At 47.0% G+C, this 144,179-nt stretch overlaps 2 protein-coding genes and 1 long non-coding RNA gene across 4 annotated transcripts; 2 read left to right on the forward strand and 1 right to left on the reverse strand.

Moving 5' to 3' along the window:
* Window positions 1-5,135: 5,135 nt before the first annotated feature.
* Window positions 5,136-91,393, reverse strand: LOC126522414 (sulfotransferase 1C2-like). 2 transcript variants are annotated; one of them, XM_055066398.2, is made up of 4 exons: window positions 91,302-91,393; window positions 25,247-25,676; window positions 16,012-16,260; window positions 5,136-10,789 (listed from the first exon to the last, which is right to left on the reverse strand). In XM_055066398.2, the coding sequence occupies exons 2-4, from the start codon at window positions 25,574-25,576 to the stop codon at window positions 10,271-10,273; spliced, it is 1,098 nt and encodes a 365-aa protein (XP_054922373.1). In that variant the 5' UTR covers window positions 25,577-25,676; window positions 91,302-91,393; the 3' UTR covers window positions 5,136-10,270. The 2 variants fall into 2 exon arrangements, with proteins under 2 accessions (XP_054922373.1, XP_050027122.1); XM_050171165.3 differs by lacking the exon at window positions 91,302-91,393 and adding an exon at window positions 67,508-67,875.
* Window positions 91,394-103,933: 12,540 nt separating this feature from the next.
* LOC129382523 (uncharacterized) lies at window positions 103,934-114,116 on the forward strand. Its single transcript, XR_011894932.1, has 3 exons — window positions 103,934-104,035; window positions 112,475-112,573; window positions 114,036-114,116. It is a non-coding gene; the product is annotated as an uncharacterized lncRNA (long non-coding RNA).
* Window positions 114,117-127,308: 13,192 nt separating this feature from the next.
* On the forward strand, window positions 127,309-137,968 carry LOC126522400 (uncharacterized). The gene is made up of 4 exons (XM_050171147.3): window positions 127,309-127,397; window positions 129,555-129,842; window positions 132,311-132,426; window positions 137,075-137,968. Exons 2-4 carry the CDS (start codon window positions 129,564-129,566, stop codon window positions 137,727-137,729), a joined length of 1,050 nt encoding a protein of 349 aa, XP_050027104.2. The 5' UTR covers window positions 127,309-127,397; window positions 129,555-129,563; the 3' UTR covers window positions 137,730-137,968.
* The last annotated feature ends 6,211 nt before the right edge of the window (window positions 137,969-144,179 follow it).

Here is a 144,179-nt window from a genome sequence, read left to right on the forward strand (position 1 = left end):
AGGTGAGTTCGTTCACTCGCCAGTTACGAACTCGATGGACGCGCTAGGCCTACGCGTAACGTAAACAACATCGGCGATAGGCGAGTGTTGATTATCCAGACTTCGGAGCTCGTAAACGTGTTTCCATTCGTGTTGAGCACGACAATATGCACATACAACAAGCACAGACGTTGCGGCAATCGTGATTCGGTTGGCTGTTTTAGCAGACGATCGTACCGAGCCCGGCGGAACCCAGTGGGCAGGTTGGATTAGTCGGCGTCGTTCGAAGTCGCTTCGGATCCACGTCGCACTGCCACAACCCACGGTCGTCGGTCGGTTGATCGTGTCGTTGTCGGCCTACTATTACAACACTGTCTTTCAGGAACACTGTCGCGCGCGTCGTGCGTCCAAAACACTCGGACGATCGTTGGTGCCGGCGTCTCCGCACAGTCGGCCATTACAGGCCTAGCAGCCAGAGGCTCTGCAGCCTCCGATTGGTTGACGCCTGCGAGGCGTCGCAGCCTCCCATTGGTGCACGCCGGCGCAGCTTCGCCGCGCGCCGGCAAACTTCTAGCATCGGCAGTAGACATAATTGCTGCGCGACGTTCCGCTTCAGCGAGTTCCCGACCGACGCTTTGACGCATTTGACCCTTCGGCGCGCGCCGAAGCTTTCCAGCGCGTGCCAGTGGTTGGGGCATAACACCATAGCCACTGAGTAACCACGGCGGGTCCTGCAGGAGTTGTACGCCTCATTTAACCTACAGTGGTGCCTTATTTGATCAGTCAAGGTGGACCAGTCTGAGCTCGGTTATACCGCACGGATGGCACTCGGCTAGAGAACCTGGTATTTATGACCTGCACATGTGTGGCCATACATAATTGAGGATATATATCATTTTTTTAGGAGGGTTCCCGTACAGTGATAAAATAAAATAAAAGACATTAAAAAAAAGAAAAAAGAGGAAAATAAGAGGAACATAACAGCTGATTTGAACTCGTGACCCTCGTAGATATAAGCAAATAGCATTTCGTTCCCTCTTAAACAAATGTACACCCTTCGGGGTGTATAACTGCCGCATAACAATAATCTTAATCTTTTTTGCTTGCGTTTCTTTCTCGAAAACGCTGCGCTCGCTACTTTCCTGTCGAGAATGCTCCGTTATGGTAATAACACGCATGCCATTCATGACTTGGATGTACCAAGCTCGCATCTTTAAAGAAAATAAATGCGGACAAGACAGATGACGATTATTGTTGTGTGGAAAGATACAACTCAAAGAGTGTAATCTTGTTTGAGAGTGTTGTAGGCGGAACACCACACACGAATAGATTATTCTTAACCCTTTCAGCGTATAAACGAACTACAAGTTCCGCGAAACTATGTCCCTTAATCTAATGAAGCACCATGAGTATTAATATTTATAAAGAATGTAATCATTTATTTTTGTTTCTAACGGTGTTCTGAAATACGTCGAGTGGTAGAAATTAAATATCCCAGTAAAAAAAAATGCTCAAACCAGTTGAGAATTTCCAATTGGAATGAATTTGATATTTTCAATTGTGTGTCGGGACACCCATTGGAAAAATCCAGCAGGTCCAATTGAACGAAATAGTTGTTTTGAACACAATTTGACCCAATTGGTCTCTGAATTAGACTTGGGACCAACATGAGAACCGAAGGAAAGGAAAAAAAAAAAAGCCTAGATGGGCCCTAACCTTGATGTGACACATATATACCTGAAACTCCTTTCGAGAAGCACTCTCATACATGAACACGGCAGTTCTCTTCATCGACGTACTCAACACTCACCACTTCACTATGAGAGATGCATGTCAGGTGCCATATATGTGAGCAAAATTTGGTTGACCAAGTGGTGCCAGTGGTTCATGAGAAATTGGTAAAATTTCAAGGGAAGTATTTAACTTGACAAAAAGCTAAATGCTTCTCTCCATTGATCACACCAAAATACAAAAGTATTTTACTTTAAAACTAACATTACAATTGTGCTATTATTATTATCAACTAATCTGTTGTTTCGCGAGATTACTCATCGACTTTCAGTTGGGTCCATTTGGGGCTAATTGGCTTACCAAACTCCAGTGATGTCTAACTGGAACCAACTGGACTTCTCATGACGCCCAGTTGGAACTTGGGCCTCCGATTGGAACCAGTTGGGTCCCATTGAAGAATACAACTGGACTCAATGGTTTTTTACTGGGATGAGTCTAATTTTTGGCGCACAACAAAGTTGTGAAAAAATGTGCTACTTGCGCCAGGAAGCTGGACAGGTTCCAAGAGTCGTACCCACTTTCCGGCACTTCCTCCGAAGGACCGGCTGTCACCGCGATCCACGTCATTGTCATCGTCAGACCAACCATCGCTGTTTAGCGTCACAACAGCAAGGCTTACATTTAAGGAATCGTCGGCGATTCCTGCGTTTTTTTTCCTGTGTGTGTAACTTTCTTGAACTAGGTTTTCTTACTTTATTGTGTCCTTTCCTGGTGTATACATGTACACTATAACACCTTATGCAATGAACATTTCAATTAATATCGGTGCCCTGTCCCGTGTCATTGATCCTCTGCCCGTTTTTTGGGGCGTTCGCACTTTACATGACGAATGTTTCAGTATGATTCGTCCTACGCACCCACGTCTTATAAGGCGCCGGCGAACCGTGAAAGCGTGCTGACTTCTACGACGTGCCTGTATAAAAATAGCCAAAAGGGCTCGGCACAGCTCTATGGCTGGGAGGTCCAGCAATCGTGTATGCTGGAGCTCCGTGCTACACGAACCAGAGTATGCCTTATTGGTCCAGGACTTGGAAGCCCATTAATTGTTTTCGTGTTGCGGAACCAGAAATGAACTAGGAAGTGATGTTGTCGTCTCATCCCAGCTCTCCTTTTCTGAAAATGGAAATCGTTTTGTACAGCACCTCGTTCCATGCGCTCGAACCTGAAATATAGGCTTTGTCCCTGCGTTTTTTTCTGTAGCTTTTCTTCTTCTTTTTTTCCAGCGAATACAGGGTTGCATCGCGGAGGCTGTGGCAGGCAAAAAAAAATGTTTCGGTGTATACAGTTGTTTATAGCAGGTTTGTCTTAAACTTGGTAAGTTGGCAGGCAATTCTAACGGGCTACCAAGTTTTGCGCAATGCGCATGCGAAGCAAAGCACCAGTGAATTTCTTTATTTCGTTTTGAGGCGTAGGAATCGGACTCATCGCTGACGACGTGCTGACGAGAATGACTGTGGTGACGAGATGGTATTGATTATCGCTTTGTTGAAACTCGAATGCTTACGTCGCTGAAGCATTACAAAAGACAAAAGGGCTCCTGAATACAGCATCCGACCTTTGCGGTCTCCCGTAGAGCACCCAGTATATAAGTTTCCGGCAGCCCGGGTCGGGCTTTCTCGGTAAGCTCAACGCCGTTCACGTGACCTCACATTGAGTGCTCTCCGTTCTAAACGGATAATTATTGGTGTCCTTGTTGCTCACGGTCCAGCCGCCGTCGCTGCATTGGGAGCAAGGAGCTTCGCGTTACCGGCACGTGACCTGGTCGTCGACCGCGCTGCTGAAATGGACACCGAACAATAATGAACTTATAGCGCCAAAAAAAAAAGAACGATCACAGAGATAGGTGGACATAAAGATAGGAGAAAGCGCTCGTCCTGTCTGTACGTCCAGCCATCTCTGTGATCGTGCTTTTGGCGCTACAATTTGATTATTACTTGGCACGCACCAACTATCCCAGTAACAGCAAGTACTACTAGTGAAAAAAAAAATCTATATATTTTCGAGAATACGGTGACTTCTCCATCTGCAGAAAGTAGCGCGATGTCGGAGACCTAAGCTTGCATAAAATTAGCGGCTCCACTTTCTTTCGCACTCTTGTCTCTGACTTCCGTTTTGTGGATAAACCGTTACATTTTGCTAATCTTCATGGGAATAACGCACCTTCTAATATGGCGCCCCTTATTGTATTATTCACAATGTTGCGGATAGCGAGCATTATGAATGAAAGATTCACTGAAGGAAAATCAAGAACACGTCTCGATTAATACATCTAAAAGGGCCCTGCAACGTCTCGTTTCCACCCGGTCTCTCCACTTCGGAGTGCCAAGGCCGTTCTCCTGCGGTCCGCCCTTACTACGTCGTAACAAAAAGTCCTATAAAAGAGCTCACATGCCACATGAATCACGTCTCCAATAAACTACAACGAAACATTATATTTTTTTACGCTTTGTATGTGGTTTATTATGGGTTCCCGCGAGATTATTGGAAGAGCGGGCTTTATGTGGCATACGAGATTTTTTTTTTTTTACATGGATGTTTGATGCGGATGTTATACTCTTGATTTCCATTGCTTAATTTCAGCTATTATTGCCTGGGTTTTGGTTTTAGAAAGATAAAACGAAAAGAAGGAAAGGAAGAAAGTTTAATCTCGCGGGAAGGGGGGTATTCAGGAGGGGGAGGGGGTATTCTGTAAGAATTCACCGATTGGCTGGAGCAGCACAAGCGAGGGGGAGACCGACTGGAGGTTGACTGGGAGAGCCTGTCTCCTCTTCACTCATACAGCTCCAGCCAATCAGCGGCGGCCGAAGTGGACAGTCCACTAGGTGGACTCTTACAGAATAGCCCCCCCCCCCTTCCCCCGTAGGTAAAGGCAACAGGAGAGATAGTTCGTGTACAGCTGTAGAAGTAGGGTGTCTATACAAGCATGTTCTAAGGTCCGCTGATATTATTCCTATTCGTACCTCATGGAAATGGCTGACTCCCCCACACGCTACCGCTGCTACTGTGAAGAGACCATCGAGCACTGCCACCGCTTCGACGGCCAATGTAGTATTTCCGGAGCACACTCAGCCAAATGGACGGTCGACTATTTTTTATAAAGGCAAGAATCCTGCGTGCACGGCCTCGGCCATCATCAACCCACAAAGATACGCGCGCTCTAACGACTTTCCTAAAAAAAAGATGTTGGTACTGAAGTTTATGCAAATATTGTACACCCGATTATGACGTCCGCAGAAGTTCGCCAACTTTGAGGCGTGCATGCTAGTGCTGCTGCCATTGCTGCACCAAGCTGGAGGACAAGGGCATGATTCGGATAATTTGCGTTGAAACAACAACAGCAACAACAACAACAAAAAGAAAACAAGTCCCAGTTGTGTGTCTCTTTATTTAAACAGTAACAAAACGTGATGAATTCAACTATGATGAAGGGCGATCTCAGTGGATGAACTGAATTAGATGAGTGTTTGCTAAAGCGCATCAACAGCAACTATTCTATCAAACAGCTCGTTTACCGATACGGTCAATGTCCGCATTGACAAAACCAAAGAAACGATAAAATAAAACAAATAGTGTTCATCGTTTTGCAAGTAAACGAACAACAAAGACATATGTCATAAAAGCTGTAAACGATAGAGATTATTTATCTCAAACGGCTAAAAAAAAAAAAAAAAAAAAAAAAAAAACACACGTTGGCAACGCTTGAGGAACTTTCACGTCGTTGAGTCCCACGTCGTCGGCACGTGTTGGAGTGACGTTACTGCACCACGTTCGGCGCTTTGTTCCCTGCCTTGTGAACGTATCTGTGCCGCCATGGTAATGAAACTCCAGCGTTCGTGGCGCCTTAAGTGCTTACAGTGCATTCGCTTCTGTTCATTTGCTTGCTTATAAAGCTAGAAGCAATACAGCGTCAGCATGCCAAGTGGCTTTGTCGAAGTCACCGACCTTGTTTACGAAAGTTGTCAGAAAGCAACAACAACGTCCCGCACGCATTTTACGGCGGCGTTAAGCTCGCGGATGTGACACATGCGCTGCCTGCATTTTGTCACCTAACAAGTCCAGCAGAAAATGATCAATCACAGTGCCTTCGCCTTATCGTCTTATAGCGCTGCGGCTATATATACTAAAAAAAAGTATTGAAAGGCATCATTGAAGATGTGTTTTGCGAATCTTTATACCTAAGGGTCTAAAAGTTATAAATCAGGCTCCTTTATATAGATATAGCAGATGGCTTATAGTTACTGCCTTACACCAGTGCTAACCGGTCTTGTCCAGGACTAATATTATACCAGTGCTATAATAGCCCGAAGGTCTGTAACTTATAGGGCAACAAAGGAACTCGAGGAGAAGGTAAGGGTCGCGCGACAAGTGATATGGAACGAAAAATGATAAGCGTAGCGTTGAGACAGACAGCGGTGTGGATTAGAGAGAAGACGGGGGTAGCTGATATTCTAATTGAGGTTAAGAGGAAGAAATGTAGTTGAAGAGGTCGTGCAACGTGTAGACAGACAACAATCGGTGATCCACAAGAGGGATACAGTGGCGGCCAATGAAAGGAAAGCGTATAGTCGAGGACGGCAGAGAACTAGGTGGCGCGTCGAAATTAGGAACTTTGCTGGGTGAGGGAGGAGCTAGCTAGCTAGTAGCGAGGCGGGAATAATTGGAGATTGCTAAGGAGCCTTCGTCCTGCAGTGCATGTGAAATATGCTGCTGGTGCTGCTTATGGTGACGATGACTTCCTTATTGCACGACTTTTATTATGACGCTGCTGGATCGCTCCGAAGCGACCAACTGGGAGTGTCGTAAAGAAACGATGATGGACGACCGAAAGTAATACGAAGACATTTTCTTTTTTTTTTTTTGCTTTTGACCTCATGTATGGTTGCGACTACAAGGCCATAATCAAGTCTTATGTAGCTTTGCTTGCGTTGAACACGCGATTTGAGGCAATTCCGAAGTGTCGCGCCTTTTCGGTGTCTGCACAGGTCCATACTCAAAGGAAGCAAAGTAATGGGCGCCACCTTAGCGGAGAGAGACGATGACGTGCATGGACAGCCAGTGGGTTTATTATCCACTGCCCTTAAGAAATGTTCTGCCATTAGTTAATCTAAATGAAGAGTTGCGTGCTCCCTTGCACAGTACGTGTAAGCTTGATTTGGTATTTTCATATAGTTATGTCCTACTGTTTATGTATTTACACCAATTTATATATGCATATAAGACTTTGCACTTTGCTGTCCTTTCCTACCTTCGATATATACTTCATACCACCCGTAATAAATAAATTGAATCGAGTTGAAATTGAATTGGATCTTTAGAGGGTGCTCTGTATCATTTCTGTGGTCAAGGTTAGAGATTGCATCAGCTCGTTTCGGCATGCAAGTCAACAACCCTGGTCTTAGTGGGCCAGAGATGGCAACGTCCTTTAGTGTTTGACTAGATGGCAAGCCCACATACAGGAGCTTCTTTTCTTCTGCGACATACGTTTGTTCAGAAATAAACCTTTACAGCAACAGTGCAATACATATCTGCCACCAAGCAAGACGAGTGCATTTAAAACGGAAAAGAACGGCATCTGTATCATGTTGGAAACAACTTGGTGCCATAGCGGGTTCAGCATTTGGAATGTTAGTGTAGCTTCGGACGAAGTCGTCGAATCTACATTATATTGGTGCCATCGTGTGCATGTGTGTCACAAAGTGTTTGAAAAACGTATTGCAGAATGTAGTCAGAGTAAGACATCGCTCTAAATGAGAGAGAAAATGGTAAAAGAAAGAAAAAAACTGAACTTCGCTCCTCGTTTTATCCACTTTAGCTTATCCACTTGTAGCAAACCTTCCAGTTCTCGTACAAGGAAGGCGGTGTTGAAACCACAGTCACTGAACATGCATTTTTTTTAGGCTTTCCGCAGTGATGTTAAGGAGGTAGTCATGAGCCAACTGCAAGAAAAGTGCACATGCTATTGATCTACGTGTGGCAATTGAGGGCGACTTTGCTTCGTAAAGCGGTTCTTATGAAGGAATGTGTGTTTGCACGGAGCCACTGCTTTGGAGAGCGTACCGCACTCAGCGAGAAAGATGGTCTGTACGGACTAGCCGACTGCAAAGGAGCTGCAAGCTATAAAGTTAGCACCTACTGAGTCAAACAAGGAGCCCGAATGGCGTATACCTGTTAAAATATGCGCGAAACTTTGTTAGGAGCTCGACTGACTTCCCAGGCGATTCCATACGTATAGCGGCACATTTGTTTTCGTAAAAGTGCGTGAGTGATACTTAGAGGGCGCAGCTATTGCAATCCATTACAATTAAAAAAAAAAAAAACCAGAAAGAAAGAAAGACGAATATACACGTATACGTCCGCGTCATCTGACAAAAAACAAAAGCGGGTTGTTGAAGTGAACCGCAAATAACTTCACAATGATGATACGCTCCAAGCGACAGCTGGAAAAGATGTCGGAAATGAACGCGAGAGAAAGCGTGGCCTACGGAACCGGTCGCTGTGCGATTAATATCGGTGCCGTACTATGTGTATCGTTTCCCGCTCCAAGTGACGCTATGCGCAAGGGTGAACCAATCACACCTTTCAGTTCCCGCTACGCTCCTTGAAGAAATACGTTGGTCCCCTGGACGAGGAAGATGGTCTGTATGGAGATTAGCGCTATTCAACCTTTTGTAGCAATGAAGAGAAAGCTACATGGGCGGGGCCTCTGCACGTGTTTTACGTACTGCGCCGTTTGATATGCGCTTTCAGTTTCTTGAACAGACGCCGAATCAGCGTAGCTTCCACGTGCAACTGGTTTGTATTTACCCGAACGTGGAAGACAAAAGCTATAAAAAAGAAGTCACATTTAACAATAACTGATAAATTTTGTCCTAATTTCATGTTGTAAATAACGTGTTCATATTTTGTTTTCCGCAGCTTACGCTTCCCTATACTTCCAATATTAATATTGAACACTTATTTCTTATCATGTGCCCAAAACACGGTGCGCGAGCGTCCTTGCAATCCGCCCCATCGGAATGTGACCGACGAATCTGGGCGTCGAACCCGCGACCTCCTGCTCCGAGGCCACGATGCCGAATAGCTGTTTCTGGGTTCATACCACACAGGCCCGAATGGACACATTGTACGGAAACTCTCTCATCCGTGTGGTTCGCAGCGCTCCAAAATTTCGGGACAACAACTTGACCTCAGGTTAGTGATTGCGTATACCGTGGCCCAATAGAGTTTAGACTTGCCGTGATATTTACGACTTGCTACGTACTTGCGTCTTTCTGCCAGCGTTTTCTTTTTTGTTTTTTTGCGAAAGCGAGCACGCGTATGCTCGCACAGAGCGCGAAGCTACACTCTATAACATACTATACACGCTTCGGCTTCAGAGTCTTAGCGGATGTTAAAGCTCTGTCGCTCATACACGAACGACGATACAACTCGACAGCGATGTCCTATTCGACTATTACGAAGTGAGACGCGCAGAATTTCAACACTATACACCGCTGTCCAGTTTTCTTTTATACATGCCTATAAGAAAAACTTGTTCGCGATTATTAGGATGACTATACAAATGTCTCTGCCTGCATACGAACCTGTAGGACGCGTACACACTGCACAGAATAATCGGAACGAGTTCGACGTTTCGAGAACCCGCCGAACGCAAAATTCACTGCACGGCAGAAACGTAATGAAGTATAGAGACGTCCCGCATGCGTCGTATGTACCCCGGTCGCCTAACTTTCTGTTTGCAGGTGTCGTATAGGCGAATCATTTCTGCGACCATTCAGAATACGCTGCCGACCGCTGTGTGCATGCATGCATGTCCAGAGGTTCGAGTGATATTGACGTCCACGGTGTCACGTGAAAGCGGTTACCCTTATACGAGGGCTTCCGCGTCGTTATCAACACCGACTGGCAATCGCTCGCGGTTTTACCGCTTGGAAGCGAACTTCTGCCACAAGAAAGAGTCACAAAACCGGTCCTGCTCGTGTGAACGATCAAGCAGGCTCTTCCTCGAGCCAAATGCAGGGCCAAGCGGGTGAAGCTGTATTGTGCTATACGTGTGTCCGATTTTGCGTGCGCACGATGTGGCAAGACCCCCAAAATCCTACGTGTGTGACATCTCTATCAGAAGATAAAAAAAAAAGGGTAAAGACGCGCGCTCTGTTCAAGCGTCAGGGCCCGTATTCAGAAAAGAAACTTCTTAGGCCAAAACTGTTTGCAAGGGCAACTGTCTGCCTGTCAACATGTCGGACACGTTATCAGAGAAGAAAGCCGGCCAATATAGCAAACAGCTCTTACGAATGAAAAGCTACGCGTGCATTCGGCACCTGGAAACGAGGCCGACGCCTTCGACAGCTCCGGAAGCTACGCAGACTTGCTGCATAGGTCGGAGGTAAGCTTTCGTTTTAGTCTATGCAGGACGTGCCAAGAACAGAAGTCGCGGCGCGCCTTTCTTCCGGCGGTCTCGCAAAGGCAATCGGTGACAGTCGCAGCCACCTCCGACGACTCAGAAGTCGCTGTCGTCCTCTTCGTCCAGGTCCAGCCAGAGCTTCCAGAGGCCCGAGTCCTTGGAGCGCTCCCTGAGGAGCCGCTCCAGCTGGCGCTCCTGGGCCGCGTTGAGCGTCGAGCGCCAGTCGCCCACGGTCCCGCGACGTGCGAATGTCCGCGTGCGCAGCGCGGGCGCCTGCACCACCACGTCGTCGACGTCGTCCTCCTCCTCTTCCTCGTTCTTCTTGTCGTCCTCGCCCTTGGCCTTCTCGAAGCGGTGCACGGTGCGCGTGGCGTGCTCCTTCATGAAGTCGTACGAGCTGTGGTGCACGATCATGTCGAGCGCGCTCTCGTCCAGCGCCACGGACTCGAGCCACTCGTCGCCCAGGAACTGGGCCAGCCTCTCGGTCACCTCGTGCGGCGACCGCTTGATGTCCTCGTAGAGCAGGAACATCACGTTGGGCTCGTCCCGCCGCGCGTACCAGCCGCACACGTGGTCGAAGTAGTCGCCCCAAATCATGTCGCCGCTCACGAACTCCTGCGTCGCGCGGAAGAGAGGACAGCGGGGTAGTCATGCGGTGAATGTGATCTATAACTACCATTATGGTTAAAAAGTAATAATAAAGATATATATCTTCATGATTTTCAGCATCTAACAGCTGTCATGCGGCAGCTGCTGTGATAGCACACATGCAAATAACCTTAATGTATATACACGAGGTTAATTTATTTACGTTTATGTTGCCCTGCAGCCCAGGTGAAATACTAGCCAAATAGCGATGGACTTCTGACGATATTCGCTGCGAGAGAGCAACCAGAGGTTCTCCCCATTCTCCCTCCCGGCCACGGCTACGCGGAAGGGTGGCGTCATCTGGCGGCGTGTTTTAATGTTCGCAAATGCCATCCTGTGTTTAACTCTTTTCCTACCATGGGGAAAATGGATATTTTTGTTAGGATACGCCAGATATTCTTTTCTGAAGGAACTACTGCACTCAATACTTCATATAATACATAACAAAAAGCAGAATTAATGCACTTTTCACGCATAACACTTTTACTTACGAGGTGCATGTCATAAAAGGGATATGAACTGCCAGAATGAAGATTGTGGAATAAAATTGAGCGAAGTTTGTAAAGCCGCGCTTGTATCCACTAAGAAAAGAAATGTAAAAAAATTATGAGATATACAACATGCATTGCCATCTAATAGGTACTGTCTCCGAAGAAATAAAAGAAAAAAGCTTCACTGAGTAGGTATTCCACTACAAAAATTTAACTTCAAGCACTACAGTTGGGCGTGCCGGGCTGCGGCCGCCGATGTTCCGGGCTGGTTTGCGTCGTCGTCGCTCTCGGTATCAAAACCCGACAAAAAAGGCAGCATCTCTGACTCTCTGCTGCTCGATCCATCGACAAAGTCAGCCGCAGATGGAGCGGAATCGCCAGATCCGCGATCTTTCAAGCGCGCGCGCCGCTCCTGGAGGCGGCAATTTTCGCTTTCTGCTTTGACGATCGCGAAACTTCGGAGCGCGTTCAAAATTTTCTGCCTGGCTGTAAAAAAACGAACTGCTTAGAGGACAAAAATATAATTACATTCCTTCACGTACGATAGCGCAGTGAGTCCGTAATCGGCGCAGAAGGTCTAAAAAACGGCACTTCAAACCAAACCATCGTTAGCGGGCTAACGATGCCCAATAAGCGCGGTAGGGAAAGAATTAATAGACATCTTGTCGGGAGGTGCGTTACAAGCTAACCGAAGATCGGTAGGCCGGTTGGCTTTAGGCGCCCACAGGAAAACTACAAATGAGGCAGTGCAGGGTGACATCGGTTGGTGCTCTTTGAAGTAAGAGAAGCGCAGAGCAAAATTAGGTTTGAAGAAGTGTTCACGACCATGGGTGAAAATAAATGGCCGGCTACACAAATATCTGTAACTCGAAAGTGTGGACACATAATGGAGTCAAGAAAGTTGGCAACCAAGTGCAGGGTAATTGAAAGTGTAAATAGACGACCGGGGTGGGGGGGGGCTATTCTGCAGGAGTCCACCTAGTGGACTGTCCATTTCGGCCGCTGCTGATTGGATGCAGCTGTACGAGCGAGGAGGAGACGAGCGTCCCTAGCCAATCAGCAGCGGCCGAAATGGACAGTCCACTAGGTGGACTCCTGCAGAATACCCCCCCTGGAGTCATCAGAAAGAAAGTGAGAGAAACAAAGACAGCGAATTGGATGCAAAGAATGGAAATAAACAACAACAACAACAACAAAAAAAAAAAAAAGACCATGGGGATTTATAAGGATGGCAAGAAAGAAGTTGGAAGGGATAATCTGTACGCTAGCACAATGGACAGTGCTTTGCTATTTGAGGCCCGAGCTGGTTGCCTAAAAAGTATAACACACCGTTGCAAATATTTGCAACAGGATGAGGCATATGCGTCTGCTGCAGCAAGAATCGAGAGATAACAAATCCCAATGGAACGCGAAGGTATTCACCCGACGGCGCCCGTATAGGTAACGTCCGCCTTCCAGAAGCGCTGGGATTCAAAGCCGATGGCAATATTAACGGGTCAGCAGTAGTGATTATCAAGAGAGGTCTGGATATTGGTGATAAAAAAAAAAGACAACGGGAAGAGATTGATAGGACCGGATTCCTAGAGGCATATATAACTGTACAAGGTAGATATATAGAGGTTTTAAGGGAGAGAGAAAACATTAAGGATAGAAAGGCAGAATGCGAAACTGACAAGCATGTATAGATTACCGAATTAGCTCGAGCAGGCTGGGTGACTATATGTCACCGCCCAGTTTCGAAAGGGATGATAATAAATCATCATGATCAGCAACTTCATCATTATCGTGACAATGTATCGGAGAGTGGAAGAACAGAGACCCAGCCGCAGCTTTATCTTTTGGACGACTCCTCGTGCTGTTCTTTTTTTTCCGTACAACTACTGGTGCACCATTTAAAGCTTAAAGATGAGAACCTAAATACCAAGTAGATAGTGAGAAAACGTTCACACGCATTTTTCATTGGTCTAACAATGTTTTCTTTTTTCTTATGTGCTGGCTGTGCATTGCAAAAGTGAAAAATATGCGCTTAAAGGCGCTATTCTAAAGCTATACGTCCCCCCACCCCCCACCGCCCCTCACCTCTTCTTTGTCCTTGTGTCGTGTCGAAACTGATTTCTGCAATGCTTCTTCACTAGCATTTGTATACGATATGCCAACGCTCATTAAAAAGGGCAATGCCGACCTGCTGATGTCAACTACGCTATTGAGTTATGTGTTCTGTTATTCTTTTACATTTATCTAGGTCAATAAGAGAGGATCCTGATTATGAGAAGGAAATTTACCTGAGAATAAAAATGGGTTGGAGTGCATACGGCCGCTATTACCAAGTCCTGACCGGGAGCTTACCACTGTCTTTGAAAAGAAAAGTGTACTATCATCGCATTCTACTGGTGCTAACATGTGGGACAGAGACTGGTAGGTTAACAGAGAGGCCGGAGACCAAGTTAAGAACCGTGCAAAGAACGATGGAAAGAAAAATGTTAAGCGTAACGTTAAGAGACAGGAAGAGAGCGGAGTGGATCCGTGAGCAAACGGGGATAGCCGATATTCTAGTTGACATAAACAGAAAAAATGGAGCTGTGCAGGTCATGTAATACGTAGGGCAGATGACCGGTGGACCATTAGTGTTAGAGAATGGGTGCCAAACGAAGGGAAGCGCCGTCAAGGACGGCAGCAAATTAATTGGAGTGATGAAATTAGGAAATTTGCAGGCGCAAATTGGAATCAGCTAGCGCAAGACAATGGTAATTGGAGATCACTGGGAGAGGCCTTCGTCCTGCAGTGGACATAAAAATGTGTCGATGATGATAGCGATGATGATGTCCTTTACCTTCACGGAGCTTTTGTGTGACATGTTTCTACTGGACGGTTCAGTTCATACTATTCGTTCTGCATCTTTCGTTCTCGTTTTGCATCTTTATTACCTCTTGCGCGATAAATCATGACAGATCTACGACATCCGCGGACTCCGTTTACCATTAAATGAAAACTAAACACTTTAGAGAGAAGAATTTTATAGTGAGCTTTCGATCAGTTCATATAATTGCCGTGTTCGGTGGGTCTAAGACATGAAATTCCATTCTTATGCATGATTCATATACAGGGGTCAGTGCTATCGGTTCAAGAAAACAAAACAAAGAGAGCAAGAGCACAATTTTTTTTTTAACTTACTGCTAACAGAAAAGAAAAACGGTACTTAAGGACAAGTTGTCACGAACACAAATGTTTCGGCAGCGCATTGTACCCAGATATTTCGTAATCAAAGTGCACATCATGATACCAGTCATATGGTGTATAAAAGAACAGATTTAAAGGGGTACTAGAAAAACACGGGAACAGCTTAGACAGTAGAGCATTCCTTCAGAACTATTTTCCTTAATTTTTGCTGTAATAGGTAAAGTATAAGAAGGGGAAATGAAGGACTGAATTTCAGTTTAGCTTTCGCGCCGGAAATTCAGCGCCGATACCCTGGTCAGTGAGGCGTTGTGGATTTTAAAGTACATTTTACTACTCGCACAAGTCGTGGCTAAGTAAAAGTTTGGTAACTTCAGTCTTTGGCTCTTTTGGAATACGCTGACTCTAGTCATGGCGAGTAGGTGCGGGAACTTCAAGGTGGCCTCGCCACCCGTCTTTTGTTCACGCGTCTTTTCTGACTTACCAAGCCTCTTGTTAGGGTAAGAGTGGCTTTTACGGTAATTTACTTGAGTAATTCACTAATACAGCTGATATAATTTTTCTTCTCTTTAGTGTCCCTTTAACCAAAATGAAAAAGATGTATCAGTCCATTAAAAAGATGTTCACGATGCACATGCGTGGAAGTTCGCCACACGAAAAAAAAAAAAAAAAAGAAGAGTCGCAGTTTCGCCCTAAAGTAAAAAAGCACTGATTGCGATAGCAAATTAGTGGACGGCTGTACGAAATAAGGATAGTAGGTTTACCGCCCGTATAAGCTTGCAAACATAGGCGTTTTAACTAAATTAACAAGCATGGTACCACGCGCGCACAAGGAAACATGAACACATCTCACTCGAAGGCCGCGGAAACTCGATGTCAAAACGTTGGAGCGAGGAATCGTGGCAGCAACGGAGAGCGAATTGACCTTCGTGCTGCCTCTCGCTTCAGCGCGAACCAAGCCGAGAAAACACAGCACACGACGGACTCTGTTCCCGTTGACGATAGCTTTCAAGATTCGGCCGCCCGGGGTATAACGCGCACCCCTTCAGCGCGCTTCCTCCCCGTTTTCCTCCTTGCGGACGCGAGATTGAGCTGCTATCAACGGCTCGCCCTCGCATCGCACGCTTTTGCTCGCACATACAGCGTTCGGCGCGCGGCGACGATTTTGTCGCCCTTGGATTTTATACAGAACCTCACGGCGACGGCGACGGCAGACATGCGGCTGGAGTGTCCATATAGTTACTATCGCAATAAAAATCGAATCGCGCTTTCAAATAGACAGACAGACATGGCGCTGACGCTATCCGTGCCTCTTTTCCTGATATTAATACTATCCAAAAGTTCGCATGGAGTAGTTATTTGCCTTTTCTTCAATAAAATCTCTCTCTCTTTTCGCTTCTGTCCTCTATAGGGGACTGCAGTAAATCGTTTGCGAGTGTAGCACGCGTGGTACCCGTTCTTCTTTTCCTCGTGTTTGCTGAACCAACTTGCCCGCGAACAAGTTCTTTCGAATCGCTCAATCACCTGGAACGCGGCGTCCATGGACTTCTGCTTGAGGAAGAGCTGCCGGTTGAGGAAGATGGAGACGAAGCAGTCCTTGGGATTCCGCGCCACGTAGATGTACTTGGCCCGCTCCGACCAGGGCATCAGCTCGACGGGCAGGTGCGACTTGACGGCGTTGGGACGTGGCATGCGGCGCACCGCCTCGGCGCCCACCAGTTCCAGGTGCGGCGTCGCCTTGGACCACTGGACGTAGTCGCCGGAAGGGTGGCCCTGCGATACGCAACGAAACCTTGGGTTGAGGCGGATCGCTACGGAATTCGAAGAACCACGCCAACGAACAAGGCCGTTTGAGCACTACTTAACCGACACTAACGTGAATAGAGTAACAAGAGCGCTGTGTGACTAAGATTTTCCTCTCCAAACGAGCGACGCGTGTTCTTGTTCCAGAGTGCTTTGAGTGTCTACCAGGGGCGTTCGAATAGGGGCGTTCGTTTGCCTTGCTGCGAATCCTCCCGAATAATAATAACAACAGTAAAAAAGAATACGAATATTCGACAAAGACGACCTTCGAATATTCAATCGTACAGCGAGTATTTTCCGATTTCTAAACATATTAAAACATAACGGTTACGTGGAACTTTGTTTAGGCGAAAAAAAAAAAAAAAGACGAAGGCTCATTTACGTTGTTTAATACATATGTAATGCCATTCACAGCTGGACTTAAATGCATCAACTGATGAACTCGTAAATAAGAAGCGCACAGTAAAGGTGATCGCATGTGGCGTAACATAATAATTAATGACAGTAATAAAACACAGGAACAGCACGTCACAAGATGTTGAAAGGATCAAAATGTAGTACTACAGCACAGCGCGTCGTTTCACACGGCAGCGAACGTGGTGAGGTTAATTGTTCAAATACGTAATAAATTGTGTTGCCTAAATCGAGAAGACATACCTGCAAGCTAAATAAAGGCGAGGAATCCATATAGAATGACTGAAAATTATTTAGCATAAGTTAGCTATATATACTTTATGCGTTTGCTCAGAAACTGGTGCTTCTCCGCAGCGACCACTGCTCCCATATAGCTGCAGCGGAATCACTCAGTGCAGTCACCATTTGCATCTGGCTTTTTCTCTTTAGACTCCAATCACTTAATTCGAATTAAAATGAATATTCGAAAACTTCTGATAGAAAATTCTCGAATCAAATACGAATCGAATAGCAAAGGCTATTCCATTCGTATTCGGAATTTTGAGTGTTGACACTCCCCAACACATCCGGCCTGTACGGACGCACGCATAACCTATATTGTAGGACCTCGCCTGTCAGGTATTCGGGTGCAGTGTGTTCAGCGCTGCTAAGTACGATGCAGAAGACAACGGGGGGTGTCTTCATCTTGACCACGCGTACACCAACCGCATAGCAAGGCCAAGTTTTTCAAAGAGAGTAAACCTCCGAAAATCTGCATGACGCGAAAATCTGACATATTTTAGGCGTTGAAATGAGGCTGGTTTAGCTCTTTCCATTTGTTCTTATGTTGGTGAAGAATACATGTTTGCAAACGTTGGCGTGACAAACACTTTCAGACCTGAGGATATAGTCAAGCTACTTTGACAGAAGATGAGATGGAAGCAAGTGGTGCATATGTTCGTTTACGTTGAAGATGAAGCGACCTGACTTCATGGCAGGGTTCGTGAGCAGCCCCTTACGACTAGGCAATGGTGACGCATGGAATGAAATAACGTTTAATAACTTAAACTGCGCAACGTGCAAGCAGAAAGATATATTCGTGACTCATCAAAAAGACTTGCATCCTCACGAAACGCGCTCAAAGGCAAGCCCTAGCACTGGCGAAGCGCACACCGCACGCACACACACACAGTGAGAGAGAGAGAGAGAGATAGAGAGAGAGAGAGAGAGAGAGAGAGAGAGTCTCCCCCTTGAACTACTCCGCCGCTGGCTCAGAAAACCTCGACGACTGTGCTTTCGTTACTACGCCTGTAATGTTAAGTGAGCGCTCCTTCGATGTTATAATTGCGTGATATATTATCGTTTATAGCCATAGTAGTTTATTGCCTAAGCGGGGAGTTATTATGTGTTTATTACAAGTGATTGATTTGTTGTCATGTTAATCGCGAGTCGATTGCATGTTATGTATGAATCCCACCACTCCTACCTTGATACTGAGTTGGACTGGTAGTACCAAATAAATAAATAAATAAATAAATAAATAAATAAATAAATAAATAATGCAGCGCCGGATGGCGAATGTTCGCAGTCATGTCGGTATGCAGTGATGTCGGCTACCCTGACAAAGAGGATAAATGAAATTCGAAAATACGTTTCTAATTTACGGTGACGAGGTTGTTTGTTTATGCACACTGAAAAAGTTTGCGCGGGGACACGAGGACAGGCCGAGAAAAGACAAGGCTATGTCATTTAAGTTGAGCTACGCCAGGCCAGGCGCCATCACTGTGGTATAACATAAAACGGGAGCGGTACAAGAAAACAAAAAGGAACAGCTCTTTTTGAACTATTCGAACTAAATGTAGTACCGTTTGAAATGCAGAGTAGTGCACAAACGAACACCAACAAGAGCCACGTTCTGACAGTTGTTCTTGATAAAAAATAGTGCGAGAAATAACGGGAGCACGAAGAGCAAACATAGACAAAGAATGATAGCCAGAGCTTGTACCCCCTAAGTGTGCTGTTAGCAATTCTCTAAATTCTTAGCATCACGCTCAAAGTCAACTGGTTCTGACAGACTGCTCCAGGCTTCGATGACGACAGGGAGGAATGATTTGTTAAACGCGCTGCTCTTAATATAAAACGCTGAGGGCTCGTTGGGTTGAATATGCTACAAGATGCTGCTGTGGGTGGAATTAGTGTTGAGCCTTGAAATTCATTGTTATTCGAGACGAATCAGGCTACGCTGTGTTGCACCAGTTGAAATGTGTGACACACATTAGTCCGGAGTCACACTAAGGACGAGTACTCTATTTCAAAACAGTTACGGCTCCACAAAGAACGACTTACCGACTGCGCATTTTAAAATCCTTTTCGACCAAAGCTTTTTCGCGTGAAAAACTGAACTATGCGCATCTGAACGAGAAATGAAATGGGGGGAAAATCCCGGCGGTAGACTTCTTGCTTTATATTGTGGCCCTTTGTCAAGGATTTAGCAGATGGTGGGAAGCCTACGATACTTTAACAATTTGCGGTCATATCTGTGCGAATAATAATCACGAGTTATTCGACGACATTTCAAGTGATTCAGGTGGCAAAGATTCAAACGTGTCGCCCAGGGGCCTAGAAACAGCGCGCCTATGGAGATTTTCGAAATCGAGAAGAGGCGATGAGCCGCTGAACCAAGCCTACCCATAAGCTGTGCAATTAAAGTTGCCGGATCTCTGATTTGTCGCATTACATGCGACATTTTCTTTTTCTTTTTCCTCGCTGTCGACTATTCCTTTCGATGCATTGTATTTCCTACAGGAATCGTCGGACTGGAAATACGTAAACTACCTAGCCGTTTTTTTCTAAAGTTGATGCCTCCGTGTCGATTAATGAGCCGTGATCCGCAGATCCAGAAGCTTCCCCAGAACATGTGTACACCAGATGTGAACTGCTGGTTTGCCACGCGGTTCAAGCGGCCACTGAGCGTTATACTACAAAGGGCGTCGCTTGAAACTTCCGTTGCGCTATGTTGATAATCATTCACGGGATAAAAATTTGACGCACTTCAATAGCTAAGTCACGCATGGTCGAGGGCTCACACGGGAACGTTGGCCGAATTTCTCCATAATCGTTGCGTCTGACGCGGAAGGACGTTGAGCGCACGCTCAGCCGTAACAGTACTGTGCACCAAAGACAGTATTTGCACCTTGATCCTTTCTCTGTTCTTCCGTTCGGGATACGTTGTAAATTGCTTGCACACTTTCTCTCGCGCCAGTGCGTTGGAACTTGTTACATGGTGCAGGACGTCGCTTCCTGAAATGCGAATTTCTCTATTTCTCTGGCGTGATTTGAACTGCGCCTGATAATTATCGACAACAAAAACACCAAAAGAAAACGTGGTTACTGGAAAGGATAAGAAATGTAGAGTGTCTGACTCTTCATTATAAAACATTACGCCTTGCGATAGAGAGACATAGAAAGTGTGACGACGCAAAAGGATAGGCAGGCAGAATAACCAAAGCCGTGCCTGACAGGTAAGAGGAAAATGAGAAGTATAACTAAGACGGAACAAAGATAACAAAGAGGCCGCCAATGTGAACACACTCGCGCTGGAATGTTCGCTAGAAGTCACAAGCGTTCGTTGCAGTCTAGTCGCCTTCAATATTAAGAAGCCACTCGATAGTCAGTCGAGTAAAAAAGAGTCAACGACAACAGCAGCGAGCGACCTCGACGCGCACAGTTAGAAACACGTTTTGCCAACAAAGCTGACCTACTTTTTTAGAGCAAACAGATATAATAGTCATGCGAAATGACATTCGCCGCATTTCACCGTGCACGCTTCGGATTGAGGCTGCTGTGTAAAACAGGTGCACAGCTTTCTCGGCACGACAAAAAAAAAGCAGCTGCAGGCATTGGTCATGGAAACTGTTTGGACGTGGATGTAAACGTGCTTAGCCCACGGCGAACGGCTGAAGGGAGCTGCGTCGCTAAACTCCCGAGGTGCGTTGTTGCCGTGCGTCGACTGTATCGCGCGCAACTCCCGTAATCGAAGTAAAATACGAGCTCACCACGCTGACCAAAGCGCTGATTTCCTCTGCCCTAAAGAGCCCATTAGGAGCATTTGACGGAGGCAAATACTCAACATGCCTCATTCGATTAACCAATGGCCCTCAGTCCACAGCAGCTGCGGAGCATCTGACCAAGGCGGCGGACAGGCCTGTGACGCAGCAGAGGGTGCTAAGAATATCTGGACCCGGACAGGCCGCCAATGGAAACTGACCCTTGCAACGTTGAGCAACCGAACTCTTTCGAGTAAAGCTAGTCTAGCAGGGCTTTTTGAGGGGCTAGCCATCAGCCATTGTTTGGGATATCATTGGCTTATGCAGTGCTGACAAATGGCCACGTCCTCTGCTATAGAGGACTTCCAGATAAGAAGCAGTACGGAGTAGGATTCCTAATCCATAAGAACATAGCGGGCAACATTGACAAACTCTACAGCCATAATGAGAAGGTAGCAGTAGTCGTATTAAAGCTGAATAGTAGGTACAGAATAAAGGTAGTATAAACTTACGCTCCAACTTACAGTCACGACGATGAAGAAATAGAACAGCTTTATGAAGATGTTGAATTAGCGATGCGAAAAGTGCAAACTCAGTATATTGTAGTCATGAGCACCTTCAATGGAAAAGTGGGCAAAAAGCACGCTGGTGACCAAGTAATTGGCAACTACGGCGTCAATTTTAGGAACACTAGAGGAGAGACGTTGGTAGAACTCGCGGAAAGGAATAAGCTGCAAGTAATGAATACATTTTTCAGGAAGCGTCAGAACAAAAAGAGGGCCTGGAAAAGCCCTAATGGTGAAACAAGAAATGAAATTGATTTCATACTTTCTGCCGATCCCAGCATAGCGCAGGATGTAGAAGTGTTAGGTTGGGTAAAGTGCAGTGATCAGAGGTTACTGAGGGCTAGGATTCACCTCAATTTAAAGAGAGAAAGATTAAAATTGGTCAAGGAAATACAGGTCAACATAGAGGCAGCAAGGGTAAAAGCAGACAAATTTAGGCTTGTACTTGCAAACAAATATGCACTCTTAGAACAGAGAGATGATGATGATGACATAGAGGTAATGAATGAAACCGTAACGAAGCTGGCTTCAGAGGCAGCAACTGAAGTGGGAGGCAAGGCACCAATGCAACCGGTAGGCAAGCTCTCCCAAGTAACAAATGACCTAATAAAGGAACGGCAAAGAATGGAAGTGCCCAACTCAAGAGATAAGATAGAATTCGCGGAACTGTCAATACTGATCAACAAAACGAAAATAAGTGATATTCGAAAGAATTTCACTTATTAAAGAAGCAGTAAAAAATGGACGCAGCATGGAATCAGTGAGGAGGAAACTTGGCATAGGACAAAGCAAGATGTGTGCACTGAAAGATAAGCAAGGTAATATCATCAGCAATCTCGAAGATATAGTAAAAGCAGCGGAAGAATTCTATACTGACCTGTACAGTACCCAAAGCAGCCAGGATACCTCCTTTCGAAGGAGTAATGAACAGGTTACAGAGGCTCCTTCTATAACTAGCGATGAAGTTAGAAGGGCCTTGCACGACATGCAACGCGGAAAAGCGGCAGTAGAAGATGGAATACCAGTCGATTTAATCAAAGTTGGAGGAGACATAATGCTTGAAAAACTGGCGGCCCTTTATATGAAATGTCTATCGACGTCAAAGGTCCCAGAGAACTGGAAGAATGCCAACATTATACTAATCCACAAAAAGAGAAACGTTAAGGAATTGAAAAATAATAGGCCCATTAGCTTACTTCCAGTATTATATAAAATATTCACGAAGATAATCTCCAATGGAATAGGGGCAACACTGGACTTTAGTCAACCAAGGGAACAGGCTGGCTTCAGTAAGGGATACTCTACAATAGATCACATCCATGTCATTGATCAGGTAATAGAGAAATTCGCAGAGTACAATCAGCCTCTTTATATGGCTTTCATAGATTACGAAAACGCATTTTGTTCAGTAGATATACCAGCAGTCATAGAGGCATTACGTAATGAAGGAGTACATAACGCTTACGTAAATATCTCGGAAAGTATCTATGGAGATTCAACAGCTACCTTAATTCTCCACAAGAAAACTGGGAAAAATTAAGATACCTATAAAGAAAGGGGTCAAACAAGGACACACAATCTTTCCGTGCGTGCTTGGAAGAAGTATTCAAGCTGTTAAACTGGGAAGGCTTTGGAGTAAGTGTAAACGACAAATATCTCAGCAACCTTCAATTTTCAGATGACATTGTCCTGTTCAGCAACACTGGGAACGAGTTACAACAAATTATTGAAGACCTTAACAAAGAGAGTGTAAGAGTGGGGCTGAAAATTATTATGCAGAAGGCCAGACGATATGCAGATAGGCAGATAATGATCAATAACCGGAAAAGGGAACAAGGGTTCAGGATCGTCGGTCAGCCTCTAGAATCTGTGAAAGAGTACGTTTCCCTAGGTCAATTACACACAGGGGATCCTGATCACGAGAAGGAAATTTACAGAAAAATCAAAATGGGTTGGAATGCATTCTGCAGACATTGTTAGGTCCTGACTGGAAGCTTACCATTATAAATGCATTTTACCGGTGCTAACAAGTTAAGGACCGCGCAGAATGCGATGGAACGAAGAATGTTAGGCGTAACGTCAAGCGACAGGAAGAGAGCTGTGTGGACCAGATGTGGACCAGAGTGCTAACAGGGATAGCCGATATTCTAATTGACATTAAGAGAAAGGAATGGAGCTGGGCAGGTCACGTAATGCGCAGGTTAGACAACCGGTGAACCATAAGAGTTACAGAATGGGTGTCAAGAGAAGGGAAGCGCAGTCGAGGACGGCAGCAGACTAGGTGGGTTGATGAAATTAGGAAATTCGCAGGCGTTAGTTGGAACCTGTTGGCGCATGACAGGGGTAATTGGAGACCGCAGGGAGAGGCCTTCGTCCTGCAGTGGACATCAAATAGGCTGATGATGATGATGATGATGATGATGAGGAGGAGGAGGAGGAGGAGGAGGAGGAGGAGGAGGAGGAGGAGGAGGAGGAGGATGAATACTCAACCGCGCCATATCACAATACAGGACGCGTCATTTTTCGGCACCGTGATTGTACTAACGGAACTAGTTTGCAACAAATTGGAAACTAAGATAAAAGAAAAAAGAATCGTATAAGCTCCTTTTTGTCATTCATGGCCTTTTTGCTGAGCAGTTCCTTCTTGCCGAAGCAGTTCGACATGTGAAACGTGCTCGGCCAGAGCGGGAAGAGAAATATAACGGCATTGATGTAGCCAGAGTTACATATAGCAGTTATAGTAACCGCTGAACATTTGTTTTGCGTTTCTGAGCCACGTGCACGTTAAGAAATAGCACAAAGATCGTGTTGCAAAGGTAACGACAGATCATCGCAGGTGCTCATTAGCCCTATAGGCTTGGAAATATAAGCTCTGTGGGCGCCTTGCTGAAAGGTCCTTGCACTTAGGCGGCTCGAGGCGGCGTGCCTAGCTTCAGGTATCACGCCAATATCAAACGTAGGGTACCCGCCTTCCCAATATGTACAGCGCGAGGAAGACAAGACGGATAGAGGCGCTCAGCGCTGACATTGAGACACTTCAGCTTGGAAAAACGGCGCCCAGCGTATACACTCTCATAACCACACCGTATATGGGTCCGCTGTAAACCGTGCAAATGCTCTCCCGTGCTTAACAAGTATGCACTGTTTCGAGCAAGCACAGGGTTCGCTCACCGCGTTGAAAATATTGAAGCTGAAAAGATTGCGGGCGATACCCGCGTGCGCACTCCACACATAGCCTTATCGGCGAAAGGGTTACGTTTCCTTCATAAATATTATCGGAAATATTGACATTGACAAAGTGAAGTTCTTACTGTTCTTTGATATTTTAGCCACACGCTGTCGGCAGCTACACGAGCTCTCCAACTTACCTTTGAGTGTTACAACGCCACGATTGTGACGTGCTGGTGTGATTATGAGTGTATACGTATGTGCTGCGCGCCGTTTCTTTTTTTCAAGTTTTAACTGAGGCGCTAGCTGCCGTGCTTCAGCTCCTGTCCGCCTTCTTCCTCGCGCTGTGTACCTAATGCAGGAACCACCAACAAGCCCAACTTTCCACCAGCGCTAGCAGCTTGTGTGTGTGTAACTAAAATATGCTGACACCTTCCGGTAAGAAGGCCACGAAGATTGCACGGCATATTTAACAGACGCGTGCCTGTTTACTTATAGGCCGATCGCCCTGCCAAGTATCGTCCATTGCCATACGGATTGCGAAGAGCGCATGCGCTGCTACGTTCTCGCGCGACAGTGGCCTGACAGGTAAGGAAGCTGGACAGGTCAGAAGCTAATCGTGCGCTTCGAAACGAGCGATGCATTCGCTGAAGCAAAATCGCAGCACGCGTTACCGTAAACTGTGTGCCCTGCTCGCTATATATAGCCGTGTGTATATATACGGCAGGCTGCTGTTGGCACGGCGAAGTTTCAGCGCTGGTTCGCCCACTAGTGTACCTATACCTTGTTGAAGATGAGGTGCACGATGTGCTGGACGAAGGCGGCCCCGCACTTGGAGTACGAGACGACGAAGACGTCGTCGTCACGCGGCTCGTATTCCATCGCGGACTCGACCAGGGCGCGCGAAAACTCTCGCGGCAGCTTGAGCCCCCGCACCCAGAAGGTCTCGTCGTCGCCCATCGCCGAGTCGCCGCCGGCGCTCGGGGCGGCGCCGGTCCTGTGGCGGAGGTCTCCTCCTCCTTCGCCGACGGCCGAAGCCCCGGCCTTGCGGGCCGCGGCGCACGCCGTCATCTGGGGCGTCAGGGACTGCGACCGCCGCTCCGAGTGCGGCATTGTCACGCGGGCCACGGGGGCGCGCTAGGCGCCCGCTGCTGCTGCTGCTACGGCTCCCGAGGACTCGGACAGGTGGGCAGCGTTCGGGATCTACGCACACCTGCATGCAAGTAAGCGGCTGTGATTCGGCCGCTCGTCTGAGATCGCAGTGGGAGGAGAGAGAGCTTCATTTGAGGAAGCGAAGCTTCACTGTCTGGTACCAATGCGTGATATACGCGGGTCTTAATGTGGTTTGTGTAACGTTTGCAACGCGAGAAAATCCTCGAGACAGTGGAACGTCAACCACCCGCACGCCTCATAGCGTTTAACCGTGTAGAGCTATAACCAATGAGTGCCCCCAGCAGCAAACCTCATCGTGTCTATCGGGAAACCACCGCGCGAGTTTGACGATGCGTCCTCGAATGGGGTTTGGGCCCAACTTCATTTTTATTTATTTACCTACAGTCCGTTTTGTGCCCACTGATGGAATTTCGTACTGAGATTATACTGTATGAAGATTTGGCTCCGCAACTGTTCACACACCAAGAAAAGCAGGGGCACTGCAGGATTTTTTTTCTCTAATTTAAAGGGAAAGCCTGGCTGCTGGGTCGATCGCCGTCTGGGTGGATATATTTGTGGATATACATATAAAGGTTATATGAAAGTGCTCGCGAAGTGGCTTGCATGCTGACCAAAGTATACTCACCTCTGTTTTGCGCAATAACAACAACAGAAACAGCCGCCTACATAAGACTTGAACATATAACGTCAGCTCGCAGGCATCTCTAATGCACACCAATCTGTTAAGGGAATGTCGAATTATATATGTCTAGCGGATTCTTTGGTTACTTGAATTATGTTTGATTTATCCACGCAGTATGTCCCACTGGGCGAGTACCCGTTCTTGGCCAGTCGTAGAGAATGGGCAGGTCCCATTACGATTCCTATATAAAACCTGCGCACACGATGTCTAAGCACACGGATCTGTAGATAAAATGGCGCAATATATTTCACAAGTGAAACTCTTGCTTGGGTTAGTTGGTTCATGCTTGAATGTAAAGAGCAAGGCGCTATAGACCAGGACAGAAGAAGAACACAAACGACAGGACCGGCACCTGTCGTCCGTGTTCTTCTTCTGTCCTGGTCTATTGCACCTCGCTCTTTACATATATCTCACATACTCTCTGATTTAGTCTACTCTCTTAGATTTAGAGATTCCGGATGTGCCACTAGGGGTGGATGCGTTCTTGGCCAATCCTCCAAAATTGGTATGTCCCACTGCGACACAAGATGCACACAATTCCTAAACTTTGTCATTACCAACACCTGTCAATAGCATTCTTTCCTCGACAAGGATCACACGCCGTCTTCGTCCATGCGTCATTGCTTTGTGTACGTTTCACATTGTGCACCCGCCTGATTTGATGTTTTCATTTCGGCATAGCTTGTGAGCGATGTAGTGCATAAACATTAAAAAAAAATTGCATGACAGTAAATTTCCGGATACACGTGAACATTGAATGAGATTACACTTTGCACAGGATGAAACTAAACAAAATTGTGCGCATCGCCGTTAGTTGTAAATCATTTATTTTAAAACCGCTCCATTTAAGATACGTTCCAGATAGATTTCAACATGTGTGTTGAATCTGCATTTTTTCCCGCGTTTGGCATAAATTCATTAGAGAAGGCACACTGAATATTTTTCCATTGTTCTTCGACGTGTATTTGTGTTGTTTGCTAGCCTCACGGTTACTCTTTAGAGCAGTGAAGCACTTTATTTCCGCGATTAATACAGTTTTATTGCAAAATTTCAAGCGCCCAAATGAATGGCGACCCTTGTGAGAGTGTGTAACTAAATCTATTTATATTCCTAGCTATTATTTTTGTTTTCAATACCCCGAACACTTTCAAATGGCAGAAAAGGCTTAAAACGAGAATAATTGTTGCCGTACAACGAATTTATGTACAACGAACAATTAGCTTCAGGGGCGGCAGCATCACAATCCACAAGACTGTCTGAAGCTAGGAAGAGGTTTTTCAGGCAAATCCTTGATTCCAGTCGGCTGTCTTCCTAAACCAGTCAATTATAATAATTAATTAGAACACCGAGCAGAATACATATTCCCCTAATTTCAGTTTCTTTCTCCTAAATCTTCTTTCTCATTACTTTTCTCCAAATTGCCAAATTCTTGGCCGATCCTCCACAGTGGTTACGTGCCATCTGTACAGAGAACCATCACCATCATCACACTGTGCCTTCGACCCTGTTATCCCCATGCCATTCAACAGCCATATTCCAGGAATACCATGCCATATTCAACAGCAATACTGACGATGCAGGTAGACACTGGCGCCAGATTAGTATGAAAGTATATGCCGTCAGCGCCAGCATGGCATTAGAAGGAAGCTTTAGCTGAAGGGATCTCTTCTAAATAGATTGGAAAGGAGAAATCTTTTTCTCGGCAACCACTCCATCAAATTTGATGAGGTTTGTTGCATTAAAGGAAGTTATAATCTAGTCACTGTTGGTGGCGAATTTTTTATTTAGGCCAGCAATTTTTTGTTGTATTGTATACATAGACCACTCAAATAGACCACTGATATGTGGGTGGGAGTTTCGCAATACTCTTGCAAACAATGCAACAAATTCACGTGTGATATGAATCATATAAAAATTCACAAATCAAATTTGCCCGTATTGAATGCTCTAACGGATGCAGCTTGCAGAACTGCAATATCTGTTCTTGCTTCAGAGCTACAAATTTGTAAACATTGTGCTCATATTTTTTTTTCGAACCTATCAATTTTTTGAGAGTTCAACTTTCTCTCTCAGGTGCAACTGATTTCATTAAAATCGGCCCAGTGGTTATCTCAGAAAAGCGTTTTTACGTCTTACATTTATTTGAACAGGCTGCATTGGAGTCGGGCCCGAGCTAAAGCTTCCTTTTAAACGGTGCAAGGTAGGGGCGTACGGAAGCATTCGGCGAGGAGAACAAACGAAAACTGGCTGTTAACGCTGCGATTAACGATAACCCAGATGCACAAGTACGTAACCAAAGCGAGCAATAGTTAAAGAAAGAAAGAAAGAAAGAAAGAAAGAAAGAAAGCACAGATCCTAATAGATCTGGTTGGCTATTGTACGCTGATGGCGGGAAACAGAAGAATAGGAGAGAGATAGAGAGAGGGGGAGAGAGGGCGCTGAGAATGCGCGCGTGTATACAGGTGCGCGGACAGCTCATGCATTCTGAAGCGTTCGCATCGGCCGGTCGGCCTCGAGAAGTACAGAACTGCTTTCAATTGCCTCGTGAGCCTACAAGTGGCGGGGACAGTCTTTAGGTAGTGTCTGTTTACGGACGACGCGCTATATTCAAGCGGTGTCGATGCACTGAAAACTGGTCGTCTTCGCCAGCCCAATAGAGACGTCTCATTTTGATTTGGGTAGAGTAATGCCCCTGTCACACGGCACGTGTAGTGTCATTCGCAGCAAATGAGATTACGTCTTAATGCCATTTTTGTTGCTTCTACACGGGCACAGTGAATGACATACACAGCTAATGACATTCGCTTATTGAACGAGTTTGCCGAACTCTCGCAAGTGCGACTTGTGTAATCTCGACGACAGGGTCTTGGCAAACATTGCGAAATTGATAAGTTAGAACAAAATGTAATCTGAGTAAAGGTTGTCATAATTGCTGTAATGAACTTTTAAATAATTTTATGGAGTACAGCATGGGTAGTTGAAGTAGTTTGTACAGCTATATTCTTGTTCCCAGTCTACGAGTGGATGCTAGCACCCCTTTTCGGCCATGTTTACAAACGACCGTCTGCTTTTTTTTTTCGTTTCTGCGTATTGTATTCAAAGTGGTGCTACGCTTAAGCCTACCTACCAACCACGGAAGCCAACTCTGCAGCTTCGTCAGCGGTGAATGAGAAACGAAAAGTGCACTGGACCGACGACGAGGCGGGCGCGCTGCTTAAAGCGCGAGAAGACCACCTCACCGATTTGCGCAGGACGAAGCGCAACCTGGAATTATACGTGCCGTTTGCAAACTGCCTGCGTGCCGACAAACGTCGCCATCAATTGCGAATGTCATTTTGTATACCCGTGTGGACAGGGAACGCAAGACCGCAATGACATTCGGTATGAATGTCATTTACTGTGAATGACATTACACGTGCCGTGTGACTGAGGTATAAGATTTCGTGGACGCGATTGCCGACCACAGCTGCTTCACGTCGGTGTGGTTCGGGAGAAGGTCGGGATTGCAGCGAACACGGTGCGTCTTCTATTCTGGGCGTTCCACGTGCTTAATGAGGACGCGCGCGCGAAAAGACGAAGCTGCCTCGACGTTTCCGTCTTCGAAAGCGAAACAACAATGTCGTGGCCTTCCTATTGTGAGGTTCAAACAGCCTTAACTGCATAATCTATCGCCATCAATGTTGCAGTGACCAGGTAACCACCCGAAAGCAATTTGACGGCCTTTTCTCGTTCTCTAGATTCTAATGCACCAGAAAGAGGGCCACGTTTCGTGTTCTCTCTGATCGCACAAATATCACGATTTTCCTCGTGAAAAGGGTCACGAGATTCATGCCGAAGGAGTGAGTGCACACATTGTAAAAAATGAGCAAATGCGAAGAGAAAATGTCCATGACCTAGAAACATTGGCTGTCCATTGTATGCTTGTTCAAAACGCTTTGCAACCACACGGCCGTCTCACGCGGAGATATTTGTTTACACACCTAAACGTCACATTCACACAGGGACGCTACTAGGTGTTTGTTGAATCAAGAGTCTGTGAGCGAACAGTCCCTGAAAGTTACTTCGTTAAAGCAGCTCGCCCGAGAACGTTGTTCAAGCTCAAAACACAATCACCACAAAACGAATGCGATAAAACATGGAAGTTTTTGAAACATAAGGAAGGAATTTTTTTTTGTTTTTCTCTCTGGCCTTTGGCTAAGGGAACTCTCCACTCTGGCCTTTGGCCCAACGGCAGGGAATCTGTGTTGAGCTCTCGTTAGCCGAGCGAAAGAAGAATAGCGCTAAATGACGAGCGAAAAAATATCAACTACTCTCTCCCTTCAGGAACAGGCATGCTGCTAATGCTCGATAACCGCATGACTGACTCAGCGACTACACCATCTGCAGGCTGGAGAGGCGTTATATCAATCTGCTACCCAAGATGTCAGTTCAGTTTAAGTTATGACTGGCGTTACGGCATGTGCTTGACGCACTGGACCGCGAGGAGCAACGCTCGTCAACCTTATTAACTTTCTCAAAGGCCTAAGCGCACCTGGTGAAGGTTTGTTTAAAAGCCTGCCTCATGCGTGTGACAAGGCACAACTTAAAACAATTAATTCTTGGTGAAGATGGAGCAAAACAAGAGCAGACTGGAGGAGTATATTATTGCCGGCACACTGAGTCTTGCACGTGAAGGAGGACTACGTGCCACCGTGAAAAATTGTGAAGATGCTGCCCCGTTAATTACGACCGACTTGCATGGTAAGTAGAGTAAAAGTAAATAAAGCTGCCGCTCTCCGAAAGGAAGGACTGTCTGTCGTTTTGTTAGGAGGAGGAACGAACATTTTCAAGAGAGAGAGAATGAAGAGGAAAGGCAGGGAGGTTAACCAGGTATGAGTCTCCGGTTTGCTACCCTACACTGGGGATGGGGGATAGGGGTTGGAAAGATGATAGAGAGGAAAACGAAAAAAAAATTAAAAAAAAGGAAATAAAAAAAAATAGAAAAAAGGGAACGCGCACACATGGAGACACACACACAAAAGGCGTTCCAGTTAAAGTCGTTCACACAGGCCGGTAGATCGCAAGAAGCGCAAAAGCGCTTGCACGGCCTTCTTCTGTGAAGGTAGGTCCTGTCGATGTTGTAGAATTCTTTTTTCGGATAGCGGTTGGTCGTCCAGTTGGTCAAGTTCGTGGCTAAGGCATGCCCTCTGTGGACTGTACTGCGGGCAGGCGCACAATATATGGCCAATTGATTCTTCATGGCCGCAGTGGTCACAGGTTGGTGTGTCGGTCATGCCAATGCGGAAGGCATAGGCTTTAGTAAAGGCAACGCCCAACCAAAGTCGATATAACAGCGTGGCGTCTCTACGGCGAAGCTGTGATGGCGCTCGAAGACTTAATGTTGGATCAAGTGAGTACAGTCGCGTATTTCTTAAATGTGGCTCATTCCATTGCGACGCGGTGCACTGCCGAGCAAGTAGGCGGAGCTTCCGTGCCGCGTCAGTTCTAGAAACAGGAATTGGGACGTGACGCTCCTCAGTATGGGCTGAGCGGGCAGCGTGATCCGCCCGTTCATTGCCGATAATCCCGCAGTGACTTGGAAACCACTGGAAGGTTATTTCATGGCCTGCATCACTTATATGGTGTAACGTCTCGGTAATATGGAATATTAGCTGTTCGTGCGGTCCGCGTCGTAAAGGTGACAGTAGAGACTGCAGTGCCGCCTTCGAATCGCAGAATATTGTCCATTTGTGTGGCGGTTCATCACCAATGTGAAGAAGGGCAGTAAAGAGCGCTGCGAGCTCTGCTGCCGTCGATGTTGTCGCGTGGGTCGTCTTAAATTTAATTGTTGCAGCTTTCGCTGGTATGACGACTGCCGCCGCGGAGCTGCTTGGAAGGACTGATCCATCAGTGTAAATATGCGTAGAGTCACGGTAGTTCTCGTACAAATATAGTAGCGTGAGCTGTCTAAGGGCTGGTGATGACAGATCAGCTTTTTTCGAGATACCAGGTATTGCGAGGTTGATTTTTGGCTGAGCGAGGCACCATGGAGGGATCGAAGGTCTCGCAGCCGGAGTGAAACAAGCTGGCAATGATTCATCATATGCAGTTATCGTTTGGCTGAAAGATGTCTGTGGCCTGTCCGCTGGTAGAGAGGCTAAATGGAGACGAGGAGTCCTGGTTAGATGCCTTATATGGGTCCTGAGTACTTCAATTTCAATGTGGGTCTTGACAAGGTGGTCTCTAGCGATTGCTATCGTAGCCACTGTTGAAGCACTCTGAGGCAGGCCTAGACAGATCCGGAGCACTTGACCCTGGAGACTTTGTAATGTGCGTAGATTCGTTTTGCCTGTGTTGTTTATTGCTGGCAAGCTGTATCGCAGAAATCCTAGAAAAAGCACCCTGTACAGTTGTAACATGGCACTAGGCGACATTCCCCAGGTCTTGCCAGCGAAAAACTTGAACAGGTGGCAGATGCCTGTCAACCGTTTTTTCACATATGATATGTGTGGGCTCCATGACAAGTCCCTGTCGATTATGACACCTAGAAACTTGTACGATCGGACCCGTCGTATTATTTGGCCATTTATCGTTACACTGTAGTTTGCCATGGGTTTGCGCGTAAATGGCACTAGTGCGCATTTCTCGGAGGAAACTTCCAGGCCTCGATTACGGAGGTAGATAGCAGTTTGTGTGGCGGCTCTCTGAATTCTCGCTCGCAACTGTAGGCGTGTTACTGCAGATGTCCATATGCAGATGTCATCCGCGTACATTGATAGCCTGACTGTGGTTGGCACGTGCTCAAGGAGAGCAATTAGTGTTAGATTAAATAACACGGGGCTAAGTACACCGCCCTGGGGGACGCCGCGGTAGCTATAATGTAGAGAAGTATGGCCTTCCTCGGTGCTTACAAAGAAGGATCGCATGGATAGATAGCTCCGTATCCATTGAAACATCCGACCACCCACTCCTACCTCTGCGAGAGCAGAGAGGATGGCTTCATGCGTAACGTTGTCATACGCCCCTTTAACGTCGAGGAATAAGGATGCGCAGAGACGCTTACGGCATTTCTCATGTTGAATGTAGGTCACCAGGTCGACGACGTTATCGATCGATGATCGACCGCGTCGGAAGCCCGCCATGGCATCTGGGTAGGTGTTGTGGTACTCCAAGTACCACTCCAGGCGTCCTAGGACCATCCTCTCCATCACTTTGCCCACACAGCTCGCCAAAGCGATCGGGCGATATGATGAGAGCTCCAACGGCGACTTGCCAGGCTTCAGCAGTGGAACAAGGCGACTTGTCTTCCAGGTTGTTGGTAGCGTGCCATTTCTCCAAGATTCATTATACACCTCAAGAAGAACTCCTCTCGCTCGCTCCCCCAGGTGACACAGAGCTCGGTAGGAAATTCCGTCAGGTCCTGTGGCTGATGTGCGGCTACACAAAGCTAATGCTGCCTTAAGTTCGTGGATCGAGAATGGTAGATCCAACCGGTGATCACGTGGTGGCGGACAGCTCCTCGAAGGCAATGGAATGTTTGTAGCTGTGAGTTGGCCGGATAATCTGGCGCAGAAATCCTCTGCCACGTCAATCTCCGATCTCTTTTGAGAGAGGGCAAGCGCCTTGAATGGGAATCGCTGTACGGGAAGTGTCCGCAGTCCGCGCACCGTTCTCCATAGTTGAGATAAAGGCTTGCGTGGATCTAGCGACTCACAGAAGGCAGCCCAACGTTGCGATTCGAGCTTGTCTAACCGGCGCTGTATCTTCTTTTGCGTGCGCCTGGCGGTCCGTAGATCGTCCATTGTTTTCGTACGTCGCTATCTTCGTTCAGCACGTCGTCGGATTGCTCGAAGTCGTTCTAGTTCCACATCGAAATCATTAAGTTTCGAGGAGCATGTTAGAGTACGCATAGTGTCTTGCACCACGCTCTTGATTGCCTCTTTCAAGTCGAAAGATGGATTGGCGTCGCAGTGTTCTTCCATAATAGACTGAAATTTAGGCCAGTCCACTCTTTGGATCGTATCCCGTATTTTGGAAGCGGTCAATCCTCTGATCTTGATGTACGTAGGGATGTGGTCGCTTCCGTGCGTCTCTATGTCCGCAAACCACCCTGCACGTCTGACTAGGCTTCGTGAGACGAAAGCCAAGTCAAGACAGCTGCTGTACGTGGAGCCACGTAAGAACGTAGGACTTCCATCATTCAGCAGCCAAAGTTCATTACTGGAGGCGAAAGAAACCAGTGCTCTGCCTCTTGCGTTGATGATCGGACTTCCCCAGAGTGTATGATGGGCGTTGAAATCGCCAATGATGACCCAGGGATTGGAAGTTGGGGAAAGGATGTCTAGTAGTCTTTTGTAATCAAATCGACTTGACGGAGATAGGTAGGCGCCTACAAAAGTAAAGGCCAGATGCTTTTTCCTTACGTTTAGGCATATATATTGATTACTGTCATTAGGTGGTACAGGCTGATGAATGTAGGTGAGGTCACGGCGAATAAACACCAAAACCTTACTGTTTTCATAAACAGCTGACGACATAAATGATTCATATCCAGAAAGCCTGATTTTGTTCGATAAGTTCGGCTCGCAAATGACGATAATGGGAAACATATTGGCGTACACGAAGCGACGGAAGTCCGAAAGGCGCGCTCTGAGTCCGCGGGCATTCCACTGAAAGATAGCTGCTTGTCGGACCTCTTCCCTAAAAGACCGTGGCTGCAGAGCCATGATCTACTCAAGGGTTGCAAGCACCGGACTCAGAGCGTCCAGTACTTGAAGCGCACTTCTGGCAGACGGTGTGTGCATGTTGCTTAGCAGCACGCGAATGACATTCATTAAAGGCCTGATAAGTGCTATCACTTGCTCATCTGTTTTCCGCGACTCCTCGGATACAGCACCTTGCTGTACTGGGGGCGGCTTCTTCTGCGCCTCTTCTGGCGGTCGTGTACGCGGAAGTGGCGGCCATTCCTTTGTGGAGAGAGATCTGGCAGTTTTCTCCCTTCCAACATCGGTGTTCGGAGTGCTGGAAACATCTGCTGATGATGATGCTTGAGGAGGTGACTTTTCCTGAAATCTTGATGTTTTCCGCCGGGAAGACCTTCGTCGGTGACGTCGTCTTCGCCGTACTTTCACAGCAGCCTCTTTGTGGGTAGAGTTGTCTCTCACCATTTGTTTAAGAATGGTGATCTCTTTCTTCATCTGGGGACAGTCTTTGGAAGAGGCGCAGTGATCACCTTGACAGTTAGGACACATGTAACGCAGCTGGGAAACATCAAGGTCCGATCCATCGTGCCAACAAATGGTGCCACAATAACAGGAGTCATCTATGACATTGACAATGAAATATCTCATGCAGACCTCCCATTTCTCATAAAACCAGCAAGCGAACACAACGTGATTGTGCATGTTGGTCGCCTCGGCAACACACGTTGTGTGAGGATAACCTTCAAAGGCGACTGCCTTCCACCCTACGTGAAGGTCGGCCACTTTCGCCACCAGGTTCGACCATTTATTCCAAGACCAATGCAATGCTTCAATTGTCAGAAGATTGGACATGTGAAGGGTGTTTGCCGAAATTCGGCCGTGTGCCCTCGATGTGCCGAACCCCACTCAGAAGACAACTGCAACATTTTCAAAATTGTGCTTGACGTTATGAAACTTCCATGGCCGCAGCGAATACGTATATAACGACACTGGTTTGTTTTATTTTTGTTCAGAGTTTAAACGATGATGTTAATATGTAGTTAAGAAAAAAGGTCGTAGTTAGCTTCTACCATATATATTCGGCTTGAAGTGGAAGTAACAGGCTTGGTTCCCATTCTTTCCGAACTTTGCAGTCATCTAGCTGGGGTTGTGAGAGACAAAGAAGATAGTCGTTGTGTGGACCAAGAATATTTATCGGACTGTCTAAATAAAGAAATGAACGAACCATGCATGTAGAAAATAAAAAACAAATTGGTTTCGAATATAGAATTGAATACAAGATATTTAGTTATTTCTTCATTTGTGAAAAGTTCATCAGCAATGAACTAAGACTGCTGGACTGATAAATTGTCAAACTAATTTTAAAAATAATAATAAGAAAGAAAAACTGGCTTCGAATCTATAAAACTGAGTACATGGTGGATAATTTTTTTTTTTATCATCATCAATTATTTTTCCTTAAGGACCCCTGTCGGGGTATTACATAAGGGGGGGTTACAGAAGATAAGGATAGAAACAAAGATATGGTTACAATTTCTTACAAGACTCAGCTTGTGGATTCGCATAAAAAAAAAATAAAACAACAACAACAACAAGAGGCACACTGAATACTGGTATCTTCGAGAATTTCGATAAGGTGGTATAAAGGGGATTTGTGATCATCATCATCATCATCATCATCATCATCATCATCATCATCATCATCATCAGCCTAGTTACGCCCACTGCAGGGCAAAGGCCTCTCCCATACTTCTCCAACTACCCCGGTGATGTACTAATTGTGGCTATGTTGTCCCTGCAAACGTCTTAATGTCATCCGCCCACCTAACTTTCTGCCGCCCCCTACTACGCTCCCCTTCCCTTGGAATCCAGTCCGTAACCCTTAATGACCATCGGTTATCTTCCCTCCTCATTACATGTCCGACCCATGCCCATTTCTTTTTCTTGATTTCAACTAAGGTGTCATTTACCCGCGTTCGTTCCCTCACCCAATCTGCTCTTTTCTTATCCCTTAACGTTACACCTATCATTCTTCTTTCCATAGCTCGTTGCGTCGTCCTCAATTTCAGCAGAACCCTTTTCGTAAGCCTCCAGGTTTCTGCCCCGTAGGTGAGTACTGGTAAGACACAGCTGTTATACACTTTCCTCTTGAGGGATAGTGGCAACCTGCTGTTCATGATTTGAGAATGCCTGCCAAACGCACCCCAGCCCATTCTTATTCTTCTGGTTATTTCAGTCTCATGATCCGGATCCGTGGTCACTACCTGCCCTAAGTAGATGTATTCCCTTACCACTTCCAGTGCCTCGCTACCTATCGTAAACTGCTGTTCTCTTCCGAGAGTGTTAGACATTACTTTAGTTTTCTGTAGATTAATTTTCAGACCCACCCTTCTGCTTTGCCGCTCCAGGTCAGTGAGCATGCATTGCAATTGGTCTCCTGAGTTACTAATCAAGGCAATATCATCAGCGAATCGCAAGTTGCTAAGGTATTCTCCAGCAACATTTATCCCCAATTCTTCCCACTCCAGGTCTCTGAATACCTCCTGTAAACATGCTGTGAATAGCATTGGAGATATCGTATCTCCCTGTCTGACGCCTTTCTTTATTGGGATTTTGTTGCTTTCTTTGTGGAGGATTACGGTGGCTGTGGAACCGCTATAGATAGCTTCCAGTATCATTACATATGGCTCATCTACACCCTGATTCCGTAGTGCCTTCATGACTGCTGAGGTTTCGACTGAATCAAATGCTTTTTCGTAATCAATGAAGGCTATATATAAGGGTTGGTTATATTCCGCAAATTTCTCTATCACCTGATTGATAGTGTGAATATGGTCTATTGTTGAGTAGCCTTTACGGAATCCTGCCTGGTCCTTTGGTTGACAGAAGTCTAAGGTATTCCTGATTCTATTTGCGATTACCTTAGTAAATACTTTGTAGGCAACGGACAGTAAGCTGATCGGTCTATAATTTTTCAAGTCTTTGGCGTCCCCTTTCTTATGGATTAGGATTATGTTAGCGTTCTTCCAAGATTCCGGTACGTTCGAGGTCATGAGGCATTGTGTATATAGGGCGGCCAATCTTTCTAGGACAGTGTTCCCACCATCCTTCAACAAATCTGCTGTTACCTGATCCTCCCCAGCTGCCTTCCCCCTTTGCATAGCTCCCAAGGCGTTCTTTACCTCTTCCGGTGTTACTTGTGGGATTTCAAGTTCCTCTAGACTATTCTCTCTCACCTTATCGTCGTGGGTGTTACTGGTACTGTACAAATCTCTATAAAACTGTTCAGCCACTTGAACTATCTCATCCATATTAGTAACGATATTGCCGGCTTTGTCTCTTAACGCACACATCTGATTCTTGCCTATTCCTAGTTTCTTCTTTACTGCTTTTATTAAACTTCCATTAAAAAATTGTGGAACATTTCCGGCTCAGTTGGATAAGCGCCGACATTTTCTTTGTCTGTGTATCACTCTCTGTACTGTATTGTGTCCTCCGTTCCTGAGAGCCTGTTCAATTCTATCCATACTATAGTTCCTTATGTCCGCTGTCTTACGCTTGTTGATTAACTTAGAAAGTTCTGCCAGTTCTATTCTAGCTGTAGGGTTAGAGGCTTTCATACATAGGCGTTTCTTGATAAGATCTTTCGTCTCCTGCGATAGTTTACTGGTTTCCTGTTTAACGGCGTTACCACCGACTTCTATTGCGCACTCCTTAATGATGCCCATAAGATTGTCGTTCATTGCTTCAACACTGTGGTCCTCTTCCTGGGTTAAAGCCGAATACCTGTTCTGTAGCTTGATCCGGAATTCCTCTAGTTTCCCTCTTACCGCTAACTCATTGATTGGTTTCTTATGTACCAGTTTCTTCCGTTCCCTCCTCAAGTCAAGGCTAATTCGAGTTCTTACCATCCTATGGTCACTGCAGCGCACCTTGCCGAGCACGTCTACATCTTGTATGATGCCAGGGTTCGCGCAGAGTATGAAGTCGATTTCATTTCTAGTCTCACCATTCGGGCTCCTCCACGTCCACTTTCGGCTAACCCGCTTGCGGAAAAAGGTATTCATTATCCGCATATTATTCTGTTCTGCAAACTCTACTAATAACTCTCCTCTGCTATTCCTAGAGCCTATGCCATATTCCCCCACTGACTGGTCTCCGGCCTGCTTCTTGCCTACCCTGGCATTGAAATCGCCCATCAGTATACTGTATTTTGTTTTGACTTTACCCATCGCCGATTCCACGTCTTCATAGAAGCTTTTGACTTCCTGGTCATCATGACTAGATGTAGGGGCGTAGACCTGTACAACCTTCATTTTGTACCTCTTATTAAGTTTCACAACAAGACATGCCACCCTCTCGTTAATGCTATAGAATTCCTGCATGTTACCAGCTATGTTCTTATTAATCAGGAATCCGACTCCTAGTTCTCGTCTCTCTGCTAAGCCCCGGTAGCACAGGACGTGCCCGCTTTTTAGCACTATATATGCTTCTTTTGGCCTCCTAACTTCACTGAGCCCTATTATATGCCATTTACTGCCCTCTAATTCCTCCAATAGCACTGCTAGACTCGCCTCACTAGATAACGTTCTAGCGTTAAACGTTGCCAGGTTCATATTCCAATGGCGGCCTGTCAATGGATCAATGGATGTTAATGTACTTCAATAAAATGTAACGCCGCTTAATGCTGAAATTGCGGTTGGTCGTATCGATGACAAAGATGGAGAAGGTGGTTAAACCTGGCAGAAACAAGACAATGAGATAAATGAAACAAAAATGACTAGTCACAATCACGGCGCGAAGTTCGCTCCGTAATCACTTAATTACAGACCCAACTTAAGTATCCAGTTGGTATTGTTTTGAAAATGTCATACATAAGTACCACACAATACCACATACGACTTCCAAATAGCGGACCCGCCGTGGTTGCTCAGTGGCTATGGTGTTAGGCTGCTGAGCACGAGGTCGCGGGATCGAATCCTGGCCTCAGCTGCCGCATTTCGATGGGGGCGAAATGCGAAAACACCCGTGTACTTAGATTTAGGTGCACGTTAAAGAACTCCAAGTGGTCGAAATTTCCGGAGTCCCCCGCTACGGCGTGCCTCATAATCAGAAAGTGGTTTTGGCACGTAAAACCCCATAATTTAATTTAATTAATTTCCAAATAGCGAGTACGAAAAAAAAAAGAAAGAACCTTTCTTGAAATAGGCCGACACAACTAACCTGCGGGCGCTCCTCATTTACATAGGCGTTCATTCTTTATTCAATTACTTTAATACATCGTCTAATATAATTTAATGGTCACTTAGTAGCCCTGAATCTGAGTTGCAGACATGCCTCCAGCAACAGAATCATTCAGATTGTGCATTAAAAAATTGTGAAACATTTCCGGCTCAGTTGGACAAGCGGCGACATTTTCTTTGTCTGTGTATCATTATGTGTACTGTATTGTGTTCAGTATTTGAGTTATAGGGATGTAAATGGTAATTCGGCGATTGTGCGATTGAGGATTACATATCAAATGTTTTATATTAAGGTAAGAACGAGAATTGTGATATGACATGCTGTAACTCGGCCTTGATTTAAACGGATGACTGTACCCTAGGAGTGTTTTGAAATATAGAATATTGTATGAGGATATGAATGTCTGAATGAAATATGGTCGTCATTGTTCTGTAGTGAAAGCCTCTTTCTGCTGTTCAGTACAAGGTGCAATTTTTCAGACTTGTGATACACAACTTCACGGGCTGCCTTGGGCCACATACAAGCGTCCTTGCTTCTGCGGGCTGGTCATGTATATGCAGTGAAAATAAATATAATTAATTAATTAATTAATTTAACCAAGCCTGCAAATAGCCACCACACGCATACATAATTTATCTACGTGGATTTCAATAGTCGTGGTTGCCCTGTGCGTTTAATAGCGGTCTAATATTTGAAGAAAGAAGAAAACAATGTAAAACTAAAATCCGCGAACCGAATAGTTGTCGTAGCCAAATCTACTCAATTCGCATTCGAGCTTCCAAATGTGCCGCGAACCTTCGAATCGACCTAAACATCTTAAAACATCACTTACGCAACAATTGAATCACGAGGACACTTTCGATACTAAATTTTATCCTGGAACTCCTTTGAAATGCAGTATGGAGAAGAATTTGTCCGTTCCTTGAGAAATCTGTGTTTATATGGCGATTTGCTCTTTTTCCTTCTTTTTCTGATCTTGACGCCTGTGGCAGACAGCAATTCTACTGCCTGAAGTAGATTGGGCGAGGACATGAACATGGATTGCAGGAGAAATCACTACCATAGTTTAGCTAATTAGCCAAATTTTACTATTCAATTTTAACCAATCACTTAGGGCACTTGTAGCGATTGAAGAATTGAAGCTGGTAAACTAGTTCTCAAGGCGGGTACGCACTTGAAACAAATTTTGAAACTAGTACCAGTTTTGTGATAAGTGCCGTCAAACTTACGGCAGAATGCGCTCTGTTTCCGCTTATCTTTTTTGTCAGAATTCTTTGTTAAGCAGTGCTTTACCAATTTAACTGGAACACTAACCTTGTCCCGCAGTTTTGGAACACACTTCTCCGGACTGGTAACAGCCTAAGAGCACGTTCTTAGCGGATATACCTCACAAACTTACTTGCTCCAATCCACAAATTTCAATACGTGCCGTAAATTCTGTGAATTACTTAATTACGCACTTCGATTTCTTGTGAAAGTAATGTTCACATGTTCTAGTAGTTCGTTAATGAGTATATATAATTGAACTATCTACCAGAAATTTCAACATTATGTAATCGCGCGCGCACGCTAACACACACGCGAAAACACAGACACACACACGTGCAGACACGTACACGAGAAGAAGAAAAAAGGACAAGGAATTGCCGTTCGTTTCGTTGCACTTTGCGTATTCGTGCTCACTTACTATGTAATGTATGCACAAACTAAGCCCTCAGCAAGCCTTTTTAAGATCTGGTATACACTTGGCCGGACCACGCGCAACTAAATGCTATTAGTACGTGAAAGAGATATATATCATTATGGTGTTTCGACAGGGCTGCTCCCCTAGAACAGGTATTAGATAACCCACGAATTTCAATTCTAGCAATTTTGCCTGCCTATGACATCTGCCCAATTATTAACAAAGCACTGGGGGAAGTAGGCTGGCATTATTCGCACCATTGTTTTAATGAACACGCAGTGACGATAAACCCCCAAGGATTCTTCTTCACCGTTTATCAATGCGAATGATGTGCAGCCGTTTAAGCTAATGCTTGTCAAGGTGGCGGCAACAATGACGACAACGACGACGACGATGATAATGTCACAATAATGACGTGACGTGCTCTGACGTGCTCTGACGTTCTGACATTGCTCTGACAATGTTTTGTATACCTGCGAGTGTCAAACATCGTTTCCATGTGTTGGGTAATTATGAAATCACGCATGCGCTGTGTGCATGTGTGTGTTTTTCTGAAAAAATAAATAAAATAAAGACTAGTTGGAACTTAGCATTTGTCTTCGTCCCACCTTTCTTGCCGTCCTTTGTCTCATTTTATGCTGCTTAAACAAGACGGAACACCAACTATCCCGGTCTCATATCCTCCTGCACTTCCTTCACCGCCTGTTCAGCCAGTGCGTTTGCACGTTAATGCATGCACGGCGCTTGCAGGATACGGATTCCTCGCTCATCTAGGCGACGGTGAAGGCACGTTACACAAGCATAGCCGCAGCAGCCGGAAGATGAGTCGGTGAAGTGGACACGAGGGACGGCGCTGTGCCGAAAGACATTCAGCGCCAAATGGCGAAAACATTTTTCCTCGGTTTGACTTCACATGGCTTACAAAAGGACGCCTGAAACCAACAGCAGCCCTTCCAGCAAGGAAAAAAGAAAAGGAAAAAAAGCGAGGGACACGAGCAATTTTTCGTCATCATCTCTCTATTGTAAGCTTACTGCAGTGATGTGGTGGCGACATTCCAGTGTTCCAAGGGCCATGAAGTGAAAAGCAAAGGTCGTAAGAAGAGCGAAGAACGCAAGAGAAAATAGCAGAAAACCTGTTGCTCCATGCGTACGCAGCGCTGTCTGAAGCAAAAAAAGAAAAAAGAATCGAATGGATTGGAAGTGAATGCACCATTCCATAACAAACGGATCAACGTTTTCTAAATTCCTTACATTCGCAAGACCATAGAATACAACACGACATGGTCACCTCATATGTGCAGCACCAAACACGCACAGACACGCACACACGCACGCAGACACTTTTTGCATTCTCTCAAACAAAAACACTTATTTAGGCAGCAGTGCAGAAAAACGAGTCATGGGTTACGTCATTGTGACGTTTCATAGAGGCTCTAAATACAGTACAGCCTTGTGATAACGAAGCTGAAGGGAAACCGAAATTACTTCGTTATACCCATTACTTATCCGTTAGTGCTTCTTACTGCTGTATATACCGAATGGGCATATGTTGCAAATGACACTGTCCTGTTCAGCCACGGTGGGCATCGGTGGGCAGAAACGGGTTGCAATCAGTTATTAAGGTACTTAACCGAGAAAGGTAATGTTGACTAACCTGGCAAGAGAACAAGCATTCATGATTGGCAGTCTGCATCTAGGACCTGTGCAAGAGTACGTTTATCTAGGTCAGCTACTAATAAAGGACCCTGATCGCAAGCAGGAAATTCCCAGAAGAATAAAAATGGGGTTGAGCGCTTAAGGCAGCAATTACCAGCGGTAAACAGCGCTAAACAACAAGACAAGGAGAGGGACACAGACAACAGCGCTGACTCGGCGCTGTTGTCTGTGTCCCTCCCCTTTTCCTGTCGTTTAGCGCTGTTTACTGCGGGTAATCATGAACCAACCAGCCCAAATGTGTACTGTTCTGCAGGAATCACCAAATCATGACAGGCAGCTTACCGCTGCTCTTGAAAAGAAAAGTGTATACACTCATACATTGCATTCTACCGGTATTATGTGATTGAACACTTAGCAGATGCCATCTAACATATGGGGCAGAAACTTCGAGTTTAACAAAGTTCGGGAACAATTTAAATATCGCGCAAACAGCGATGGAACGCAAAAGGTTAAACGTAACGTTAAAAGACAGTAAGAGAGCTATGTGAATCATAGAGCAAGCGGAGATAGCCGATGTTCTAGTTGACATCAAGAGAAATAAATGGAGCAGGGCAGGACATGTAATGCATAGGGTAGATGATCGGTGGACAGCTATAGTTATAGAATAGGTACCATGGGAAAGAAAGCGCACTCGAGGACGGCAGATAATTAGGTGGTGAGAATAGATTTAAATATATGCCGGCGTAACTGCCGAAATATGCCGAATATGCCGAATATAGCGCAAAACAGGGATATATTTGGCGATCACTGCTAGAGACCTACGTCCTGCTGTCGACGAGGATAGGATGATGCTGCCCAGTCGGGTGAACATGCATAAAAGGCGACAACTTGGCGGCACGCGGAACCGCTACACGGCCAAGTATGCGGTGAAATTTTAATAACACCGTAAAAAGAATCTTCGGCGTGCGGAACACACCACCATCGCCATCGCACTACTGTTTCTCAATGTGACGCGCCGCACAGGCTGGAGATCCGAAATCGCACCGATGCAGTCTTGGAGACCATGCCAAGCTGCACCAGCCTGCGGGCGCCGCAGTGAGAGAGAGAAACGCGATGGCGTTAGTAAGCTGCTACTCGAGCGCACATACGCGCAGGGGTGAGAAAGACCAGTGTTGCCCGAAGGCGTGTTCGACTCGGGGGCGCGGAAGTTTTGAACTTCTGCACCCAATGTGTACCTAAGACCGTGGAAGGCGATATATTAGGCTCGCAAGGGTCGCGTATTCTTTGGTTAAGGAGACAAATTTAGTTCGTTACATCCATTGGCAGGATATGCTACTTCGCTTAAACGAGGTTTTAGGCACACGCACCTCTGTGGGGATGTTATGGGTAAGTTCAATTGCTACGTTATCCCGCTTTGTTACAACGAAGTTTGACTGTGTATTCGCTTGCGAATAACCGTTGGCGCCCAGCGTATCTTAATAGGCAAGCACATTTTCCCGATTGTGGCGTTGCTCCCTAACTTCCCATGAAATTAACACGAATCTTCCTTCGTTTTCACTAATTGCTCACGACTTTAAAGCGAAGCTTTCTGTGCCTCTTCTCCCGACTTTCCGGGCGCTGCTGCTGTGGGCTTGGTCGCGCACACCGCTAGGTTTCTTGCAACACCATCAGAGATGGCGCTTGCCTCCGCACATGCTGGAGCACTTACAGTGACTCTACGCATGTCGGCCGGCACCGCCGCGACAGCTTTTCCCTGTTTGTGAATACGGCACCTGCTGTGCTTGCTTTCATATGCGACAAAAATGCAGGTGCTGTGCTGTGACAGTGTAAACATTACAATCGTCCAGAACCTGAAGAGAGCGCTTTGATCTGGCGACTCAACAGCGTGCTGGTCACGTGTGCAGGAGCCCCCAAACACGCGCCAGCAAAATGGCTCCAAGGCCAGCGTCGAGGACATCCAGACCCGAAAGAAGCGTGACGCGGAAGAGGAGAATCTTCGCTGCGCAGCGAAACGGCGTGCAGATCACGTTATACAATTACATTAATCAATTCAATTACGTACAGCCGCATAATTCAATTAAATTTTAACATTTCTGCCACGATGTAACGTGCCATGTGAGAAAGTGATAAAGGTCAATCCTCTCAGAGATTATGAACAATGACGCGCAACAACGCCTCGAGAAAACCAGTCTCCCTGTGTGTTCTGCGGACTACGCAGACAATCAGCAGTGGTGCACGCAAGGTGACGTTCAACATGAACTCACCACTCTCGTATTGGACTTTATATAAACGCCGAAGAAATTACACATTTCGCCGCCAACGCCACCGCTATAGTTATCGTCACCATACAAAGCATACAAAGCTTCGCTTACATCGATTCCCTCAGTGCGTGGGACCCGCGAACTTTTGTGACAATGTTCACTAACTCTCCGCTCGCAACGCGAGCAGCTACTTGGAAAGAACGCGGCCTCGCTTCGTACAGCGCTGCTGCAGCGTAACTGCGCCGGCGGGCCGCATGCAACAACAGCCGCGCCGCAGTAGGACACACCCGCTGCTCCCTTCAGACGCTCCGGCGACCCGTCGCTTCATTCCAGCTGTCCCGCACTGCAGGTGACGCAGAGGGCGAGGCACCGTTGCAGATGTCGCGATAGAGAAGCCGCTTCCCCCCCCCCCTCTCTCTTTGGTGCTCTTGCTTTGTTCTACGTTGTCTTGCGGCATGCATGTGCTTTCTCTTTCATGTTTTTTTTTTTTTTTGTTCTGCCGGAGCTACGCGATCCAACAGTTTTTCTCTCGCGAGGGCAGTACACAGCGTTGCCAGATTGGAAAGTCGGCACGACACCAGAAACTCGCTAAAATTTCCCCAGATTTCACCAGAAAATAAAATTGCCTTAATATGCACAAAAATGACCAAGAATTAACATTCGTCAACCACTCATCTTATTATTTACATAAAATCACGATGAGAAGCCTTTAATCATCCCTTGGAGCATCGTAGATGCCTGAACGAAACCTGCCTAGCATATCGTCTGTGATAGTGAACTTCACGCAACACCCCTCTCTAGAGGTCAACGTTGTGCGAATTCGTACAATAGAATCCAAAGTTTTCAGCGACATTTTGTTCCTGTACTTCGTCTTAACACACGTGACCTGACTGAAGACACGCTCCACCACTGCATTCGACACTGGGCAAGAAAGACATGCCAGTGTATACAATGCAAGTTCCTGGTAGGGCTTTTCCCCCATGGCATTTTTAAACTTGAAAATTCTAGTCCAGAATGCTGCAGAATCCTCAGGAAGTTTCCCGTCGAAAACGGCCTGCGCAACAGGTTTTTGTGACAGCGAAACGAGCGGAGCGTCAGCACGTGTGTTGGCTAGCCACTTGACGCATTGCCGGTGGCCCGGCGTTGCTCTTCCCGTGCTTCCCACGGTAAATTCATTCCTCCACTAGAACAGCCGGTGCCGTCTATTGAAACGACTTATAACTATACGTGCGTTGAAACCTAGCGCTAGCATCACACGGTAGCACAAACCTTAGCTACAGTAAGCTTTATATAGTTCACTGTACCCTAGCAGTAGCACAGCAACACAGGGATTTCATGAGGAATAAACCAATACAAATATAGACCTTAGCATCGTGGCGGCCGCAGGCGCTACCTAGTGTTAAATGTTTGGATGAGCAGCGCGGGTGGACGGTAATTTCGGTAGAATGGTTTTCCCCAGATATCCCCAGATTTTGTCTGGTGTAGTAGTTTGTTGGCCTGGCCACCAGGAGCTCTACATTTTCACCAGATTTCCTAAATCTGGTGGCCCATTTCACCAGATGGCAACGCTGGCAGTACATGAGAGCTCGCTGCGCGAGCCCTTTGTGCATAATCGCGCGACATCGCGTGCGACAGAAAAACGAACGCCGCGGAAAGCACGGCGCGCAGTACTGGAAGACGAACGAAACACCGGTTGCTCGAGTGTTTTGCCGTGAGTGTAGACACCATGTCCTCGGAGAAATTTCTGCCCGTGGAAGGGAGCTACGTGGAAGATGCTGGGCTTATAAGTCGGTGTTTATATCAGAGCCGCGGAGTGGGGCCCTCCATTCCATTCCCACTGCGATCCGGAAGAGTGGACGCCCAACGTAATTCCGCTACTTTTTAACGCCTCGGAATGGTGGGAGTTGGACAATTCCCGCTCCTGGACTGGATCAGTCACATCCATTCCGTTCCTCCGATTCCAGTAAACAAGACGCTTTCTTTAAATTGTCTATTACTTGCGCTTGTGTGCCTAGTAAGGAAGATATATATTTAAAGCCCTAACAACGTTACAATCAATGTTAGGTACTTATTTTCCTCACAAGAACGCAGCCATACGCTTTGGGGCTTGTTATCTCTGCACTGCTTTTTGCCTGTAATATCTCTAATATCTACTGTAGAAAAAAAAAAAAAAAAACTACGAGCGTTTTCGCATTTCACCACCATCGAAATGCAAAGCTCAGGATCAAATCCGCATTGTTCGTTTAATTACCGTGAGTGAGGTGACGGGATCTTAGAACCACAGGTGTTGTTCGGTTGATAATGTACGTCGTATAAAAAAAACCGGTAGTGCCAAGATGGCTCACACATTCGGACAACTTGGACTCCGTGCTGCCAATACGAGAAGTGACGTCAAGATATCGAGTTGTGAATTACTTTTTTCTATTATATATATATATGAGGAGCACAACTTCGCGGTTATCTTCGGTTTATTTGCCAACAGTTTCGGTCGGTGCATCAGTCTTTTTCAAGGGCTACAGTAAGATCTCGCGACACCGTGTCTTCGTGCATACAAATGTGTAGACAGACCGCAGTGTATCGGTAACACGCGAACTCACACTCATAGCTCATATTACCAGAACGTGCGTATGCTCACTGGACTCCCCCCCCCCCTCCCCCCCCTAAAAAAAGAGGTGATGCCTAACCAGTAGACACCGATGAAAACAGAGAAGGTTGGTGCAAGTTAACACGTGAATGTGTAAATTGAGGTTAAACGCACACATTGAAGAACCCAAGGTGGTCATAACCAATCAGGAACCACAAAACGCAGCTAATCTGTTGTTTCGCTGCTTAAAACCTTACCAGTCGAATATCATTCAAATGCGACCTTCGGCTATGACCCGTCGGTGGCAGCGTGCATCCTTGCCGTAAAATTCGCCTGAGACCCACGCCAGCGCCATATGTTTAAATTGAACAAACTTTCGATGCGGTAATGTGCGCGTAAATGTGGCATATGTGTATGGAAGCAGCAGAATGCGTGGAGCGCGGCCAGCTGGATGGCGGCGCGATAAGGCGCCCAGCAGGCGGCGATGGCTCTACCATGAAAACAAGGCGGTTGTTTTGAAGTAGCTTGTTTCGTGTTTGCGTGCTCCGTCACAATTAAAGGAAAAAAGAATTAAAAAAGTGTTCTGTTTCTCCCGCATTCTCATTGCCATTTTTTCGCTGTCGAAGCCGTGAGGACTGTCTTATGAAGACGATAAAAAAAAAAGTCCGCCTTGGCGGCTTGTTCGAGCTCGTTAAACAGTACGCGCAGGCGTCTGCATAAGATCGGAGAAAGGTGCGCTTACACAGCTGTGTTATGCGATCTACTGAAAGACATTGAAATCCGCATTGAAATCCGCATTGAAATCGTGCTATATTCAGGTGCAGTTCGATGTCGCGTGAGGCCGTTGTTGGCGTTCATCAGTGATGACAGTCTACACATTCGAGGTGTCCGAAGGCCACATTAAATGCAAGACGTCGACTGTTTCATCTGCAGCCTCAAGAAAAGAAGCGTTGGGTTAAACAGCACCGACAGGTTGAGAAGAGCCTCAGGGAGTCTCCGAGCGGGCGCGCGTGAAGTTCGAAAATCCATGTTTGCCATTGGAACGTAAATCTCAGCACGTATTGGAAGCTGCCTTGCCGTGGTCGGTACCGGACCGCGGCAACAAGCCTTTTCTCTCGCACGTTACGGTGGAAGAGCATCGTACCTCCAACACCGAGAACGAGGCAACGTCTGGCTACCACTTCCAGAAAAAACAGCCTTACTCAGCGCTGTCATCGAACTCTCTCCGGTATGCTTTGTATATATGCGTAGTCGGTGTCAAAATCTTAGGTAATGCGGAATCTCGGTAAAATCCAAATATTTCCTCAGCCTGGACACGCATCCTGGAAAACAGATGTTCATCCTGGTACTAACGTATACTTGGACACCAGAGCGTTGTACGGTTTTTCGGGCTACGGTGCACAAATAGCGGGGAAATTAAACGTTTCCTTAAATTGCACGGGCAGTAAACTTTCGACGCCGACTGGACATCTGCCGGTGCCACACAACATGGGCGATAATCTTCATGTCATGACCTTCGCTTACAATGCTGCAGTTCAGCAGACTCCGTTATTCTTCGCTACATGGTCGCGATCCATCCTCTATGCCTTCTGCACCACTTTCTAAAACATTCCGTCCCTCCCAGCGTTTCTCTTTCACAGCAGCTTGCTTCCCGAGTAGCCAGTCCTCGTTTAGATAGCTCACGTCTATACTGACGTAGCCTGTAGACATGCCGGAAACGTCGCTGTGTATGACGAACGGAACAGCGTTGCTTCCCTTCGCCCTAGTGACAAAGTTATCCGATGAACTGCCTCTCGCACCTGCGTCTTGCGCGAGAAATTTTTGGTTCACCTCACTGGCACACGCGTTATTGCTGAACAAAGTTCCGCGCAGGGAACTGTCGCTTCTCTTCCCGCAGCGGCTGAAACAGACCGCCGTGATCGCAGAATGGGAGCTGTCTCCCGGCTGAAACCTTTCAATCGCTACTCCTAAGGCCAGGTTTGACCTCTTCCGCGGCGGTGGAGAGGACTGCGAGCCTAGAGTGTTCTCGGTGCGCTGTTGTTACTAGCCGTGAATCAATACCAACTTGTCGAGCGTTCTACCCTCTTCGAGTACGAACTTTTACTTGTGCGTAGAGTCGCAGACATAATAGTCGCTTGCCATAGCTTTTGTTCTTTCGGCCTCCGCCTCTCAATATGGAAAAAAGTTTCACACGATTATGTATAAACAAAAAGTTGCGGCTTCGTTACGTTACGCAAAAGAAATTATAGCGTTTGATCAACCAAACCCTATACTTCGTTACGCGTTGCATTCGTGTCATAATAATAATAATTAAAAAAGAAGGCTACGCATGGGAAGTGGTCAGCAAGCACTGCGCGTGGAACGCAAGCGTCGCGATGTCCCTGTTGAGACGGAAATTTTTCTGTGCGAGTGCGCGGAAAGCAAGAGTGCGCGTAGAGGTCAGGTGAAGGACAGGCCTGTCTGGCAAGCGCAATGCGCCGTATCTCCAACAATGCGACAGGCAGGACAGGCTGCTTCGACTCACCGCATGGAACCGCTTGCAATTCCACGACCATATTCATTATTCGCTAGTTAGCTTGTCTGCTTGTCTGAAATTAGGGCGTAAAAAAATAGCGAAATGGAAACGTGAGCATCTGTATCCGGTTTTATTTATGGGAGGCCAATTCCTATGCGCCTGACGTCATACGAGGAAAAAAGAAAGGAACTGGAAAACAAACGCATGAAATGATAAACCTAGCGTACTAGGTTCTGAACAGCTGGGGCAACTGCTCCTGCGAGTGGAAAATAACAGTGCGTTTAGCGTTTAGACGTATTGTTCTTGAATGCGCGAAAATGTAGGCCAAGTATCTGATACATTTTTCTTTCGCCACAGATGAGCGCGTCCGCACGAATAAATTATTTACAGGGCTTTGGATGCAGCTCATGCAAATGTTTGCACGGGTGCGATGACAGCAGGCCCAGTCAGCGGTGAGGTTTTGACAAAACGACACGAGAGCGTCGCAACTTGAGATATCCTAGCAGCGGACCGAGTCGAGAAGAAGAGAGAGAGCGTAAAGGGCATGTGTCAGGTTCTTGGTCACTTGTTGCACATATCTTAGCTTCTACAGCCTTTTATTTTGTTAACCTTCCTCAAAATTTCTGCTCCATAGTGTAATCGCTTAATCGCTCCATAGTGTTCTCGCTTAACACTTTTTCACAAAATTTACCATCATCCGTTGCTTCATGACGATTTCTTTCAATCACCAACGGTGGTCTTTCCACGCCATGAACATCCTTTCAAGATCAAGCGCATCATTTGCCGCACTTCATCTTTTGCGAAATCATTCATACACAAAACAATTATTGAGTGGAACCAGCTGCCTGCTTCAATCGCACCTGAAATGAATTCATCTAAATTTCATGAACTTCTAAAAAATGAATGCGATGAGTAGCCTTTTTTCTAGTTTTGTTCCGTTACCGCAATGTGTTTGATTCTTAATATTTTTTTGTTCTGTTTACTATGTTGCATTTTTCCATTATGTCTCATTGAGTGTTGCTGTTCTGCTATTTTATTCTTGTTACCTATTCCTTGAATACGCTTCTCTAGATGTTTATTGAATTTTGTCATCCCCCTATGTAATACCCTCGTTGTGAGGGCCTTTAGGGGTTTCTTGAAATAAATAAAAAATAAATACTGGCTCAGCGCAATGATTCTATAAACTCATCTTCAATGGTATCGTAAGCTGCCAGTTGACGAAAATTAGAAGGCAGCGACCAAAAAAAGAAAGATGGAATGACGCTTTGGCTCCCCCACGGGAGACTTTTATTGTTCACAAAATTAGAAGACACCCACAAAAAAAAAAAAAAGAAAGATGGAATGACGTTTCGGCTTCCCAACGGAAGCCTTGTTCACAATTTCATAATTCTTTAATTGTTCATAATTTATTGAGTTCACAATGAACTCATTGTGAACAAGCCTCTCGTGGGGGAGCCGAAACGTGATTACATCTTTCTTGTTTTGGTCGGTGCCTTCCAATTTTCGTTATGTAGCATCCCGACCAGACGGGAATCCGTCAGACCCTTGACGTTAAGCTGCAAGTTATGATTTGCGGATGTTCGCCGCATGCGCTGCAACCCATCTTTACCCACCTCGAAATTTCTTTTTTCATTATCTGGGTCACCCTGCGACTACTTGACCTAGATAAATGCACTCCTACACAGCTTCAAGAAGCTTGTTGCTAATCATGAATTCTTGATCCATTGATCAAGACAAAGTGTATTGAAAATGTATTGAGCATCACATTTTATCGCGGCGCGCGGTAAATGACTCAACACAGGAGACCGCGGGACAACAACACCCCTATGTGTAGATGATCAATTTAGGAGCCATCATAGTTTGTGGAAAGTTCTGCAGTGACGCTCAACAGGGCCCATAATTGGTTGTTCGAATATCTGCAATGGCTCACAGAAGAGTGCTATTATGACGACCCGTGGTTGAATCTTGGAATTCTACTAATTAATTCTGCAATTTTACGTGCCAGAACCACGATATGATTATGAGGCTCGCTGTAGTGCAGGAGCCCCGCTTAAATTTGACCAGCTGGGGATCGTCAACGTGCGCCCAATACACCGCTCACCTTTTTTTTTTTTTTTTAGCATTTCGCCCCCGTCGAAGTGCGGCCGTCACGTCCGGGAATTAATCCCGCGTGCCCTCGTGCTTAGTAGCGCATTGCAATTCGACTGGTGGCCTTTGTTGTATACGTGCGAATCACTACCTAAACAGCTATTACAGAGAATTGCAGGCCGACTCTCCCCAGCGTTTCATTTTTCTTTCTTCTTCCTTTTTTTTGGGGGGGGGGGGGGGGGAGGAGGGACAATGCATGCACTTAACTCCCGAACAAACTTGATTCTTTATTGGTCGCATAGCCCTTCAACTTTTCGCCGGTATATTAAAGTGTGGGCAGGCAGCGCTGATGCCGACTGTAAAAGCGCAGCATCTTGCGAGCGATACGGAGAGCTCGCGTTGATTATCGACCATCGTCAGAATAAGTCATTCTTTTCTTAAATGCTGACCCCATCAGCCGCCGAAGCAGAGGTTGACGACTACTTTGTTGCAAATTAGACCTGGCCAAACGGACCCTGTCCTCCCTTTTTATCTTTGTCTCCCCCTTCCGCGATGAAAGCTTTGGATAACAATTCGGATTTTCTGTTCCGGTTGACCTACTTGCCTTTATTGTTTTGCCCATTTCTCCCAGCTTCATGTTGCGTAAACTCTTACGGTGAAAGTGATAGAAAAACAAAACAAAACAAAAAAAGCATGGCATATACCATGCTGCCAGTGCAGAAAGACACTACGGCATCAAGAACGTGCTAACAGAGCCGTGCGATCTGCCCAAGATAGCGGCCGATGCGTTTTGATTCCGCTTTCAGTAAGTGACGCAGACTCAATGCTTCTCGCGATGACGCACGAGCGCATGCAGTTTTGTCGATAAACTTTTGCGGTGTCGTAAAACTCTCGCCTACGTTACTCGAACCCCGTCAATGTGTCAGAGACAAACCCTGACTTTCAGCTCTGTCCTCTATACCTGAACAACAGGGATACGAACAAGCCGTGCGGGGTCGACTGCAGCGCCGAAAAACAGCGTTTACAAAGTCGTATTCATGTCTACCTCAGGTGGTCAACAGCACCGCGTGTGACACCTGTTGCTGCAGCAGGACAAAAGCTGCGCTCTGTTTCAGCCCACTTTCCATACAGCGCAGATAGTCAAGCACTTTGAGCCGCGCTGGGCATCCGACGCAAACAATAGCTTAGCCGCGGCAGAGTGTCTGAGGAACGCGCGTCCTCGGCGGTCGTCTTCGCCGAAGACTGGAAACTCCCCATTTCACTTGCATTCGTGTCCTACGGGGAAAGTGTTTGTCAGTATCGCCTGCTGCTCCTGATTCTGCCGTGCGCCCTCTGCGTTCTTGTTCTTTACGATCAGCTTAACGCCGCGGCCATGCGTGCTCGATCGCTCTTGCGACATCCTTTACCCTTGCGCGATGTGGTGAAGCTTATGTCAATGACCCCGACTTCGCCCACGGGGTCTCGTCCACGCACTGTCAGTGAGTCCTGCCGCAGCGTTCCTTGTACACGGTGAAGTGCGGATGAGAGCTCGCGCCCTCCTGACCGCCGCTTGATCGGTCAACCAAGCGCAAGCCCGTCTCCGCACTTCTGCTTACCGTGCAGGGAAGCCAACGGGAATCACACGTGCGGATTGGTTCCGCCCTTCCTTTCCTCCTTGCTCTCTCCCTCTCTACGAGACGTTCAACTTATGCCGGCGGATGAGCTTTCAGATTGTCATGTACCGTATTTCACCCCCTTATAGAGGCAGCAAGCATGCGAAGAACTAAAATGTGCGACGAAACGCTTTATGGCTGCCCGGCTCGGTAATCATTGCTTGTTTAGCCCATGGTATTTAATCTTGTGCTCTTATACGTGCACATAGTTTTTAACAACCGCGGTATTGTGCTTTTCATATTTTTTGGGCGGTACACCGATTTGTTCCTTGGTGCTAGTCAGTAAAGTAATAGATAATTGTAGAGGATCACTTAAAGAAAACTTTTAAACGTCGCACGAAACAGCGGCAGCTGGTCTGAAGACAGTGACGACAACGGTAAATGCAATATGACAGTGACGGCACAGTGAGAAGGATGGGTCACACTACTAAATAAAATTTTGGGTGAAGACAATTCTTAGTTGTTTTTTTTTGTGATTACTGCCATAACAAGACGCTGAGTTTTGACACGTCATGGACAAAACATCGAAAGCCGTGAGAGCCCTTGTCAGCCATTTATGCCGCTGTACAAAGATGTCTTCGACTGGACCATTGTCAATGGGGGTTCCTCACTTGCAAGGGCGAACACAGGGTGTCATTCTTCAGGTGTAATTCTTGTAACACTGGAATGGCGCTGCTGTAACCACGCGTCTGCTGTGAAAGCACTGGAACGTTGCCTGCCGATGTGCCCTTGCGTGTTTTTTTTTTTTTTGTGCACTGCCTTGGAAAGTAAGCCGACAGTATGTAATCATTGGCGCCACACGCCAGTGTGACGAAATTGCTAGCACAATACGTTCTTTTGATGTCATATTTCTTGTACCTTTCCTGTAGCGCATTTTTTATTTTTAGTGCTTTACTGCTTGGAATACGAACCCGCGGCTTCTCATGAATACTCCGACAAGCGAACAGCATTTGTTAATAAACGTTCTATCTAGCAACTGTTGCTATTATTATTATTATTATTATTATTATTATTATTATTATTATTATTATTATTATTATTATTATTATTATTATTATTATTATTATTATTGTTATTATTATTTGGATGCGATAGGCACGCAGTGTGGAACCGAATGGCGCACGCAGAGAGAAATTGCGCAGCAAAACTAACGTATTTCGTCGAAACATACTGAGCATAGAACTCGCGAGGAAAGATCGCTTTTGTAGCGTATAGAGCCTCCCAGTATAGGGACGAAGAATGCAGAAAGCAAGACGGGGGCAGTGTCAGCGAAAGACCTAGCGTCGTTTCGCATCCTTTGTGTATTGTCCACTTCGAGGAAGTGCGCGTCGCAACACTCGTGCACCATCTAGGCTAGAAAAAAACAAGCCCGGGAAATTGTAGCTTTGTCGCTAGCCGCTGCGCGGTGCGGCGGCGAGGCTTTCGTTCTTGACGATACGCTCGCCGTCCTTTCGCTTCAGTCCGCCGTGGGGGGCTTTGGCGTTGCGCTGCTAAGCCCGAAGGCGCGGGATGAAATTCCGGCCACGGCGGCCGAATTTCGATGGGGGTGAACAGGCCCGTGCATTGGCTGCACGTCAAAGAACCCCAGGTGATCGAAATTAATCCGGATTCCCCCACTACGGCGCGCCTAGTAACAGAACCGTGGTGTTGGCTTGGTCATGAGCTAATCACGTTCAAATCTTAATAACGTCTTAAAGGTACTTGATTCTGATTCTGTCCCGCCTGTCACAGATGGGTACTGTCTTAACCGTTTTGTATGTATAGAAAATGTTGCACGAAATGAAACTGCACTTCCCCCTAATAGAACTGCACGTTGTTTCCACGACGTGCGAGACGTCTTGTTGTCGTCGCTGTCGTAGTCGTTGTCGTCATCGGTCTAAGAGCGGATGTATTGCACGGAACGAACAGTATAAATAACAGTAAAATTAAACCTGAATTATATAATTTACTCTGAACTGGTAAAATGTCCCCAACAGGAGCATGCGTTGTAAGCCAGAAAGGACGCGTGGTGACGCCATTTCAATGTTCCCGATCTGGCTCCTCGTGACGTCACATATTTTAATGGCATTCGCTGAGGTCTATAGCTAATGTGTGCCGAAAAGCGAGTATTGCACTGGGTTGCACTGCATTCTGAAGGAGCCATAGACTCGACATAGCCAGTTTTGAGAACATTGTATGCTCAGAAACTGCCCAAACAAACTACTCTAGAATTTATTTAGTCACACTGACGTATCGGCGTTGCTACCTTGCTACGATATTTCAAAAATAAAAATAAAGAATAAATAAAAAGGGGGACACGTCGGCTTACACTCAATTCGCTAGGTAGTCAACATTATCTCGCCAAATGAAAGCAAATGGTCTTCGAAGAGTGCCTATGTAAACCGATTTAATGTTGCTCTATAGTGGTCCCTCTATTAATGTAATTTTAGTGACTCTTCAACGCAATAATGATATCAAAACGACATGACCCTTAAGCCGAAAATTGGACAATGACGTGACAAAGCAGGAGAAGCTAGCTGTCGATGGCTCCTCATGGCGACTGAACTAGTTATCTATGTCTCTCTCTCTAGCTCTCTCTCTCTCTCTCTCTCACAAGCACACACACACACACACACACACACACACACACACACACACACACACACACACACACACACACACACACACACACACACACACACACACACGCGCGCGCGCGCGCGCTCGCACACGCACACACACGAAAAGAAAACGCCACCCTTACTACGAGAATAAGAGAATAACCAAGAAAGGCGCAAAAAAGAAGGAGAGACGAGACGAACGGCGACGACGGCTCTTGCAGTTCTAGCACCAGATCGCCGGGACGTCATAGATCATGACGTCCAAGATCTTTATGCATCATGACGTCTGCCAAGATCTATGGTTACTTGTTTATCAGTAAAAGTGGACCACATTGTATTCGATAGGAACCAAAGAGTGAACAAGACAAGTTTCGGGAACTTTCCCTGCTGAGCCAATGCGGTCCCATGTGAGGAAAGAAATAGCACTGAAATACGTCATGTGTCACTAACGTTGCGTCGCTGCGAGTTCACCGCGAAATAATAATAATAAAAAAAAGGAAATTGAGCTTTGACCTGAATTTCCTCTTCTGATAATGGAGATAGATCGGCGAAATTAACAACATTAGAGTTTTCGAAGAATACTTGATCAGGTTAATGTGATTTGGCGTTTCTCTTTAGTGTCGTCAAGCACTACGATGCTGCTGTTGCTCTTTCATCGACACGTGCGCATACTTCACAAGCCTAATGTACCGCCTGTTGTATATTTGTTCTTTTTTTTTCGTCGAATGTTTTTTTTTCTTTTTTCTTTGCAAGCCTCTAAGCTAACGTTACCAGGAGCCATCAGAAATTTCAGTTCCAGCTGCACACATGTGGCAGCTCGGTTAAACTAGTCAGTCTAAGGCCATGACAGGTCAGGGTCGCGCACGTTAGCTTGTGGCTCCGACAAGTTGCGTGCGTTCGCAGTGTTGGCAGAAAAGCTCACTGCTCGAACATTTCTGGCCCACGGTTGCCATCAAGTTGAACCAAATTGACGAAATAAAGTTGTTTCCTCCCCCCCCCCCCTTGATGCACACAATTTCGCCAAATGCGCCATCCGTGAGGATTCAATATTGGCTTCTCAACTTTCAAGCGCTCACTTTATACGAAACCCTGTCACATGGGATCCGCCGCCATATGCACACACTGTGGAGGACATGCTGGCGCAGAGCACTTACTACGTGAGAGCCCTCCTCCTCCTCATTTTATCCCTCTTCACATCAACTCGCCTCACTATTGGGTTCTACATGCACTTTGAAGAGCACAAAATAAAGTGTTTCTCTCTCTTTCACCCTGAACAATCTCGCGCTTGAAATGATGCACAATAAATATCAACACTAACTTGCCTTACTCTAATGAGTAATTTTTTCAAAACTCGATTTGCATTTATTTCTCGGCAAAACAGTTGCCTTTTAGTGGAAAAAATGAAGGTGAACGTTTACTTTTTATGAATTTTGTGCCCAAACCGCACTGCCGCAGAATTAGTATGACGTGACACATTTCAAAGTATTTTCGCATCTTCGGGAGTTATAGCTCGGAAATAGAAATCGAATAGTTATTAGGACAGATCAGTATCAGTATTAGCTCCTTTATAATGTGGCTGTCGTCGACGTTGCCGGTGAAATCTCCCCGACGCACTAACATTATATTTCATCGCAGAAGCAATGAAAGCTGCGAAGTGTTTATTCTCGCAGTCGTCAAACCGAATGGATTTCGACATTGAACTTGAGAGACTTCGTGCCATTCGACGGTGTGCAAAGCGACGATACAGAAGCACTAAATCAATTTATGACCTCAGAGACGCAGGACGCATTCAGAACAAAGTTCATCGTCGCATACACAAACTAGAGATTGAGCGATGGAAGACATTCTGTGAATTACTGGACCCTCGCAAGCCGCTTTCACATATCTGGGGAACAGTTCGTGGCCTTCGTTCATCCCCGCAACAGCGACACCCATTCGCAGCTTTGGCCCTCAATCTTGGGCAAACTGAGCTTGGTGTGGCGGAGGAATTCTGTGCGAGAGAGTCAGTGGCAAGCCTGTCAACACCAACATTGATGTAAGTGACCTCCCTGCGGCTCGGGTACCGGAATTGGACGTGTCCTTTACCATGAAAGAACTCGAAGCTGCCCTGGCCATTTCTAAACTATCATCCTCTTCAGGCTCTGACAGCGTCACCTATGCTGCCCTGGGACACCTTGGACAAGAGGCAAGAATAGCGCTTCTGAACAGTTTCAACAGCTCATGGCATAGAGGTACAGTACCCCGCCAATGGAAGTTAAGTCGGCAAATCTCCGTTGGACTTGGCGGCGTATAGCCCTATCGCTCTGGCCAGCTGCATCGGAAAGGTGATGTAAAGGATAGTCCTTGCACGTCTAGAATGGTATCTCGAGCATTACAATATGTACCCCACTTCCATGGCAGGATTTCGTCGGGGTCTTTCCTGAATTGATAGCGTCATTCACCTGACAATGTTTGTGCAACAGGAGTAAAGCCGTAAGCGTATATCAGTTGCGCTCTTTCTCGATGTGAAAGGCGCGTATGACAACGGTGCACATGACACCGTCATCAAGTCCCTGGATACTATTGGATTCAGCGGCCGCATGCTTCGCTGGTTATCCGACTACACAACTCGCCGGTCGCTTTTTGTACAAATAGAAGATGGCCCCACAGCTGAATATTACACTTACTACGGCGTGCCTAAAGCATGAGTACTGAGTCCCACGTTGTTCAATGTGACACTTATTGGACTAGCTGAAGTTTTACCTAAAACAATCTACCTCTCGATATACGCAGATGACATCTGCCTTTGGACTTCTGCGGTCACTCGCCTTCAGGTTCGCGCGCGATTGCAGCGGGCAGAAACTTTGACATCAGCTACCTTCAAACGCAAGGCTTGACTGTATCGACCGAGGAATGTGCATTGATTGCATTCACACGTAAACCTATGACACCATATACAGTCTTCATTAATGGACACACTATCACCTATGGAAAGAGCCATCGATTCTTGGGTGTAATAATCGACCGAAATCCTTCCGGGAGCCCTCATTGCACGTACCTGACGAAAAAAAATATTGTCTGTTGCCTAGGTACTGATATTCATGTGCGGGAAAACATGGGGCACATCTGTACGCTACATACTTCAGTTGCACAGAGCTCTTTTCCTAGGGTATCTATGCTACAGCCTTCCAGTGTTGTTCAGTACGTAAAAGTCAAATATCATTGGAGAGCTTACAGGGCCAAGCATCGCACACGTGTTTAAGACTTCCTTGCTGTGCGTCAACAGCTGCGACAATCGTGCTCGCCAAAGATCATTCCATCCAAACATACGTTGCTGTGGATTGTCTCAGGACGCGTATCCGTCATCTTTCCCACGTTCCCGATCATCACTTGGCGATCTTGCGATCGCAGAGGCCTCGTGCAACGCTTTCTGAAGTTATAATCACCCATACAGACTGTCTTCCATTAGGATACATACCAGCAGCAAGGCCTTCATTGCCCTTGTGGTGTCTCCAACAGCCAAGGTGCGCTTAAGTATTGCGGGTGTAAAGAAGAAGGCCAATTATACCAAAAATAGTTCTGAAACAGATGCCGCTGCTATTAATCAATAAGACATACGGGAACCGAATACACATCTATACCGATGATTCGGTCTCACCTACCATCTCTTCAGGTCCCGTTTCCATTCCGGCTACGAAAACCACAATGAAATCCAAGCTGTCACACCTGACAACATCAACGGCGGCAGAGCTTGCTGCCCTTCGTGCTACTGTCAAATACCTCCTGCAAGAGACACCTCAGAAATGGGTCATCTTTTGCGACTCTAAGGCATCACTTCACAGCCTGCATTTTGCCCTATATCATAGGACTCATGAACAGCTGACATAAGAAATAAAGAAGCCCACCATCAAGTTATCACTAAAGGGCATAAAATTATATTCCAGTGGCTACCTGGACGCCGACGAAGCCACCCGGTTAGCCCATCTGGAAGCCCGACAAATTCCAATCCCCTTATCCAGAACCGGCGCTGCGAGAAAGCTTCATATCGTGGCTAAAACTATGACACAAACACTGGTCTTCTCCCAACCTCCACTGATGTCATCTTCACAGGTTTGATCCATCCTTAAAGCTACAAGTGCCATCGAAAGTTTCCCGCTCTGAGGCGACAGTAGGCGACAGCATTGTAATGGGGGATGCGCCCATGTGCGACTCTTGTGGAAGCATAGATACAATTGAACACATCCTATGTCTCTGTCCCCAGTACGACGTCTAAAGTGAAGCTCTCCGGACAGCGTTGAACCAGCTGGACTCTAGATCATTTTCGGAAATGAAAAGTCTTGGACCTTGGTCGTACGCGTCGATAGCACAGAAAGGCACGAAAGCGTTGTTGAAATACCTCAAGTCAACAGGTCTCGGCAACCCTGTGTAGTCTCGGTGAGAACCTTTATATGTGCGCGAAATTGTGCTATCTCTATCTCCTCTCGCTCTCTCTTCGTCCCCATACCCCTTCCCCAAGTGCAAGGTAGCAAAGCGGACGTGGTAGCGAACTTCCATGCCTTTCCTCTCTCTATTTCTCTCTCTCTCTCTCTCTCTCTTATAATGTGGAATAGTTCTTAGCTACCAATTAACTAATAACTCATCGCAAACAGACGCAGTCGATATCTCATGAAGTCACGAGGATATATTGCGGGTACTTCAAGCCCTTTTTTCGCCTTTAACTGCTTTCTGGTTTTCTGGCTGACAAAGACTCCGTTCCTAGTCAGACTGATGTCTTTGGTATTCCACAAGTGTAATTTGCCATTTAATCGGAACACTCCTCTTTGCTGTCTTTTAAAGCTCATCGGTTCCCTCGCCATCAAACGTGCTACAGTACAGCGCAATACGCGTGCGCAGTGGTATACCACAATGCCCAAACAGCTGCAGCGACTGATCTGCATTAAGCTAGTTGACTACAGAACATCAACTTCCAGTTTAGTTCAGGAGCTTGACTTTTTCAGCAGACACATGGCAATGTGACAAATCAAGTTACAAACAACGGTGAAACACAGTCGAGCACCTCCAGAAAATTCCCTTCCCAAGGACTTCGAATGTGTATTCAAACGAGCATTCGCAGGTGTCACTAAGCTGTGTCGACAGGAAGTTCCCTCACCCCCCCCCCCCCCCAAAAAAAAAAAGAACATAGAAATAAAAATAAAGCAAGGACAAGCGCAGTCTGAGGATGGCCTAATGTTGACCTTCAAGAAATATACTTGTAGCGCTTTGTGTTCCACGATATTATCAAGCGTACATTGTTTTGCTTTTTTGATGGCGACCGTTTTTCACCGGGTCGTCACTGATATCGGTTTGTCGTTCGCCGCAAGACGCGCCTACTGTATTCAAATCTTCCTCTTTCTATTCCCCCTTTGTCGTACCCCCCAGTGTAGGGTAGCAAACCGAATGCTCGCCTGGTTATCCTCCCTGCCTTTCCTCTCCTTGCTTTTTCCCTCTCTCTCTCTCTCTATCTCTCTCTCTTGAATTTTGTCGCGGATTTTGTGGCGAAAGTGCCGCGCCTTGCGCGCGCACGACGCAAATGTCGAATTGAACATTCTAGAATGTGAGCGAACTCGAGCGATTATTCCGGAATGCACTGCCATTTGTCTATAAACGAACGAAGGAAAACATTTATACCTAGTTACTGATCTACGCAATAAATGAATTCAGAATGCAAATGGTGCCCGAGTCCGTCAATTTTTTTTCATTTTCATTTGCCTTGCTTAAATAACGAACACCGCGGCACCCTATGTCTTCTGGTGGCCTTGGAAGTGTGGAGGAAGCGGACGCCGCGCTATCGTGCGGAAAAGCTCTCTTCCGCGTAGATAGAAGACTCGGTATAGGTCTCCGGGACTCCAGCCGGCGAGACGCGCGACTAAGGTCAAGGAAGCGTATACGCAGCAGACAACGCGAGGTTTGAAAAGACAAAGAAGACAAACAAGAGAGAAAGACGCGATCGAGACGAGCGAGCAAGGTGCGCTTCCACTGTCCGAGCCATTGCCGCTCTTTCGTGCATGAGCTCGCAACGAAGGCAAATCTTGTTTCGACATGCGCCAATTGAGGTGACGAGATGTTATCCCCGTCTAGAGGGTGTTGATAATTTATTCACAACAAAAGCAACGGTTAGAACGATGCACTCAAGTTAAGAAAGCTTCAACTTGGTTAGAGAACCTTGAGAAGTAACACAATCTGCAACAGAGAGAGGACGACACAGGAGCTAAATTAATGATTTCAGTTATAACGAGCGTCGGGGGGACTTAAGTCTGACACTCGCAAATGTACGCGCATTTCCACGCAAGAGAGGGCAACAGAGAACGCGGAGAATTCTTGGTGATGTCACCAAGAATGGGCACTTTATGCATGAGCCAGCCATCCTTGCGACTACGTGACAGAGGATTCAACATCATAAACGACTGTTAGACACAGGTACATTTGATGTTTGTTTTTATGTCTTCTCGACAAGCGCAGTGTATCTGTGTAGATATGCAGTAAAATAAGATGTGTACACGCAATAAAAATCAGTCGCGAGTATCTTTCTTCATCTATCGTTTTGTGCTGCGTTCCAAGCTCCGATAGGATTCCAGCAAGTTCATTCAGACAAGTTTCTGAAGCAGGCGTAATCGGTGTCAGCAGAGTCACTGCCAAGGTCACTGTGATCTAAAAACAATATATTGCTTGTCAGTCTTGTCGCGGCTAGGGTGGCGTTCACGGCATGGAATCCACCAAGTCCATCGACTACTACGTCAGGTTGTAGAATATGAAGGAGAAAGGGTTTGTTAAGCTTAGTTACACGGCTCCAGTACGGGAGCCCACTCTATGCGGAAGCAAGTTAAACGTCTCAGTTCACATCGGGACCCTCTTCCCTCACTCTCGAAAAGTCTCTGCTTTTAATCCCGTCGTCTTCTCTAGGTGAGTCGACTCAGGAGTCTGAAGACTGTCCAGCAGCAAATCGCCATCGTCGACTCCGTTGCGACACCACGCCTATGCTATCCATAACTCGCAGTAACTCCGCCTCGAAATTGGTTTGGAATCTGTGGAAAGAAATCATCCGGCGACACATAGTTCGTTCGTCGTTGCCCCTTCGCTCAGCCTGCCAGGTGAATGGCGGGCTGAGGGTTTTTCGTGGAACCCTGCAACAGCCGGTTTACACGCTGTCTCGACGGCTGGATAAGTTCCGAGGGATGGGTGGAGATTTGACTCGTCTAATTAACTGCGCCTATCCATTCGTTGTCGTGGTTCCGTCCCTTTTATCCTTTTCTCCAGTTTCCAGGTAATGGTGGGGTGAGCGCTTTTAGTCGTTGTCCACGACGAGTTGATGTCTAGATAGGAGGTGCGGTGGTTTGACACGTGGCAAACGTTCAATTAACACCCTTGGTGGTGTTGAGACGTAAAGGTATCTGCTGTGCGAACTTTGCTACGGTGCATATGCAATAAGGTGGGTATGCTGCCATAGAAGGTGTGTGTGCTCAGGACAAAGTTCTTAAATATGAGTGCCACCTCCTCTCCTTCCTCCTGCTCCTCCTTCCACCACGCTCCCCCCTGTTGCGTTTCGCCTACAACGCGCGGTAATGCCGGCGCGGATGCAACGGACGCCGGGGCTTTGTTCAAAGCGGCGGACATTTTGGCCCGTTCGACGCCGCCGCAACGCCTACCCGCCAAGCGTGTCCAGGCGTGTTTCAGTGCCACGTGTCTTCGTATGTGCGTGTGTGTGTGTGTGCCCACGCTTGTCAAAGCGCGGCAGCCGGGGAGCGGAGCTCCCCAAGTGAGGGTTGGCGATGCGTCACTACACTCGGTTCAGCAGGTCTCTCGGCTCGACCGTGCGCGCCGTCGTGGGCTCATGCTCCGCCGTCCCGTGACCTTCATCCCGTGACCTTCATCCCGTGACCTTCCCTTTTGGACCGCGACGCCGAGAGTATAAAAGCAGCTGCCCCCGGACGCCAGGAGAGAGGCTCCGATTTGTACTGTTGAGTTACGTGCTCTCCCGTCTCTCCACTCCGGTCGACCTGACCGGCCGCTCTTTTGCGTTGTTAGAATAAACAAGTTGTTCTGTTACCAGTCTTCTCTTGCTTTGCCGGGACCTTCGGATGCTTCCAGTACCCCAGGCCGCCAGGCCAACGCTACCCTTGGGGCTTGCGACCCACTTGCAATAACGGGCGTCAGCACCGAGACCCTATCAACTCGTGCCAGCGGTGCGATTCTAACACCCCCCCCCCGCCCCCCCGCCCCCCCGCCCCCCCGCGCCCCCGCGCCCGTCTGCGAGATTTTTACGAATTTTAATGTTACAGGTTGGCAGCTATACCTCATGCACAAGCTTACCTTCCTCGATCGACAGAAGTGTTGACCCTTGACTTAATATGAACGTTCCGAGCGTGTCCATGGCAGTACACGTTAACGCAAGAAAGGTTCAAATTACATCTTATCTTGGTTAACAGAAACGTGCCAATATTTCAGTGCAGTTGTGATATGAAAAATTTATCTTGTCATTGCTTCTTCTTAGTAGACATCAATCCCTATTCGCGACCATCCAACGGACGGCCTACAGTTAATCGCCAGCCAGTAACGAAACAATACAGCTCCGCCATAGAGTGTGCGGCTATACAGATCTGTTTTTCCCCAACATTCAGACGACAAACAGACGACCGTCGTTAATGGTTAAAAAAAGTCCCTTCCCCCCCCTCCGTAATGACACAAGACGCCAGAAAGCGCTATGGTGAGGCACTCCTGGAGTGGTTGCTTCCGTGAATACAGCAGAGAATGGTTTGTTTGCAGTGCTCCTTTAGTATAATATTTTTATCATCATCTCCCTGTCTCTTCACACCGCGAGTTAAGCCGGTTTGTGATGGTGAAAAAAAAATGCTCATTGCCACAGTTGCCCTTCAGCACGCTAACTACTACCACTACCAGCATCCTTCGCGGACAGCAGCGGTGGCGTAGTGAAAGTCGTCGTGACATCGGTCTCTATATTGCAAGTAAGACACGATAAACTTCAGGTGTATGGACGAGGTAAGAGTGAAGCGTGACGCGTCATTATTCAGCTAGAATGTTACAATGGTGTATTGCATGAAGCAGAAACAACAGGACGGCAAGATACAGGGACGAGCGCTCGTCTCATTCCTGTTGCCACCCTGCTGTGTCTACTTCGCGCAATACATGCTTGTAACGCAGTGGAGTGTTCCAACCAGCCCGATATGCTACCCTTCGGCAAGCACACAGGATGTGCCCGTGAACAGGTATTCACTATTCGATCTGGTCATCCGCGGACACCGCACGTAAATCAACACCCCGAGAAAAATTGATTCCACTGCTGTGTCTCTGCATTGGAATGCCTATATCGCAAAGAGCGACGTCTTGTTTTCCCACGCACATTGGTCAATCGAGAGAAAGCTTTGTTATACAGGGCGTAATGGTCGACTTGAAGGTACGCTCTAGCAATATAAATGTAAGGATTATAAAAGGGAGGGGACTAGGAATAAATTAAGCCATAGTCCGGTAAACTGGACGATCATGATCCCATGCCGGAAAAAGAAAACAAAAGGTGCAGAGAGAAACCCTGACCTCGTATAACATTGTACCTTGTCAGAGTGGCTCATTCGTTTTGAGGACATTTGATCGCTGCACAGCTATGTTCGTCTGAGCCAGAGTGCCCGCGGAAGTTCAACAAAGGGTTCTTACTGGCGTGAAATACCTGCGTTGCCGTCAGAAGGGCTCTGCACGTCGTCAGTACGGCGGCACAGCCAGCTGGAGACTGGCACACGTAACAGGATCTGGCACACTTAGTGCGACTCGGCGATGGAATGACCCTATACCCTTATGTTTCAGCCCTGCCCGAGTATGAAGAGATATCTCTCTCTCAATGCACGCGTCTGCAGCTGTGCCGAAACATGGAACAGACGTTCGTGCACAGAGATTGCGTACGACGGCCTTTGTTTTTTTTTTCTCCCCACCGAGCGAAAAAAAAAAAAAGAAAGTGTTGCGAAACACTCGGGGCTATAGGAAAGCGCGGTGTGCAAACGAGGAACCGGAACATTTTCAACTTTAAACATGACCTGGTCGGTGCACGCGTGAACGTCGTAAATACAGGGTCATCATCTGTTCTCGCTAAACGACGCGGGAAAGACAATTCGCAGCGGAACGAGCGCGAGGCAACGAGGAACATCGCGGACGAAAACAACACGCGAAACGAGGAATCGCTTGCGAACGAGCGTGTATACGCACCTGGGGGCACACGGGGGGGGAGTTCAAGGCCGCAGCAGCGCCACAGCTCGTCCACGCAACGGTCAGCTGACCCCCTCGCGCTATATGTCGACGTTGACGGGCGGCGTGAAATGTTTTTTTCTAGGAGGTTAACACCGAGTTCACCTCGGAGGACGCCCCACCCCTGCTGGGCTGCCCCGTGTGGCGATCTGCGCTGCGCAGCAGGAACAGCCGACTCTCTCGAAGAGCCAACCGCTGTAGGCGGCACGTAGCTGCTGCATCCACTCGCACAAGCAAGCTGGCGTGTGCGCGCGCGCGCGCTCGAGTCCGCCGCACTCGGTTGCGTCCGGACGGCGTTCGGCGATGGAGGCGACGCGCAACGCGCGCAGCGGCAAACCGTCGCGAGCTGCCAGCCATTGTCTCGCCGCGCGGTCCCTGACAGGGACGACGCCGAGGCAGACCACGAGGACGCCGAGCCACTGGCTGGTTGGGCTGGCTGGCTCGTGCCTGTTCGCGACGCCCGCAGGTCGGGAGGGGGTGGGGGCCGGGGGAGAGTGATTAATGCGCCTTTCGCCAGGCCCGTTGTTTGCCTTTTCCTCGTCGCGAGAAGTGAGCTTCTATACTTCAACCGGCAATCTCTGCCAAGTAAGCGGCTCATTAGCGGCCGCTAGCGCTGCTACCGGCGGCGAAGACGGGCAGGCTTGTTCGTTGATTGACGCCCCGCAACCGCCCGGGGCGATTGACGTAGCCCGTTGCCGTGCGGGACGAACCGAATTGCAGTGCGGAGTTCGCAGAACTCAACGATAGCGAGATGACGACGCCGATGACTGGCCTTTCAAATAAAGTTTGTCGCTGAGACGACGTCTTCTTGGACCGCCAACGGTTCGGCCGCACGCTGCGACGATACCGGCTCCCGGCGAGTTGCTTTCCCTGCGTGCGTGCGTCACGTGGTAAAAGCGCCTCGTCCTCTCGAGGGAATCGTTTGAAGCGTCACTTCGACGTTTGCTACTCCATGCGGCTCCTTTCTTGCCCATACGCAGCTGTTTCTTTGCTTTCCCGCTGTCGTCTTTACATCCCCGACCACAGTGCAGGGCAGCAAACCGGAAACTCGCCTCTGGTTGAACTCCCTGCCTTTCCCCTCTCTCTCTCGCTCTGCTTTACCGCTTTTATCCCTTTTTCTACCTCACTGCGAGTGCGTTGGGTCAGGCCCACTGCGCATGACTATACCCGCAACTGCCCCAATACTGATCGGGCCACACACCCCAAAACATCTGTAACTGCTATGGTCAAACGTTGAACAGGTCTTGAAGTGCACTGGCACACACACAAAGGGTTACAGAAAGGCAGACAGGACTGCGCTCCCTGTCGGCGCACGCACACGCCTCTTGCGTGTGCGCCGGTGCGCTTTAAGATCTGTTCAACATGAACATTGAACAACTAGCCCGACGCGCCATCTTATTGTTATGGGCTATGTCGGCTAGGGCTACGGTTTGCAGGGTTCTACAGCTCGTAACAGCATTCTGAATTCCCGAAGGGACCGAGCAGAAAGTAACTTAGACATTGACTTGGACTGCACCGCTGGAGAGGCTGACGCTGCGCTCGGCATGACGTACGTCGTGGCGTACGTGCTCTATAAATGTGTTCCGCTGGCATGGCGTTAGGCAAACGTATACCCTTGGGCTACATATAGTCCCTCTCGCTTGGACCAGAGTTATGGCTTGCAGTATATGTAAATAAATAAATAAATAAATAAATAAATAAATAAATAAAAATGAATTTGCTATTAGTTGCGCAGACGATGCACAGGTACTTCAGGTGGTAATAGTAATCGTCCGCCTTCCAGAAATGCCGCAGGTTCATCGGATTACGCTGCCTCGTCAGCACCACACTTTATGACTCCGCAATGTGACGACACGCGCTTGCAGCCATTTCGGTGCGCGCACACATAGTTTTTTTTTCTTCTAATGTTCAGTACATGCATTCCGGAAGGTATACGATTAAACAGACAGTGAAGCCACAGAAATCACGGGGGATATTTCATTACTATGTTTAATGGACATTTAGAAATAATCAGGTGAAAAGAAAGTGGAAGTCGACGAAAAGATGACTTGCCGTACGTGGGTGATCAAGCCCACATCGTCCGCAGGTGGTGCTTCACCAATGAAGCAATCGCCGCGCCAGCCTTCCGCTCACTGTCTTGCGGACGCCTACGGTTGGAAGGGCTTAGCAAGCGCACACCTTAGTCGAGACAAAGAAGTAGGCGCAAGACAAACGTGTCTACTTCCTTGCCCCGACTAAGGCTTGTCCAACTTGCAAGTACAAACAAACTAGCCCCCGCGACACATTCTGTTAAGGTTAAAAAGACGTTCAACGCCCGCTGCCTTGGCCGCCAGCGGCATTGGCTAACGCTTCCGAGGCTATTCTTGTACGCAAACACAAATACCGAAATCTGAAGCAGCAGAAGCTTGATGTGGGCGAGTTGGTTTTGCATAATTGAAGAAAAGAGCGTTACGAAGGCGCGGACTAAAAGAAGAACATGTACGACGGACAAGGCGCTACTTCCAACTAAATGTTTTTTTGAAGAAACAGGATTTTAAATAGATACAACCTAGAATGGCCCATCGTGACGTCACGACCTCCCTATCTCATTAGAAAAGCTACCTCTTTTTCGGTAAGCGTCACTGAAGGGCAGCTCATGCACGTGCCCTCGGCCTTTGCAATGTAGAAAGCTTCTAATATCTCCCGTTCTAGTCTATCTCTAGACCAGGTTTCTGGCAGGGTCTAGAGATAGACTAGAACGGGACATATTAGAAGCTTTCTATTGTCCGCGCCCGCCAGTATATCGTGAAATGAAAACACGTATGCAGCTGCACTCAAATTTTGCATTAGGGAGTACAGTAACCGGCGGTGAATTTTTGTTGTGTGTGGAATCCTATATGTTTCACATTGGATTATTGGATATGGGAGTTATGGGGCATATGGATTTTTCAATCGGGATGTATAGAAGCTGATTCCGCATGACTCAGAATGGGACATCAACAAAGAGCAAGAGAATTGCTACTCAAAAAAAAATTCGGCAGAACTAATCTCACGAAGAATGTCGACGTTGATGCGATTATCATCGACGCAATGTAGCGATACACCGTATATTGCCGCCGCAGACACCCATGAGGCGTGTTTGCAGCCGGGTTCCAGCTCTCTCACGCTTCCCACTGAGCACGCTGTGCCACCTAGCGGTGCCACCGCGAAGCCCGTGCTTGGCTCGTGTGTCAATGTCTATTCAGATAAGGTTGTCCGAATACATACGACGCGGATTAGATTCCGTCCAGCGCCAGAGCAATATTTATATATCTTTTTTGTCATTGATTAGCGGCAAATACCCAGCGACACATGTTGGCGTCAAAGATGCCCATGGAAGAGCGGAACATACCCAGTGGCAGATATTCAGTAACGCAAGTGAGCGTGAAAGATGTTCATTGAAGAGCGGCGCATACATAGTGAGGCATATCAAGTGAGTCAAGTTTGTCCGACGGTTGGTCTGGAAGCACAGCAGCCGATGCTGTACCCGTTAGACCATGGACTACCCTGTGACCCAATTTGGCGGTAAAACGGTCAGATAGAAAGTTGGTCACCTGAAAGTGCGTGAAGTTCTCAAAGGATGCTGATCGCATTAGAAGAAACAAAAAAAGAAGAGCGGGGAAGAAGGGGGTTTTCACGTTGCGCTTGAGTGGGATTTATGGGGCAGCATTTGCGCGTTTGGCGCGCTCTCTACCTTCACGGTGTGATCCTTGGGTGCCTTTGATTTCTTTTTCCCCCACTGCCAGGACTTCCAGAGGCGCAGCTTTCAGCCAATGAGCTTTGGCGAAGCAGCGTCTGGGTCAACTCTTGGAAGCCCTGGACGACAAGTCAAAAATTAAAAAAAAAATGAGAAGAATAACGGAGCACAAGAACTATGCAAGAGAGTGCAGTAATGTCGCCGAACATTCAGAAGACGCCAAACTCAAGATAGCTTTCGAATGAACGACAATTCCAGTCTCCTGCGGGCCTTCTGAGCCGAACTGTTGCATGCAACACAGGTATATAAACTTGTTGATTTAATAACAAATCAAGAAGAATGTCAAAATGGGGCGATATTACATCGCAATAAAAGCGCCATCTGACGGAACAGAGGTTAGCACATGCAACGGGCTGCAGGCACAAATACACCGACCACGACTGGAGTGTGTCGAGCTGTTGTCCCTATCTTCAGTTTTAGTGGCGTTCCAATGAAGTCACTCTTTGGGAAGAATTATCTGTTGACGTGGATCAGCTCTCACACGCGAAGTGTGACCCTGCAGCCGCATTCAACGATGTTCTTGGAGAGCCGAAGGCGTTTCCTGAGGTGTTCACAGTGGTACTCCCAGTGTAGAGACGGCTGTCGATGCCGTACATATATTGGCTGGCCTGAACATCCGAGATAGCGTATTCGCATGCGAAGTGCGCGCGGTCGATTACGGACAGGCGCTGCGCCCCGAACAAACGTGTCGACATAGCAAGATATACGACGGCTGTCCACCCTAACGAGGCGACGTAAGTCCAACCCCTCTTCCTTCTTAACCACGCAGCCATGTGCCTCAGCGTATTCCGATGCAAAGAGCGCTTGGCTGCGTTGGGACAGACGCACTTGGTTGTCTCCAAAGGATGCAGGCACGACGAAGGGTTGAACGGAAGCACCATACGGTGACGCATGTCATGGTTAACGAGTGATGGATGACGGCGCGCAGGAGGTGCGGACAGCGGGACGGCTCGCAACAGTGAGCGCACGCAGCAGCTTTTCGGCGATCAGGGTGGAAATGAAAGACAAGAAAACGAAAACAAAAGGAACACGCTGTCGACGAAAACAAATGGACCGCTCCGCGTCGGAACGTTGTCTTTGTTCTCTTTTCTTTCTTTCTTTTGTCGCTGTTGTGCCCCAAAAAACGATGAAGCACGGCGACGGGCAGATAGGGAACACCCCCTGCGTGGCCTTGCCTATAGTCTTGAAGAGCACGCCGTCTGAAAGACGTGCTCTTTGAGCGACTCGTCGAGACAAACAAGGTCTTAACCTTGTGCAAGGCGCTTCCGCACTGCTTGAGACGACTCGCGCCGCTGGCTTAATGCATGCACGATTCATCGGTGTAAAGGGGGTTTCGCGCTCTTTTCTCGTGACGTTTGGCTTCGAGCGAGGCGCCAGCTTTTCGGTGATCCACCAGCGGGAGGCGGCGGCCTATGCCGGCCGCCTGTTTTGGACAATTGCGTGTGTTGAAAAGAGTGGTGACGTAGGACACGATCAGCCTTGAGTCAAATTCTTCGCCCTCTAGCGGCGCAAAGACGCGGTGCGTCGTCTCACTCGCAGGCAGTCGACGAATGGACACGGAACGTCTGTCTCAAGACATATCCGACGGGACCACTTAAGAACCTCCGGGAAAGTATTTCTTAGGCTATCATAGATACAAACGATCAGAAATTATCAGGATACAGGAAGCTCACACTCTTCTTCCCTTAAATAATGGATAGTACAACTCCCATTCGAAACTGGAACACAGCCCTTGAGGCAGGGGCGCAGCCAAAGAAGGGCTGGGTGGGTCCCAACGTCCGAACATGGGACACGGCCGCACGTGAGCCCGTATACATATCACCATGCAGCGAGCGCCGTCTTGATTATGATTATGACCTTAAAGTCACTGGCACATACCTACTCAGGTGGATTGACCAAGAGTCGGGAATACTTTAGATATGTGTTAAGGAACTCAATTTAGAAATCAATAATTTTGACGAATCAATTAAAGTGAGTAAAATACAAGACAATTTAGCAAACAACCATTGTAATAGAACACAGAAAAAAAAAGGAAATATGTATATGTATATTTATCAATGAGACAGTGTGGGAAGAGTGAAACGATTAATACGGATATCAATAAAATCGGTTAGATTCACCAATGTATTTTTCTGTGGCAATGCATACGTTCCTGTGTTAGTGTCCAAGCATGGAAGCTCTGCGAGACAGCACCACCGAAGAATTCAATGGCAGGGCGAGCTATCGCATTGTAATTTGCAATCTAATTTTTCTGGGGGTAATAGAAGCACCGGCCGTCCAGTAAGCAATGTTCAATTGTATCTAATGTGTCGCAGAAATGGCACAATGCAGCAATCGCCAGACCAGATCACTGCATTCATAAATGTACGGGTGGGACTCGACATCGCAGTCTGGTTAACGTGACTTCTGCCTGTCTTGTATTACAAGATCGTTCTTAGTCGGCAAGTAATGTATGCAAAAATGCATACTCTACTTATGCATACAAGAATGAAAACGAAATTTAGATTTCACGAGTTCCATAAGCTGCCGAGTACTAACTTAGCACAACTGAAATGTATCGAAAGGCTATATTTAAAAATCCGGATGCGTTTAAAATTCTAAAGAAGTCCAGCGGGTAAAGCCTATTAACAGCCCACCAAGCGTCGTCTCCGTAGCCCAGGGTGTGTGTGTTTGAGCGTGTGGGAGGGGAGGGGGGGAGCAGGATAACAAATAATGAGGGTCCATTTCGCTCATGTAACCCGAACCGGTCGTGCTAGATGGCGCAAGAAGCGCCAACAACGGGTGGTAACCGTGAAGACGCACTGTGGAGAAGCATAAAACGCGTTTGGACTCATAGGAGAAAGTTGAGAAGCAAGAATGAAAGGAAACGGGTGGACCGCTCAGCCTTGCAACTTAGGATAACGTAACAGTTCCACGACAGTGAACAGTTTAAGGTATTAGGGATGATACGCCTGCAACAATTCAGTTGTTTGCTACACTATGTATCAAAGTATAGTCGACGTCTCCCTAAAAGGCAGACGCTGGTGCGCCTTGCGTGGTATTGTTTTTAATTCACCACCGCTGCTGTGACGAAACATCCTATGACGAAATTATGGGAGATGTGTGAAACTTCAGGATGCTAAACATTGCTTCAATGTGCAACGACTTACATTAAGCGCTTGTACAGTACATTCGATCGGTTATAATGGGATTTGCATGGCATATGACACACCCGTTGAAGATGTTTCTCTAATTGGACCCTTTATGTTTTCTCAAGTTCTTCCTAAGATTGTCCCTTCATTAGTGCATTTCGGCTATAAAATAGCCAACTTCGTTATCGAACTTGGAATGGAACTGTTCTTAGTCGATTTTTATTGCGCTCGAAAAAACTATTAGTCGGGTTTGAGTTGATTTCGAGTGCTGTTTAAGACAACCTTACCAGCTTTTATACAAACTTCTAAAGCCGAATAACGACATACACATAACAATGCGTGTGCGATGGTTAATTGTACATTAAATGCTGATTTATAAGAGTTGGAAGGCGATTCAAACTGCAGTTTAAGTCGATCAAAGGCAATGCCTTCTTGGGCGAGTTGGGGCTGAGAATGTGGCAGAGTCACTGTGCACGACACTATCTACGTCAGTCCTCACGTGACGGGAGTAGGAAGAACACCGAACTGCTTAATTTTTTATTGCGATAACAATTATGTGGACAATTCAGGCGCATTTTCGCCGTGATGTTCCGTATAAAGTCCTAGGCCGATAACACCGTCGTCGCTAGTCGTATGCTGTATGTGCGCGTGGAATCGTAGCTCCATCTGGTGTAGAGCACTGCATGGGCCCGGGCTTAGCCCGACCAGCGGGCCGGGCTCGGGTCGGCTAAGCTATCTCTATTGCGGGCCCGGGCCTGGCTCAGGCCAGGGAGCTTCGGGCTCGGGTCGGGCCTGAGCATCGGTCAGGCCCCTAGTATAGCTGGCTATGCTATAGGTGACTTTTCAACACTACCTACTACTATACGTAGGAAAAACTTTATTTCGTCAGCGTTAGGTGGGGCGATTAGGCGTGTTTTCTTCAGCCGGGGCAGATGGCGCTCAATCGATATTTGATGGCAACTTCTTCCGCTCGTTCTATGGCCTGGAGTTGGGTGTGCAGGTTAGAACTGCGTAGCATCGCCTCCCATGCTTCAGCTGAGGGAGAGGTCGTCAAGTTAGGAGGAGGATTGTCCTTCGCGCAGTTTCATATTATGTGATGAGTGTTGCTAGTTCTCCATAGCATCTGCAATGTGGGCTCAGCCGTGTGAACAGCCACGCACAGCCTGTGCTACGGCCGAGGAGAAACGCGCTTACATCTTCCTCTTCCTAGTGCGCTCAATTTGCCCCCCCCCCCCCCCCCCCCCCATTTCCCGCCGCTATCTTTTGATCGTGACTTCCAATATCGCGCACGCTGGAGGACGGCGCAACTATTTGGCAAATGTAGCAGTGGATTTCTTATCGCATGTTAACGCACGAGTATAATGAGTTGGATATGTTCTCTTTCTTTCAATTTTACCTGTTTCTTTATCAGCAACAATGCCAGATCAAGTCCCGAAAAAGTCGAAACTATCCCCAGAAAAAGTCCTGTGCCGCGGATGGTTACATATCTTAACAATTACCGAAATTTGGACCATATATACTTCGCTTACGCTCAAGAGCCCCGGTCTCGGGCCCGGGCGGGGCACGGGCCAGGTTTGAAACTATCGAGTCGGACTCGGGCGGGCCGTCGCACAGCCCTTTCGGGCTCGGGTCGGGCACGGGCCCCGGCCCGACTCTGCCAACAAGTGCGTACTTTGCACGGCCGCACCTGGTCGCGCGCGTCGTATCTTGAGAGGAATCTGTAGACGGCTCATACCTTTGTGCTCGCTGTTTTCGCCACTCTTGAGTCGAAGCGATAGAAAGCACGAAGGCAGCTTTGCTCGCAGCTGCTGCCGCGTTTGCTCACACAGGTGTTTTGACGGCGAGTGTCCACGGCCATCGAGCGTGGTGTGTTATGTTTGCTCGTGCGCGCTGACACCATGCTTGTTAATTTAGTTAGTAAGCTAATGTTCCCACGTTTATACGGCCGATAAAATTATTATGCTTACTTCGTATCGCTGTCTACTAATTTGCTATCGCAATCGATGCTTCGCCTTTCGGGAGAAACTGCGACTTTTTTTACTACCCCGTTTTGGGCATCGGGTCACATTTTTAGAGCCACACGCACTTTTAGCCACATGAACTTATCTGACGCTTACCCACGGGAATTACTATCTCCTGGATCGACTAAGGAAAGGGACTGCAACTGCACATACTTGATACGGGAAAGTGGGGGGTAACTCGCTAAGAAAGACATTGTCTTTAAAACAGAAACGAATGCTTTTTAGGTTACTGTAAAGGCACGAAGCCATCAGCCTCGGCGGGCAATTCGCTTAAATGGCAACAGTCAATAACGGAAGCAATTAATAACGAAGGACGGTGCGGCGCCACCGAAAAGCGTTCGTTGCGCCCAGCGCAGGGCCGCTGCAGCAGCGTCGTCCGAAGGCGCGTCCTCCATCTCGGCCGTCGGTGGACCGGTGAGGCCCGTCGAATGAATTATGAGCGAAAACTCACGCGCGCGCGCGCTCCGTTGAACTCTCCACGCTCACGTGTCCACTGCATAGCGAATCGGTGAGCGTGTATGCGAGTGACTCTCAGATGCAGCTGGCACTCGTTTGACGGGGGCAGTCAGGTCGTTGCGTGAGCAAATTTACATCGCTTCTTCTTTATCGCCACTATGCCCAAAGTCCTCGTTGTACGTGCCGGGCACGTAGCAGCTGGTCACAACACGTTCCCGAAGGAGTTTATCGATGGAAACGACGCGGCCACCGAGGGCTTTCTGCAACGGGAGCGCGATTCCACTGTGATGGAGACTTATGCAGCATGCTCTGTTAGGTTCGAGAAATAAAGGCTCCTTTTATTTTTTTATTTTATTTACAAATACTGCAGACCCTTTCCGGGTCTAAGAAGAGCAGGGACATCAGTAAGTAGGAAAACAGTACGAAGCATTAAAAATTATTCAAAACAATCGCATCACTGTGAAACGCAAACGCTGTAGAAGTAGTATTAACACAACAAAGAAATGAGAGAGAAAAAAAGAACGCTTAGCTAGTCGGAAATGTAATCTATAAAATCTCGGAAAATGCTATTGCCTCTATGTTTTTTACAAATAAATCAAGTGTCATGCAATTCACTACAATGTTCGGTAATTTGTTCCAATAAAGTAAGCGATAACAAAGATTTAGACGTAAAAAACGTAGATGAACGTCGTATATACGAAGAAAGGTTAAATAGAAAGTAGTGGAAAAGATTAGGTCTTGAAATTTCGCGGGGATTTTCCCGTTTCTCCTAATTTCAGGGAAACAGCCTTTTGTGCGTGGTTTCCGAGAAGCCAGGGTCCATGTAACTAACTTCAAATGTCACTAAGGTAATGGAACGAATGAATGGTCTTGTTCCGCCAAGATGCCAGGCTCAAGAATTATTTTACTGGTGTCATGAGTAGCTTTCATCGCCGCTGTTCCAGCTCTGGATAGTATTGCAGACCATGTTTCAGCGCTTGAAGTTGCTAGAGGAAACAAGTGCCCCGCCTATATGCTATTCCTAGACATACAGCAAGCTTCCGATTCGATTCTGTATAGGGCGATTATTTTGCTCTTGCGGCCGCGGGCATTTCGGGTTGTCTGCTCCGCTTTGTGCGCAACTTTCTATCGGAGCACCAGATGAAAGTGCGTGCCAGACGAAGAACGCTTGAATCCCGCACTGTGAATTGCGGAGTCCCATATAGGCAGCGTTTAAGCGTCGCTTCTGTTTAACATCGTACTCGCCGCTCTTCCAAGTCGCTTGCCTCGGGACAGTGACTCTATTATAGGTATAGCTATATATGCAGATGGTATTGCTCTGCGGATAAGCGGCCCTTCGGACCTTGGTCCGCAGCTTCGTGCAAGCTTGCAGAGAGATCTGAATGCGACGTCGGAGTACTTGGGTGACATTGGCCTACAGATATGAACCGCTAAGTCGGCTGCATTAGCACATCATCATAAGAACCGTGCTACTAGAACATTGAGCCGACTGTACCTTGACGAGACGCCGACAAGCTGGGTGCGACAACACCGTTATTTGGACTTAATTGTGGATAATTACATATCTTGCTGTCCTGCGGGTAAACTTGTAAAGCGCGAATCGCAATCCTTCCTTAAGTATGTGGCCGCGCCTTGCCTGCTAGACGTGCAAGCTGCGACCAAACGATAGCTCTGCAGGTGTACCTGCCATCTGTACTCTCAGGCGTGGTGTATGCGCTACCAGTCCTGATTGTACTGGCTAGTTTGATGACCCAACTGGAACGATGACCCAACTGGAACCCTCCAACTCATGCTTATATTACCTTTTGAGGCGCAGTGTGTTGCATTACTCACCGAAGCACACCAGTTACCGCTGACAGTGCAAGCAGATCAGAGACCTCTGTGTCATATCGAGCGCCTGCACCGCGCATAGAATTCACCGCCCATAGATTCACCGCCCGCTTTCTCGGAACGGAAAAATGGCGACATTATTTATGACCATTTGTGGCAGTCCTGTACGGCCTGTTTCACTTACGCTTCCAGCTCCGAAAGATATCAACACGTATATGCCTCATTTATCTCCAAATCCCTGACATGCACAAAAAGTCTGTTGTGCCTGTTTTTGCAATATTCCAACTAGCTCAGTCACACATGTTCGGAAGGTTTCCAGATTATCCTCAACTATTCACCGATTGTCAAGGCGCCTCTGAAACTTTTTTTCTGCCCTTCGAATCAAGTACGACGAGTGTTTCATATACTACATCCAGCTTCATCAACTGTGGAGCCAGCAGCGATTGACGTTGCACTGAAATGCGTTCAAGATGAGCTATATAGCATCCAGGATTGCCGTTTTTACTGACTCCCGCGCTGTCTTTGCAGACTACAACCAAGTCGCTCTGATTGTTTATTCGTGCGCAGCATAACTGACTCCGCCAATAAAATTGCATCACGTGTTTTACCTCTCATTGCCCAGTGGATACCTTCGCATGTAGGGTTCGGCGGGAAATGAAGATGCTCATCGGTTGGCTTGAACGTACACTCATAACGACTGCGACTGCCCTGACACTTCGCGCAAGCTTGATGAAAGCTCGTCTGCTGGATCTTCTCCGAAGTGCGAAGCACTGACTGCGATAGCAAGTTTTAGCGCTACACTCGAACTTCTGCGACGTTGTTCCGACTTGACGCGGGTCGGACTAATGCGGATGTGACATACACGGGTGCGGACACCGTTAAAAGCTTTAACACGCCGTGCAGGGCCAGTAAAGACATCGCACAGGCTCCGCTACGCTGCGAGTAAAGACTAGTAAAATCACATCGCTATCACGTTTTAGCAGTGATATTGTTTTGAACTTTTAATATTTAATAGTCTAAGAAGACTTAGAATAATGGGCATACGCTGTGAGTGTTCTGCTTCATGACATTTGTTTGCGTACTGCCATTCTCGAAATTCTGAGGAATAATTTAGTCAAGAATGTAAGATCTGGTATAAGCAATTTTAGTGATATAATAGTGTAGCAATACATTCAGTATCAACAGCCCGGCATGTAGTCTGGCATGGTATTTAGCAGGCATAAGCTTAAGCACATGCAGAGCTTCACGGCAATGCCGTCGGCGAAAATTACCTTGGAGTGTCCATATATTTGCTACCGCAATAAAATGTATTACGTTCCACTTACAATCGCCCAAAACTGCTTCACGCGTTTGGGAAACCGTTAACTGGAAAGTCAAATGTAGTTCGTGCCCCACTTCAAGAGTGGAACATTAATCCCCGTATTCAGGAATACATCTTACCTTGAAGCCCATGCCAGTGGCGTAGCCAGTAATTTCGTTCAGGGGGGGGGGGGCTCACATTCCAGCTCGGCCTCCTCGTTATAGAACTTGTCGAGGGATCAAATATATGAATAATAAGTGCATTGCCACTGCCAGAGATGCTCCAAACGATTTCTTGAACGCTACACACTGTCAAGACAAGTTAAATATGTATTTTTCATAAAAGAATATATTCGTATGTCCCAAAAATTATGCCAGAAATAACTTATATCAATGATTCCATGTTTCCTTTTGCCTTTTAAAAAGGACAGGAAATACCACACGAACTTTAGAACTATATCAGTTCGAAACCAGCAAAGCAGTGCATGTCGCTGATATGAAAAATGTAAAGGCGGTGAAATGAACAAGTTGAGGACAAAAATTGTATTGGAACTTTGTCATTCAAGAACCTTGTTTACATTTTCGTACTTAAGCAATGGCCAGGGAGAAGTCCCAATGACGCTGGCCTTTGATCCAATGCATTGCGCAGGAGCAGCCGTCACCGGTCGTCTGTTGTGAGTAATTGCACCAAAGTTATAGTCGCAACAGAGAGCACACATAAAAAGCAGTTCTGCCAGATATACGAAGGCGAGTCAAATCAAAGTGAGCCAATGCGAATATATCATTAACGGGGTACTTTATTTAAAGGTATCAGCCTTTAGACATTGGTTCCCCTGTCTAACGAGTCACGTGATTACCGTCTCATAAAGCTTCCTGTGTTGCTGCTTCAAAAGGTCTGTAACCGACTATTTCACGTTATCGTCTGACAGGAATCTGGTTTCCTTGATCAGGTTCTTCAAGTGCCCGAAAATGTGGAAGTCGCAAGGCGACAGGTCTTGGCTGTATGGCGGTTGTTGCAATGTTTCCCACTTGAACTTTGCCCGTCTTGTGTCAGCCACATCAGCGACGTAGGGGCGAGCATTGTCGTGGAGCAAGGTGACCCCATTCGTCAATTTTCCCCGTCGTTTGTTCTTGATTGCGACAGACAGCCGATCCGGCGTTTCACAATATCGGAAATGATTGATAGTCTCTCCAGCTTCAGGAAATTCGATCAGTAATGGCCCCTGACGATCGAAAAGAAAGTCAACACCTTTCTGGCAGAAATGACGGTATTCGCTTTCTTTGGCGGTGATGAATTGGAATGCTTCCATTATAAGCTTTGCCGTCGTGTTTCAGGCTCGTAGTAGTGGCACCATAACTCGTCCCCAGTCACAATTGCAGACAAGAAGCCGTTTCCCTCATTGTGATACCGGATCAGATGAGTCAAGGCAGTGCCGAACCTCTCCGTCTTCTGGCGCTGGTTCAAAATGTTGGGCATTCATTGCGCACACATGAGCTGATAACCAGTTCATCGACGCTTATCCTCCATTCTTGTCTAATCGGCTCATCAACCTTTGGAATTGTGTTGGGGGCGATTGCACAGTGGCTTTGGCCCGGTCTTGAATCGTCTTTGCAACTTTCACTTCTTTCTTGAAACCGTTTGCTCCAACGCTTCACAGTGGCCAATGAAATGCAATGTTCACCGTAAATGAGAGATACCTGTATGCTACGCGCATGCCTCGCACATAATTAACCGAACCATTATTGCGTGGGTAGGGTTGGCACACTTTCATTTGGCTGGCCCTCGTAAATTAGAAATGCGAAGATACAATAGAATGTACAAATACGAAGATGCAGGTGTGAAACCGGGCTAGTTGGTATTTAACAAGATATTTAAATTTACGTATAAGTCTCCAAAAAACGACAAAGAATGAATGTGTCCAACTCAAGAGGTAAGCTAGAATTCGGGTAACTGTCAAAACTGATCAACAAGGCGAAAATAAGGGATATTCGAAATTATAACGTGAAAAAGACTGAGGAAGCCGTAAAAAATGGACGCAGCATGATATCAGTGAACAGAAAACTTGGCATAGGACAAAGCAAGATGTGTGCACTGAAAGATACGCAGGGTGATATTTTCAGCAATGCCGAAGGTATAGTAAAAGCAGCGGAAGAACTCTATACTGACCTGTACAGGACCCAGAGGAGCCATAATACCTTCATTCGAAGCAGTAATGAACAGGTTGCACAGACTCCTTCTATAACTAGCGATGTGGTTAGAAGCGCCTTGCAAGACACGAAATGGGGAAAAGTGGCAGGAGAAGATGGAATAACAGTCGATTTAATCAAAGATGGAAGAGACATAATGCTTGAAAAGCTAGTGGCTCTCTTTACGAAGTGTCTATCGACTTAAAGGGTCCCAGGGAACAGGAAGAATGCAAACATTATACTAATCCACAAAAGGGGAGACGTTAAAGAATGTAAAAAATTATAGGCCCATTAGCTTACTCACATCATTATATAAAATATTCACCAAGATAATTTCCAATAGGAAAAAGGACACAGAGCAAAGAAAGAACACGAGAGAGCGACACGCACATCACACTGACTTACAACAGTTTAATCATGAGGACGCGAAGGAACGAATAGAAAGGGTGCTACCATACGCAATATGTGAGTGATCGGCAAAAGACTTGCAACATCATTTGCAAGGCTGATAATGACAGCCACGTACCTACAGAGCACACGCAATGTTTGCCATTCGAACCCTGTCAAGATACGCTATTTTCCTAGATGAAAGTGCAATCGAAGGAGAACTGAAGCACGAGCTGTCAAACTTCCTAATGAAATCTGCCTCAATTATTTCACGTGTCAGCTGTGACCTATATTTAGCCGGCACCTCGCTTTCTTCCAAGCAGGGCTTACACTTCTGGTCGCGGCAATGAATACCCGGATGGCCCTGTACCGTGCTGTACACATTGTTATGGTGCTCTCTGGGGCGATCACTTAAGCACCTTCCCCGTCTGTCCCACGTACTTTTTTTCACAAGAGAAAGGAATCACATACACCACGCCAGTGATGCAGGGCACTAAACCCTTCTTGTGTTTCACGGTACAATGGCCATGCCTGCCTTGTGAAGCAAACTTGCAAAGCTTTGTTAGTTTTTCCGGAGCGAAAAAAAAAAATCCACCACAGCACCAGCGCGTTGCCCTAGCCTCTTCAGTTTGTGGGACATATGTATATACGGAAGTACTGCGAGTTTTTTCTTTATACGTAACTGTCACGGCTTGTCGTCCGTTCGCCGTCGGCGCGAAGGCGTCGACGGGGTATACAAGCCGGTTGGTTGTTGTGTACTCAAGCGAACACAGCGAAGGAGTCAGAGTCGGGAGAAAGAAAGAAAAAAAAAAGAAATATTCATCAAGTGACAATGCCACAAAGATTAAAAGAAACGCGAAAGACACACATGCACTTAACACACATGCACTTAATCTAGATCAATGATGAATACAAAAGAAATACAACGAACAATAACAGCAAATATAAAAATTAGCACTACACAAAACATACTTAACGGTGGTCAACTAAACATAGTTCGAAAGAAAACAACTGATGGCATACGCATGGCCGGGCAGCAGCAGCAAGTCCATAAAGCGTGGAGTCGACGGCAGAGCTTTCCCGAAGAACGCTGGCAACCCGATCTCGTTGCGGTGGATGCGATTGCTGGCCTGGGTTTCCCGGGACTCTAGGTCTAACGTCTTCCCTCGAGCAGGTTGAGTTAACTTGCGGGGAACTTGCAGACGTTGGTTTGTCGTCTCTTACGCCAACTAGTAACTCGCAGTTCAGACGCGGCTAGGCGGCCCCAGCTATACTGGAGGGCACTAGCTTCTTGACGTTTTTCAGCTGATTGTAGGCGCGGCTTCCAGGCTCTAGACTGCCTAGCTCGGTCTAAAACCTGCGTTTAAATAACTTCTACTTTCCCTAGTTCCCTGTGGTGAGGAACGGCAGATATCGGTGACGATCCGATGAAGTTCACCCAATCGGATCCCGGCTCCTCCCAAGGTCTTGGCCGCACCCGTTTTAATTTGGGGCGAGGGAACGGATGATTCCTCCCTGCATTTAGAGATCGCGCACTCGTATTGCACCGCGCACTCACACCCTTGAGTCCGTAGCGGGCCTCTATTGTTCGTTCACAAACACAGGAGAAACGACGGCAGCCGGCCATACGGCGCTGTAGGCGCACATACACTGACAGCAATTCATGGACACGGGATTGCACAGGGGCACCACATACACTGCAAGTACTTCGTGGACACAGAATTGCACAGACACCACATACTTAGGAGTATTCTCACCCCCGCTTTCTTAGTAAGCTTCTCATTGCACGCGCGGGGCAGAGAATACACAGGGGTTCCCACGAAAAGCTGTCTGGGCGTCACCGTCGCGCCGACGACTGTTTTGCTCGTCGGTTCCTATTACTACGACCGTTTTGGCGCCCGTTGATTCGCCGAATCGAATAATGCCGCACCGGGACGATAACACACCATAACACCCCCCTATGTATATATATATATATATATATATATATATATATATATATATATATATATATATATATATACATATATATATATATATATATATATATATATATATATATGTACCACGGTCGAGACGACGTTTTATTCCAAGAAGGAAAGATGGCGCCGACGCTAAAACAAACACGAGCCGATGATTGATGATGACTTTGTACAGATGAAGATGAAGTCCGCATAAATGCTTACACTAATTTCTCCCGTGGACGGAAGCGGCCAGCCTGCACATTAGACAGTGGAACGGAAATGAAAGGGCTTCAGGCGAGAAACGTGCATGATCTCTGTTCCGCGACTGCGTCGGTCAGTTGGGGCATCAACAGGTGTAACGCGATAGTTCACCGGCGAGGTCTGCTCTATGACTTTGTAGGGGCCAATATATCGAGGCTCAAGTTTCTCCCATAAACCGGATTTTCGTGCAGACTTCCATAGGAGCACATCGTCACCAGGGCCTTAGGAGACGACGCGGTGAGAGGTATCATACCGATGTTTGCGATCGTCTTGGCTTGATTCAGTGTTCATACGGGCGCGACGACGACATTGGTCAAGACGACACACAAACTGGTCGCAAATGAACGGTGAAGCGTTGACGGGGCCAGAGACGGGACCGTCTTGTAGGCGGCGTCGGCGAAACCGGGAGTTATGTCCTCGAAAGCCGCAGTAACAGCAGGTAGGCCACGACGAACGACGGGCAGAGTAATAAGGCGGGTTCGGAGCTCGGGCGACTAAAGGGGCCAGTTGATCGTGAACAGACGCAGGCGGTGTGACTGGAGACGGTGCGGCTGGCATTGCAGCAACCTGGTTGTAAGAAGCCGGTTGTGGGCAAGGAGAAGCGTTGGCATGGTGGGTGTTCTGCAGTGAGGCCAATTCCTCCTTAATAATGCCACGCAGGTCAGTAGAAGCAGGTTTGACCTGAGCGCTGCTGCACGGGGGTGAGACATGCGCTTGCAATTCCTCATGAATTATGGCTCGAATGATAGACCGGAGCTCAATACGGTTTGCTAGGGGGTTGTTGGAAAAGTCCGTTTGCAAGCGGATTGATTGCAGGGCGTCGAGGCGCTGACAGACGGAGACGACGTCAGACATCGTCGAAGGGCTTTTAGTGGCGAGTGCGTTGAAGGCAGTTGATCCTTTACCCTTAAGAAGGTGTTGCATGCGGTCGGTTTCTGGCATGGCACTGTCGACACGGTGGCAAAGCGTGAGGATGTCCTCATTGTACGAGGTATACGACTCGCCATAATGCTGGACGCGCTCCGACAGCCTCTTTTTCGCAACTTCCGAACGAACCGTGGGTGTGCCAAAAATCCGCCGTAGCTGCTCCCTGAGAGACGACCAATCACGAAAGTCTCTCTCGTGATTCAGGAACCATGTCTTGGTTACTTGAGAGACGTAATATGGCACGTTGTTTAACCTCGATGTCTCGTTCCAGTTGTTGTACTCGCTGACATGATCGTAGCTGTCGAGCCAGTGTTCAACGTCCTCACCAGGCAAGCCAGAGAATATTTCAGTATCGCGCCGTGGTTGCTCAGTGGCTATGGTGTTAGGCTGCTGAGCACAAGGTCGCGGGATCGAATCCCGGCCACGGCGGCCACATTTCGATGGGGTGGAAAAAAACCGTGTACTTAAATTTAGGGGCACGTTAAAGAACGCCAGGTGGTCGAAATTTCCGGAGTCCTCCACTACGGCGTGCCTCAGAATCAGAAAGTGGTTTTGGCAAGTAAAACCCATAATTAAATTTCTTTTTTTTTAACATTTCAGGATCGCGATACCAGTTGTTGGCAGGACTGGGAGTGGGGGTTGCTGGCACTTGGGGGAACCGAGCTGGTGGACGCTGCGGGCTGGTCTTGCGACATGGCGGCTTCTTGGCGTAAGCGGCGTCCCGAACGTAGCTCCAGGAGAGATCTTCAAGAGGATTGAGGTCGAAGGGATCTTAAAGCACCTCCACCACTTGAAGCACCTCGGTCGAGACGATGCTGTATTCATGATGACTTTCTACCGATGAAGACCGCATAAATGCTTATTATATATATATATATATATATATATATATATATATATATATATATATATATATATATATATATATATATATATATATATATATATATATATATATATATATTTCATGAAGGAAAAGTTCTGTAGGTCCGGTGCATAGGTAGTTGAATAAACGAAGGAGCACACTTACCAAAATTCCATTTTTAATGTTTTAACGTTTCGGCCGTGGCAGCACGGCCTTCGTCAGAATACCAAATTTTATTATTCTGACGAATTCTGACGGTATTCTGACGAAGGCCGTGCCACGGCCGAAACGTTACAACATTAAAAATGGAATTTTCGTAAGGTGTGCTCCTTCGTTTATATATATATATATATATATATATATATATATATATATATATATATATATATATATATATATATATATATATATATATATATATATATATTCCGAAATATCGAAGAAAATGCGAGATGCTTGGTCCACAGAGAACCAACCATACGCATACTGCTCGGTATCCTACACCGGCGAGACCTTCCGCAGAGGTTGCGCTCAAGCGAACGCGTTGCAATTTGTCGAGTCCCTATAGTGATGGCGGCGAGCGACCATTGTTTCATTTTCTCGTCTGCTAGCCAACAAGCGTGCAAAACACTGTCAGGCGAAAATCCACTGGGCCAGAGAAAAACGAATGCGCACCGAAGTGCGCCACGCGGTGGTCGGGGCAACACGAGAAAAACGCATGTGCTCTGGCTTGCTCAGGCAGCCCGCGGTACCGAGAACAAGAAAATTAAAGACGCTCAATATGTCCTCGCGAATAAGAGTCAAAGTACAAAAATAAATCAGAACGTAGTTACCTTTGCTGGCTTTAGTGTCTTGACATGGATGCCTTGGCGCAGGTGACAAAAATGTTGACATTCTTTTCTGTGACATGACCGCACAAATGAACCACCACAACGCTTAGTCTGGTCGGACCTCACTGCGTGCTTTATCAGTTGGTCTGACAGTGTGTTGATTTGGTTTGTCTCGTTGTATGGTCCGATGTACAAATTTAGAAAATTCTATGCACCTTTGGCGTCAAATGTTTATAACAACATTAAACCTGCAACGTTCTGGCATTGAAAGTCTAAAGCATGACTTGGGAAATGTCGGTGCACCTTTCGCATCAAAAGTTTGAGAACTTTACACCCATAAAAATTCGGAATTGAAATCTATGCGCTCCGTAGATTCCGCGGCCTCCGCGAGGTGCCGCGACGAGCCCGCTCGCCCTCAGAACGCCCTTGAATCTTTGGGCTCGGACGGGGCTGCCCCGTGCATGGGCGTTGCCACGAATTCCAGCCCGAGTTCGCAATGTTCGCACTGAAATGTCTTTTCGAGCACACAAAAAAAGACATTCTAGACAAATCCAGAATAATTTCCGGCTCCGGGGGTTGTTATGGTCAGTGGTGCATGACAGCACGAAAACTTTCGGGAGGGGGGGGGGGCTGGAGCCCCATGATCCCCCCCCCCCCTGGCTACTCCTCTGGTCCATGCTCGACTTCATCTAAAGGGCGCCCGTCGTGAACGGGCCCAGAACGCTCATTGAGTTTGCTTTGGTGCGTTCCCGGCAGGCATCACTTAGATCAAGTCAAGCATAAGCTTCAATTGAAGATGCATTGCTGAATACGGTGCTAAGTCCCCTAACCTTCTAAGATATCGACGTCCCGTTTCAAAGGGGAGGCCAATGAATCATCAACATCATCCTCCTCCTCCTCATCATCATCATCGTCATCATGTTTGTCGGTTGGTCGGTCGGTCGGTTAACGACAGCAGCATGTTGTAACTTAAAGTGCTTTGCCATAGTTTTTCTGAGTGAAAGACACATGATTCGAAACATATTTAAGGAGAGAGGAAGAACAAAAGGGAGAGAATGGAATGTTAATGGCAAAGAGATTGAGAGGTCGGCCTGAGCGAAGTGCCTCTGGCCTGCTACTCCACGCTGGGGAAGGGGTTTGGGGGTGCAACAGAGACAAGTTGTGAAGATGAAGGAGGATCATATGATGACGTCGACGGTGAAAAGTGCAAAGTATGAAACGCGTAAAAACGTGAAACGCGTTTGTGAAACGCGCACAGTATGCACTCTCTGTGAAAAGCGTACACTTCACAATACACGCGTCTTTCCGGACAGGGGTCGAGTCTACTGCATGCAGCGCACCTAGTAGAGTTTGTTTACACCATGCGTTATTGTCGCGTTTGTCCCCGCCACTGGCGCAATTAAATTACAGAGTAGCAGGGCATCGATCACATACAGGTGCCACGTAGACGTGAGACGAACGTCACGTTGTTGTCGCTTGTCTTGAGCGAGTCAGAAGACAATTACTTATTTTTAGCTTGCACTGTGCCTAATTGATGAACTCGCCACTCTCGTAAACATTGGCGGAGCTTATACTTCAACGCACAATGGAGCGCTCGCAAAGATATCCATTTGCGTTGCTTCCGAGCGCGTCCACGGAAACGATTTCTATTTGGCCAGAGGTGGGTAAGCGCTATGCCCTATACGATGCTATGGTAATGATCGGAAAGCCCAAACATTAAAAGGGCATGCGGCACATAGAACGCTGATTCTTTTGTCAACGAGTGTTTTGCAATAAGAGCAACAGGGCGTAATAGTGAAGGTGTTTTCCTTATATGTGGCGGGCTTCGACCAGAATCGGGAAAGGAAAAACGAAAACAATGCAGAAGCTATTTCCCCTGTCTCTGACAAGGCCGCGTAATTAAGAAATTACTGCTCATGCCATTGACGTTGCATATTTACGAATTATGCATCTCCTACTTATTTATCCGATTAGGAATCATCTAATTCACTCTGTTAGCGAACTGGTTAACCAAGTTATTTCTGTAGTAGCCTATTGTGGCTTTCTAGAGACAGCTGTCGGCAATATGGTTGCTGGAGACAGCTGCCGACACATATTCGCGTCATGCACGCGCGAAATCGCATTATCCTTATTTCTTTACCATTTAATGAAGTTACGTGAAATACGCATTATTTGTGCTGTATGCATGAGAGGCGGCCAGTCAGGGAACTAGCAAATATGCACAAACGTAAATCGGACCATCGCTGAAAGTTGATGGCTTGGGAGCAGACCGAGTGGCAGGCAGGCGGGGGGAAGACAACGAGCAAATGGAAGGCGCCAGTGAATCTGAATTCGAAATTGCGGACGCGAACGATGCTGTCGGAGCATTTCCGCTGTGTGTGTAAAATAGTGTGACGGGGCTCCACACGACTGGCTGACTGGCACAAAAGCACACAAAGCGACCTCGCAGAGGCGAAAGGCAATTCCGGTCGTTGAAGACGATTCCGAATCTCGGCGGCGTTCGCTTCAGCCGGAGAAAAATCATCTCTCCGAGCGCACACATTACACGACGTCACTCACATGCGTGACCTAATGCAGACGCGGCCTCAGCGTCGCACTGGTCGGCATACATACATACATACATACATACATACATACATACATACATACATACATACATACATACATACATACATACATACATACATACATACATACATACATACATACATACATACATACATACATACATACACACATACATACGTACATACCCACACACACGCTGAGCGATAACGAGTGGCTCGAGTCTTTGTGCACGACGACCATATGAAACCACTTGGCATCGAAGCCACAGGAAGTAGTGAGGAAATTAACTGTCCTCAAGTAATCTTTGCAATTAGGTATTGTTGACGGTTAAGCTTGCCCTAAACATTATAATTTTACTAAATAAAATGGGAAAGGAAAGTACTAGCTAGAAAAGACAACTGTGGGGCGGGGGGGGGGGGGGGCGGCGGGTGTATTCGAATCCACATCCTCCGCGTGACGCGTGCTATGCGTATAGATGATGTGAGCTGCAGTCAGCAGCAGTACAGCGATCCCACTGTGCACACATCGAGCCGCTTGTTACACAAGATTGCCCTAAGAAGCCTATTTATTGAGTCTTTCTATGCATATGCCGTCCTCGTCACGGAAGCGAATATTGAAAGGCGCTGGACGATGTCTCAACAACAGCGTAAGGACGTCCTCATCGCGCACGTAAATCTCAGCGCTTCGGCACACGTCGGCCCTACAGATGCAGCAGATGTGGATGGTGTATAGGAACTGCTAGCTCAAGACAGGTAGCGGAACTCATTAGGCGCGCTTCCATCGAAACACCAAGGTTGACTGATTCTTCACGCTTCGAGGACCTTTGTCAGTGTCAAGCCTAACCTGGCCTGACGAGCGAAAGGAACGTGCAGGACGAAGCTTGTTGCGACCTCGTGCAGTTCACGCGCACAGAAGTTCCGCACGCGCACACATGCACGCACACACAATCACGTTTTCAGGCTTTTCCTTATCGCTCTGCCGCATCGCGCTCTCAATGTGCGCAGCGTGCTTACGTCAAATTTTCTTTATCAATATTACCTTTCTTTACGCCAGGAACGCAAAGGAAGATAATAATTGGTGGCGGCTTCTGTACAGTAGGCTCTCTCCTTGATGGTACCGCTGCGCGAGTCCATTACACATAACCATAAAACGGCAACTATAAGCCAACAAGCACTCCTTTCAAGGAAAGACAGAAAACTCTTCCCGAGCGTAATCAAGCGTGGCACGAATACGCGGAATTAAGTACTCACTTACCTCAATTATTGTATCTCTGCGCCCGTCACGTCTCCAGATGGCTTAAGGCACCAGTGCGAGCGCGGACGGAAAACCAGCACACACACACACAAAAAAAATAAAGAACAAGAAAAAAGGAAGGTACACTGCACGGGGAACCACGGAGCTGCACGTGAGAGCGCTTAAAGAGCTCACAATCTGGCGCGCCTTTGAAGTCGTCTGCTCTCACCTCAGGCGGCCGCCATGTTGGAATAGACGTCGTCGACTGCGCACGCGTCCCGCCCCGTCTCGCGTCGCTTCCTCATTACGCGCCGTTACGGCGAGGAGGCGGCCCGGAAAAAAAGCGTCGCACAATGGCAGCCACAATAGAGGCGTCGGCGACGTGAAAATAAGGAAATAAAAGCCGGCGGGAGGCGCGAACGATGTCCCCTTTTGGTCCGCGTGCAGCAGTCACTCAGCCGGCGACCGAGCTAGTGTCGCCTTGATGACGACGACTATAGGGAGGAGGGTTCGTCCGCGGAGGCCAATAATATGGAGCCCTCTACTCGTGCGTGTGTCCTCGGGGCGATACACGAATCGCCGTCTTGTCAGACGTTACTCCGAGCGACATTTAGCGCTCGCAGTGATGGTCTCTGAACAAAAACAACAACAAAATACTTTGCTGCAGAAACTGCATTGCTCGGGGTCTCTGACGAAGCCTGCGTTTAAGTCATTGTGGCTAGGTTGTGGGTGGCATTAGAGCGCTAAAATACAGGGACGGAAAAAATACCGATATGGTCCCTGTCCTCTCACGGGTAGTTGATGCCAAGTGAACAGGTCAAGGCAACTTCATTTGCCCAGGATAAACGTTTTCAGCGGTGCAGTTCTGCACACAAAATTTCTTACTGGTAATGCTAGAGCTTATGACGAAGTTAGAGAATCTAGGACAGTGGTCAGGGCATATGGTATATAGGGTTCCACAAGTATCATGAATCACTTTCTTTTAAGCGAGGTATTCTGTTCGGATGAAACCAAATGTATGTATGTATGTATGTATGTATGTATGTATGTATGTATGTATGTATGTATGTATGTATGTATGTATGTATGTATGTATGTATGTATGTATGTATGTATGTATGTATGTATGTATGTATGTATGTATGTATAAGTTGTTAGCAATAACCTGAAGAAGCGTTCAGTGTATATCTTTTCATTGCACCTAATAATTCCAGTTTGCAATTATTATTTTACAATCTTTCTGATGTACTTACCGCAAATATCTCAGCCCTATATTTTGAAACACACTGAAGAACATCATTTTCAATTGTTTTCGGCGCGCTATCTTTTCTGCTGCAATTTTTTCTGTGCTCACACGAAATAAAAAGAACCGGGGCGATTTAGCGGTAAATGCGAGAGAAATGCGTCAGCATTACATCGTACCTCTTTGAAGTCCCGGATTCATGGTTTTAACCGCTTTCACCGCATTGCAAAGTGTTGTTCAGGAGCTCACTCGACACACGTCCGGCTTCCTCGAGGAGCGAAGTGAAACTGATGGGGGTCAGGAGCAGACCACCGTTGGTTGCACGACACCACCACCACCACCACCACCACCACCACCACCCCGATCATCATCATCATCATCATCATCATCATCATCATCATCATATGTTTACGTCCATTGTAGCACAAAGGCCTCACCCAGCGGTCTCCAAAAGCCCTGTAGCGCTTAAGCTGATTCCTACTTGCGCCTGTAAAGTTATTATTTTCATCGCCCCACCTAATTTTCTGCTATCTTCGACTGCGTTGGCCTTCCTTTGGCCCCCTTTCTGTAACTCTAATGGTCCACCGGTTATGTGACCTACATCCTACAAGGCCTGCCTAGCTCCATTTTTACAGCGAAGCTGTGAGCCTGTAGTTGTTCGGGATTATTCGTGGGCTCGTGCTCACCTAAAAACAGTACCACCACCTAGCGGTCGCGGTCACTCAGAAAGACATCAAACGGCAGCTGAAGAAGGGCTTTATCTTCGAGTTACCGCGTAACAGACTTATGTTTCCTCGTATATTCGAATTACAACCCGAAGCTATAGTGTCTACAGCTTACGTGTAAGCCGTTCCGGCGACTTACACATAAGCTGCAGACATGATAGCTTCGGGCTATCATGATAGCATGGCATGATAGCTTCGGTATTCTCGGCCTACTACTTCAGAGCGACGCGAAGGCACACGCCGCCATCACAAAGATCAAGACTACAACCTAACAGATACTTGGTATGATTCGGAGGGTATCTAACAGAAACCGAGGGCTTAAAGACTTTAGGACGATGCCATGCGCCTGGTACGCGCGTTCATCGTGTCGCGGGTTGCCTACTCCGCCCCGTATCTCCAGCTGACGAAGGCGAATAGGGACACCCTAAACACGATGCTTCGTAAGGCAACGAAGCAAGCACTGGGCATGCCCATATACTCGTCCACGCAAAGACTGCTAGACACGGGCGCCCACAACACGGCGGAGGAGCTCATCGAAGCCCACCTCTCTAATCGAAGAATCCGGCTCAGTCACACGGAACACAGACGAGCCGTGCTAAGCAAGATAGGATGGCAGATCGAGCCAGTACCCATCAAGACGGCCCTTCCGGAAGACTGGAAGACGACCATTCAGACCAAACTCCTTCCCCGGAACATGACGCCAGGTAAGAACGATGATAGGCGTACCGCGCGAGCCGAAGCCATAGCCCGGAAGCTGGAAGAGAACCCCAGGGTCCTCTACGCGGACGCCTCGCTCCGAAAATACAGTGACCGTGCAGTGGTGGTGGTTACGTCAAAAGACAGGCTGATCGTCAGCGCGTCCCTGAAGACAACAGACCCCGCAGTTGCCGAAGAAGCGGCCGTGGCCCTCGCACTCGCACAGCCGAGCATGGACACCGTAGTCACCGACTCAAAGACAGCCTACAGAAGCTTCCGCAGGGGGGGTAATCTCCTCCGCGGCCCGAGCCATTCTATCCAAGTGCAAGCCACCGGGAAGAGCCACAGAGCTCCGTGTGGGTCCCGGCTCACTCGCAGGTAGCAGGCAACACCATCGCCGACTCCCATGCCCGAGAAATGTCAATCCGGGCCGAGCACAAGCCGGAAGAGCTACCGCACCCGGTTACCAGCTTTCGGGACATTACCCGGATGTACCGAGAGGAAAGGTGCAGACTGCTGGAATCGCACCCCAAACTCACCAGACAACAACAAATGATCCTGCGTCGAGCGCAGGCGGGTGCTTGCGCATCCCGTACTGATGAACCGCATGTACCCTGCGGAATACGATATGCTCTGTCTGTTTTGCAGAAGATAAAAGGGCACCCTGCCGCACGTCTTGGTAGAGTGCACAGAGCTCAAGACCCCCCCCCCCCCCCTCCTCTCCTTCCCACCTACACCCCCAATCCCCAACCCCTTGAGTTATGGGAGACCTTGTTATCCAGCCTCGCCCTACCGATTCAGCTCGCACTGACGGACAGAGGCCAGGAGCTGCTGGGAACATATGGGTCCCGTAACTAGGGAACTACCCCGTCTGGTGCCTGCGTGCACCACCTATTTAGTTCGGGCCCAGTAAATATTGCATCATCACCATCATGTGTAAGCCGTACTTTACAAATCTTCTGACGCAATTTCTTTGAAAAATTAAATTACTTCAATAAGGCACTGGCACTTGGCGGGTGCCTAGAAGTATGATGATGTATGCTGCACGTCCGCACCCGCGCGTGCGTCGCTTGTGTTGGTTGTCTAATGTCGTCTAACGTCAGATGGGGTGCTGATACTTGTATAGCGCCGCTTGTGCTTGTCTAACGTCGGCAACAGCTTCGCTGCATATCAACTTTCACAGAGTGAAATGGAGGCGGACTTTCTTTCTCTTTGTCTCAACTGGAATATCGGCTGTCAACGTTTGCTCTCTTATCCACACCCCTGTCTTCCTGTCTCTTAAGGTTACGCCTGACATATTTCCTTCCATCGTTCTTTGCGTGGTACTTGTTCTCGAGTTTCTTTGTTAACCTCCTAGTTTCTGCCCCATATTTCAGCACCGGTAGAATGCAAGCATTGTACACTCTTCTTTTCAACGACAGTGATAAGCTCCCAGTCAGGATTTGTTAATGCCTGCTACATGCACTGCAACCCATTTTCTATAGTGTAAGTTTCCTTTTCATGGTCAGGGACCCTTGTGAGTAATTGACCTAGATAAACGTACTCCTGCACAGACTCTAGGGGCTGACTGGCGATCACAAATTCTTGCTTGCTTGATTGCTTGCCTTCGAGAGTGGCTCATACCAACCATGGGGGATTGGCCGATAATCAGGTGATTGTGACATTGCAAGGCTATTCCACATTACCTTTGTCTTCTGCTTGTTATTTTCAACCGTATATTCTACACTTTCTTCCGTTAAGGTCCCCAATCATTTGTTGCAATTCATCGCCAGTCTATGGGTGCTCGCACTAATACCCTTTTAAGTCATCCCCAGTGTTTCTGAACAGTCCCCTTCCCAGTGTTGCTGAATCTGCAGTGCGCACAAAGGTATGAGCCGTCTGCAGCCTCCTTCCCGGATACTGCGCGCGTGGCCGTGCCAAGTACGCACTTGTTCGCAAAGTCAAAGCCGCCCCCACATCCCTCCAGCGCTGCCTCTCCGCTTCTCTCCATATATGGCGCGCGAGATAGAGCCGTGATCGCCATTTGCCGTTACGCTCGGTCACGAAATGCGCAGTTGCTGCCAAAGCACAACGCCGTGGCCTACCCTCTCTCCCATCCCCCTACGGCATTTCGCGCGACGGAAGACGGCGCGTTTGCTTTCCGCTTTGTCCTTCGTACGCGCAAGATTGAGTCGCCATCGTTGGCTTCCCTCGCGTGCTTTCACTCGCACATACAGCATGCGACGCGCTGCGACGGTGTTATCACCTTTGGACTTTATGCGAACATCACGGTGACGGCGACGCCGACGGCAAAAATGCGCCTGGAGTGTCCATATAATTACTATCGCAATAAAAAAAAAAAATTGGAACGGATTACCTTGTTTGCGCGCACTTAATAAAACAGTGTGGTAAAAACATAAATACCCACGAAAGTCGATGGGGAAACGGCGCCGCCGCAGCTCGCACGCGTAATGCGAAGACGTGGGATCGTTCCCCACCTGCGGCAAGTTGTTTTTTCATCCACTTTCATTGCATTATATTTATCATTTATTTAATTCAATGAGTAAGTACGAGTAATTATTTTCTCTATATTATCCTTGATGTTTTTGTTTCTTGGCTTCTTATATATATATATACACAATGCTATGCACATGACAATTACCAACCACGCGTAATCGTCCATTTTTAGACTTGACGTTTGCTAAAATCTTTCCAGCATCGTCGTTCCGCCCACGGCCGTCTACCATAGTGGCCATAAAGCAATGATCACTACGGTAACGAAATAAAATAAAATAAAAGACGATAGGAATCACGAAGTCACGTGTATCTGTCTTTATTCAATAAATATGGTAATCACCATATATTAAATCAATATAGTCATCACCATACACAGCTTCGTTGGTGATCCACCTTCAGAGAGTGGAATGGCGCTGAATTTTTTTCGATGTCTTGTATGTTTTCGTTCGTATAATCTCATTCTCTTGCTCTTTCTTTACTTGCACTTGCCGCTCCTGACAGGCATCAGTGACCTCGTTGTCCAGCTTCGCACTGCAAGTCGTCCCATTACTTCGCAGGCGTTTCCTTACACGCTGTGTGGACGATCGCCCGTGCGGATAAGTGCATCATTGATCTAGGTTGTGTCAGTTAGTCTGACTATACTCATTCGCATAGTATTCTTGTTTTTGATTCTTTGGGTACTTCCCGCACTTTTCGAATCTATCTATCTATCTATCTATCTATCTATCTATCTATCTATCTATCTATCTATCTATCTATCTATCTATCTATCTATCTATCTATCTGTTTTCCCGCGCTACCTGGGTCACTGTAGTCCGTGGTCGAATGGTTAGTGCGTCGGGATGCTATGCTGAAGTAACAGGGCTCGAAACCAGCCATCGGATCGACTCGGGTCACAGAGCACGTGCGGTTGTGTACGTAAGTGGCTTCTCTTCAACGAAGCTCTTTCACGCCGGCATGGCTTACTGTAGATGCAGGACTGGGCACGCACCGCTGCTTGAAGTAATTCTTGGACTCCGATTTGGAGCACTAGGTGTGGGCCAATTGTTCTGTTTTGGTTTTTAATGAACCTCTTTGATGGCAGTTTGAGTCAATGTGCCGCGCTACAATGACGAAAAAGATCCCCTAAATTTCTGCGATGGTGAGCGGAATCGAACCCACGTCACAAACGTTCCCCAAGGACAGCAACCCGGCTCACTTGCAGGCTGCGTCACAAATGCACCGTATGTGCCGCTTTTCAATGAACGCATTTCACGACGACGCTCATGGAGGAAGGAAAACTGAGGAGGGGTCTGACGTCACTCTTTGTGAAGCTAAGTGCATGAAGCCGGAAGTTGGCGTTGCTCCACCTATCGAGCCAGCTCTCCTCTCTTGTTTACAGTTCTCACGAAATCACGCCGCGCTGCGCGCAAGCGGGCTGCTCGGACGCGCGCGTTCCGCAGCAATACTAAGCAAAAGGATGCAATCGCGATGTCCCATTGCATTGCCGTTGCCGAAGTCATGTTGAAACAAGTTCAAAATGAACTTTGCAAATTGGGCCGTGAGGTCGAATCGGCTGCTTTTACCGGCTTTTATGAAAGTAAACATGCCTTATATGGCCAGTCAACTGAACTGTTCTCATGAACCGCAGGTACTGGCTGCTGCCCAGTTCTTGCGTGATTTTTTTAAAAAGGTCACCTTTATCGCTTCCTTCTACTTGCTTTTCTCTGCTTGGGCCTCCTGGGGTTCTCAGACGGAATTGCGAGCTAGACGTCTGGCGATACGAAAACAATGCACGCATGCTCACTGCACTGCAAGAACGCACTGGAGACACGTATGACGCACCGACCCATTTGAGATCCATTTGGAGTTTATGAGCACAAACACATATTCTCGCTGTGGCTTGAGGAATCGTCGTGCTTTCTTGAACAAACTTCGGGTGGCCGCGCATCACTACGACAGCGCTCCGGCGAGGAGGCAGAATGTCATTTCTGACTCCGCGTTTAGATTCATTGACTGCGGCCTGAGGTCCCTTCTTACCTCGGTAAGTGAAGCTTCACGGAACCAAAGTTTTGCGATATCCGGCGCACGGTGCAGAACAGTACGCGCGTAGAACCGGCCTACGAGCGACCATGGAACAGCCGTTTCATGTGTTCGCAGGCGTACGTTCTGTGGAGCCTTGCTCACGCTTGCAGCGCATCCGCTAATGCGCTTCTCGCGCGCATAGATAAGCCACGCATGCGGTAGGGAGGAATCGCTCCTTAAGTCAAAACAGCCGCTTCCTTCCCATCTTCCCGGATAAAACGTCGGTTGGCCGGCACACGGTGCCGAGGGCAGCAAAATGCTCACATTCTACGTAACGCTCTATCAGCACGTGTTTTGAGGTACACCTGTGCGGGTGTGCATGAACCTCGAACGCGCTCTGCTCAAAAGACTTCGTGCTGTCGCGAGTACTGCGAGAAACAAGCAACAGTTAAGCAACATGTGTTTTAATATGCATAAAAGCAAGTTGTTACGGAACACGAACTATGCATTCTTGCATAACGTACGTTCCACGTGCCGCAAATGCGCCATGCGCTATCAAAGGCAGGAATCACTGACCTGCAGGGTGTTCATTGTAGAGATTCTGAAATGCATTGGTTTCGGCCTGCGATGGCACGTTAGCATGATTCCACCAAAGAGGGCAAAACTTCCCGCGGATATTCCTTCGTCCGTTGCCACTGCTGTGGCACAGTACATTGCGTACAACGTTGCATGCGCGTTCATTTCAAGGACTTTAGTTCCTCCTCTCCCACCTAGCCACAGCAATATCTAGGGGAGTACGGTCCAGATAACACAGCGCAACAAAACACGGAGACCAACGCAAACCTGCCCACACGGCGCTTTTGCCACGGTACGAAACCTACGGAGCAATACGTGTGAGCGCACACAACCACAACAAAGCCGCCATTGTGGCCCGAAAGGCGTGGCCGCTATAGCAAAAGAAATAAAAAAAAGAAAAGAGGAGAACCTACTACGTCATTTCCTCCAAACTTTTCTCCTAGCGCGCGGTAGAGGTAGGGCCTCTCCTCATGCCGACCTCTCCTCCATGCTCCTCTCCTCTCTATGCCTCCTCTCCATGCTCCAACTCCTCTCCTCTCCATGCCGACGCTTTACCGAGCTGCGCCGTGAACGCACAGGGTATGTGTCACTCTTGAATGAACGTCTCGCCAACCTTGGATCGCGGAGTATGTGCCGCTGAGTGTGCGGCAACCGAGGGAACCATTCTCAGCGTTCGCAGGCACCGACGCGCCACGCTTCTCGACTCGGAGGCCACGCGCGGACTTATCGGCAGCGCCACTAGGTGGCGCTGCCGCGTGTCTGGAAAGAAGCGCGAGAGGGGAGCCCGGTTGCCGCACGACGCGGTTTTCAGCGTTCGCCCGCGCTGGTGCGCCGTGCATTTCGGACGTCACGCGCATGATTCGCGGCGGCGGCGCTAGATGGCGCCGAGTGTTCTTAAGGAAGCGGGAAACAGGAGTCGCGCTGCAGTACATGCCTCATGCATAACTCGTTTCGACGGTGGCAGTACCTTGTGTTGCCATATTTATTAAATGCTAACGAATTAACGTCGACAGTCATCCTGAGACGGGTTCTGCAGCAATTTTCTGGGTCTTTCCTTTTGCTTTTTTCGTTTTTGCCTCCTGCCGCCAGATTCTTGGCTTATCCCCCTTAGTGGGTACGTGCCATAAATTCGGATCATCACCCTGATCAACGGCATCCACGTGCGGTAGCTGATCTTGCAATAAGAAGGCATTCGCGCAGACTGAAGAAGAAAAGAAGAAAGATCGAAAAGCTATCGTGTCTATTTGCACTAGGGAACAAGAACAAGAATTTCCACAAGCAAGCTTGTAGGCATCATGGACTCTTCAGGTTCCTTGGTAAGCGTTTACAAAACCAGTCAGCTCATCGATGCATTAACATAATTTCACCATTATACCTAAGCAAACACCTCGCATGGAGATAGAGCATTGGCAGAAGCTTGCAGGCTTATGGTGCTTGTGCAGGCTTATGAGCTGAGGTCATTATCTGTGAAGAACGCATATATATATGGCCACGGGAGGGTCGACTGGGCGGCAAGCTATGCAGGCACAGGGAGTACGACCATGGAGTCGTCCTTGGACAGCTGAGAAGTGGGCACATGTAACGAAGCCGCAGCTTACCCCTAACATGCGAACGGCAGCCCTTATGTTAATAGTGTCAAAAGCCAAGAAATATTCGGCGTAAACTAATTTCTCGCCTCCTGTATGAATGGCAAAGGGGATTCCTCGTTTTATTCACTTTGCAGTTATAAAAGCCGGATCTCAACAAGCGATTTTACTAAGCGATGAACTTTTATAATACATTAAAAGATATATTTAAATTTCTAAAGGTAATACAGTATTTAGCAACATTGCATCAACGTGCTCCGTAAGCATAGTCCGTGTCGAATGCTTAGCCTATTGCCCTTTTATGCGGGAACTTACATAAGAGAGAGCAAACGCATCCTCGCCTAATTGCAGTCGCACCCTCCCCTGAGCGAATAAACTATAAATTTCCCCTCTCACTAGTACAGTGATAAGGCTGGCGTATAATGGTAGGTGACCGAGAAACGAAAATATCCTTTGTATAGCTGGTATACAAAACTGTGTCTTAATTTACAGTGAGTCGACCAGCATGGAGGCTCTGCCACAATTTTGTAGTGGAATGCAGCTTTGCACTGCTGCACTTCGCCGCAATATTGTGGCTAAGCGTCGATGTTGGGAGACTGTTTGCCCTGTTTATCCTAGATTCTCACAGACATTGTCATAGCTGTGTTGCGCTGTCCACGTCCCTACTCTGGAGTGCTGTTAAAAACAGATTTAAATAAATTTTACCCTGCACGTTTCCTAGGCGCGACGCATTCACGTGAGCATTGCATCACGTGCACATAAATTGCGCGACTTTCTTGATCCATTGCGTTCGTTCACTATGCCAGACGTCATGCAATTTTGATCAGAGTGCACACGGCATACGTGCAGAACCCGAACGCTGTAGCAGGTGACACGAAGCCGCCGCTCCAGGCGTCAATACACTTGCGCTGGTTTGCTTATATATGCACGGCTGCACTGGCTACACTGGAGCTCTGGTGCGCGCGACCACGTTCTCGTTCGCGTCTTCACCCTGAGAACAAACGAGCTTATCTGTAGAGTCGATTACAGAAAGGTGAAGGCCAGTTGGCCGTTGACAACAATGGGCAGCTGGTCTCTACTTGTGATAGGGTGTGCGTTTTGTATTGATAAATGTTTGCAACGGCGCGCGTTCAGCACTGCGCAGCTCTTGATTTTCTGGCTTACGGAAGATAGCGTATGTCGCTTGTCTGAGGTATGGGGCTGAGGTGTGGGCGTGCGTTTCTAAACACCAATCGGATGTCACGGATTTCATGGTCTGAAAAAGCCTTCATCTCCTAAAGAAAAAATGCGGCGATACTACGCACCTTATTGGAATCCGCATACAGCAAAAATTTGTTTGAAAGCGTGATTATTGATGAAACCTTTGTTAGTTTCTGGTATTGCAATGCCAGTGCAAGGTCCTACCGAATGCCTTCGCCCAGACCACATAACCCACGCTACAAGCTGTCCAAACGCAGTTTTCGGGTGCTTGCTCATTTTGCTATCGCGTACCTGTACTACGCAATGTGGCACACGCGTCGATCATCTCAAATAGCTAGTTGACGCTGGCACCATAGAAGTATGCGTGCGATTGTGCCCTACTAGTTGGGGCATCTGGTTGCTGTGCTCAGCGAACTTAGGTTTGATCCCGCCGTCGGACACGTGATTCGATTTCTTTTAAGTCCAAGCTATTCGGCAAAGCAGCAGCAGCAGAACCCAGCACCCACGGTCAGGGAAGTCTGCGAGGGATAGCAAATAAGCAGTCGCTTTAGAGGAGCAAAAAAGAAAGAAAGAAATTTTCTTGCGTTAACTTTAGCATAGAAAGTAGTACTAACGAAAAGAACAATAAATAAAGGACGGCAGCGTTTCTTAAATAGTACTGTAATACTGAATGTGATACTTTCTCCTCGATATCTGCTATTTTCATTTTGCAAACTTCCCTAGTGAAACGTAAGATGACTGAACGCTTACTGTATTTTCCAGCCTGAAAAAAAGTCGCGGGCATCCGCGCCAAACATGACTCCCGTGGCACCCGGGAAACCCTCCGATGTAAACGAGACCGAGTCCGAGCAGCAGCAGCAGCAAGTAAGCAACGATGCGCACATCTTTTCGTTTTTGATAGTGGCTGTAGCCACTTTCATACTACAATACTCAGTGTGATGTGGCAGTGCTACGACTCTTCAGGTGTGTTCAACGAAAACGCCGTCATGATTCAGGGCAATCATGCAAGGCATGAACATGAATTCTTCATGTTCCTCTTTATAGACCAATGTACTGTGCACGCCCTGACGAAGATGTTCAAAGCCGTTAAAAAAGAATGCAGGTAGCATCTGTAACAAAGTCCCTATTTTTTGTATTACACATTGGCACATGACCTGTTAAAACTGAGGTGCGAAAAAGGGGTTTGTTCGTACCTAGGGTAGTGGGGGGAGGGTACGAACAAACCCTATCGTTGTTTGGAAGCGGGTCACAACCACGCATCCAATTGTTTTCTGTGCAGAAAACCGGATAATATTGAACATGCTTTTCTTGATTGTTGGGATACGTTTTTGTTTTGGGATGTCCTTCAACGGACCTTATAAAATGACTTGCCTTTAGGCGCCCATGGCATTAGATTTCTCCCAGATGAAAACGAGAAGGGGGTACCGTTCCACCTAGTTAGGCTACTAGGCCTGCGCAGCACATGGCGTTCTAGATTGACGGTGCGGCACGCTGATATTGATGCGCGCCCGGTTAAGGAGTACCTCTTTTTAAATTCATATCTTCATCGGCACAAACACAGAGTTCAACGAAACCTACCTGAATGGCTCCAATGAGTCAAAGCATGTCTGCAGGTGGACAAAGTTTAGAAGAAACTGTAGTAGCTCAGGCTCGGCTGGAGTTTGGAATTTTCCTGTACGTATGTCGTCGCTGTGAAAATGCGTTTACATAGACAGCAAAGAAAAAGTTTGTGGCATCTTGGTTTGAGTACTGGCCTGCAGTGCTGGGGCACCGAGGTTAGATCCCATCATTGCTCACTTAATTCACTATCTTTAAAATGCGAGATATTTGGTGAGACAGCAGCATGGTCAGAAAAGGCAGCACCCTCGGTCAGGAAAGCCCCACGAGGTTCGCAAAAAAGGTTCGCGTAAAAAAATATAAGTGTGCCACTTTCTTGCGTTTAACTCTAGCATTGAAAGCAGTCCTTATGAAAAGAAACAATAAATAAAGGATGTAGCGTTTGTTATAGAGTGATGCACTATTGAATTTCGTACTAATCCTTGCTAGAATATTTCAGCAAATTTCATGTTGCACGCTTTCTTAGCGAAACACAAGATATGACCAAACATTTACTTTATTTTCCAGCTTTACGAAAAATCGCGGGGATTCGCACCGTACGTGACTACCCTCGTGCCCGAGAAACCGCCTGATGTGAACGAGACCGAGTCCAAGCAACACCAGCAGCAACAAGTAAGCATTGCTTAGCGCATGTTCTCGCTTTTGATGGTGGCCGTAGCTACTTCGGTACCACAACACCCAGTGTGATACGGCAGTGCTACGGCTAATTAGGTGTGTTGAACGAAAAACGGAGTCATGATTCAGTGCAACCCCGCAACGCACTTGCAGCCTTCCCCATTTCAAGATTATCGTCTCCGACCCAACAGCTGTGCCCAGTGCTTAGAACAGCAATCAGGCTTGGAACGAAATTCATAAGAGGAAAATAAAATACTAATTTGTTGAAGTCATATAGACTTGATTCATGGTCCGATCCGCCACTGTATTACGAATAGGACTGCCGCTGTTGCTTGGGGTGGGTGCAGTAAGCGGGAGATGTTTACAAGGCTGGGGCTCCGTGAAAGAAAGAAATAAGCAAGCAAGCAAGCAAGCAAGCAAGCGAACAAATAAAGAAGCGAACAAGTGAACAAATGAACCAGACAACAAACAAATAAACAAGCAGCAAACGAACAAACAAAGGAACAAATGAATTTTCTTGCTGTATGTAACTGCAGCCAATAATATTGCACAAGACTATGTTGGTCAGATATACGAACGATGGCTGCAGATTTAAAGTAGTGGCGTGCGTACCTTGGCTGCGGAAACACGCACCTCTTCCTACTAGCTCGTAACCAGTAATCTGTTGCCACTGAGAGTATCTAAAGCTTTCCTGTGCCAAGCCTCACTTTATTAAATAGGCCTTTTGGCTCATGTACATTGAGCTTGCTCAGTTCACTTCATAATTTTATGGACCTAAAATGCATTTCTATTCATGCAACACATGAATCAACAGTACTGTGCAAGTGTGGTTCAGTACGATATGTGACCTCCGAAACTCTGGATTCCTGCCTTAATAAAGTGACCACCGCGCTAGTTACAAGCCGAATCATAGGGCAGGTTATCTTTGGAAATCGTTAATTATGCGACAGCAGAGATCTATCACTGTAAAATAATTTACACCCTTAAAAGTGAAAAAGGGTGTAAATGTGTCTATAACTCACACAATTAGGGTGTGATTTATATAAATGACACCCTAAGGATGCCAGTTATAGACACATTTACATCCTTTTTCAATTTTAAGGGTGTAAGTTATTTTAGAGTGTAGCCCACAATATTGTACTGATGCGTTCCGCTCAATTCTAGGCAAACGTTACATTCCACCGTTGATGACCGGCTGTTTCTATTACCAAGGTCGGAGCGTCGCTGTGGCCAGGGATGAAGCGCGAAAACGGCGCAAAGGAATGGCATCGCAAAAGGCATCGCTGCAAACTCGTTGCCCGAAGTTGGCGTAGTCTAATGATTGCGTCCCCAATTCTGAATTTGTGCGCATACGCCCCTCACCAAAGTGCACCACCAAAATCGACCTCTCCCTTAACAGTGGACCCATACCCGAACACGACGAGATCCGAGTACTGGGGCTCTTTGTTCACAAAAATCGAAAAGCTGATACAACATAAGCCAAATTGCGTAAGGTGGGGAACCAGGTGGGCAGGATAGTTCGCCGGGTTTCGAACAAGCGCGGGGGGTTACGTTGCAAAGACGCCTTGCGGCTGGCGCATGCATTTGTAACCAGTCGAGTCTGATACTCGGCTCCATACCTCCACCTACGCAAATTTGACGAGAAGCACTCGAAGTCATTCTCCGTAAAATCTACAAGCGTGCCCTCGACCTCCCGGTCAGTACCTTCAACCAGCGCCTCCTGGGCCTGGGGATGGTGAACACCTTTAAGGAGCTGCGAGAGGCACACTTGATGAACCAGTACACGAGACTCTCTAAAACGCCATCGGGTCGCCGCCTCCTTGCCCGACTACACATCCATCATTCAATACATACGGAAGAGCACGTACATATCCCATCACAGGGGAGGTACGGCCTGCACGTGCGCCCTCTTCCGGTCAACATGACACGAGAGGACCATAGTGGCAGACGCCTTGCGCGGGTGGAACCCTTGGCTCGTCATTACGGACACAAACACGGAGTCTTCTACGTGGACGCCTCCGGCCCGTACCATGGGGTTTGGTACACGGCCGCAGTCGTCCACCAAAACACGGCAGTAAACAGACTCACTTTCCGTGCACACACCATTACACACGCGGAGGTGGTTGCCATCACGCTAGCCGCCGCAGATAAACACTCGCGCGTCATCATCACCGACTCGAGGGGTGCTTGCCGCAATATTGAGCAGGGCCACATACCGTACCTTGCCTACAAAATTTTGCAAAACAGCGACTATCTCGGTGCCCCCTCGCACCGTACGATTATCTGGACTCCGGCTCACACGGGCCTCGAGGGAAACGAGACGGCCGATGCCGTCGCCCGCGCGCTCACTTTCTGGGCATCGCCTTCGTCCCCTACCGATCCGGACCCCGAACCCAATCCCGCCTATACTTTCAAAGAGATCGTTCAGCTCTACCAATCTGGCCATGCCATCTATCCCAAGCCCTTTAAGGGTCTCACAAAGGCGGAGGAGCGCATTCTCCTTCGCCTTTATACCAAAACTCTGCTGTGCCCGGCAGCCTTAAAATACTTTGACCCCGCTTGCACGGGGAAGTGCCCGCACTGTGGGGGAAAGTGTTCAGACATTTTCCACATGGTGTGGGCATGTCAAAACCCCCAAATCTAACCCCCCTACCCAACCCTTTCCGGGAGGACTGGGAGGCAGCCCTGCTCGGCTGCTCTGACCTGACGGCCCAACGGGCCTTCGTCGAGCGGGCCCGGGCAGCGGCCGACGCCAATGAGCTCCCGTAAGGGGGAGCCCACCTAGTGTTGGTGCAAAACTCATGTAAATAAATGTTTTTCAGACAGACGGACGGACACTAGATTATATGCCACTCTTACCATTTACCGTTCTCGGTCGGCTGATGCAATTAATTTTCAGGGCGGAGCGTTGCTCTGACCACTGACGAATGGCCGCAATGAATGTTGTAGAATAGAAGGGTTACATTATGCTTGCCGTTGCTTTAGAACAAGCGATAGCGCTAATTAATTGAAGAACTCACTTTCCGTACTGTTATTTTTGCGATATACTATAACGTAACTACAACGTACAATGGATCACATACACGCCACCAATACGGTAATCGAGAAATACGCAGAGTACAATCAGCCTCTTTATATGACTTTCAAAGATTACGAAAATGCATTTTATTCAATCGAGATACAAGCAGTTATAGAGACATTACGTAATCAAGGAGTACAGGACACTTACGTAAAAATCTTGGAAAGTATATACAGATTCCACAGCTACCTGAATTCTCCACGAGGAAAGCTGGAAGATACCTATAAAGAAAGGGGTCAGTCAAGGAGACACAATCTCTCCAATGCTATTCACTGTGTGCTTGGAGGTAGTATTCAAGCTATTAAACTGGGAAGGCTTAGGAGTAAGGACAAACAGCGAATATCTCAGCAACTTTCGATTTGCAGATGACATTGTCCTGCTCAGCAACATTTAGGACGAGTTACAACAACCGATTGAGGACCTTAACAGAGTGGGGTTAAAGATTAATATGCAGAAGACAAAGATACTGATCAATAGCCGGACAAGGAAACAAGTGTTCAGGATCGCCAGTCAGCCTCTAGAGTGTGCGAAAGAGTACGTTTACCTAGGTCAGTTACTCACAGGGGACCCTGATAATGAGAAGGAAATTTACAGAATAAAAATGGGTTGGAGCTCATTCAGCAGACATTGTCAGATCCTTACTGGAAGCTTACCATTATCATTAAAAAGAAAGGTGTATAATCAATGCATTCTACCGTTGCCGACATATGGGGCAGAAACTTGGAGACTGACAAAGAAGCTCGAAGACAAGTTAAGGACTGCGTAAAGAGCGATGGAACGAAGAATGTTAGGCATAACGTAAGAGGAAGAAAGGGGTGTGGATCAGAGAGTAAACGGGGATAGCCGATATTCTAATTGACATTAAGGGAGAGAAATTTAGTTGGGCCGGTCACGTAATGCGTAGATTAGATAACCGGTGTACCATCAGGGTTACAGAATGGGTGCCAATAGAAGGGAAGTGCAGTCGACGACGACAGAAGACCAGGTGGGGTGACGAAATTGAGAAATTCGCAGGCGCTAGATGGAATCAGTTGGCGCAGGACAGGGGTGATTGGAGATCGCAGGGAGATGCCTTCGTCCTGCAGTGGACATAAAATAGCTGATGCTGATTATGCTGATAACGTACGTTATGTTTGAGAACATGAAGTGTCTGAGCAACTAGCCGTTGACACTGCATTTACAACTAAGCTTTGCACTTACGACGGAGCTGCAAAAGTGTACATATTACCTCTGTATAAATATATTATAGTCGTGAAGGATTTGTACACACAGTACACGTTAATACCTGACTTGACACGTGACGATATTTCACAACAGTGAAAGTGCTGTATTTTGAACGCCTCGTCCAACGTCAACCACGCATGGCCAGCAGATGTCGTTGATGTTGCACGTGTCTTAGATGGTGTTTCAAGCTTTTCTTCGTATTTCTTGCTCGATAGCTTCGCTATGCACTTTCCGGTTTTGCGTTTTCTTTTTGTATATCTGAGCTACTTTGCTTGAGTGATCCTTTCTTGCGCCCTTTCTTACACGTGTCAATCGTCGAGTTCATGAGCTCTTGGCGGGATGCTAGTTGGAAGTGCAAGTCGCACCGCAGTATACGCATCACTGCTGAGCTTCGGCATAAACGGGTGCGTTGTGGCGCAAACCGAGTAAAAACACGTCGCCCAGATCCGACGTAAGGTTATGTTCGACAACTCTGCAACGAAAAGGCTCATGCCAATGGTTTCGTAACAGTTAGAGGTACCGAAAACAAGATAATTATTTCAGCGAGAAGTTGCGAGTTAACTAAGCAGGAGAAGTGAAGGTCAGACACTCGCCGACGCGCTCAAGCTCGCGTCTGCGCGCCTTGCGTCTGCCGCGACTCGCAAAGAATGGCGGTTTGTGTAGATGCCTTGGCGGACATCGTATCGCTCCGCGGTATAGAATGTGGGTCAACATACTTAAATGGTTATTAACGCAGCTGTTTCACTTTAAGAGTTGTCAAATCGGCGCGAGGAAAGGAGAGAAAAGCTACTTTCTCGCATGACCTAAATCAGCCTCACTGAGAATTGATTGCACCACGCCGCACAGCTGTGTAACTGCAGGCCCGTGGCGACGCGAAGTGTACCCCGAGAGCCGATGTTTGTCCGGAGCCAACCCCCTTTCCCTTGTTCATAAAGAACCACTTCTCGGGAACACATCTCCGCGCTCGTGCCGCGCTTGAACGCTCGCGAGCTGTCCCGCCCCGTCTGCGCATGCGTAGGTGCGTAGACGCGCGCTGGCGCGCGTCTTCGGCCAGCGTACGTGTGGTCTGGCCTTAGGTGTTTTACAGGTGAGCGCGCACGTGTGGCTCTCCATAACGAGCCATGGGCGGTGTAATCGTCGGTGTGTCCTTCTCTGTCGCCTGTTTCCCAACCTGATGCATGCCAAATTCCCTGCGAGTAACCTTCCACCTGCTGTAGGAGTGCGTCTGCGCCGAAGGGACAGTGCTATCAACACTTTATTTTCGAGTTCTTGGGGGCCACCTCGGAGCGTATTGTACGTGCGTGTGTTAGCAGTAACTCGCCGCTACATCTACTTGGGGCTTTTCCTCGTTTGTCCGCTCTTGCAATAAAGGGACACGGAATAGGAATTTCGGGGCCTGTTATATATGATCAAATTAGGCATCTGAAATAACGATTGTTACTACCCTGAGAGGAGGCGCGGTATGAGCCGGAAGAGACACGAAAACGAAAGACGGGCAGCGACGCCGTCTCGAAACTTCTTCACCAGCTCGCTGGTACGTCATTGAGTTTGACAGCGTATGCGCGGATGTACTTAAATGTTTATTGGAGAAGGACCACACTGGATTAAAAAAGGAGCGAAGACTCAACCTTGCAATTTTTGAGAACTTGACTGACGTTAAAATTGGTCCATACAAGAGAAAATATTTTCACATCCATGACGTCAAGACAGACGTATTGGTATGAATGAATGCAGAATAAAAGAATGAATGAATACAGCGCTTAAAAATACTCTACTGATATACATTTAGGTTCTCTTTTCAGTATCTCTTTATAGGTGGCATGCTGCCATTGGAGTATTCGTGACAGATGCTTGACTGCCAGCCCACTGCCCCTAATAGTGCTTAGCTACATGCGTTTGCTTGTATAGCGCGCTGTCCTCTCGTCCTCGATCTCGGATGCCATGGTAAAGTGCATCTTTCTACATCCCTGACTCCCGGTGCTCGGTGCGTGTGTTTTTCTTTATAGAGTCCTGCGCCAGAGGCGTCTCAAATACAGCAGCGTATGACGCGAATAATTCATCCGCTGGTCTTTTCTCCATGTCATTCAATGCTTATGAAGGAGAACATGTTGCTGGACTATTTGGTGTTTACATAGTGTAGGTGCGGCCAACCCTAGGAATGTTTCCCTAGATCTAGAGAATCCACGCCTTGTTCAAACTAAAAAAAAAAAAAATTAAATTCGTCCAAATCAAGGAAAATTTCGGGCTAGGACATCAAGCAAAGAAGAAGAAAAAAATAACGGAGACGTGAAAAGCGACCGATGCGATGACCGATACGTGAAACTGCTCACATGAAGGCGGGTTTCGATTCCGGTCATCGTAAATTACCTTCGCATTAGGATGCGAAGTATGAGTTGTGATTGTGTTGCAGCACAGTGAACGCTTCTTGCCAAGTAAGCAGCAGAGGCCTCGGGCTGTGCTGTCGACTTTCCTGCACTGTGAATGGAAACGTGTGTCTCTAACCGGCAAAACAATCTTATGCTCCAACACCAAATAAAGCAGTACTGGCTAATACCGGAGTAAGCGGCCACCTTGCGTCGACCACTTCAATAGGATCGGGGCACTGAGCAGCCTGCTCTGCACGGGAGCACGCAAACCGCCCATAGGCAAATCAACCTTAGAGACCCAGTGATCGCGTATTTCGGAGAGTTTGGCAAGGAGGACATAACAAATTGGCGGCGTATCTTCTTGCTTCGCTGCAAAAGACGTGTAAGCGCACACACGTCGTGGTGCTACGCGGTCAATACGCGTCGTGCAAATAAATCTAATTGCACGTTTTTTAGTTAGACGTACTATTTACTGTGCTGCATTCTTTAAGAGAAGTCTGGGGCCCATCATTCTTGAAATTCGAACAAGGTTCCACGTCAGTCCTGGCACTTTGTCCTTGTCCAAACTTGCTTTTCATGTAGAGCAACGTACAAATGGTGCGCACGTCTTCTGGCTTCACTGAATATGACTTCAAGCTGGATGCTCTGTTGCTAGGATAACAACTTGCGCTGCGACAATATTTCAGTTTGATTGCAGCGACTTCATAGTTTAAGTATATTGAAGACTAGCTTAGAGATAAGTTTAGATGATAAAATTTGCACTCTATTTACACAGCACAAACACACTTTATCTTTACAGAAAACATATGGACAACCTGAACGACCGCACTTTGCAAAAATATAGGGAAATCTAGGGAATCTTCGCATCCGAGTTTAGGAAATACTGGCTGCGAAGGTGGGCAGAGTTGCTGTAGTGGAACGACACAGCCACAACGACAGAAACTTGACAGTCACATCTAAAGTGTGATGGAATATATGCGGGTGAGAGGCGGGATATACGAAAAGGTAGACGTGCCTCTTCGTTTTATTTTATTGTGCTTGTGGCGGTGAGCTACATTATGTCTTTATTCAGTGTTTGTACATCTGCTAGGACATCGAAAGTATGCGATAGCGCGCAAGATTTTCAACGGCAGTTATGGGCTGTCTACTCTATACACGTACTTGCGCATACGCTACAGTGTTTAGATATGAAGCTGTGCAAGACACTGTTCACACGATGCAACTAATGAAAATAAAAACGTATTATAAAAGATATAAATGCTAGCGCAGAAATACTATACAGAAACACAGCGGGGACGGAGCGAAATAAAATGTGAGGGCTTCTTTAACAGGGGTAATTTTTCGTGTTTGCATCGCACTTACTCTGTTTCTATCGTGTTCTTCCAAGCCGATGTTTACCTTCTGACAGTCACGCACTAACTAGCCAAGCAAGATTCTATACCAAAAAACAAAGAACTCTGTCACGATGATGGAGCATTGAAAACCGTCACACGGTTTCTCGTGCTTAAAGCGGGGAAATGGTGTGAAAAATCTCCAAATATTCTTGTGACACAGGTAGTTGTATTATCCGCTAAATCACCTGGCGGTCTACTCAGTTCATGTGTGAGCAGGCCCGCATTCTAAAGTAACTGGCGAGGAAATGCGATCGAAAGTTTGTGTTTGTGATTTGCTAGGAATTTCTAAGTAATTCGAAAACACTGTTGGCGAGCTGTGAAGGAATTTGTGGCCGTCGCAAATTTTCTTCTATGTTGTGCCTCTCTCTTAAAGAGTTCCTCCGCGGTGGAAGTCCAGGCAAAGTCTGCAGGTCCCGCGGTATCGGAAAGCCCGAGAAACAAGTTGTCTGCCTTTTTCTCAAGAAAACCATCGGTAAGTTGTTCACACAGGCTTTTGAACATCAGTATCTTCATTATTAGCATGTCCTATTTAGCATACAGTTTAATCTTTGGAGGCTCCTAGTATTATTCTTATTCAGTGTCTATTGTTTTCTGGTTAAACTTTTTTACATTCTGGAGATAACATCAGGCAATATTTTTCAAAGAGGGAAGCCGGCGAGAAATCGGGATTTTGATGGTTTGTAGGCCCTGATTTTGGAATTTTCCTGGTAATTTTAGCAGGCGATTAACACAAGCCGTGGTCTGCTTTTGGACATAAGCGTCTTAATTAGAGAAGTCGATTCATTCACTGGAGCATATACGCAATAATAGAGCTGGCCGCAGATCTTTTGATGAACTTAATTATGCTAATCTTCGTCGACATTTATTTTTAAACATTTACACAAACCTCAAAAAGAACAAAGCGTAGAAAGAAGAACAGATAGAATTTGTAAGTTACACTTCTCAAAGAAACGCCAGCCTTACTGTGAGCGTACTCTCGGTGCGTCAGAAGAAGGAAGCATGAACGCAAAACGTACATGAAGTTACCACGCTAGCTCGCCGTGAGGTCATGAGATTTAGGAAGTCTCTGCTTGGGGTTAAGTTAGTCGTTTATTGATGAAGACGGATAAAGTTGAATTGCAAAGGAACGATAAAGGTCGACCGAGCGTTCTTTGATAACGTTAAAAATAAAATAAAAAATAAAATGAACGAGCCAGATATGCAGAAGTAGAACGAAGCGTGTACCAAATAAAAATAGAAATTTTGACCTTGATTTTTTTTTCGGTAATGATCAACCATTTGCCGTCAAATTGACTATTCATTAATTACTTCGCCAGCCTGAACTAAATCTTGCACTATAACGTCCCTTAGGAACTGCTCTTGATTGAACAACGCTAGGTGCTCGTAAAAGGAACTTTTAGAAACTAATAAAAGACGTCAATGCGAAAGGGTGTCTTTCGGTACAAAACGCGATTTTATTACAATGATGTTCTCAAATCCCGAAAAGCATTTGTGACGGGTAATAAAGTTATACTTGTAATAACGCTCAATGAGCAATGAATTATAATAACAAGTTGACCTAAGTTGGTCGCTCTCTTAAAACGCGAAATAGCTGACTTGTACCAATAGTGGAACCTTGCTGCAGCAAAAAACGACGCAAAATCGAAATTGACGGTACCACGTTTAGCAAAGCCCTATAATACACAACGCAGGTATCATTCTTTCTATGCTACGTTGATACCTCAAAATTCTGATGAAAGTGCGGGAAACATTTCATATAGCCCATGGTACGATTTCGGATACGCTGTAGCAAAATGACATGATGGATACACTCGGCCTGGCTTGTGTGCGTATGCCTAGTAAAACGGAGGTGAAAGTAACAAAGGCAAATTCATGAATTAGTGTCGGCATGTTTAAGCCTTCCGACCAAACGTCTTGCGGGGACTCATTTTCAGGTGAGCCCGAAGAGTGTTCGTATGGTTGAAGAGGAACGCATGAGTTCGCCCAGCCCGCAAAGCACCAGGAGCAGGCGACAGGTGAGAGCCTAATTGGCGAATAGCTTGCCCTGTTCGGCCACACGCTTCTCTTGTCCGTATGTGCCAGAGTGCGAAGGCGACGGTCGTTCACTGAACTAGCTCACTGCCTCTGAAATTGTGTTCAACGGAGCCCCATTGATCACAGACAGATCCGAGAGAACGACTATAAAACACGATATTGAGGAGCGCCGTCTAGATAGATGCAATGATATGCAGAAACCTCTTCATAGTATCGGGGCGGCAACAGTTGTCAACTTGCCAGAAAGGGAGAACGTGTGACGTACAACTACTTCTCTGCCAAGCTTCCAGCCCATCGTGCATCTTTATCTTCACCGATAGTTTCATATCACAAAGCTTTTTAGAGTTTCTTTATTTGCTTTTATGGAATGAAAAAAAAAAAACAAGCCACTTATGACGGCGCCGGCGACGTATCTGTGAAAGTACGTCGTCCAAATCAGACTTTAGACGATCACATTTAAAGCTAAAGGGGCCTGAACAGGTTGAACTGAAGTTACTATTTCGACTATAGGCTCAGTCCCGACTTCAGCGCCCTTGTTTCAGGCGGGACTTAACATGAGTTCGATATTATAAGGCGTTTTTGCTGTTGTGGCCCTGGCTGAACATCTCCTTTCTTGAGCATCTTTGTATTGAACAAAATGTACTTGTGGCGGAAGAAAAGAGTCGGGGAGGGGTCTTTCAGGGAGCAATGGGCTAGTCAGGACTTCTTGAATGCTAAAAGCTTGCGAGCTCTTGTGACTCATTGAAACGAGCCACTCTGCGTTCCGTTTATCAGTTGTCTGCGCATGCGCAGAGCTCTGCAAGAGTAGCGGTACATGGAGCAAGCGGGTCGCGAATCGCTTTATTAAATTTTTATAGGAGTTTCTTTATTTTAAGTACTCAAGAAAGTACGCACGGTTACTTCAAGTTACACCTAATAGTTTTCGCTACTTACAATTCGGGCAAATTTTCTCATAAATAATAAGACTTGCATAATCTTCAAATTCAACTGTCCTTTTAAGAACGTCGTTAGAGAACTTCAGTGCAAGCTTTTAAGCTTCTTGAGCCCCCACACACCGTATTGTTAAGCATACCTAGTCCATCGCGAGTTCACTTGTGCGAACGAGGCGAATCTGTAGTAATAACAAAAAGGAAAAAATGAAGAAACCAGAAAAACAAAAGAATTGCAGCTCTCACTAAACCAATGGGTAAGCATCGACTTAGACGAACTGGTAATTCCTGTATCTTTTAGTTGAGCAGCCGTATATAGACGAAGCACAAACGCCGGACGAACACCATTCAAGCTGCACGTTTCACGCCACTCTCAAAACAAGTGTTAACAACGTGCCGGGCGATCACATTCTGCCTCTTTTGATGTAGTTGCGTGGCGACCGTCCAAGGCTTCTCATGATGCCGCTTTACGGTTACTAACCGACCATTATTACCAAACGCTTACCATTCAATGAAAATGACTTCTTTATAACGCGGCTGCGCTACTGTATATTGACGCAGACACGCAGAAACGCGAAATGCCGCGTGCATAGACCTTGACTACAACAGGGTCCGAATTCACAAAACTTTTTCGATCGTAAGTGCTGTTAGCCATTGGACGGTACCCTTTGCTGGCACTGTGTCCCCCACTGTGACTGGCTAGTATCTGCTCTTGCGAAAAGTTCTGGGGCGCTGTAACGTAAAGCTATTCCATACGTTTCTATTCCCATTCTGGAAAACGTCCTCCGCAATTGGTCGAAAAATGCCCCCCTCCCTTCGCCTGTCTGTCACGCGACGTCACGTTAACCGCGATAGATCCCCATCTGATATTACGCGTACACATTTTGTGTATGCATGAAGACCGAACAAAAAAGAATAATTATTTCTGATTCGGCGCCTTTTCACCATTAGCCTTGTGCTATTGGTCAAAAGGTATAGGGCTGGGCCCACTTCGTCTGTCTGTAACGTGACGTCAAAAAAAAAAAAGAACAGTGAAAATTCAACGCGTGAAAGTGACGTGTACGCGTTAAAGATGCATTAATACGCCGAACAAAACTGAATTTTATTCTGAATAGCCGGAGACTGTCCGTTCCAAAATGAATAGAAGATGATTGTTCGCCGATCGCTCAGGCACTGGCTATTGGCACCTGCTCGAGAGCATGGATTTAATTTGCGCATAATAAAACTGCTTGCGTGGCGATATAACGTTATGCAGCTGCTTCGCCACGTATGCGACATCACTCTGCCAACACTTCTTTGCTGAGGATTCGTTTTAGCGGTATTCTTAACCTTCCGTTGCACGCCGCCGCGATTTTCAGCGAGCCACCGCAATCTAAGTAAGGGGAAGGGGACCAATCGCAGTCGCCGGCACCACCCTCTTTATCCGGTTATCTATTTTCCCAATGCTGGCTCGGCCCTATCGAAGCCCTTTTCATTTGAGGGGGCTCCTCGCCTCTTGTCAGTCAATTAAATAAGAAAAACCGCTTAATGCAGGGAATAAGTTATTCGTTTTGAAAGCAAATGAAACTGACCTCCTATCAACGAGGAGATAATTTGATTGGGCTGTTGAGACAACGCCGCCGGTCACCGCCCGATGCTTGCGTCGGCGGTTAGGTAAATTCGACGTAGGGAAATTCGAATAAAAACGAATTGGAATAGTTTTACGTGATAGGGTCCCTGGCGTAAGAATAGTTTTGTGAATTTTGGGTGAGAAGTATACAAAGCATGGACGTTTCCACGCACACAAAAAATGATAAAAGACAGTTCTCCTTCTCTTTTTCTCTGCAGACAGTCGTTGATCTCTTGGCCTACCTCATGCCGCGCCACTCAAGTGGTAGCTCGATGCAAAGGTTCCTAGGCATCGTGGTAAGGCTCCCGTTCACGATGTGCTCTTTTCATTTTCATATGAACCAACCAAAGCTATCCTTGAATACTGGTGATGGTGATGATGTTATAAAACATTACGGCAGAACCCATCTGACGATAACTGTCGGAGGTAACGCGATTAGCATTCAAGGAATGTGGCGACACACCGTTTGCTGAACTCATGCGGTGGTCACATCATTAGTGGTCATTCTGAGACTTCCGGTGCTTCTGCTATGTATGCGACGTATACACTGTCTCAAGTATCGGCCCACTTTTGTGTGGCACTCGCTTGACAATGCCGCCCATGATCACGGCGGCATGTTGACGACTTTATGACGACAATGCCGCGACAATAATGAAATGACGAAGAAGGAATGGCGTCGTCGAATGACAAAGACGGTAGGACGACTTTGAGATTAGGATTCTGAAGTGATGATGATGGTACGACGACGACATCCTGACAACGACGGGATGGGGACAATGGCATAGGGATGAGTGTATGACAACAATCAGATGAAAAAGCTAGAATGGCGACGATGGCACAGCCACGGCAGCATGACAGTGGATGCATGGTAGCCGCTGTCTGACGAAGACGCCATGACGGCGACAGCGTGGCAACGACGGCATAATTAACGGTTGAATAAAGGCAACGTGATTACGCTATAATAACGGAGAATGAATGGCGTCTATGTAACGACGAAGGCCGTATGACTACGACAGCGTGATGACAGTGGGGTGATGTTTCTGAAGTGATCACAACGGTAAAATGACAGTAAAATGAACACGGTGTGAGTGATCACAACAGTAAAACGACCACGGTATGAGGACAATGGGATGACGAAGAGTGTATGAAGACGATGGTGTGACGACAACGGCTTGACGAGAGACGGATGACGACGCTGAAGTGATGGTGATAAAACGACCATGACGTGAACACGACTACGATATGACAATGAATGCCAGAGTGACTTTATTACGAAATAGCGGCTACGACGACATGATGACGGCGGTATGACGATGGCGTTACCCCGACGGCTTGACGAGAGTGGGATGACGGAGGTGAAACGAAGACGATGAAACGACCACGACGGCATCGCAGCGACGGTAGACAAACGAATGTGCGAAAACAAGTGTGTGGCGACGATGGTACGATGACTGCTGTATCACGAAGACTGTATGACGACGGTGGCATGACGACGGCGGCATGAAGAGAGTCAAGTGACGAAGCTGGAGTGGCGGCGATAGAACGGCCACAACGACATCACGACGATGGTATGACAACGAGTGCCTGGCGACTGTATGATCATGGCGCCACGACGATGGAATACGAGGGTCGGATGACAAGGCTGGAATGGCGACGATGGCATCACGACCATGAGTACTCAACTATATAGTGGCACAATTGATTGGACATATTAGGCCACTGGGTCTGCGATGTGTTTGCGATTCAAGCAATAACTAAAAAGTTCACTAATTAAAAGTAATTAATTAATATCTATAGCGGCTCCACAGCCACCGTAGTCCTCCACAAAGAAATCAACAAAATCCCTATAAAGAAAGGCGTCAGACAGGGAGATACGATATCTCCAATGCTATTCACAGCATGTTTACAGGAGGTATTCAGAGGCCTGGAGTGGGAAGAATTGGGGATAAAAGTTGATGGAGAATACCTTAGCAACTTGCGATTCGCTGATGATATTGCCTTGCTTAGTAACTCAGGAGACCAATTGCAATGCATGCTCACTGACCTGGAGAGGCAAAGCAGAAGGGTGGGTCTGAAAATTAATCTGCAGAAAACTAAAGTACTGTTTAACAGTCTCGGAAGAGAACAGCAGTTTACGATAGGTAGCGAAACACTGGAAGTGGTAAGGGAATACATCTGCTTAGGGCAGGTAGTGACCACGGATCCGGATCATGAGACTGAAATAACCAGAAGAATAAGAATGGGTTGGGGTGCGTTTGGCAGGCATTCTCAAATCATGAACAGTAGGTTGCCACTATCCCTCAAAAGGAAAGTGTACAACAGCTGTGTGTTACCAGTACTCACATATGGGGCAGAAACCTGGAGGCTTACGAAAAGGGTTCTGCTGAAACTGAGGACGACGCAACGAGCTATGGAAAGAAGAATGATGGGTGTAACGTTAAGGGATAAGAAAAGAGCAGATTGGGTGAGGCAACAAACGCGGGTAAACGACATCTTAGTTGAAATCAAGAAAAAGAAATGGGCATGGGCCGGACATGTAATGAGGAGGGAAGATAACCGATGGTCACTAAGAGTTACGGACTGGATTCCAAGAGAAGGGAAGCGTAGCAGGGGGCGGCAGAAAGTTAGGTGGGCAGATGACATTAAGACGTTTGCAGGGACAACATGGCCACAATTAGTACATGACCGGGGTAGTTGGAGAAGTATGGGAGAGGCCTTTGCCCTGCAGTGGGCGTAACTAGGCTGATGATGATGATGAATTAAGTAATACTTAGGGATGAAAAAATGCTGACCGTAAGTACATACGACTACGGCTACTACGCAGTCGGTACGATTTCTCTAGAGCCGTTGCATATTGTTAAAACCTTACACCATATATATACATATATATATATATATATATATATATATATATATATATATATATATATATATATATATATATATATATATATATATATATATATATATATATATACACTCAGTGCATCGTACTCAGTGCATCTATTTGTTTAAAAGCTTGGGCTTGTTGTTATGTGCTCGCGGGCGTTCCATCGTTCCATTATATGTATATATATACACACTCTTTGTGGCTACCATATTAGGTGGTAGTAGGGACGAGTGAAACGGAAAGGGTTAGTCAAAATTGCGTAGAGGGAGAAGACTCTTAAGAGCGCACTCTTTAACTAGTTCCACGTGAGTTTCCGCTGCGTAAGCGGACCATATTTGCAAAAATGTTTCGCTTATTATGTGTAACCTACGCGGAAGAACTGTCCTCGAGCATCTGCTCTTCTTTCGTAGCAGCTTCTTGCTACTGCTCGTAGCATATATATAACCAAACATTTAAATGTCTTCATTCTTTCAGGAATGATGCTGAAAACTTGTGCATATACGTGTATCTGATGCTATGCGCCTATTTTGAATCTGAAGGTGCTTCATGTTTATTTTCGTTGGTTCTAGTTTTATGCAAGTTTCACTGAACTAGTTTTCTGCAAATATTTGCAAGATATCAGTTCCGCAGATTTCGCTGAGAAGGGTATCAATGGCTTCCGTATAATTCAAGGAATGTTATGAGGCCCACCTTTTTGTTCTGCCTATACCCTAGAAAAAGAGTTGAGGGATATGAAGTTGAAGCTCGAGAGACCGTTCTTCCGATGCGCGTACTGTGAAAAGACAAGTTCGTGTGCATGTGGAGAGGGACTGATTGTGTGGTGAACAGAAAACCTGAACCACTTCTCAGATAGAATGCTAGTGAATAAACAGTCTTAACGCATCGTAACACGGTGTCAACCCGTTGAAAACGACACGAAAACGTTGGGAAGTGCTTCTGAACATATCTGTCGGACCAAGTACGGATGCGCGTCCGGGCTACCGCCGGCATATTTCGTTTGCGCTCTAAAGCAAAAAATATCGGCTCTCGCGGGCCACATTTCAGAGATCAGTACGAGTGAGAGAACATGCCTTAATGGAGTATACTGACATGATAGTTTCAATTATATTGTTGCGTTAAATGTACTTCTGATACCTAAAAGAATGGTGACAAGAATTACAGCACCGTAAGGGATTTAATATAGTAAGTTTCTACACCCAGTTTAGGTTTCTATATGCGGTAAGATAATTTGTTGTGCCACCCGTGATTGTGGCGTAGTGGCGTCGGCGTTACGCTGCTATGCCCAAATGTGAGGAATCGAATTCAGGCCGCGGGGGCGCCACTTTGATGGAGCGAAATGCAAAAAAAAAAAAAAAAGAAGAACGCATAGTCATAACGTGGTTCTAGCACGCGAAACAGCAGAAGTCGATTTTTTTTACTGTGTTGTGACGTCATGGCACAGTTTGTGGTCACGTGAAAGCAGCAGATTGCGAAGTTTTGACGCTTGCTCCGGCTCATTCAGCCAATTCGTGTGCTGCTATTCGTGGTGAGGGGCCATGCAACACTACTATACGGACGACCGAACGAGCCAGAGAGAGCGTCAAAACTTCGCAATGTCGTGCTTCCACGTGACCACATACCCCGCCATGACGTCACGCCACAGCAAAATCTGAGGAAATTAAAGAAAAAGTGGCCGTACAAGAACCTATTCTATTAAATTATTTATGATGCTGTGATGCTTCCGCCCTCCAGCGTTCTGACAACGAGTTTCCGCGGTTATCGAGTGAGACGCGTTCATGTTTGCTTGTATGGGTGGTACACCATGCTTGTTAAGTTAGTTAGTATGCTGTGTTTTATAAGTTTATACGGCCGATAAAATTACTATCCTTACTTCGTGTAGCTGTCTACTAATTTGCTATCGCAATCGATGCTACCCCTTTCGGACAAAATCTTTTAACTAGGGTGTCAGCACTTAAATATATACGCAATGCGCACTTTCTTATTATGATCTCGCATTGCTCAGAGGGGAAGAACGGGTGAGGCAGGACCATCCGGGACTGCGCGCCCCGGTTCGCCTTCGGGTTTGCCCGCGAGAAGTGGAGCTGCGGATCGAAACAAGGTGAGCGGGCATTCTGCTCAGCTTTGCGAGGCAACGAATTGCTTGTCACACGCGTGGTGGATGTAAGGTACAGCTCGGAAGGAGAATAGCGTAAGCGGATAAAACTGGACGAGCAAATGCTTTTTTCCTTTCTACATTTCTACTAGGTCAAAATCTGAGGTTTTACGTGTCAAAACCATGATATGATTATGAGGCACGCCGTAGTGCGGGGCTACGGATGAATTTTGGCCACCTGGGGTTATTTAAGGCGCATTTATTGCACGGTACAGGGGCGTTTTTTTTATTTCGCCTCCACTGAAATGCGGCCGTAGTGGCCGGAAATTGAACCCGCGTTCTTGTGCTTAGCAGCGTTTCGCCATAGCGCATTTCTACTTACGAGTACACAACAAAGCACACGCTTGGAAATGCAAAAAGAGCAAGAACCACGGTGGAAAAAAATACTTGCGAAGACCATGACAAAACATATATTTCGAAGAGTATGTGCGTATGGTGGTAACTCCATGAGGCGAATAAACTTACCTAACTTTGAGCGTCGTATTCGGCCGTGAAAAAGAGACTTGCTCAAGTATCATGCATGGCTAGGCGTGTAAACGCTGTTTCACATGCTGTGACTGGGATTTCAAACTAAACTTTCCATTTTAAACTACATTATTCGACTAATATAAGACATTGTAAGGACAGCCTAAAAGTACAATCTAGTCTAGCATTCCCGAACAGATTGTGTTAGCAAAATGTTATGCCTGCTTCTTGGAGTGCCTGCATTAAACCAATGCTCAAAACAGTAGGGGGGGGGAGGCGACTGATTCTTATTCTCGTTGTTGAAAAGCTGCTTGAATGTCAATAGCATACTACATATTGTTCTTAGGAAAAGTGCCAAGTATCGACAATATCTCTAAACTTTTATATGAGCTTTCTTCATGAACAACAATGAAATAACACTGTTTACCTTTGCAAGTTTCAAAATACAAAAATTGAGAAATTTTGAGGAGACTGCAATTAAACCTTAAGACATAGGCAATTAAAGTGTGCCCAACTACAAGCACAGACTGAATACACTCATCTATAGAGTGGTTGAGTGGCCGGCTGCGGACTGCGACAGCGTCAGTAGCAGCTGCCTCGCGGTAACTGCTAGGTCCCACATATGTTTCTCCTATAGTCTATGGACTCGGGAAGTGACATGGCTATACGTGGTTTCATTACAGTGTCGGCACGTTCTTTCTCATTTTCTCTTCTAAACGCTGGCGGCCAACTCGGCCGAAGTGCAATTCTGTCTGTACATGTATTTAGCATTCGTGTACATTTCATTATGCCCGTGCGCTCGTATCCTGTTCTGGCTGTTGTATTTGCAGTGACGTAGACGATCTTTTCAATACATTGCACCCCAGTCATTTATTCAACTTTGTGCTGAAATGATGAAAATGTGGCTGCCCAGTAATGACAAAGTTAGCAAGTGGTATCAGCAAAATATATGATTCAGATGCAATGCACTGTATTGCATGTGCATCAGTTAAATTTTGTAAGGCTAACTGCAACGCGTACAATTGTCCTTATTTTCATCCGATGCAACACGGACTCCTATGCAATATTTGCTTATGCACGGCGCATGTCACAACTGTAATGTCATGTAATATACGGTATATTATAACGGTAAGGAAGAACGCCGCAAGTGAAAGAAGAGGAAGAGAATGGCAAGGGCAGAAGGGTAGAGTAGCAGTGGGTCAGGGGAGTAGTTGGTTTTAGGTGAGCCGTGTACCGCTTAGAACCCGTTCAAGGCACCGGACTCCCGTTACAATATTTAGGTCGGTGAACCCTCTCAAGAGTCAGCTCACTAAAATTTGGACCGACCCGTGAGGCTGAGTCCATGTGAGCCTGGCTGTGTAGAATTTTGATAAATACGAGTGGGGGCAAACTCGGCTGAGTAGAATTTTTGTGGAGTCTGAGTTCGGAATGAGCAAGGCTGAGTGGAATCTTGGGGTGTCTGCACACACATGCCATTTAATGACACCATGGAATAAATTAGTAAGCAGCTACATCTCTCACTCTAGCAAAAATAAGATTCAGATATACAAATGTTGTCTTTGTATATCTTGCAAGTTGCATGATACTTCGATTATAAAAGCAGTAGTAACAGGGAATGGTTATATGGGTTTATGCAATAATACATGCAATTGCAAACTCGTGAGCAACCTTGCTTCTCTCTTATTGTGCATGTTTTATGCCTCATGGTACCTCTGTACACTTGATTAGCGGTGGACCTGCAATCTCCAACTGTACTTGAAACGCTGATATCATTCGCAGGAAGGGATGCAAACCGGCTGACTTCAGTGCACAGTTTTGGTTTGCTTTTGTTTCTTGTGCTGTCTACGGTTTATAAAAGAACAAAAAAAAAACAAGGTGTTTGCCTGCTTTCCACATTGTTGCACATGTTTCATAGGAGGCAGAGAGAGAGCGAGAAAGAGAGAGGGAGAGAGAGAGGCAAAGAAAGGCAGGGATGTTTATGGCGAAGTAGTTTTTTAGAGTGCTCACTGTCATGTTAGTAACAAATTGAAATTCAATGCACTGAATTAAGTGCAATATTCAATTACCCTTTAAAGTTAAGGTTATTAAAGGTGCAGTAGCGACACAAAGTCTGCAATACATTAAAGTTTTTATTGGTTTGCATGCAGTAAAAAAAGGATACACCAGAAAAAAAGAGCTAGAACTGTTTAAATGATTCTCATCGTGCCACTCGGAAAACGAAGTGACGATACTGTTTATTCCTATAGTCGGATACAACTTTAGAAATAAGGGGAGGCCCCGCCCAGGTGACCGAAGCGCGACAGCCGATTGCCTCCGCGACTAAAATAGTCCCGCTCGAAAAATCGTGTTCCTGAAACGCGTAATTCTCGGTATAAATAAAGACTTTTGTATTTTGATGACTCGTTTGGTAGAACTCTCATATGCTACAGCACATGCCGGATCGCGAGTGAAAAATAACCCCGTGCCTTGTACAACGCTGCCCGTCGTCTGCTCTTTGCTTCATTGCAAGTGACAAAAGTAGAAAGAGCAGCTCTGCAAGGCTCTTGCGCTTGTTCACATGTACACAGTGTATCTACTACTCGTTTTCCAAGCTTAAAATGAATCAGTTGCTATTGAAAAAGTACTTATATAAACCAATGCATTTATCGCAACTATTACAAACCTTGGGCGCGAATTCGGTCGAGGCAGGAAGGTACAAAAATGCTTCATTCATTGTTTTAAATAAATTCTCTTGGTTTTAAACCGCATAAAATTGATATTTTTTGGTTTTGTGTTTTCAAATTTCACAGCACGCATTCTACAGCTTGCGCGTGCAGTGAGCATTGGTGGACAGCAATCGATCGACGGTGCTACACAACGCTCGAACCCCGTCGCTAGACGCTCGGCTATCTCACTGCTGACAATGATCGGTCACGCTAAGTTGACGGCGACAAATCTTTGTGTTGAAGGCTTCTTCTGCAAATATTTTCTGTTGAAACACTCGTAGGTTTATTTCATGCGCGCACACTTTTCTGATTTCTCCGGAGAACGGTTTTGCTCCATCACGTCACGTCGTCCGACGGAAAACGCAGTGACACAGTACACGAACACACCCGCCGCTAACAGTATATAGGCACCAGTCTTTGGAAAACTTTTCCCGTCGTAACTTCATTCGGGAGCGAAATAAAACAACATGGAGCAAACACGCAGGATGTGTATTCGTAGTGGTCGCCGCGGGATCCTGTTTTCAGGCAAAGCGTAGCGCAGCGCCAGCGATGCTCGCTGCAATGTTCCTTCGCCAGATCACGGCTCAGAATAAACGCACGCAGCACAAATGCCGCATCGTAAGCCCGCAGTAACATTTCCGGCATGAAAGACCATCACAAACAGTTCTGAAATTCACTCTGACGAGGGGCTGAAGCACACAGCTGACGCGACCTCGCCCAGTTCGAAACGCGGGCGGCCATTTTCTCCGTCGGCGGAGTCACCGGCCGTCCGGCTCATGACGTTAGTCCAGAGTGCGCGCCCATTGGTGGATGCTCGTGTGCCTCGGCCTCGGAGGAGTAAACGCCCCTTTTTTCTAAAGTTATATCCGACTATAGTCAAACCGTTGAATATGCTACTGTAGAAAATACATTACGATATATAGTTTGCACAATCGCTCAGCGAGCTCGAGAAGCAGTCGCGCCTCGCAGCATCAGTAAAAGAACCTTGAAGCGAGACGCTTAAGAGGAAGCTTTAGCTCGGGCCCAACTCCAACGCGGCCTATTCAAATACATGTAAAAACGCAAAAACGTTTTTCTGAGATAACCCCTGGACCGATTTTAATGAAATTTGTTGTATTTGAGAGCAAAAGTTAAATTCTAGTGACTGTTGGAAGCGGAATGTTGATTTAGGGCTTGAATTTTGTTAAAAGGATTTTCAAAAATACAGACGTTTGAAAAAAATAGAAGCACGAAGTTTACAAGGTAATAGCTCTGCATCAAGAACAGATATCGCGATTCTGTAAACGGCATCCATTAGACCATTCAAAGCGGACAAATTTGATATGTCGGTTTATATCTTACGTGAATTTGTTACGTTGTTTACGAAGATTCTGCAAAAGTTGTAATTACACATTACTCCATTTTTTGAGGTTCATGTGTAACATATCAATTTTGTCCGCTTTAGATGTGCTATCAGGTACAATTCACAGAATTGCGATATCATTTTTTCTTGCTGAGTTACGGAGTTGTAAACCTGATAGTTTCGTTTTCTGAAAATTTGCGATTTTTGCCATATTTTTATAAAAATTTGACGACCTAAATCGAAAATTCGAAACCAACAGTCACTAGATTTTAAGCTTTTCTTTTAAATGCAACAAACCCCGACAAATTTGGTGCAGTGGTTGCCGAGAAAAACGTATTCTCCTTTTACATGTATTTAGATAGGAGCACCCGAGCTAAAGCTTCCTCTTAATTCACCGGGAAAAATACGCGTGAAAGCCGACACGAACAGACTATACCTACAAGTGGTCGCGCATGTAGCGCGACGCTGAAACGTCGCATGCCACGCGGTCGCGTCATATCCCCTCGACACAGCATTTGACCGTAGTTGCGCATTCTTTAAATGGCACCGTCCACGAAAGCATACCGGTCTACAACTCTGGCGTTTTCGTATATCTCGAGTAGCTTGTACGAAACACCCCCCCCCCCCCTTCAAAAAAAAAAAAAAAAAAAAAAAAAGAAGGAAATGGGACGACATCCGAAGGCCGTGTCTTCTCGTGAGGGACATCTCGGAGTATGCACGACTAGCAGTTCGTAGAACCGAATCTGACCTACGAGCTTTTTTTACCTGTCGTGGTCGCGTGTCAATACTGGCGGTAGGGACCGCTTGCACGCAATTCACGGCTCCACTCAATGAGTTGCATTGTTCAGGGCTTGTTGAGTGACAGACGCCATTTCCCAAGACAAACTGCGAAATAGCTTTCGCTGCTCTCGCCGCGATTTCGACGAAAAATCGCATCGTTCGGTGCGACGTGCTATCAGTCACAGAAAGGACAGAAAGGGGGGAGGGGGACGGCGCTTGGCGACTACGATTTCCGGTGTTTCGCTGAACGTCTGTTACAAGCGAGTTCGGTCGGCCGTAACTTTTTTCTTTTCCCTTTTTTTTTTTTTGCTACAGACACCACCTGGGCCTTTCTCACCGGACACCGTGAAGGTATCTGTTCGTGAGGACAAATATGTGAAGAAAAGGAAGGTAAGAGCGCACACGCGAAGTGACGTGAAAATCGGTGGGTGCCTACGAATGCAGGCTAAAGGTTGCGATTTGCTTTTCAGAAACTTTACAAAAATAAAAATTGCGGGCAGATCACCCTCCTCTGTTGCCCTCTCTCTTTTGACTTGAAGATGCGTGAGCAGGGCACCAATTTGCGACAGTCAAGTCACACTTACATTAAACAGCAATGTTCGACTGCGGTCGTGACGTTCGCAAGGCGCGCGTTTGTCGTAGTGACCGCACTGAACTTTAGTTGTACGAGGCTACGCGCTGCTAGTCGTTCATCTGGTGTACATCTGGTGTACCACAAGGAAGCGTACTCGGACCATTACTTTTTCTCATCTATATTAACGACCTGCCATCCGAAATAACGTCATCCATTCGCTTGTTTGCAGACGATTGTGTGATCTGTCGTGAAATGTGCTCACCTTCCGATCACGTCGCTCTCCAACGAGATCTTGACCGTATTACTAACTGGCGCTCTTCTTGGCAAATGACTCTAAACACTGATAAATGCAAACTAATAACATTCACCCGCAAAAAGACATTTTCCGCTTTCGATTACTCACTTGATAACAACCCCGTCACACGCACCAACTCATACAAGTACCTCGGCATTCTCCTTACACCTAACCTGTCATGGTCTGCGCACATAAAAAAAATAACTGCTAAAGCTTCACGTACGCTCGGCTATCTTAAACGCAACCTTCGTGATGCTCCTGTCCTCACCAGGCAAATCGCTTATCAGACTTTTGTAAGGCCACAACTGGAATTCGCAGCCCCTATCTCGTCACCTCGCCAAGCTTACTTAATCGCGTCTCTCGAATCGGTCCAAAACCGCGCCGCCCGCTTCATTGTCAGAGATTATCACCGCGACTCTAGCGTGACTAGCATTAAGTCATCTTTATCTCTCTCATCTTTTGAATCACGAAGAACCATATGATTGCTTTGTTTATTTCACAAGATAATCCATAGCACGCGCCCGTCCACTCTGCCGCTCACTCGTCCATCTCGTACATCTCGGCGTTTGCTTAATCAACTCAGTTTCCAGTGTATCTTTCGCCGAACAAATGCCTTCACACACACACACACACACACACACACACACACACACACACACACACACACACACACACACACACACACACACACACGCGCGCACGCACACGCGCACGCACACGCGCACGCACACACGCACGCACGCACGCACGCGCACGCACGCACGCACGCACGCACGCACGCACGCACACACACACACACACACACACACACACACACACACACACACACACACGTGCGTGCGTGCGTATTTGTGGAGAATAGGGTGCTGTCGCCTAGTGAATGATTAGCAGGAGGAGAGGGAAGGCATAGTTGGCGTGGAGTTCATTGAGAACCAACGAACGCTTTCTTGCTTGAGAGTTTCCGCACTCACAGTAGAGTAAAGACTAATAAATTTCTGTTTCTTTTCTTTTTGCGTGCCAAAACTACGATCTGGATATGAGGAACGCCGTAGTGACGTACTCCGCATTAATTTTGACCACCCGGGTTTTTTAACGTTCACCCGATGCACGGTACATGGGTGTTTTCACATACCGTCACATTTCACATTTCGGGCTTAACAGCGCAACGCCATGCATAGCCACTGGGCTACCGCGGCGGATTCTCCGAGAAAAGTTGGCGACAACGCGGTTAAATATAGACAAGCTATCATCGGGTTGCCAGCACTCGATACATTTACGCTGCATGCGAATAACCGTATTCCGGTCCACGGCTTCGTAAACTTCATACCGTCTGGCATCGCTGTTTCAATAACGCTATTTAATCTTTTTCATTGGGCGCTGACGAACGCTATCGGTTTTTCCGTCGGTCCCGTCTCGTGGACCACCGAGGTACAGCACCTGCAACGCCACTGACGGCACTATTCATCGCGCATGACGCCTGGTGGCTTCCACGGCGCTGTTTCTACGGCACAGCTGTAGGTGCGCCCTGCGTCTGGCCAAGACGTCGCCTCTCGCGCGTACCATTTTAACACCGTTCGAGCAACCGTTCGAGCAACCGCAGCGCAAGGCTAAGCCTTGCTGTTACTTTAGCTGCTTGGCGGTTCCGGCGACACGGCCAATTTCGAAAATGCCCTCGCAGTTGGCGGCGATGCGACGGAAGAAGAAGTCAGCCAAGCGGGTCGACCAAGAAGGCCTGCAAGACCTGCTGAACAGCATGCCGACGATGGCCAGCAGCTCGTCCACGATGCGGCACTCGTTCCCGCCGTCGCCGAAGGAGAGGCCAACGGCGCTGGGCGATCGACTGCAGACGGCGCTAGTGTTGGGCGTCTTTTGCCTACTGGCCGTCGTCGTTGGCATCTTCCTCTTCTACGGCGTCACCCCGACAGAGCCCGTTTGTCGGTCGGACGTCTGCCTCTCCTACTCCAAGGTGTGTAAGCAGAAAAAAAGCGGTGCTCATTGTCCCGTCATGTCCTTACTGTGTCCACGTCTTAAAAAGTTGCGCTGGATTACTTTCGTAACAAGGGAAAATACAGATGTAAGTTTAATGTAATATAATCCGTCCGTGGTCGGTCGGTCGGTCGGTATAGGTCGGTCTTTAGAGGTTTATTATTGAATACGGACAGTCTAGTGTAATAATAATACTAAATAAAGACACACGCTCATCAAACAAAAGAAGAAAAAGAAAAATAATTATATCACATTTCCGTACAGCTTTAGATAAAACGCCATAGCAAAAAATTTTCCAGCGTTTACAACCACTTCTTTGATAGTCATTTTAAACAAAAGGAAGGAGAGAACAACGGCAAGCTTTCACGCTCTTTTTCATCGTGGGGCTTTTTCTTGCAGGCTCTGCTGCCAATATGGTTGTTTTAGTAGGCGTGTAAATGAAGTGAACTGCTACGGAATCTGAGAACGCCGAAGTCGTCTAGTGTCTATGCGCCAGTGGGAATGGGAACTTGAAGCCAGCATGACCATGATGACATTTGCCTAAGCTTCGACCTTCGATTTCGAACTGGCTTGTGAATTGGTGTATAAACGTTTAATAACTACATTTCTTGCGGAAAGTTTGTTGTGTGGCAACACTTCATTATACATACTTCAATTTGTTTTTACAGTTAAATGGTCTTCAAAGCGCTAAAAGCAAGACTGCTAGGAATGTGAAAAATAACAAGCCATAGTGAGTGCTATCAGGGGGCGAAATCTCATCAAGATTTCATCCAGCGAGAGTCTAATGTGTCGAAATCAATCTGTTTGGTGAAAATAAGCAATGACGTGAATTAGTTGTGAGCGCAAAGCACTACTCTGTTTAAAGAATAACTGTTTTGAGGTTAGGAAGCATCATACTTGAACTACAGAAAAGAATAGAAGGTGTTCCAAATTGTGGAAAAAATCGTGTAATACCCTCTATTCTCGCGCTAGTTGAACGATTGCAGTGCCATGTTTTTGTGGCAGCCGTAAACATTTATGAAACTTTGGTAACTGCCGAAGGGGCTTGGCCAATATTCTGGAAGGATGAATGCTTTCCGAAAGCGAATCCAGACAGACGCGAATCTTACAACGGGCACGAATGAACGTTACTATGTAGCGGAGAACAGGCAGGCCTTCCTTCTCACTTCAAACTTATTTACGTTCGCAAATTCGACAATATGCGGACGGGACATATCTTGTCAAGCGCTTCCTGATTAACCTCGAACATTAGGGCAAAATTTCCGCGAGGCCACGATGTCAGTGTATAACGAAAGGAAATATTTTAGCCAGGAATAGTAAGCCTTCACTTCTTCGGTTATCCAACACCTTTACTGAAAGGGCAGGGACAAAAATGTTTGTACTGCGCGGACCTGTTCTATACAGCTGAAGTTGGGGCAAGCACTGGTTTCAGCTCTGCTCGTAGGAAGCTGCGAAAAAGGGTTTTTTACTTACGTTTCACTCGTGCGATCGCCGAAACGTTAGTAAAGACGCTTTTTCGCACGTGTGCTGATTCTTTCCCTCTACTGCATTGAAACAAAATCGGCATCAGATTTTCAGAGGTTCTATGCACCGGCTTTCTGTTTTATAGATCCGTTAAAATTAACCGTATTGCAATTCTTTCACGCCAGTTGAATAACTTGAAGAGGTGAACGCTTTATTTGCCAGATAAATTGCAGAACTATGTAAGCTAATTAAAAACAAATAATTTTACTAATCATTTTAGAGCATCACATTCCTTAATTACATTTAGCAGATCATCAATTCTATTATACATTAATTATAATTATAATTAATGTGCTCTAATGTAGTCACTTTAGAGCACATGTCCCAGTTGCGTAATTGAAGCCTAGAAACAATAAATTTACATCTATATAGCACCAGTTCCGAGAGATGCATTTTCATATCTATGATCCAGGTTAGACTTACCAGAACTATGAGAAATGTAGTGCTGATAAGTTAACTTTGGGCGCTGGAAAAGCGGCGCACTTTCTCCAGCGCTTAAATAGCTACGTTCACCGTGCGAACTGATTTACAACGGACTGGTTGATTTAGTCAGACCTCCCAAGAGATTCTGCTTGCAGAATTGCCATAACTCTTCTTTTACTGAAATGTAACATGTACGCTTCGATGTTATGGATGTCTTTTCGACATCCTTCAACGTAGTAAAGAAATTATGTGACCCCCTCCCCCCCCCCAAAAAAAAGAAGAAAAAAAAAAAGAAGAAACACATTCCCAGCCGTTAGGAAGAAGTGGACTTCACCTTTTAGATGTAATAGATTGAAAACGCTCAAGCAGCATTACAAACAAGGTAATTGCTGCGTCGTAAATTAAAGATAGGGAACCCTCGGTATAAAAATTCCTCTTAGACCCCTATAAATACTCCGCTTTGGTGGTCTGTGCCGACGTAAGGACTACATTGTTTTGCAGCTTCTCCGGGAGATGCTGAACGTTTCGGTGAAACCCTGTGACGACTTCTACAGCTACGTATGCTCCAAATGGGACGCCAGGCATTCCTACTCGTTCAAGGAAGGTGTATATCTGCGGTACGTCTATAAGTAGTCTATAAGTGCTCCTTTTACAATGAGAAGCTTTTCGCGTCTTGCCATACCCGTTTTCTCTAACTTGGTATTGAACGTGGCTATGCCCGTGATATTGACACGTGTACTTGTTTATCTTTATCGGCTGACCATGTTTCACTACGTAACAAATGCTATCGCACAGCGCAGGACACAGCTGCATGCAACAGAAGTTTCTCGAATGTTATCGATGATTCTATGCGCTGTCTATTGTCACCGAACCTTGCGTAATCTAATTTCATGTATGCGAGATGCGAATGGTCTAGAACTTTCTGGAAGACACGCAAGCATCAGCGATTACTCTGGAATCTTCTATGACTGATGTATAGAAGCGGACGCGCTTGACCTGCTGATCGTATTTCGACGATCGCCAACTGTGTTCGCCGCTATTGTTGTACTTTAAGTGTAGCCTATTTTTGTGGGCACAGGTTCTCCCAATAAAGGTTTCTTCATTCACAGTATTGCTACTGTGTTCTTTACCGTCACTACTACGTGAGAATATCAGCCGCACGCCGAAAATTATTCTCTACTTGCCGAGATCTTAGCCTGGACCGGCCACTCGGTAGACAAGTGCCCTGCCTTGAAGTTCACTGTATGGCTTGCCCGTGACCTCACGGACGCAGCTTTTCACCACGATGGTTCTCCAATATGGCGCCTGGGATGACGTCAGTGTATTATGCTGACTGCCGCGTTATACCTGCTTCCATGGAGGAGGGAAAGCTCAGGAGAGGCCCCTGCCCAACTGGTTGTGTTGGATAGGGCTGGAGCCGCGCGAGACGCCAACGGACGCAGCTGCTCACCGTGCTGGTTTGCCAAGATGGCGCCTACGATGTCGTCACTGCAAGCCATCTATATCAAGACTGCAAACGGAAAGTGACAAACATGCGTTGTACAGAGCGAATCTGTTTGTCTATTTCCGTTTGCTGCGCTGATACAATGATATTTCAGTACCAACTTCCGCGAAACTGCCACCTCGCTGAAACTCACCCTACCAAGAGCAAAGCTTCGCACGTACTGGTACTGTCTCTAAATCTCCGTTCTGGTACACTGCTTCACACCGGAGATGTCGGAAGCCTAGGCTTGTTTGGGTGCAGTTCTGTCACCCTGCCTATATTCCGGCTGCTTATAAATACTTGTTATACGGCAAAGCCGATAGGAGCAGAATCAGTAGATTTACTCCGCCTCCGTAAATTTAGTGAGAGCGTTTAAAAATTACACCAACAGTAATGAGAAACACTGAATAAGTTTAGACTGATAAAGTATTCTTGAAGAACTCTAGTTGAGTTGGCTTCAAGGTTGATTATTAGCAGAGAAAATGACGGTCAAAATTTCCCTGTCAATTTCGCGTCGAAACTCCAGAGTCAGTGTGACGTCACAGATGAACAAAGTATTTTTTGGCACTTCGGCCGTCGTGGCTCAATAAAAGCTCTAGAAACTTCCCTACTATAGGCTTTGGCTTTTTTTGGAATACAATGTAGCTCATTTTTACCGATAGAAAGTTTATAGGGACAGCGTCAAAATCCACGACGTCAGGATAGTTGCTACGGGAATTTCAAGGCGGCGGCGCCACCCGTATTTCGTTCTCGCGTCATTTCTGCTTTGTTTCGTGGATTTCTGGTGACTGCGCAAGCACTCCGCCACGTGGCTTTTTTTCATATTTCGCGGGCTTTCTTTGCAACCCGGAAAAAAAGGACTACGTGAGACGTATCGCAAAGGAAACAACTTGATCGGTGGTTTCTGAAGGTGCTCTACAAATCTGCTTATCATACTCGGGGTCCTCAGCCAATAATCAAAAAAGTTGGATAATTAAACTTAATTAATTAGTGAGTTATGGGGAAAACAAAAAGAGAATACTGTCTGAGTTGCTATAGGCTATTGCGAATAGTATGCGTTCGGTTTAATTCGCTTCCGACGCGCCTTTCATTTTAAATTCTTGGCTCAAGTTATGTGGGACACCCTGTATAAACCAATTCACGGTAGGAATGCTGTCCTGCGCATGAGCTAGCCTGCAAAACAGTAGCATCAGTCACAGTCAGCAAACTCTGGAAGGTTTCGCAAAAAAGCTTCGCTTAAAGCTGCGTTTTTAATATGGCACGTTGTCTCGGCAGGCGGTATAAGACACGCAACGGTTCAACTTTGTTTCCTCAATTTTACTTCCATTTCTCAGGGCAAACTTCACCCGAACATTTTCGCTTGTAGATGGCCCGATAACATTTAAATTCTTGGTGATATGAAAGCTGACATGAAAAGTAGCTCAACAGCTGCATTTACTACAGAATTCGTTTCTCAACTAAAGTCCATGCAGCTTGTCTCACGCGATACGCGAATTGTCGCATCCTTGAAACGGGAGCATTGGTATCACAGAATAGAATGGGAAACAATGCGCGCAGAATTTCTTCAAGAAACTTATAGAAATTTCACAGGTGAAGGAAGTCGAACGATACACGACTAAGCAAATTACCATTCATGTCTGCGTGCAAGTGCAATTTTGCGTGTTCATGCAAAATGTCCTTTACCTGTTGGGGAATTTCAGACGTGTTGTTTTTCATTCGCATTGACTGCAAAATTTTCCAAACCCGCAGAGAAAAAAAGCGTTGGGCCATACTGGTTTTGCACCTACACAGGACGAACAGCTGCGTACTTGTTAAAAGTTATGCCGCAATTTCCGTTAGGAACGCCGATATCTGCCAGCTATATACTCCGAGCTTTATCGATGGCGCAGGTGTGCTGCTCACCTCGCAAGCATGTAGCACCCGCTGTAGGCGACAACGAAAATGAATATATCACTGGGATCATAGTAAGCTACAATTTCAGGCACTCTTTCTCAATATGAAGATGTGGTTATGGTTGATTTGATCCGGTATACGCCTGGCGTGCCCAATGAAAAACCACTTTGCGTGCACATCGCGCTTCACTATCATTTAAGCACGCCAAAGTCATTAAAGCCTATACTTAAGCCTTCTGTGCTATATGCGTGCTGTAGTCAACAAATGAGCAGAGAGAGCGATAACAAAAGCTGCAGTCCCGCGTGCGGGAGCCATCACTCCCGATCGCCACGAACATGCGCGTATAGTTTCCTACAAAAATTACCAGGGGAAACTCTGGCGTTGCGATCGTTCAGTTACCACGGAAACGATGGGTACTGCATGGATTTGTGTAGCCTTCGTGCTTGTGGCTTTATACAATCCTCTCGTGACTGCATTTATTGCGCCGTATTTCCGTTTACCGGTCGAGCCAGTGTAAGTTCAAATTCGAGCCAGTGACATCTTTATAAACGCTCGACGGCATTAAGACTCAGCTCATGCGCATTCATGGCGAATGGTTATGCTCTTATAGAGCAGTATTTTTTTGAATATGTGCAATTCGCAACGTCACAGCGTCGTCTGAAGCCAGACAGAAGAAGTTTAGGCAAATGCGTGCACTATATCTGCAAAGACTTAACCGCTACGTTTGCAACTTTCATAAAAGCCAACGGCAGAAATTCCTCTGGTAAGTTTTGTCGGAAACTGTGCATACAAGCCTCTTAATCACGTGATCTTCGCTAATGTGGCTTCTTGAAGGTTAGACACTAGACAACTCTTCATAGAAGTCTCATAATTTTGACTACCTTGAAACGCGGAATAATTGGCTGATTGCTTGACATGATTTGACGTCCATGAGTATATGACGAATGCTATGAGAAACAGTGTGTAGAGGACTCCAGGGTAATTTTACCACCCGCCTATCTTTAACGTGCATGCAAAGCGTGGTGCACGAACGCTTCTTTTTTTTTTTGCATTTGCGGAGTGGGGTACGACTGTAAAAATGTTTACACAGGACGACAACGGAGCTCTAACAAGACGTGCGATGATGACAAAAGACGTAGTTGAAAACTATATCATCATTCTGGCAGCCTTGGGCGCGCATAAGTATCCGACAAGAGAATTTCACAGGGTGAGATATGAAACTCTCCCGTCAGATATTTCTGTGCGCCCAAGGCTTTCACAATGATTAAATAATTTTCGACTACGAATTTTGTCATCGCACGTCTAGTTAGAGCTCCGTTGTCGTCCTGTATAAACTTTTGTAAGGCCCTAACGGTAAGTGTGTTACCAGTGTGTTAGAAAACGCCCTGGAGGGCGTAAACATTTTTTATAGTGTAACCTCAGCCAGTCATCGATCCTCCAATCTCGTGCTCAGCAGCTGCACGACATTACTGGCGACTCACTGTGGCACGTGCAGTACACAATAGAAATGATAAAAATAAGGAAATAGTTCACGAGCCGGGTTTTCTTTTTTTCTAAAATTGCGGGAACTAACGTATATAGTCACCATGCACGATACAGTCAACACTTTCAAGGCTTCCAACACATACTCAGCACTTGTGAGAAAGAAAGAAGCACCTCAGAGAAACACAGCAAAGGCGGCAGAAGAGAACTGGAAGGATGCCGGTCTTCAATTTTTGAAGCTCTTGAAGTTTTACTAGTTGGAGACGCGTCTTTCTTCCACGTTCCAATCTGTTCTTTTTTTTTGTCCTCTAAGGAAGCCAAAATGTCATTGACGCGTACGTTGCAACTAGCCTATAGCTTTGTGAATAAGTGCTGCGACATTCTTTCCATCGAGTTTCCTCTTGCAGGTTCATCCAGCGCGTGTCCGAGAGGAACCGCCGCACTGCCGTTCCAGTGCAGGGACAGAGCGCGTCGCAGAAGGCCGCCAAGTTCTACCAGTCGTGCTCGGCCACCTACACGCAAGGCGGTGACAGCGAGCTGGACGCAGTCAAGCAGCTGCTGCTTCGGGTCGGCGTCCTCTGGCCCCGGCTCAGCAATGACTCGAACGTGCTCCGCATCTGCTTCGCCATGTCGGCCATGCTCGACTGGGCACCCGTGATCCTCTTCTCGGTCCATCGCCCCGCGGTGCCGATGACGGTGTCGCCATCGGTGTTCTTTCGCGAAGTCCTGGACAGGCGTAAAGCCATGCTCGGCGGAGGTGGTAGCGACTACAGGACGTACTTCGGGCACATGTTCCGCGTCTTTGGCCAACCCGAAGGACCGCGCGACGACGTACTCGCGTACGGCGAGCTGATCGCGATGGAGTCCCACCTGGTTCCGGCGCTTGAACGAGCGTATGCCGTGATCGAGGGCGACTTCGTGGAAAACGCGACCCTCGACGACGTCATCCAGTTGGCCGGCAACACGATCCCCAAGTGCGTATACGAACGGTCATTGAGTTTTACGGCAGAGAGCCGGTCGACTGGAGCCTCTGAAAAGAATGGCAGTGCAAGCGATGACTAGTTGTAGGAAGGGCTGTGTTTGCGCCGCGCTAAGAAGGAGGGGAAACGATCTGCATGCGAGCCGCTCAGGAAAAGTGTACGCGTTCGGCAGTTGGTGCCTGAAAACAAAGTGTATGATTCGCCTCAAGAGGGAGCATGTGCAGTGCGCAAGGGTGTAGTACAATATTTCTTCCGCACCTGTAGTCTTTGTGACCCCGTATTTATAGAGAGCAGTTGCAGTGGAAACAATAAACAACTTAACAGCCCAATATGTCACCCGCTAAGTGTTTAGCTATAGATGATTGAATTGTTGTCGCCCAATCCTTTATTCAGTCACATATATAGCTGAATTGCGCTCTCCGTTTTCTAAGGGGGAGTGTAGATGCGAGGAGTGTAGCTCTCTCAGGCGGATTGGAGGACGTTGGCAGACTTGGACGTGTGGGTACGTAGTGCATCTCCCTCCGGACGTTCCTAGCCCTGGACAGCTCTGTGAATGAGGTAAACACCTTGTACTTAAATGGCGTCTTCCGCTTCCCAGGTCCGCATGGGAGGCGCAGTTTCGCGAGAACTTCGACGCGGTGGTGTACAACGGCACGGCGTCGCAGAGGGTCACCGTGGACAACGTACGCTTCTTCGTCACCTTCTTCGATCTGATGCACGCGCTGGGCGAGTCGCACATGGCCTACTACCTGGGCTGGACCACCGTCCAGGGGCTCTCACTGTTGACCAAGCCCGAGGTAATCCGCTACTACTACCCATCGCACGGAGAGGCGGCGCGGGACCACGTGCTGCTCTGCGTGGGACTCACGCATCATTACACGGGGCTCACCTTCTACGCCAGCTACATCCGAGATGAAGTTACGCCCGAGGTGATCGACGACGTCGCTCTCCTTGTGAGAAACGTGCACGCGTCCTTTCGCAAAGGGTACGCGGCATCGCCGGTGTGGAAGGGCTTCGTCGACCGTAGCACGCAGCCGCCCGCCGCGAACGCTTCTTCGTCGCCGAGCGGCCCACCGCTGAGTTTCGTTCACGATTCTCGCGAAGACGCCCTGAACGAGCTCTTCGAACACTATCCGGACATGAACTCCACCGTACTCGGCAATATCGAGGGCGCCGTGGCCGCGCGGCGCGCGACTACGCGGGACACGCGCACGGCTCGGTTTATCTGGAACGGTACAGTTCGCTTCCACTATTTTGTGGCCAAGGCGGCGACGGCGGTGTCGCAACGCTTCGAGCTCATGCCCGTCGCGCTGGAACCGTTGTTCTACAGCCCGGACGCACCACCGGCCGTGAAGTACGGTGCCCTGGGCGCCGACATCGCCGATGCCATCGCGGGCCTCGTGTTCGACGACCTTCGCGAGGCGGACAACAGCACGCGCACCGCGGTCGAGTCGCAGCCCTTGTGCTTGCTGCATGCGTCGGTGGCCGGCACGAGGAGCGCCGTGCCTCCGCCCGGGTGGCCGCACATGACGAGGCTTCAGCTGGCCGAGAGGGCTATGTCCCTGGACGCGGCTTTCAGGGCCTTTCTCGACGTCACCAACGGGGGCCACCAGACGAGGCTGGACCGCCACCATCCGTTGTCGGGCAAGATGATGCTGTTCGTCTTCTGGTGCATGGTCCAGTGCGGCGCCTCCGACGGGAAGCACAGGTGCAACGACCCGCTCAGGCTCATCCGTTACTTCGGGGAGGCGTTTCAGTGTGAAGTGGGAACGGCCATGGCCACTGTGAGAGATTGCGTGTGACGGGTGGGCGTTGTGGCGACGACCACGTATATTATGGTTGAACGTGTTGTAATCGAAGACAGGATTCAAACGTAGTACATACTACCGTCTTTACCTTGGGCCTGACCTCTTATGACAGTTTCATGGCTATTCGGCTCTCGGTAATTTTCGCATCAATTGACTCGGATCGCCGTGGAAGTTTCCGCTGGTGAAATTAATCCAGTGTCCCTTGTTGCTGCCGTAAATGGCACATGAAGCTTGAATTTTGTTTTTACTTGCGCTGCTGATATTGAAGTCTATTTTCTTTTATATACAGGTGAATTCAATTGACTTTATTTTGTCCACGAATTAGCCCTACTGGAGAGTCACCGTTTTCTTCTGATATACGTGAATTCAAATGACTTATTTTGTTTCAAGTGACTTATTTTGTTCATGAATTACCTCGACTGGAGAGTTGCCGAAACTGTTTTCAATATCTTGATCTTCATATTTTTTTTATTTTATAGGGGCAAGTGTGAGCACGTCATCAAATCTTTATTGAGCGGCAGCGCGAATGTGCAAAGCGCTATGTGTTCCCACTCCAGCTCCTCCGAGATAAATCTGATCATCCTTAATTTAATTTTGCGGTATTACATTGGGACCACCCAGCAATCGTGATACCATATTGTAGCGAACAACTAAATTCCTGTCTAAATCTCTTCAGTGAGTGCGAATGTGACGAGGCCTATTTATTTTTATTTTCAACTGTTATGCAACGATTTCTGTGTTACCTGAGAGAAAACATGAAAGAAATTTACTTTTTAAACGACCCCAAGCAAATAACAAATTGGTGACACGAACTATACCCAAGACAGCCTTATATGGGAATGAGCATACCAGGCAAGTTGCGCACGCCCGCATCATCATCATCACCACAATCATCATCATCATCTTGATTATCAGCAGCCGCCTATTTTGTGTCGCCTGCGGAACGAAGTTCTCTTGCAATGACATCCAATTATACGTGGTTTGCGTCGGCAGATTTCATCCTATGCCTGCTAATTTCCCACTTCAATCACAGCGCATATAGTACTGTGCCGTTCCCTACTGCGCTTTACTACCCTTGATACGGATTGTGTAACTCAAATAGACCACCGGTAACCTACACTGCGCATTACATGGCCGGCCCAACTGCATTTCCTCCTCTTAATTTCAACTATAATATCGGCCACCCCCGTGTACTTTCAAAGAAATTGGAGGACGCTTTAGCTTCGCCTTTAAGAATGGAACGCGATAGCATTCAAAGATCCCTGACTGTTTCTCACGCTTCCCGGCAACCGCAGCTTATGTAACCGTAATGTTTACCGGGAAACGCTGGCGGCGAACGCTCTGCCCGAAGGCGAGCTTTCTCGTAGAAACGCGGCATCTTGCGTGGGCCGCGATGCGGCGGAGGCGAGCGCCATCTGGAGGTAATGCAAGGAACCGGGCGGCCGCTCCGTGGCATCCGAGATGCGCGTGCTCCTCGGAAGCCGTGGCCGGCCTATGTGTTGCAGAAAAGGTGGAAAAGGGGTTATCACAGCGAAGTTGTTAAGGGCTACTTTCCCCACTATCGTGTCCGCGTGTAGAAAAAAAAATCCAGAAGATAGTGGAATGCTGGGCCGGACCGCGGCGGAGGTGACGCAGGAGTTGAGCATTCCTTGTACTCAAGTAAGCTCTTGCTTGGGCTAGTTGGTTCATCCTTGAATGAGTAAAGGCAAGGCGCAAAAGACAAGGACGGAAGAAGGACACAAGGCGCCGGTCCTGTCGTTTGTTTCCTTCTTCAGTCCTTGTCTTTTGCGGGCGCCGGTCCTGTCGTTTGTGTCCTTCTTCAGTCCTTGTCTTTTGCGCCTTGCCTTTACTCATTCCCCATACGTGAGCCGATCCCGAAGATAGTGCAATGCCGGGCCCACCCGCAGCGGAGGTGCAGTTCGCCATGAAGGGGCCCACATACACAGCTTCGCAGGTCATCCTTCTTCACAGAGGGGTATAGGGCACAGTTTCTTTAGTTGCCACGTGACGGAATTATGTTTTATCGTATATTTAAAATTTATATTTAAAGTCCGACGCTATCATGTCTGTAGGTTGTGTGTAAGTCGTACCAGAGTCCTTCAATACTTTTCTAATATTCAAGGACCTGGGTCGTGCTTTACGATTGTTATGACGCGTTTTACTTTGAGAAATTCAATTAGCCCAGTAATTTGTTCGCTCTAGAGGGAAGGTCTGCGCGATTGGGTTTGCAGGGTTCGGAATCAAGGAGCCCGAATCGCAGAAATTCCGGCGTCGGCGTCCGGCTTCAGTCGTTGCACCGATAAAAAGGTATTCGGACCCCACATACCCCCACATACCCGACATATTCAATGCACTAATTTGAATGAGGAGGGAAGATAACCGATGGTCATTAAGAGTTACGGAATGGATTCCAAGGGAAGGAAAGCGTAGCAGAGGGCGGCAGAAAGTTAGGTGGGCGGATGAGATTAAGAAGTTTGCAGGGACAACATGGCCACAATTAGTACATGACCGGAGTAGTTGGAGAAGTATGGGAGAGGCCTTTGCCCTGCAGTGGGCATAACCAGGCTGATGATGATGATGATGAATTGAATTTCTCAAGCTAAAATACGTGGAAAAAATTGTAAACTGCGACTTCCACACAACTTGCAGATGTGATAGCTGCCGGACTGTAATTTGAATATGCGAGAAAACATAATTCTGTTACGCGAAAACTCAAACAAACCTCTTTTCCAGCGTTTCTACACTGCACAGACCGGAGACGGCGTCCGCCATTTGCGCACGCCGGCGCGTTAATATCTCGCAGTCCACGAAGCAGCGCGCCCGCTTCCTTGAAATACCGCATCGTCGCCCCTGCAAGAGGCCGCGTTTCGACCAGAAAGCCCGCCTTCGCGCATAGCGTTCGCCGCGAGCGTATCCCGGTAAACATTTGCATATGCTGCAGTTGCCGGGAAGCGTGAGAAGCAGTAAGGGATCTTTAGATGCTATTGGCGTTCCACTCTGCAGGTGAAGCTTAAGCGTCCTCCAAATTCTTTAGAGTATCTGCAGAGTCTTTATGGAAGAGTTCCCGTATGCTTCTTTTGTACCTTGACCAACCAATGCCTTCAAGACTGCCAGTATCTACTGAATGGAACACATTCTCGTCATCTATGAAATCTCTAGAGACGTCAGGTATACAGTGAAGATTTATCAATTATCTGGCTGATGACATGTGCGTGATCCACTGTTGAACATTTCTTCTACAAGCCAGCCTGCTCTCTTGGCTTTAGAAATCGATCCTTGCCTTGATTCTAGTGGAAATTACCTTAGGAAATGTTTTGTACAAACCGAAGCAAGGTGACAGGCCTAGAACTTTTCTATTATTTAGTTTATTTCTTATGAGTTAGTATGATGCTTGCAAGTTGGAGCTAAGGCACCGAGAAAGCATATAGGCAAGTTCTGCCAAGTAACGAGGGACGTAATAATAATAAAAATGGCATAAATGTATCTGGCTCTAGGGATCAGATCGTGCTCGAACTGGTAAAGCTGGCCAAGGCAGTTAATTAAATTTGACATTGTACCATCGAAAATAGTTAGGAAGAAGTAAATAGCGTAAGAGCAGGAAATTAGGACCGAAAATTTGCACTGGAAGAAATAGGATGCATGGAGCGAAAGATAAGCAGGGTATGCGATAAGAAATTTCGACGTTATAACAAAGACAGCAACGTTATTTTATACTGAACTGTACAATAGCTAGAGTAACCACGCAGCGTTGACTATACGTAGTGACAATCAGGAAACAGAAGTAGAAGGTCTGAAGGTCTTTGTAAGACATGCCCACGGGATAAGCCGAGGCAGAAGAGCATAGCAATCGGTTTCATAAAAATTCGAAGGGATAAAAGATGTGTAGAGGTAGCGCGACGCGACTATTTTAGGATTTTCAACGGCGTCATTAATCCCTGTGAATTCTTAGACCGTTTTTGTCTGCGATGTGACAACAGCGCGTTCATGACCCCCAGAACAATTTCGGCGAGCCATATCTAACGCGATAGCGTTAAGGGCCCCGTGTCGTAGAAAATCCGGTGTCGGTGGAGTTTTGCGTGTGCGAAAATTGCCGTATATATTTAGGTATATGTGTATGCCTCGTCTTGCTATATGACATGCGGTGTATACGGGTTATATTGTGATGCCATTCTATCCCCAAAGTTGCTCATAACAGGCCTTACATCCTTGACAAAGTTATTCCTCGAAATTTTGAGAATTTCAGCCCACAAACAAATGTCATGAAACAAAACACCGACAGCACATGTCTTTTACGTTAACTCTACTCAGACTTAAATATTAAAAGTGCGAAGCAACAACAGAAATCTGGAAATGATGTAATTTTGTTTTTGGCGTGGCTGTGCACTACCTCCGGGAATGGTCCACGCAAGAGGCCGCGTTTCTACCAGAAAGCTCGCCTTTGTGCATAGCGTTAGCCACCAGCATTTCTCGGTAAGCAATACGGTTACATAAGCTGCAGTTGCCTGGAAGCGTGAGAAGTAGTCAGGGATCCACTTTTCGAGGCGAAGCTCAATCGCCCTCAAAGTTTTTTGCAGTCCAATTAGCCAAGCAAAAAGAAGTATTTTTACCTAAAGTATACTAATGGGCACGTGCTATTGATGTGTTGAGATATAAGAAAACATCACCAAGCGTCGAGCTCATTCATGCCACTTTGTTGTTACGGCTGGCAGTAAAATTCCCATTTT

The sequence above is a fragment of the Dermacentor andersoni genome, chromosome 6, assembly GCF_023375885.2.
Source record: "Dermacentor andersoni chromosome 6, qqDerAnde1_hic_scaffold, whole genome shotgun sequence".
Classification (NCBI taxonomy): domain Eukaryota; kingdom Metazoa; phylum Arthropoda; class Arachnida; order Ixodida; family Ixodidae; genus Dermacentor; species Dermacentor andersoni.

What these genes read in the sequence shown, in the direction of transcription:
- LOC126522414 (XM_055066398.2), bottom strand. Translation starts at nt 25,576, where the DNA reads ATGCCGCACTCGGAGCGGCGGTCGCAGTCCCTGACGCCCCAGATGACG. An exon ending in TGCACCTCATCTTCAACAAG is followed by an intron (nt 16,261 to 25,246) that starts GTATAGGTACAC and finishes TGCGTATCGCAG; the next exon opens with GGCCACCCTTCCGGCGACTA. An exon ending in CCATGGACGCCGCGTTCCAG is followed by an intron (nt 10,790 to 16,011) that starts GTGATTGAGCGA and finishes CGCGCGACGCAG; the next exon opens with GAGTTCGTGAGCGGCGACAT.
- LOC126522400 (XM_050171147.3), top strand. Translation starts at nt 129,564, where the DNA reads ATGCGACGGAAGAAGAAGTCAGCCAAGCGGGTCGACCAAGAAGGCCTG. An exon ending in TCTGCCTCTCCTACTCCAAG is followed by an intron (nt 129,843 to 132,310) that starts GTGTGTAAGCAG and finishes ATTGTTTTGCAG; the next exon opens with CTTCTCCGGGAGATGCTGAA. An exon ending in AAGGAAGGTGTATATCTGCG is followed by an intron (nt 132,427 to 137,074) that starts GTACGTCTATAA and finishes TTCCTCTTGCAG; the next exon opens with GTTCATCCAGCGCGTGTCCG.